General features: G+C 47.3%; 6 protein-coding genes across 8 annotated transcripts; all 6 read left to right on the top strand.

Annotated features, from left to right (window-relative positions):
- The first annotated feature begins 1,203 nt into the window (after positions 1-1,203).
- On the top strand, positions 1,204-21,795 carry CSDE1 (cold shock domain containing E1). Its single transcript, XM_032710720.1, has 20 exons — positions 1,204-1,316; positions 4,660-5,093; positions 8,575-8,773; positions 9,441-9,550; positions 9,887-9,979; positions 10,496-10,593; positions 10,750-10,831; positions 11,166-11,294; positions 11,447-11,572; positions 12,353-12,565; positions 14,232-14,372; positions 14,461-14,619; positions 15,193-15,300; positions 15,917-16,092; positions 16,487-16,599; positions 17,235-17,354; positions 17,544-17,722; positions 18,375-18,538; positions 19,654-19,786; positions 20,421-21,795. Exons 3-20 carry the CDS (start codon positions 8,575-8,577, stop codon positions 20,466-20,468), a joined length of 2,391 nt encoding a protein of 796 aa, XP_032566611.1. The 5' UTR covers positions 1,204-1,316; positions 4,660-5,093; the 3' UTR covers positions 20,469-21,795.
- A 1,779-nt stretch (positions 21,796-23,574) lies between these two features.
- NRAS (NRAS proto-oncogene, GTPase) lies at positions 23,575-31,230 on the top strand. The gene is made up of 5 exons (XM_032710724.1): positions 23,575-23,740; positions 24,549-24,727; positions 25,682-25,841; positions 26,610-26,733; positions 27,493-31,230. The coding sequence occupies exons 1-4, from the start codon at positions 23,630-23,632 to the stop codon at positions 26,727-26,729; spliced, it is 570 nt and encodes a 189-aa protein (XP_032566615.1). The 5' UTR covers positions 23,575-23,629; the 3' UTR covers positions 26,730-26,733; positions 27,493-31,230.
- A 3,040-nt stretch (positions 31,231-34,270) lies between these two features.
- On the top strand, positions 34,271-46,086 carry AMPD1 (adenosine monophosphate deaminase 1). 2 transcript variants are annotated; one of them, XM_032710722.1, is made up of 16 exons: positions 34,271-34,407; positions 36,226-36,234; positions 37,277-37,445; positions 37,946-38,111; positions 40,315-40,477; positions 40,695-40,914; positions 41,277-41,406; positions 41,657-41,851; positions 42,066-42,197; positions 42,278-42,441; positions 42,557-42,683; positions 43,104-43,267; positions 43,613-43,733; positions 44,455-44,628; positions 44,995-45,105; positions 45,931-46,086. In XM_032710722.1, exons 1-16 carry the CDS (start codon positions 34,386-34,388, stop codon positions 46,084-46,086), a joined length of 2,223 nt encoding a protein of 740 aa, XP_032566613.1. In that variant the 5' UTR covers positions 34,271-34,385. The 2 variants fall into 2 exon arrangements, with proteins under 2 accessions (XP_032566613.1, XP_032566612.1); XM_032710721.1 differs by having other exon boundaries at positions 36,223-36,234.
- Positions 46,087-46,517: 431 nt separating this feature from the next.
- Positions 46,518-71,987, top strand: DENND2C (DENN domain containing 2C). Of its 2 annotated transcripts, none has more exons than XR_004360872.1 (19): positions 46,518-46,550; positions 53,289-54,188; positions 55,748-55,896; positions 56,440-56,552; positions 56,911-57,078; positions 59,859-59,955; positions 60,670-60,714; positions 62,844-63,031; positions 65,116-65,225; positions 65,691-65,760; positions 66,103-66,180; positions 66,935-67,075; positions 67,742-67,890; positions 68,277-68,454; positions 68,780-68,821; positions 69,380-69,396; positions 69,771-69,876; positions 70,735-70,974; positions 71,253-71,340. XR_004360872.1 is itself a non-coding variant. In XM_032710719.1 (19 exons), exons 2-19 carry the CDS (start codon positions 53,410-53,412, stop codon positions 71,940-71,942), a joined length of 2,772 nt encoding a protein of 923 aa, XP_032566610.1. In that variant the 5' UTR covers positions 46,518-46,550; positions 53,289-53,409; the 3' UTR covers positions 71,943-71,987. The 2 variants fall into 2 exon arrangements, 1 of the variants encoding a protein (XP_032566610.1); XM_032710719.1 differs by lacking the exon at positions 69,380-69,396 and adding an exon at positions 71,911-71,987 and having other exon boundaries at positions 71,253-71,339.
- A 462-nt stretch (positions 71,988-72,449) lies between these two features.
- BCAS2 (BCAS2 pre-mRNA processing factor) lies at positions 72,450-75,404 on the top strand. The gene is made up of 7 exons (XM_032710930.1): positions 72,450-72,594; positions 72,671-72,763; positions 73,153-73,223; positions 73,319-73,480; positions 74,157-74,207; positions 74,752-74,832; positions 74,967-75,404. Exons 1-7 carry the CDS (start codon positions 72,502-72,504, stop codon positions 75,094-75,096), a joined length of 681 nt encoding a protein of 226 aa, XP_032566821.1. The 5' UTR covers positions 72,450-72,501; the 3' UTR covers positions 75,097-75,404.
- A 1,056-nt stretch (positions 75,405-76,460) lies between these two features.
- Positions 76,461-113,866, top strand: TRIM33 (tripartite motif containing 33). The gene is made up of 20 exons (XM_032710713.1): positions 76,461-76,887; positions 87,917-88,035; positions 88,949-89,096; positions 91,229-91,361; positions 92,780-92,896; positions 93,784-93,898; positions 94,978-95,124; positions 96,025-96,142; positions 97,385-97,632; positions 97,858-98,022; positions 98,824-99,024; positions 100,731-100,863; positions 101,938-102,001; positions 102,300-102,459; positions 103,392-103,738; positions 104,893-105,016; positions 105,999-106,073; positions 106,914-107,066; positions 108,730-108,780; positions 108,863-113,866. The coding sequence occupies exons 1-20, from the start codon at positions 76,461-76,463 to the stop codon at positions 109,073-109,075; spliced, it is 3,258 nt and encodes a 1,085-aa protein (XP_032566604.1). The 3' UTR covers positions 109,076-113,866.
- Positions 113,867-114,702: the final 836 nt, after the last annotated feature.

Here is a 114,702-nt window from a genome sequence, read left to right as displayed (position 1 = left end):
TCCAACTGCTGGCCCTGCACTGGACATCCCAAAATCCCACCCTGTCCCTCAGAGCATTGTCCAAACACTCCTTGAGCTCTGGCAGCCTTGGGGCTGTGCCCTTTGCCCTGGGGAGTCTGTTCAGTGCCTGACCACTCTCTGGGGAAGAACCTTTCCCCAGTGTCCAGCCTAAACCTCCTGTGACACAGCTGCAGGTCCCATTCACTCCTGTCCCATTCTGGATCTGTAAATGTGGAGTCTGTGGCTGTAAATGCCCAGTCGTACACAGTTCCTGAGCGCTGCTGGGCATTTTCAGAACTGGCTTCACTGCTGGAAACTGGACCAGAGCTCCAGGACTGAAAATGCTCTGCCTGTGCTTGGGAGTCCAGACACAAAATGTCACCCCCTGATCCTTCAGCTCAGTGGGGGCTTCAACAAGGGCAAGGCTTGGAGCCTGCCCTGACCCCGAGCCGAGCTCCTTCCCCCTCAGCCGGGGTTTTCTCTCCCCCCTCAGCCTGGGCTCCCTCTCTCTTCCCCTCAGTTGACCCCTTGTCCTCTGCCCCCAGCCAGGGCTCGCTCTTCTCCCCTCAGCCGGGCTTTCCTCTCTCCCCTCAATCAAACCAACTGCTGTTTGGTTTCTGGGTTCTTTCTGGCTGAACAACAACGACCCAGTTTGGAGAAATGTTCACCTGCACTGGGAGAGTGAATATAAAAACACCTCACAGGCATTTCAGGCGACATTGATTTAAAAGAGACAAAATACAACATTTTCAGTCACTGAACTGGTTCTTCTCCCTTCAGCCGGGGCTTTCTCTCCCCCCTAGACTGGGCTCCATCTCTCCCCCTCAGCTGAGCACTCGTTCTCTCCCTCAACCGGGGCTCTCTTCCCCTCAGCCGGGGTTTTCTCTCTCCCCTCAATCAAACAACTTCTATTTAGTTTCTGGGTTTTTTTCCGACTGCACACCAGCGACCCAATTGGGGGAACGTTAACCCACACTGGGAGAGCGAAGATTAAAACGCCTCACAGGCATTTGGGACGCCGTTAACTCGAAAGAGATAAAGCTGTAACAGGTTCGTCTCCCTCTTCCCCCGCACCGCCCTCAGCCCCACTCCCTCCCCGCGGCCGCCAGGGGGCGCTGCCGCCCCCCCACGGAGCCCTCCAGCGCGCGCCCGCGCGGGCAGCCCCCGCGCGCTCCCGGTGCGCATGCGCGGCCCCGCCCCCTTGTCCCCCTCCCCCCGCTGGCGGGCGGCTCTCGCGAGAGCGCCGCGGTCTCAGTCCTACGTGCCGGGCCGTGCTGCTCATGGCGGCGCTGGAGCGGGGGCGCTGAGCTGTTGGGGTGAGTGCGGGCCCGGGGGGGCTCCGCGACCCCCTCACGGCACCGGGGGGGGGCCGCTCCGCCCAGCGCGCCACCCCCGCACCTCCCGCCGCACCGGGGGCAGCGCGCCCGGAGCGTGTGTGTGTGTGTGTGTGTGTGTGTGTGTGTGGTGGTGGTTGATGGGGGGGGTGTGTGGGGGTGCGGCCTACTAGGCCGGCGGTGCGGGGCGGCGGCGGCGGCCGCGCCGGGACTCGCCGCGTCGCGGGCCGCAGGCGCCCTTAGCGGGCGGGGGCGGCTCGTCGGGGGCTCCGGGCCGCGGCGGAGCGGCCGGGCCGTGCGGGCGGAGGGGCGGCGGCGGCTCCCGGCGTGCCGCGCGCGGCCCCGCCCGGCGCAGCGCGGCCGCGGCCCTTTGTGTGCGGGGAGCGGCCGCCATCGCCCCCCTTTGTGTGCATCGCCCCCCGGCCCGCACGGCCCGCACGGCCCCGCCGCTGCCGCTGTCACCGGCCCGGCCCGCCCGCGCAGCGCGGGCCCCGCTGGCCGCGGCCCCGGCGCCGCCCCTCGGCGCGGCCGCCCCTCGCTCCGCCGCCTCCATCTTGGTGCAGCGCAGTGAGCGCGGACCCACCGGGCCCGGGCGGCTCCGGAGCTCCGGGGCCGCTTCTCCGCCGCCCGCATCGGGACCCGGCGCGGGGCTCTGCCCCGGGCCGCGCACACCCTCTAAAAACCCCGATTTGTGTTTTAACGACTTCGTTTTTTTTTTTTTAAATTACAGATGTCCTTGGCAGTTCTTTAACTCTTTTCCTCCCTTCCCTCCCCCATATATGTATTTTTCGGACTCGGCTGCCCTGGTGGTAGCTGGGCTCGTAGCTGTCACGTGCTGGTTGGGGTGCCAGCGTTCGGTGCTGCCTTCCAGTATCCCCCTGGAAAGATGTGGAGTGGCCTGATCTCCGAGTATCTCATAGCTGTGTTGTGCGTGCACTCTGAGAATACGAAGTTTTGCCTTCGTTAAATTGTATCTTAATCACGTAAGAGAGGGCTGTTTCTAGAAGCACATGTCCCGATCCATAGAACGCAGGTTCTTGCAGTTGCCTGTTTTTGTGAAGAAAATGGGAAGCAGAACAATGCTGTCATCGGGCAGGTTCCATGTGGGGCTCTATAGGTGCTTTCTGGCTGAACAGCTTCATGTGACTTTACTGTCATTTAGCAGAGTCTGCACATGAAAGGCCTTAAGAACAGGGCTCAGCTCTTCCCTGTCTTTGCATTAAACCTTTCAGCTGTAAATACACAAATGCAGGAGGCAGCAAGACTTGGGGGCTGGGCAGCTGCTCAGGGTGTTTACCATTTGGAGGAGTATTTATAGTAGCTGAATTAAAAACCAAAGAATTTGAGGTAGATGAGCACGGTGAGATATTTTTTCTTTTTGCTTGCTTGGTAACCTCTTTTTTTGAAAGAACTTCAGTGTACTAAACCCATCTTGTTATCGAGTTGAATTGGCTTTTAATGGAAAGGTTTATGCCTTACTCGATTATTGATAAAATTATCTGTAGTCATATTGGATCAGAAGAGGAGTTTTGATTATTCTGTGAAAATATGGTATATTCTATGCCCAGAAAAATGATAAATATAATGTGATACAAGTTACAGCTCTAGGAGAGCTCTAATCATATTAGGCTATTAAATGAGAGAAATACATGAGTAAGAAGATTCCAAGTGCTCAGTTCCTGGGATGCAGTGTGTGCCTGCTTCATTTCTCCTGGACTTGGCCGAGGGGATGCTCATTTGAGAGCTGAAATGCTGCCCAAAAATAACACTGTCCTGCAAGAGATTGTGGCAACAGCTGCCTGGATGTAATGCTGAGGTGTGGGGGAAGCCTGGTGACACTGTTATTATTGCAATAGCTTCCTGGTTTTTATTGATAATATCTGATAATTGAATCTTTCACTGCAAACCTTTCACACCAGGTGCTGGTTTGCACAGCCCTCACCCAGTTTCTTTATTCTCTTTCATGCAATGGTCTGACAGGAAAACTCATTTCAGCTGGAACTTTTCAGAGTGGTGGCTGAAGGAGATGCTTCTGCCTGGGGAGATCCCTGAAATACAAACTTGTGTGAAAGTGGGGATGAGTTTGCACACATTTGGGGTTTGGAGCTCTTGCAGTAGGTGGCTGCAGGCTGCATTTTCACTGGGGTGAGGGTTCAAGTTTCACTGAATTCAGTTTGAGGCACTTAAGTTGCCTCTTTCAAGTTCTCTGAAGGGAATTCAAAGCTCAGTGTCGATTGTGAAATTCGCTTTCCTGCTGCAGTAGAGAAATAGGCTTTGTCCATATTTTTTTCTCTTTTGGTGTGGGACTTGTGGAACAACTTGGGGGAGAGTTGTGTTGATGCTTCATACCTTTGGATTACTGCAGAATATGCCAATGGATCCATGGAGTCAGAGCTGCCTTGCTTCTTAGCAGCTTTTGTCCACAAAAAGATCCTCCTTTTTTTTTACCTGTTTACCGAATAAGCAACAAACTCAAAACTTGATTTGATTTCTTCTCAAGAAAAGCTACTGTTTCCATCAGGTTTGGTTTTGTGTGGTAGGTGGCAGTTTGCTGAAACTGCTTTTCTCAGGAAAACACAAAGTGGGGCTGGAAAACTTTAGGAGGGAATTAATTACTAACTAGTTATTGTTGCAGAAAGCTTTCTGTGTGGTGTTATCTGCCCAAATATCATGTGTGTGAAATCAACATTTTGCAAAAACTTTTACAAGCCTAGAGAATGGCTCTGCAGTTATTTTACATGCAGCACCTGGACATATAATTGAGAAATTTGTTAATTTTTATACAGTTCTAAATGTGCTTCAGGTATTGCTAACCCTTAACTTACCTCTTGGAACAGAAATGTCAGGAAATTTTAATTCCCATGCACACATACACCCTGTTGCTACTCTGAGAACCTGTGCAAGCACTTGTTAAATTATGTCATAATTTAATTAATAAGCACACATATAAAATTATTGATAGGAGGGCTAATGAGTTAAATAGTAATGATAAGTTATCACTTTAAATGCTACAACCTGGGACTTTTCCTGAAATGCCTGACTGTGTCTGAAGGGTTTAAAATTGGAAATACCATCTCCCTGCTTGGAGGTGGTTTTTTGGAAAAGAAAACTGGAAATGGGAATGCCAAATATGTCTGTAAAACAGCCTTTCCCAGACTTACAGATCTAAGGTAGAGGAAATGCACCTGTTTGTAGGAACACTTAGGATTCATTTATAAGGGTTGGAACTTGATGGTCTTTAAGGTCCCTAAACCAACCCATTCTGTGATTCTGGGAGAATTTCCTTTCAAGTGATACTTAGTGTGTGTCTTTTCCCTTCCTCCAGTATGAAGTGGAACAGAACAGAATTTACCACCTGAAACTGCTGCTTCAAGTTCAGATCAGGAAAAGAATAAACCACATCGTAACAACAACTCAAGACCAAAGAAGAGGCAACTTACACTGAAGAAGATCCAAGGCTTGATCTGAAACAAGAAGTTTGTGCCTACTCAACAGCTTCAAAAGAGCACGTCCCGAGCTGCTAATAGTCTTTGTTTTCTCCAGTGCTGTAGTGAAACTGCCCAGGGCAGCAGCACTTGTGTTCTCTATAGCTTGATAGATCACCTTCTTTTGCTATCTTTTTTTTCTTTCTCTTTTTGTCTCTCCTTCCTTTCGTTCCTTTTTTTAAAACAATAGCAGTCTTCATCCTTAGAAACTTGTGCTGAAACAGAAGAATCGGCAAATACTACTGAAAGTGCAATATTTGAATATCACTGCGAGGTTGGTGCTGTGTAAAGAGTTATAGATGTGTTTTTAAGCTTAATAAGAACCAATTCACTGACAGAATGGTGTGGGGTCTTTTAGTTCTTTTTAGTAGTTCTAAATACAAATTCTTTTAATGGTGAGGCCCTGGCACAGAGAAGCTGTGGCTGCCCCATCCCTGGAAGTGTCCAAGGCCAGGTGGGACAGGGCTTGGAGCAACCTGGGCTAGTGGAAGGTGTCCCTGCCCATGGAAGGGAGGTAGAACAAGATGATCCTAAAGGTCCCTTCCAACCCAAACCACTCTGTGATTTTTGCTGTTGATTTAGTAGTAATATGATGAATTAACAGTCCCTGCAGTATGGTTCTATTGAACAATACTTATAACCCTGGAGAGCTGATTATTGATGTTCCTCTCTTCTAGTAACAGTAGGTTTGTGGTTCCAATCCCTGTTTTCAAATAACCTGTGTTTAGTGTTTTAATCTTCCTGCACAGGGTTTTTTTACTTCCTCTGAGAACTTGTACTGGTGGGTTCATAGTTCATATTCTTGTAAACTAAGTTGACTGTTGGCAGTGGACAGCAGAGCCAGGTAGTCATCTTGGTCCAGTATATAACTTATATTTCAGGTCCAAGAAAGTCTTGTTTGTACATTAATAGGTTGTAGCCTGTTGCTAGAAGTTTCTTAAGGAACAGTTGTATGCCAGGACTCTTGGTGATGCATATAAATAGCTGTTATTTGATATTGGTTATGCTCTGTTATAACATTGTTTGAACAGATGTAGGAATTTGACAATGATCTGGAAAGGCTGCTGGTACTTTATATTCTCTCTCTCTGTACAGCAAGTTTTAGTGCCACCTGAGGAATCTTTGAACTGAAGTTGTCAGGCTTTAGAGGATGGATGGGGAGTTTTGTGCTGTGCTGCTAATGCTCCTTGAAACTCAAACTGTTCAAATGGTGTCTGAGCAAGAGGTTACAGCACTGTGGCTTTCTAGGCCTGAGAAAGGCTCTTCTGAACCTGATTGTTAAGTAGATTTTTGTCATTATCTGATGTATCTTCAGTAGCATTGCCTTTAGTCTGTTAGCTCCTCTGAGGCAGGGTGTCTGTGTTTGCTGTATCAGAGATGAAGTGGCCATTTTGTGACTCACAGAAGCTCAGTTCAGCTTCCAGAATGGGTTAATGGTCTGGCCTGTAATTCTCCTGGGAGAAGGTATAATAACATATCATTTGCCCTTCCCCCAGCCACCCTACTTGCAGGACCAGTTTATTTTTGACAAGTATTTCAAACTCTAGGATGGCTTAAAACACTTCAGCTGTGGCCTTCCCACAGGGGCATCTTCCTGTGTGTGGAATGTCCTGGGATTGCCTTCCTCGAAAGATGAGGATTCTTATCTTGGAATGATGCTGGCAGGAACTAGTCAGTAAATCTTAGCAGCTTTGTGAAGTGCTTTCTTGTTAGATAACTCTGAGAAAATGTGTCCCTTTAAACGTAATCCAGTGCATAAAAAGGGTGCAACTCCTGTGGCTTTTATCCTTTGTGCTGTTTGGGCTGGACATGAGTGGAAAGAGATCTTTGCTGGGAGCAGCAGCTGCCCCAGAGAGGTGGTGGAACCTCTGCCTTTGGAGGTTTCCAGGACTGAGCTGGACAAAGCCCTGTCTGCCTTTGTTGGCCAGAGGCCTTGGAGGAGGAGGAGGAGGAGGATGGGCTGGAGTTCTCCTGGGGGTCTCTGCTGGGGGGTCATGTTCCTAATTCACTGTTTTCTGGCATGCCACTGTTTCATGACTTGAACATCTTAAGGGTATTGATTGATGCCAGTTGTTGCAGGTTGGCAGGGTAAGAATAAGTGGGCAGTATTGATTAAAAGTCAGAGATTCTTACTAGTTGTTAAAGGAAAGGAAAATGAGGTGTAGAACAAGAAAACAAGCAGTGGATATTACAGAAATTCTAGCAGACTTGCTAGTTCACTGAATTTCAAAGAGCTTGGAGTGGTAACACTGTACTTTGTAAGTGCTGACCAGGACTGTGGTCCCCCAGCTCTGCACTGTGCTGTCACAGCTCTGTGGGATGGACACCATTACACAGTGTCATGGGATCCTTTTCCCCCCCATATCACTCCCCCACCTTCTGTTATTTGTATTTTTCTTCACCTACTTCTACCCCACGTGAGTGTGAACCAGAAGGGAGGAGAACACCTCCCCCTCTTGGAGGCCAAAACTCTGTCAATCCTGACTTTGTGTGGTTGTTCCCACTTTATTTTTTTTTTAATGTCAGTCTCGAAGAGCAAAGATTTCTGCCCAAGAACTTCACAGCAGATGTTTTTTGGTGCTCTCTGATCACTTTTAAACTGATTTCCAAACAGCATGAGAAGACAAGCTCTATCTGTTCTTTCTGATACATTGAGTAACTCAGTGGCTGTGTTACAGTAAGAAGTGTGACTGTTTTACAAGTTGCTCAGGTGTCCTTTATCTCCACTAAACACATTGCTGACTAATTTTTAATCTCTTCTGCTTGTTGCAGCAAGAAAGTAGAGAACTGATACAGTCTCATTCTGTTTCCAGATTAAATACTCTGGAAACTAACAAATAATTCTGTATTTTAAGGTGCATATGGGCTGTTTGGAGGGAGGAAGGGTTGCTTCAGTTGCCTCTCTTGAATTACAGTGTTTAGCGAGGTGTAATACCTGATTTAATTGCTAACATGTAAGTCCAAGTGGCTTACTTGAAAAATGAGACTTGTACATCAAAAAGCCAGTGGGTTAGTAAAGGGATGGGAAATATTTCCAGGTTGAATCTGTGGCTTAAAAAGGAAAAACTTACCCCATTTTAAAAAAAAGTTTTAATGTATGTAAGTTAATTCCACAGTTCATTATAGATTTAACTTTAGTTTCATGCTATTTTCAGATTTTCTCAGTCTTTCTAGCACTTGAGCTTCTGTGCCCCAGGAATGTCAGTTTAGGTTTTAATTCTGGGTATTAATTCCACAACTGTGCAAAACTGTTTCATTAATACCATTTTTTTTTAGTATGAAAGACTGAACCCAGACTAGGGACAAACTATGCAGGGATGTGAACCTAATTGCATTGGTTCACAACTGTTGCATTTTCCAAATTAAACAGGTGATTAGAAAGTGCAGATATTTGAGATATTTTCAGGCTTTCGTGTGAAATAGTGAATGTGGGAGCGTGGGAATGTGAGGTGGAATACTTACTCTAAAAATGTCAGAAGTTTGGTTTGCTCTAAGCAAGCTTTATTTGGGTGTTAGAGCTCTGGCTTATTTTATAAATACCTTGCCTGTTTAAGTGTTAAGGCTTCCTGCATTACAGAAACATCACTATTTTGGTGGGTTTTACCCTAATTTAGAAATTCTTAGCGTTTACTTGTGTCAGTAACTTCCACAAGCTCTCTGTCAGTTATTACGTTACAAGGACATGGAAAAACTGATTTTAACTATTGGTTTGGGTTGTTTGTTTTTTTTTTTCCCCTGTGCTTTCTTCCCAACAGATGAGCTTTGATCCAAACCTGCTCCACAACAATGGACACAACGGGTACCCCAACGGTACTTCGGCGGCGCTGCGCGAGACTGGGGTTATAGAGAAGCTGCTGACCTCGTATGGGTTCATCCAGTGCTCGGAACGGCAGGCCAGGCTCTTCTTCCACTGCTCCCAGTACAACGGCAACCTGCAGGAGCTCAAAGTAGGAGGTAAAGGCAGCAACTCTGAGTGCAGACCAGTCTCTTTCACCTGCCACAAAATAGCCTTTTGATCCCGTGGCACAAACAGTTGTTGCGGCTTCTGGCGGTTTCACAAATAACCCACCGCTTCCACCCTCCCCAGCACTTTGTGCAGCCTGTGGTGCACACGGTTGGAAAGGTGCAGTGTTAGGTCAGACTTGTCTAGCTGAGGTGCAGACAAGTACTCAGACTGTGGGAGAATTTACCTCTCGTCCTCCCTGTTTCTTTTTTGAGCATTGGTTGTTTAGAATGAGTTGTTTTTCAGCATGGGGAGGCTGCGACTTCATGCTGATAATTAGCGTGGCAGTGGAGTTTCTAAACTGATTAATGGCCTGTGTTATGTTGTGTGAACTTCAGTGTGGAGCCTGCTGCATAGTGAGCAGGGCAGGGGAGGGAATTACTATGGAATTACAGTAGAATATTCATTAGCAACAGGAGAGAATGAACAGAATAACCAGAGAAATATATGCAAATAATGTGTCCTTCCTTGGTAACAAAAGCACCTGAGTTCTACTTCGTTGTGTTTGGCTACAAGCAGTGAATTGTCAAACACAGCCATTTAGTGATTTTTATTAAAAAATACAAACAAACAGACCCAAACAGAACTCTCTCATTGTCATGTTTGGTTGTCTTGCAGATGACGTTGAGTTTGAAGTGTCTTCTGATCGCCGAACTGGAAAACCCATTGCTATTAAATTGGTGAAGATAAAACCAGAAATATTACCTGAAGAACGAATAAATGGACAAGTTAGTGTCTGTTTTCTATCCCTGCATAATTTCCATCCCTTACTCCAGTACAGAAGGCTGGGTTCATTTAGCATGCATATTAACTACATACAGTGTAGTTCACTGAAACACATTTCAGTGTGTTCTGGTAAAAATTCAGAGGTTCAGTTTGAGCTCTTCCTTGGCTCCAAACACTTCTTGGAGCCGAGAGGTTCTGTGAGATTGAAACTTTGCAGCGTGGCATTCCCTGTTGAGTGTGTAGTAGAGGGTACTGAGATTCATTTTGTGTTCAACAAAAATGCCACTCCTGAAATGACTAGCAATGGATTTTTTTTTTTTTTTTTTTTTGACTGGTAGGTTGTGTGTGCTGTTCCTCACAATTTAGAGAGTAAATCTCCAGCTGCCCCGGGTCAAAGTCCAACAGGGAGTGTTTGCTACGAACGTAATGGGGTAAAGCTTGTGCATTTTACTTGAACTCTTCACTGATCCATCACTGTGGTCTATGAGCAAAATAAAACATTCCATTTAATGTAGACATTAAGTTGCACTGAACTGTGCAGTTCTTGGCCAAAAAAAAAAAAAAAAAAGCATGCTTTGGTAATTACCACACACAGTAATGTTATTTTTGACAGTTTGCTTGTTTATGTCTGTGGAGAACTTTCTACTGAGCCAAACAGTTGTTCTCCTTTAAAACTTCATGGAGTTCATGTATCCTTATCTTGAACTTCTAAAGTTTAGAAATTGAATTTTAAAGATGGCCACGTACAAACCTGTCAGCTTGAGTTGCTTGTCACAGACTCATCAAAACAGCACGATGGAAAAAAGAATGTTTTGCATGCCATGTTTGATCATTGTCAATTTTCTCACTAAATCAAGCAGATATTGTTATTAAACAAAATTGTGTTAATCTTTCTTTGAAACAGCTATGCTGCAAATAGAGTAACTTTAGTTAATGTTAATTTACAGGAAGTATTTTACCTGACTTACACCCCGGAGGATGTTGAAGGAAATGTACAGCTGGAAACAGGAGATAAAATAAACTTTATAATTGATACAAACAAACAGTAAGTTGGTCTTGCTTTTCTGGCTTCATATTGGTTTTAGTGGTCAGGCAGAACTCATACCTGCTCTGAGAAATGAAATTACATGAAATAGAATCTTTGTTTCTGTTTCAGTTTTTTAATCATTTTAAGTTTTGCCCTGTTTTTTTCCCCCTCTAGTACTGGTGCTGTAAGTGCTCGTAACATTATGCTATTAAAAAAGAAACAAGCCCGCTGTCAAGGAGTAGTCTGTGCCATGAAAGTGAGTGATTTTAAGTTTCATTTGAAAATAAAATGCTGTTTTGAAAAAAAAAAAACCCCACTTTTAAAAGTAATACACTGAAGTTAGAAAGAGCTACTGACAGTTTGAGCTGTGGATGTAAATTGTGTGAAACAGTTTAAACAGCTCATCCTAATGCTCTTCTTAAAAAAGAAAGTCCCATTTAGTTCTGTTTATGTATATTTTGTGGTAGCCTGTTAGCTGTGTGCACCACTGGGATTCATAATCTATTATTGAGTTTGATAGAACCTGTAAAATTATTTCTTGGCGTGTTACTACAGTGGACAATTTATTAAACACTTTTTTCTGTTCATAGGAAGCCTTTGGATTTATTGAGAGAGGTGATGTCGTGAAGGAGATATTCTTTCACTATAGTGAATTTAAAGGTGACCTAGAAACCTTACAGCCTGGTGATGATGTGGAGTTTACAATCAAAGACAGAAATGTAAGACGAAATCCAGTAAAACGGGAGCCACGGTCTTAGGGCATGAGCTGCACTGTTTGCTCCAGCTTGGAAAAGGGGGGAGGAGGTTCACTGGGAAATGTCTGTTGCTGTCTCTCTTCTTTTGGGGTATTTGACTGGTTTTGTGTTCTTAGGGTAAAGAAGTTGCAACAGATGTTAGACTGCTGCCTCAAGGAACTGTCATTTTTGAAGACATCAGCATTGAACATTTTGAAGGAACTGTAACCAAAGTAATTCCAAAAGTACCCAGCAAAAACCAGGTGAATGTCAGTGGTTCCTTCAGTTTCTGAAGTGGTGCTTTGCTTGTGTTGAATTCCAGCCAAACAGTTAAAGTGTTCTCCTTTCCCTGTACCTGCCAGCTGCATAAAGCATCATGTCACAGGAAAGGATTTGTTCTTTTATTTTATATCCAAAGAACAACAGTTATGGTAGTGGGATGTTGGGGAGTGTGTGTGTTCCTTAACGTTTCAAATACTTACAACTGAATTTTGTGGGTTTAGGGCATATCTTTAAGGCAAAAGAGTAGGGAAAAGGGGAAAAGTATTTACTGGGATAAGCCAGATCTATGGATTCCTGTGAGCATTAACAGTTAATGCAGCTTTTAATCTGTAATGTTTGACTTGGGGGTAAGAGTGTTCATAAGCACTTCCTTTAAGGTTTTAGGTGGGTCTCTGTTGTTGTGGGAAGGTTTGGGGTGTTTTGGTGCTTTTGTGTGTTTTGAATAAGAACTGTGTGTGTGTATTTGACAGGAAAGAACTTTCAGAAGTGGTGTAAGTATGGTTATAAATTTAATTCTTGAAATAGGCCTGATTTCTCTATCAGTACGTGCTGGGTGCTTAAAAAAACCTCCAAACCAACCACCACCAACAAAACCCACCTTGTGTTTGGCTGTGAACAGTAAATTCCCCATGAGGAGTGGCAGGAAGGAAGCCCAGCTCTGAGTCCAGCAGGCATTTGGCACAGAAATATCATGTTCTCTGCAGTTAAGCTGAGTCTTGTGGGTAAACTCCCCTTTTTCTGTGGGGTTTTTGTGTCTCCAGAGCGATCCTTTACCGGGCCGCATCAAAGTGGACTTTGTGATTCCCAAAGAACTTCCCTTTGGAGACAAGGACACAAAATCCAAGGTGACCTTGCTGGAGAGCGACCACGTTCGGTTCAACATTTCGACAGACAGACGGGACAAACTGGAACGTGCCACCAACATTGAGGTTCTCCCCAACACTTTCCAGTTTACCAATGAAACTAGAGAAATGGCAAGTACCTGTCTTTGAAAAATCGTTAGTTTTCGGGGGGAAAATGAAAGCAAAACGTGGAGGGAGCTGTAAACAAAAATGTAAAAAATCACCCATGTCTTGCATTGCCTTCTCTGAAATCCAGTCCTCAGATGTGCAGTCCAAACCAAGTGTTTAAATGGTAGGAAGTTCAGAATTAATCCTCTACATCTTTGCCTTAAAAGAATAAAAAATTAACTTTTTTTTAACATTTAAATGAAACCATATTAGAAAATGAGACCTTAGTTGGCCCTCTTGGAGGGGATTGGTGGTTATAGTAATGCAGTCTTGAACTGTTAGTTTAAAAATTCATATACTTGAGTCATAGGTAGGTAACTTACTCATGTTCCTTAGGAAAACTGGAAGAACCTGGGCCTACTCTGGTTCACATAGTGAAAAATCTTAATAATTGGAGGAGGAACCGTGTGCAGCTTTTGGATTTTCTGGGTTTTGGCCAATCTCTTTCTGAGGCTCAGGCAGAAGGATGGTAAAGAGCAGGGAGTTCTCTCACATACAAAACCTCTTTGTGGATTACAGGGACTAAGATGGGTGTGCTAATGAGTATTATAGAATATCTTTCATTCCTGTAACTTGGAATGTTGGTTCTGTTCCAACCAGACTGTAACTTTGCCTTCATTTTCGATTGAAGTCCAAGTACAGTGTTGTAACATCAGTGTGCTGTGAATTATGACCCTTTGCTTTAAAAAAAAACCTGAACTTTGACTTCAGCCTCTGAGTTTTTGGGATTCTGTCCTATAGACTTCTCATATTTCTACTCTGGCTTGAAACATCTGCCTGCCTGAATTGAGCTGTCATTGAGGTGACAAGTGGTGGCAACTTCTAGAAGAGTTAGCTGGTTTGCTGGAGTTTGTGAAAGCTGTTTAAGAGCAGAATGTTCCTAAGGGTGGGAAGTACCTTTGCCATTCAGTCATTCAAATCCTCTAAGGTTGCCCTGAGACCTGCTAAAGGCTCTGTAATAACTGGGTTGAATGGAATATGTGAATAAATCCTTTCTCAGTTCTGCTGTGATCTGGTACTAGGGTTTGTTTTGTTAGCAGTGTTTTCTGTTTACCATTCAGCATTCCATTTCTGGTGGTTATCAGGAAGGCCACTAAAATATTGTGGAACATGCTTACCATAACATACACCCACAGATAGGGCAGTCTTGTTAAACAGCTTCTTCATAGTTCCTTCATTTGTGTCTGAAAATTAGATGGTTTTTTCTCTTAAACTTCCCTCTAATTTTATTTTCTTTTTATGTAGGTTCTTCTATATTTTCTTTGTGTTTATGCATGTTTTATATACTCCTGTAGATGATTTGGTATTTGTAGAGTTGCCCCTTTCAAGATTGTGTTCTCTGTGTAGTAGTACTGGCAGAATTTTAACCATAGTCCTTCTTGTTAGTGGCTTAAATTAATCTTCTCCACTCTTTATAAGAAATTAAGTAGAGGAACTGGGTTAGTAGGCCTTGTTTGCATTTTGGGTTGACCATAACCATTAGCATTAGGTTTGCAAGGAAGCACATTGCAAAAATGAAGTGTTTTCACAGGATTGAGGCCCTATTGCAAACTCCAGACAGGTGGAGCACCTGCAGACGGGTGTCACACAGCAGTAATAACACTGTAATTGCTGATTTTCCTGTTCTCAGGGTGTGATTGCAGCAATGAGAGATGGCTTTGGCTTCATTAAGTGTGTGGACAGGGATGCTCGGATGTTCTTCCACTTCAGTGAAATCATGGATGGGAATCAGCTCCATATTTCTGATGAAGTGGAGTTCACTGTCGTTCCTGTGAGTGAGATTAATACTTCCATAAACTCTTAGTGGTTAAAGAATTTATGTGCAGTCTGTCTAACATCTGATGGATCTTCTTTTTCAGGATATGTTGTCTGCCCAAAGGAACCATGCCATAAGGATTAAAAAGCTTCCCAAGGGCACAGTTTCTTTCCACACCCAATCAGAACATCGTTTTGTGGGCACTATAGACAAAGAAGCCACTCCAGCCAAAGCCACTAGCCCAAATAAAGGCAAAGAGAAGGTAATGCTGCTCTCCTAGAATACCTGTTCTGCATTCCTGGCATTGGAGACTGGGGCTGCTTCCTTAAAATCTGTAATTCCACTGGTTTTGGTGTACCATTTATCCTGTATAAATGTGAATGACACTGAATAGCTGATGACAGCAGTCAGGGAAAACTAACTTGGGTGAACAGGATCATAAACAATACTTCTGTTATCATGTTGTTGAGCATAAATTCTAGAAACTTGATGGGAAGTTTCCTTCTACCTCCCACTAGATACTAGATAGAATTGTTTAAAATTAAATTTCTAGAGATAGAGGGGAACCTCTTATTGTTTTGTCATGCTTTTTAAACAACCCCAAAATATTTAAGGTTCCAGTAAATACTTCCTGGAACTGGTGCTAATACTTTTATTTCCTTTAAACATATATTGTCTGTCATCATTTAAAGCTTCTTACTCAGTTTGGTTGTGTTTTTGAGCAATTATTGTAAAACCTCTGAGACTCCAATGAGCAGTGCTTGAAGTGTGTGTAGGAAACTTCTTTGCTTACAAATGAGACACTGATTGCTGAATTCTGACCTCTTGTTTTTAGGAAGCTGAAGATGGAATAATTGTGTATGATGACTGTGGAGTAAAACTGACCATTCCTTACCAGGCCAAGGATGTGGAAGGATCTACTAATCCCCAGATAGGAGATAAGGTGATAAAACTAAGTGTGCTCTTGGGAAATATTGTTCTGTGTATTGTGAGGTGTGAGCTTCTCTCTGCCTTATTTCTGGATTTGTTCTTCCTCTTGGAACAAACAAAGGACAAGGCACCTGTGCAATATGACCTGGAATACTGTTTGTGAGTGGCTTCATCTTCTGTATAACTAAAAAATATCCTCCAGCCTGGTGATACATAGATGAAAATAGTGTCTTACTTATAAAGGATGCTTTTTAGAAGAGGAATTTTTTAAAAACTGAAGCAAGTGAAGCAAGGTACCTCTTAATGTGGGTCACTGGTGTAGGAAAAGGAGAGTTTCTCTCCACACAAACAGAGAGTTTGTCTTTTTAAGGGACAAAAAACTGAGTGCTGGAGGCTGACCTGCCTTACAGGTATCCCAGGTGTGTGACTGCTGCTCTCTGGAATATAGGAGATGTCCATGACTGACGTGTTTATGGGAAAGTATTGACTAGAAAACTACTTTCCTGGAGACCCTGGGAACTGATTCAGAGCTACACAGCCTTGAAATTAGTTGATTTGGGTGTTCTTTGTTGGTGGTCATGGTTTATTTGGGTTTTTCTGCCTAGTGTTGATTAACACCTCTTCAACAGGTCGAGTTCTGTGTGTGTGAAGTGAAGAGAACTGGTCTGCAAACAGCTGTTTCTGTCCGAATGCTGGGACGCAATTACAGCTCTAAGAGGCTTTTGGGATATGTGGCAGCCCTGAAAGATAACTTTGGATTTATTGAAACAGCCAATCATGATAAGGAGATCTTCTTCCACTACAGGTGAATGAGAATTTTAATATTATTTGGTTGTTTGTCTGTTGTGGGGGTGGGAGAGTGTGGAGTTTTGTTTGACTATTAAACTCATTGTCACTTCACACACACACACACACACACATATATATGTGCTTAGATATCTACAGTTCCATTTATTATCTCAGCTGGACTGGTTCAGGCTTTTTTATTAGTCAGCAGTCCTGGTGTTCTGTGCCTCTGAATCCCAAATCCAGTTGTGTTTGTATATTTGAAATTGCTTCACTTTCCTTAATAAAGATTTCTTAAAAACGTGAAGTGTTGAGCTATTGAAATAGTTTCTGATCGACTGATGTGGATGTTGGATGAGCATCACTGTTGTCATGTAACTGAAGGAAAACTGTGCCTCATTCTGTTCCTGCAGTGAGTACTGTGGAGATATTGATAGCCTGGAACTTGGAGACACTGTGGAATACAGCTTGTCAAAAGGCAAAGGAAACAAAGTTAGTGCAGAGAAGGTGAACAAAACACATGCAGGTAAGGCTGTACCTGGTGTTTTCTGCTGACAGGGCTCTTGGCAGGTGATGATGGGTAAAGGTTAATAATCTATTTATAGCTGGAACTTAGAACAAGAAGATGCTTAATGTGAGGTGGTCATTGGTTTCCTGAAAGCTGCTGTGTGTGTTTCCAGAGAACAGGAAAGCACAGAGCAGCAGTTCTGGAAACAGTAGCAATTCTTTGGATTTTTATTGTACTTTGGACCCTTCAGCTGGGGGGTTATAAGGAGAGACAGAGTGGCAGAACTGGCCAAATTGGTGACTGCACTAGTTGTGCTGTGCTTCACAGAGGGAAGGCTGCAGGAGGGAGGCAGGTGAGGGTATTAAAAACTTGGGAGGGGGGGAAATGCCCACTTATATTGGATGCTTAAAGCAGGGAGTGCAGTGGAAGAGAAGTGAAATACTTTGATTTGCTTTTCAATCTCCATGGCCTCAAGTTTCTTGAGAAACCAATATTTTTCTACTTCCACATATGAAATGTCACTGTAGTTTTGATTAGGTGTCAGGCAGTTGCAAACTGTTGGCTCCTGGTCAATCTGAATCACTTAATTTAATTAACTTTAAAATAAACTATGGTTAGAATGTCCTATTCTTCCACTGTCTGTCTCTTTTCAGTGAATGGCATTACTGAAGAAGCTGATCCAACTGTTTACTCTGGTAAAGTAATTCGTCCTTTGAGGAGTGTAGATCCCACACAGACTGAGTACCAGGGCATGATTGAAGTCATGGAAGATGGTAAGATTTGTTACTTTTAAGTGTTCATTTCACAAGTGTACAAGAATTGCACAAGTTGCACTGTAAATAGAGGTGTTGAGGATTATATGGACACTGCTAAGCTGGCAGTAAAAGTTGCATTTTTAATATTGGAAGTCTGAACTCAGTGGGAAAGGCCTCTCACTTCTGCCTTGTGCTTTCCCCCCCTAGGTGAGATGAAAGGAGAGGTCTATCCCTTTGGAATTGTTGGAATGGCAAACAAAGGTGACTGTCTGCAGAAGGGGGAGACAGTGAAGTTCCAGCTCTGTGTTCTGGGGCAGAACGGGCAGACGATGGCTGTGAACATCACCCCGTTCCGCAGAGCCACCGTGGAGTGTGTCAAGGACCAGGTGAGGGGCTGCTGGGAACACAAGGAGCACGTTGGGGGGAAAATAAATCTTCAGAAGAGGAGAACTGCACATGCTCTGAAGGAGCTTCTTCACAGCAGTCAGTGGTGACAGACCACCTGAAGTGCAAAGGCTGATTACGGCCCTCGTTAGCTGCATTTCAGAATGATTAGCAAGTTCAGTGCTGTGAAGGTTTTCTGGGTTTATGGTTATTGTGCAGCACTAATCTCTAGTCATTTATGCAGAGGCTGAATGAGTTTTGCTGGTTTACACATGAGTAGAGTGGAAGATGGAATTAACTGGCTTCTTATCCCAGTGACAGACCAAAGAAACCTTTCAGGGAGTCCTAGAGCTTGCAGCAGTGCTTCTCTTAGTCTAATACAGCTGCCAGGACTTGGGCAGTTTTCAGAACTTGTTCTATAGACTTAGGAATTTAGGTTTGAGTTTACAAGTCCAAGAAGAGTGCCTGGATTTCCAGAAGTGTTGTTTCTAGATAGAATGTTCTATTCAGTGTTGAAATTGCATTTCTACTTCCCTTAGGCACCACAGAGTTTTGGAGGGTTTGTAGATGTAGTTGAACTGCAATGATGAGTAGGTTGCTGCCTCTGTTTGGGTCAAGAGGGAATCAATAACCTTGTGATGTGTTGCTTTTCAGTTTGGTTTCATTAACTACGAAGTTGGTGACAGCAAAAAGCTCTTCTTCCATGTCAAAGAAGTGCAGGATGGTGTGGAGCTCCAGGCTGGGGATGAAGTGGAGTTCTCCGTAATCCTGAACCAGCGCACAGGAAAATGCAGTGCCTGTAACGTGTGGCGTGTCTGGTGAGGCTTGGGAATGACAGGGATTGAACCTGGCACAGTGTCTGCAGCACAGCAGTGCCCTGCAGGCTGCTTCAGCCCGAGCTGGCTGCTCCTGGAACAGGAGCTCTGGCTTCCAGCTGCCTTCAGGGAGAGCCTCACCTGAGAGCTGCCAGCACTTAGAGGGGGATGCAGTGCAGGGCAGCAGCAGGACTCCCAGCTCTTCCTAGTTACAGATAGCTTGTTCCCTTCTTAATCTATTCTTAAAAACTCCCCCTGTAGCAGGAGTTAGGTACAGCCTTGGAAGTAGAAGTTAATGATAAGAAAACTGGTAGTGTTCCTGTGTGGATGCTGGCCTCTGGCCAGCACACTCCATAGTGCTACCACCTGTTTTCTGAAAAGCAACTTTCATTTTTAAATAGAAAACCCATGTTGTTAGGGACTCTTCTTTTTGGTATTGCATTTCTTAAGGCTTATGGGTATTTTTTTGCTTTTGAGCTACTTGTAGAAAACTGCACAATTTGGATTTTGCTTAAGCTTGAGGCAGCACTTCTGCAGTGACACAAAGCTAATGTGTAATTTTTTTCTCAGAGTTCTTTGTTCCCATCATCTTCAGAGATGTTAATGCTCTGCCACTGGCACCTCAAAAGCTTTTATTATTGCAGTTAAATTATAGAATTCTAGAATTGTTTGGGTTGGAAGAGACCTTAAAAGCCATCTCATTCCACACCTGACCATGGGCAGGGACACCTTCAACTGGCACAGGTTGGTCCAAGCCCTGTCCAACCTGTCCTTGGACACTTCCAGGGATGGGGCAGCCACAGCTTCTCTGGGTAACAGAAATGTAGGAAATACTACTTATATAAGTGTGAGAGTAAATGCAACAGCTCAAGTCACTAAAGAACAGCTTTTGGAGAACACTGAGCTGCTGCTATTTCAGAGTCCTGTGTGGAAGGTAAAGCTTTGGGGCAGAGTCCCGATGTCAGCCAGGTGTGCTGTCACACAGGATAAATTGCACTAGTGCTTCGTGGGGACAATCTAACTGCTATAAAGTACTGTAGTAAAGGGCTGGGAGTGAATGAGGCCACTGGCAGCAGCTGTGGGAAGTCACCAGTGCCCCGTGTGTGCCTCTGTTACAGCGAAGGCGCCAAGGCTGTTGCTGCTCCGCGTCCCGATAGACTCGTGAACCGTTTAAAGAGCATCAACCTGGATGATGCCAACGCCCCGCGTCTCACAGTGCTCCGCCAGCCCCGGGGGCCCGATAACTCAAAGGTACAGACTGCCAGGGTCACTGCAGGGTCTGCCTGGCTTTGGGGAGCACAGCAGTGCTTCCTCTGTTAGAGTGTGAGCTGTCAGATACCTGGTGTCTGCTTCCATCTGGTGCTGAGCTACTCACCCGCTGTGTGAGGTTGGGTTTTTTAGCACCCAGGGTGCTGTGCCCAGTGTCAGTGATGCATGCTGGGGTTTCAGAGCAGCACACACTAGAGAAGCCACCAACTGCTGCTTGTTTTCTAGCCCACAATGGTTATCTTGGTTATAAACCTGCTCCCCTTCTCAGAGGCAGTAAGTGAAATCCCTTTACCCAAACTTGGCTTTCACTTAATGTTTGCCACCACGTGATAAACAGGAGTGAAGTGTCTGGGATCTGAAGAGCAAACTGTCTGGAATCTGTGCAGTACCTGGGACTGTAAAGAACACCCCACAGAACCTATTTCTGAAGACAAATATGACTAATTAGAAACGTGCTAATGCTGTACTTTGGTGGAATGGATCAGCTTTGCCTCAGAGCCCGGTGGTGGTGCTGCCTTTGCAGTTGGACCTGATGATCTTAAAGATCTCTTCCAGTCAAGATATTTCATGATTCCACGATGCTGGAGCTAAAAGTTTGCTTTGTTTTTCCTTGCAGGGATTTGGTGCAGAGAGAAAGATCCGCCAGGCTGGTGTTATAGACTGATCCCAACCCCACGCCGCCGTCGGGCCGCGCGGTGGGGCTGGCGAAGGGTACTGAATATATCTCCCTGTTCATCCCTTCCTCCAAATTCTCAGAAGCTATTCCACCGGTTTTAACACCTTCTCATGTTATGTTTAAAATTAAATTTACGAAACCATTTTAAATTTCTGCACAGTTGCATTCTGGAGAACTTTAAGGTGGCGCCTTATAGTATCACATTTTAGAAGCTTGTTTTGAATGGTGCATTTAACGCAACTGGTAACTGCAATCTCCATTGCCTCTGTGAGTAAACATAGACAGCTCTGCTCGGGCAGACCTTGTGGAATTCTGCACTACAGTTATTATGCTTTACCCTTGTTTTTTGGCCAAGGTTTATTATGCCTTAGTGCTCAGTTGCATTATCTTCCCTCCCGAGTGGAGGGGAAGGCTCACTTCAGCTCACTCTGCTCAAATTCTGAGGACCATGTGAGGGTGGAATAAGTTCAGTTTATGTCAGATCTCGATGAACATTCAGATACCTTGAGTTGATGGCCAAATGTTATAGTGTTTTCCTAGTTCATTTAACTTGACTCCTTTTAGCCAGTCGTTAGAGCTCAGTGCAAGTCTCTCCCAGGGTCGGTGGATTTTGTGGTGTTCTGGAACAGACAGTGCAGAATTTCATAAGGCTGAGGTGTGCCATCAGTGTGGTAATTTAAATATATTTAAAACAATGCACAAATCTGCTGCTGCTTAGAACACTGCAGCTTCTAAACCCAGTTTCTTTTACTGATTTAAATTTAAAAAGAAAGAAGTTGTGCCTGAAGTGAATACATTTTTTTTGTTCTTTTTGCAGCCGGCACCCAGTGTACTGTAAGAGAATAAATACTTAGGCTTTCCATAGCTGTATTGAGACTTTCATCAAGGTGAATAGTTGATGTCTGTGTGCTTTTTTTTTTTTTTTTGGTTTATTTTTTTGTTTTGATTTATTTTTTTGTTTTGGTTTTTTTTTTTTTTTCTTTTTTTGGGTTTTTTTTCCCTCCCCTCCCCTTGCCCCCTCCCTCCATTTCCCCAGTCACACTTTTATCAAGCAAGAAAACTGAATGATTGGTCTAAGTATTACTTTAACCAAAAAGATCAGGAGTTACTTTTTGGAATAGAGGGCAGTACTGTGGTTTGTTTTTTTTTGTTTTGTTTTGTTTTGTTTTTTCATGTTACCTCTATTCTCAATTTAGGGTTTTCTTCTCTGGGAGATGCATTATCTTTGTAAAACAAAACATTGCTTTCTCCAATTTTTTTTCTGTTAATGGCAAAGAATGGAAATAGAATAAAGTTTTACTGATTTTGAAAAAAGCCTCACTCTGCTCTGCCTCTTCCTTCCACGGTGGGGGATGTGTTAGATCCCTGTAATCCCAGCCATGGGCTCATTCCCAGTGCCATCCAATTCACACACCAAGGTGAGGGATTTCAGTGTTTTATTCTAGTTTGCACAAAGCAGGGTCCCAAATCATCAAAACTTTACACTATTTGTACATTTTAACTAACACAGAAGCATTCATTGGTTACAAATTAAACAGCTTTTCTATTAATTAGTACTTAACCCCCTATTTGCAAGTTACAGCTCTCATTTCTCGTGCTAATTAGTCCCCAGGTGCAGTTCTTCATTTGAGTCTTCACTGGGGTCTGTTTTGAGGAGGTGGCCAGTGGGTCCCCACTGCTGGAATTGCCTTTCCCCCAGTTACTGCCCAGCCCTGCTCACCTCATTCCTGGTGTTTCTAATCCAGAGAGCTTTGGGATTGTCTTCTCTCACCCTTGAAACCAAAGATCAGCCAAGCATCTGATGCTCACAGTGCAATCCCTCAGTCAGAACTGTCCAGCTCCAGCTCCCGATTGCACTTCAGGTTGTTGAAGTTTGACTCAAACCCCTGTTCAAATCTTGAGGGGCTCATTCCTCCCTTTAGAACTCTGGGGTGGGGGGCTCTGTGTCATTCCCCCCTTTAACACTCTGGGATTGGTGTCATTACCCCTTTAAAGCTCCAGGATGAGGAGTTTGGGTTCATTTCACAGTTTGAAACCTTTAAAACCACGGGTTGTGGGGTCAGTGTCATTCCCCTTCTTTAAAGCTCTGGGATGTGGGGTCGGTTCTGTTCCCCCTTTAGGGGATGCAGGGTCGGTGTCATTCCCCCTTTAAAACTGCACTTCCCTCCTTTAAAATTTCGGGATACGGGGCTCGATGTCATTCCCCTTCTTTAAGGCTCTGGGATGCCAGTCGGTGTCATTCCCTGTACGGGAAGCAGGTGGGTGTCTGTCCCTCCCGTGCACCCCCCGTGTCCCCTCCCATAGCCCCCCGGTTCCCCCCGTCCCCCCCTCATGTCTCTCCCAGTTCACCCCCGTGTTCCCCCCTCTCCTCCCCACGTCCCCCCGTGTCCCACCCTGTCCCTCCCGTGTTTTCCCCCCGTCCCCTCATCTCTCCCTCGTGTCCCTCCCCTGTCCCTCCCGGTTCCCCCCGTCCCCCGTGCCTCTGCTGTGTCCCCCCCCTCTCTCCCGTGTTTCCCCGTCCCCCGGTGTCGCTTCCTCTCCCTGCCCTGTCCTCCCGTCTCCCGTGTTCCTCCCCTGTCCCCCGTGTTGCTCCCTGTCCGCCCGTGTCCCCCCATTCCCCGGTCTCCCTCCCTGTCCCCCCCCGTTCCCCCGTGTCCCCCCGTCCCCGGTGTCGTCTCTGTCCCCTGTGTTCCCCTGTCCCTGGTATCCCCCAGTATCCCCCCGTGTCCCGGTGTGCTCCCGTGTCCCGCCGGTATCCCCCCGTGTCCCGGTCCCTGCTGTCGCTCCCTGTCCCCCCGTGTCCCCCTGTCCCTGGTATCCCTCCCTGTCCCCCCGTGTCCCGGTCCCCGCTGTCGCTCCCTGTCCCCCCGTGTCCACCATCCCCTGTGTCTCTCCCTGCCCCTCGTGACCCCCGTGTCCCCCTGTCCCTGGTATCCCCCGGTGTCCCCCCGTGTCCCCCTGTCCCTGGTATCCCTCCCCGTCCCCCCGTGTCCCCCTGTCCCCGGTGTCCCTCCCCGTCCCCCCGTGTCCCGGTCCCCGCTGTCGCTCCGGTGCCGCGTGTGCGGAAGCGGCGCGGGCGGTGACGCGCGGGCGGGAGGCGGAAGCGGCGCGGGGCGATCGCGGCGGGGCCGGGCCGGGGCCGCGGGGCCATGACCGAGTACAAGCTGGTCGTGGTGGGCGCGGGCGGCGTCGGCAAGAGCGCGCTGACCATCCAGCTCATCCAGAACCACTTCGTGGACGAGTACGACCCCACCATCGAGGTGCGGCGGGGCCGGGCCGGGGGGCGGGACCCGCCGCGGGAGCGGAGCGGGGGGCGAGAAATGCTGGGAAAACTCTTCCCGAGGTCCCCGCCCGTGCCCCGCTGGGCCCTGGGGTCCCTTCGGCCCAGCCCGGGGCTCTGGGGGCGATTCCTCCCCCGTTCTGCCTCGGGCTTCCTAAAGCAGCCAAAGGCAACCAAAAAAAAAGCCACCGCTGGTCCGTGTAGGGCGGAGATCCCTGGCGCGGTGATGGTGTTTATAATACCCTTTTTTTTTTCCTCCCTGTCTTATTAATTGAGGAATTTCTTTAAAACAGCAGGACTGGGCTGTTTCATAACAAAGGTTGGGGGGGCTTAGAGTAACAGTTAAAATGGGATGGTTTGATTAACAATTAAAATGGGATGGTTTGATTAACAATTAAATTGGGATGGTTTGATTAACAATTAAATTGGGATGGTTTGAGTAACGTTTAAAAAGGGATAGTTTCAAATACTGGTAGTTTTTTATTAGAGAGAGGCAAGAATCCCAGAATGGTTTGGGTTGGAAGGGACCTTAAAGCTTGTTTTTTTCCACCCCCTGTCACAGGCAGGGACACCTTCCACCAGCCCAGGTTGCTCCAAGCCCTGTCCAACCTGGCCTTGGACACTTCCAGGGACGGGGAAGCCACAGCCTCCCCTGGAGGAGCTGGAGAAGCTCCTCTCTCCCTCGTACCCATCTTTTCATTAACATTTTTGGTTTCCACTCGTAATGCCCGAGGTGGGAAGCAGCAGTGCCGTGTGTTTGATGGGCAGTGCCCGTGTTTGTCCTGCAGGACTCGTACCGTAAGCAGGTGGTGATCGACGGCGAGACGTGTCTGCTGGACATCCTGGACACGGCGGGGCAGGAGGAGTACAGTGCCATGAGGGACCAGTACATGAGGACTGGGGAGGGATTCCTCTGTGTCTTTGCCATCAACAACAGCAAATCCTTCGCTGATATCAACCTTTACAGGTACGGGCTGGGGAGGGAACACTGGGGAAGGCACCAGGTCCGTTGGTTGAAGTGAAGCGGGGAAGTGACTCAGTGAAGACTAAATAACAGGCAAATATTAAATCTTCCACTTCTCTCAGGAGGTTTTTCAAGTGTTTTGTGCCGATACATGGAATCACAGGCAGGTTGGGACGTTAAAGCTCATCTCATCCCACCCCCTGCCATGGGCAGGGACACCTTCCACCGGCCCAAGTTGCTCCAAGCCCTGTCCAACCTGGCCTTGGACACTTCCAGGGGTGGGGCAGCCACAGCTTCTCTGGGCACCCTGTGCCAGGGCCTCCCCACCATCTTTAGTCAATTAGAGTGGCACAGTTTTGGGGGTTGTTGTGTTAATCATTAATCATACCATCAATCAATACAAATGTCTCCACAGGGTGTCAGAGGATGGTGCCAGACTTTTTCCAGTGGTGCCCAGTGGCGGGACAAGGAGCAATGGCCATAAACTAAAACACAAGAAGTTCCACCTCAACATGAGGAAGGACTTCTTTACACTGAGGGTGGCAGAGCACTGGAGCAGCTGCCCAGGGAGGGCGTGGAGATCCCTGTCTGGAGACATTCCAGACCCACCTGGACAGTTCCTGCTCCAGGTGATCCTGCCTTGGCAAGGGGGTTGGACTGGATGATCTCCAGAGGTCCCTTCCAACCTCAGCAATTCTGTGATTCAGTGAATCAGATGATATTCAGAGAGTACAGAACATCATCTCTAAGAAAATGGGTGAGAAAAACAGTTACACATGGACTAGAAAATGAAGTGTACCTGGTTATTGGCCATCCTGCTGTAGGTTGAACCCCTGAGGTCCTGCCCAGCTTTAACATATATTTTTGTAGCACAAGGTGGTTTGAACACTGAACTAAACCAGTTTTTGTATTTAGAAAATAGTTCCGAACTTTTCTTTTAAATTTGTCTTCCTAAAGAGAACAGATCAAGAGAGTGAAAGACTCGGATGACGTGCCCATGGTGCTCGTTGGGAACAAGTGTGACCTGCCCACGAGAACAGTAGACACAAAACAGGCTCAAGAATTAGCAAAAAGCTACGGAATCCCCTTCATAGAGACCTCTGCAAAAACGAGACAGGTGAGATGCTCCCCTGGGACCTGACTCCTCCCTGCTGTGAAACGCTGGCTGCTCTGACATTTCCCCTCGTGCTTGGGCCTTACCTACAGGAGAAGCGTTTTTTTTTACAGTTTTTAGCTTTCATTTCTCAGCTTGAGAGAGTTTTGTGTTTATCACTGGGCAGGGCCAGGACAGGAATCACTTCAGACTTGTCCTGACTCCCTGTTCAGTGTGTCGTGGCTGGAAGAAGAGCAGAGCTTCACCTGCTCTTGCTGCAGTTCATCAGCCCAGACCTGTTCAGTTTTCTTGGCTTCTTAATGAAAGCCAATTACAAGATTATGTTTACAGACAGAATTCCCCCAGACTGGACTAATGGGCTTCTCCAGAGCTGCCTTGAACACGTGGCTCTGCCCAGTCTGCAGCAGGAGGGATGAACCAGCAAAGGTGCAGTTATTAAGCAGTAGCCAGAAAATTCTAAGGAATTAAATTCCAGGAATTCTAAAATGGAGGTGATTAGGCAAGAAGTAGCTTGTTTCCTGCATGGAACCTCCTTACAGTTTCAGTTTTCTGTGTTTCTTTTAAGGGCTGTTGCCCCAGGGAGAGTCAGGAGTGTGAGGGGAGAGTTTGGGACGTGGAAGTTTTATCCACTTACGAGCCCTGGGATAAGCTGGGTGCTGCTCTTCCTGTAGAAGCGTGTCTTTCAAATGCATTAAGGGCTCCTGGGGTGGAAAGATCAGTGATTTCAGAAGCTCCAGGAAAGAAAATGCTTGACCTTCCCTTTGCCTTCAGGGCGTGGAAGATGCTTTTTACACACTGGTGAGGGAGATCCGGCAGTACCGGATGAAGAAGCTCAACAGCAGCGAGGATGGGAACCAAGGCTGCATGGGATTGTCCTGTGTTGTGATGTGAAAAGGTGAGCTGCCACTTCAGTTTTCCACTGGCTTCTTGTCTTTTTGCCTTCCAGCGATTGATAAAAGTGGCTTAGAAACGCTGGTTGCCATAGGTGGGTTTTTTTTTCCCCCTGCTGTACAACCTATTGATTCCCAGAGATTTGGATCCCACAGTTAATGACTTCTCAGAAAAAAAAAATAAATTTCCCTCTAAGTTGATGACAGAGCTTAAGAAAAGGAAATTTCATCCACAGCATTTTGGCTGTTGTGTGGGTGGATGGAACAAGATGATCTTTAAGGCCCCTTCCAACCCAAACCATTCCATGATTCTGTGATTTCCACTGATTTCGATGGTGTGATTTTCTGTGTCATCCCTGGCAGTGTCTCCTTCCTTTGGGAAACCATTTGGACTCTTTGGAGGGGGTGTGGTTTCTGTGTGCACACAAGAAACACCTGAACTGGAAAGGAGTGGGCACAGTTGTGCAGTCCCCGTGTGCTGCTGATTGATTGACTCACCTGATTGATTGATTGATTGACTCAGCTCACCTTGAGCTGAGTTCCTCTGGAATGTGCTCAGTTCCAGGATTAACCAAATAAAATGGTGCAAGTAATGCAATTTGAGCTCCCAGCTGAGTGAAATTCCTTTCAGCAGTTCCCTAAAAGATGTTGCTCATCACTGTGAACACAGACCAGTGCAGGGCTTGCACTGCTACCCTGTGGCACTGCAATCCATCCCAGAGTTGCCCAATTAGGTGCTAATTGGAGGTGCCTTTCTGTTCCAGATGCCAGGAAAACGTGGTTCAGGTGCAGCTGCTGGACGAGTCTGGATGCTCCTGTGCTGCATCTCATGCTGATGCCCTGCAGTGTTTTGGTGCCAGTGGCAGACTCTGGGCACCAGTTAATTAGCACAAGGTCCTTTTCTGTGCTCCATCTGAAGAGAACATCCGTGGCATCTACCTCCCTGCTCAGCTCCCAGAGCAGCAGCATCTCTGGATGTACTGGGATTCTTTTCTCACTGTGTTACCTGGGTTTGTCCAAGAAGAAAACCAGTCACAAAAGTGAACTATAGAGACTAAATGCTGTGAAAAAGATGACACTTTACCTCTAGAAGTGCTGTGTGTCCCCTGTCTGTTGGATTCCGTGCAGTGCTGTCAGAGGAGTGGCACAGAGTGATGTCACCCGGGGTTGTGCCACCAGGAATGCCCCTGTCCCCTGTCAGACGGGTGTCTGCTCTCTGGGCAGCAAAGTGCAACATCTCCATTGTGCCAGGAGTGCCACCTGCCTGATCCCTGATTTCTGTAATAAAACCTTTCCTAATTAAGTGCCTGTTTGCTAAGAAGATTAGAAGTTGTCCCTTGGGTTGAGGAAAACCCCAAGGACTGGAATTTCTTGGGAGCTCATTGTCTTAAGCAGGCAAGTGTGGTGTGGGTGATCTGTGCCTGACAGGACACTGCAGCAGGAATTTGTAGGCTGGAAGGTCCAGCAGGCACTTGTGAGACTCTTGAACAAGGCAGGGGACACACTGCACCTGTGTTTTACTTTCTTTGTGGGTGGAACAGTTTATACTCTGTATTGTTTTCCTGCAGCATTCAGATCTCTTCCAAGCTGGACCAAATCATTTGGCTGCTCGTTTTTAACGTGAACTGCCAACACTTCTGGGCAGCTTCTCACTAGTTAATCTGGTAACTGGAGCTTAATTTGGACAGCTGTTCCTCAGCTTTCTGTGTAACTTGCAAATTGTTTTATTTTGAATTATTTTCTTACCACCAGACTGTAAAGAGTCTCTTCAAAATGTCTCTAGACTGTGAAATGTAGTTGGAGAGTTTCCTTGTCAGGGGGTTTTGGGTTGACTGTCACAGACTGTGGTTGTTCCATCCCTGGGAGTGTCCAAGGCCAGGTTGGACAGGGCTTGGAGCAACCTGGTCTGGTGGAAGGTGTCCCTGCCCATGGCAGGGCATGGAATGAGATGATCTTTAAGGTCCCTTCCCACCCAAACCATCCTGGGATTCTGTGACAGAGAGGAGAAGGCAGTGAGCTGCCACAGAGATCTGAGCCAGCTTCTGATTGCAGCATCCTTGCAAAATGAGGAAGGAAATGAGTTCAGTGATGGCTTCACAGAAGGTGTGGGACAGACTGATGGGAATTCTGGGCCTGCTCTAACTCATAGCCCCCGAGTACGAGGGCAGAGCTGCGTGAGCTCTGCGAGTTCTTCCCCCGTAACCGGTGTATGGGGTGGTCACTGCTGCCAGACCTGCCAGTGTTCCTTGGAATGCTCTGTCCTTCCCTAGTTCTTGTGCTGCTGGTGCTGGATTCTGTTCCATGGGATCAGGCAGTGTATCCCCCAGCACAGCTGAATTCCCAGTCCCTCTGATGGAGGAGGAAGGTGCCTTCAGCCAACAGAGGGAGCGTTCGGTCAGTGCCGGCCCAGCGGGAGCAGGGAAATTGTGAGAGGCTTCATTTCAGTTTGTTGGTGTCAGTCACATCTTCATTTGGAGTTCTCAGTTTCAAGTGGAAATTAGGAATCAGTAAACAGAGAGAGAAGAATTTTTCCCTCTTAATGTTGCTTCCTTTGCTGCATCTTAATTCTCTTCTTAGACTGAAGAGGATCAATCTGCGTCACGTTTTCTTTATCTCTGATAATCCTTCTGAGTACTTTTTGCAATTTATTTTACCTTTGACTGATGTGACGCTGACAAGAATTAAACCCACGATATTTTTGCAGAAAACATTATTTTCCAGCAACGTGCACACAGTGGTGGGAGAATTGTGGATACCATTGGCTGTGGCTCGAGTTGAATTTGTTTGAAGATGTTTCCCAGGGAAGCTGTGGCTGCCCCATCCCTGGAAGTGTTCAAAGCCAGGTTGGAGCAACCTGGGCTAGTGGAAGGTGTCCCTGCCCGTGGCAGGGGGTGGAACTGGATGAGCTTTAAGGTCCTTTCCAACCCAAACCATTCCATGACTGGTCTCCTGCTGCAGGTTAGACGTGGCAGAACTGCCACCAGTGCAGGCTCTCAGGGCCGAGGAAGTTTTGTCAAGAAAAGTTTTTTTTGTGAAAGCATTCTGTGTGGCAGGAGCTGCCTGTCTGCTTCCAAAGGGAGGATGTGTGGCACACTGTTGTCCAGTTAATAAAATTACCCCTGGAAAATGATGATTTTGGGGATACACATCTGGTCACGTGGAGGCAGCACTTGGGAAAGAGCAATGAGGAGTTTGCAGGAAGTTTGAAGGGTGAGATCCCATCATCCAGGTCCTGTCTGGGTTTTGATTGTTTGGGAAATGTAGGAAGCAGGATTGTTCAGAGCAGGGCTGCCTGTGGCCACGGGAAGCCTTTGGCAGGGAGCCTTTGATGTTTGAAGTCTGTTTGGTCAGGTATGGAAGAGGATTCCTTTTGGATGGAGGTTCATCATGACGATGCTCCACATTGCACAGCCTGTTCTGGTCGTCATTAAAATGTACCAGCTGTAACTCCAAAGGCTGGGAATTCTCAGAAATGTGTGGGAACTGACTGGCAAATGCATCTGCTTTCTCTTTGCTGTTCCCTTTCTCCTGGGCTCTATAAAAGGGAAGAAGCCCTGGTAAGGATAGGTCTGCATTTATGTCACCTTTGGAGCCTTCACAAGGGGCTGTATCATGTTTTAGGATGCTGCAGAGCTGACCTACACAGGTGGTTTAGTTCCAAATCCAGCAGATACTACAAAATCAGGGTGTTGCACTAGTCAGGAGTGTGAAGTAAATGGTTGGTCTTCATTTCCAGCTTTTTGTAGAGAACCCTGGGTTTGGTGTCCATAGAGAGCCCTGGGTTTGGTGGCAGCTGAGAACTGTGGAAGGACAAAAACCCCAGGAACTTTTGGGGAGATTATTTAGAAGATAAGCACAGGAGGTTTTGCACAAGACAGTCCCTGGAAAAGGTGGTTTGGTAGATTTACTCTAAATGTTATTTACAACTAACAGCACAACACCATCTTAGTGCCAAGCTGATTTTACTGTCCTGACTGGGAAGAAAAACAACTTAGAGGCAAAATACTGAAAAAGGGTAAAGCTCTTGTTCAAGAATTGCAAGTGCCAATAACTGTAATAAACGTTTCTGTTGCTGTGGCTGAGAACAGGAACCAGTGTAACTCTGTGGTAGTTCCTCTTTGTGTCCCCACTCCGTGGTCTTGTTCAAACAACTGCTCAGATTTAGTTCTTGTCCTTGGTAGGACTTTGGGTATTAACCAGGATGTTCAAGGTGTTATAATTTTTAGCACAGCTCAGTGACTTAGAATTGGATTTCAAGCAACCTCAGGCCCGTGGAGGAAGGAGAGCAGTGGAAGATGAATCACATTCTGACCTGTGTGTTCTCCTTTACACCCCAAACCTTGAGTGTCTGCCTGGGATTAACCTCCAGGATCGTTGGGAACTGTTGGGATCTGGACTTTTAACCCAAGGGCTAATTTGTTGTTACTTTGTTTAATTATTTGCTTTCAGTAATGCATCTCTTTTGGTTTGAATTGAAGTAAATTATTTTGCTTCTTAAATAACTTTTTTAAAGAATAAACTTCGAATTCTTTGCTTGTTTCTTTTGTGATCTGGGCACAGGAGCCACGAGTGGATTATGGAAAGTTTATCAGCAGTGCTCTGCTTTCCCTGGGGGATGAGATTTACTCCAGTTGTCACTTCTGTCGTGGGGCATGGGCAGCTGGATCACAGATGTGCCCTAGAGCATCAATTAGCAGTGAGAGTGGCCTTGAGACCTGCCACAGGCTTGGTCCAGAGTCCAGTTTTAATGACTTCAGCAATCTGCATCTTGTCAAGTCTCTGTTTGCAGTGGGGTTCCTCATAATATTTTTGCTGACTTTGTCCTTGCTGTGTCAAAAAAAGGGGGAGGGAACCTTTTTTTCACTTGATATTTCAAGAATGAAATCAGCCAGGGAGTTACTGCTGTGTCCAACTCGTGCTCTCTGTTGGGCTTTTAGCTTGCTTAATTCAGTCTCCTAAAATATTTCCCCCTTGGCTTTCCTCCTGCAGTAAGGCAGATTGTGTCAGTCCACACATAAGTAAATGTGCTTTCAGAGTGTTTCTCCTCAGACATTGTGTCAGGACTTTGGAACCCGGAGTCCAGCCTGTTTTTTTGTGCCAGGAATTAAGGAACAGACCCCCAGTGCCAGGGCCACACACTCCTGGCACTGTGTAGCCTCAATAATCACTGCCTGTCCCTGAAGGATTCAGAACATGAGTACAGGTGGGTGCTCAAATCCAGGGGTTTCTTGGCTTATTGGGAAAGTTTTCTTGCAATGTGGGTGTTCTCTGGAACAGCCTGATCCTACAAACTGTTTCCCACCTGAAGGGCTGATTTTGGTTGCACCCTGGAACACAGGCTGATTCCACCAGGCCTGGAGGAATCCGTGCAGGGGAGGGAAGAACTTGCTGAAGGTTTTCTCAGTGCTGGGTGAGTTGGTCAAAGGCCCAGCACAGCCAGGAGGGCCCTGGTGAGATCCATGTTACCCCCTCTCTGTTCATACTCCTCTTCTTCAGCAATTTAAACCATTTTCTAGCAAAACCTGCCTCATGGCTTCTATTTGGACAGCTGCCCCTGTGCTATGGATGCTCTGCCAGGTGAGCTAGAGGAAGATCCTGCTAGAAGAACACCCTAAAATGCCAAATTTCTGGCACGTCCAGCCATCTTCCTTTGACTTAGACCTTGGTGGAGTGAAGGCAACAAAGAGCTGAAAGTGTGAGGGGGTTAGGGCCACTCTGAAGCCCCTGGGTGTGAATCACTCGTTTTCCAGCTGAAAAAGAGTGGGAAGATGGGTTGTTTGTGCCAGCCCCTGAGTTTGCAGAGGCCATGGATCTAATTTTAGCACAGCATGCCCAAGCTTTACTCAGATTTCCACCATGATCCCACTCAAATTGACCCTGTGATTAAAATGCTAAGGGATCAAGAGGAAGATGACCCTTGTACCCTAAAGGTCATTTTTGGTGTCAGATGTGAATCCCAAGATCCTGATGCATCCAGGAAGGTTGGGGACAGGTGTAGTCCTTGTGGGAGAGCAAAACAAGCAGGAGCCAGTTTTTATGGACCGTGAATGAAATGGTTGGGGACTCTCAGACTCGGGGATGGGTAAGAACAAGAAGAATTCAGGAACTGAAAACTGCATCAGCATGAGAGGAGGCCAAGGTGTAACAGCACCCCAGCTTTGCCCTGTTGCTGCACCTCTGCAGGTTGGAGGGAGGGAGGGAAATCAGTTCATATTCTTGGGGAATAACTGGGAAGTGGGGATACAATTCCCTGAAATCTGGAGACTTTCTTGATTGTCACCCAGCATGTTTCAAAGTTGTGCTCATCAAAGAGTGGGCACATCTCTTCCAGAGAGTTTCTGGATGCTTTGGGAATTGTCTCAGCTGGAGTTGCTGTGCCAGGTCTCAGCTCACCCGACTCCACTGCCCAGTTGTGCCACAAGATTCCCGTGGCAAACAAAACCCTACAAACAAAACCCTTGGCTTGTCGTTTCCAGCTCTGTATTTTATGCAAGTAATTGTCACTTTTTCCAGCCTATTCCTGGGACAAGGCCTTTCCATAGCTGTTCCTGCAAAGTGTGGCACAGGAAGCCCTTACCTGCACATAAAATTCCAAACAATGTTGGCTTTTCCAGATGGTTTTTCTGTTCCCTTCAAGGCTGTGACTGAAGCCTCCCTTTATTAAATCAGAGCCAGACTGTGCTGCTGCAGCCCAGATGCTTTGCTTGATTTGTCCTGTTCCAGGGCAGTTTTTCAACACCATCAAGAACTGAAGTATAAACAAACAGGAAAAGATTCTGTTTCTCATCAGAACTATTTTACCCTTCTGACCCGTTCTGGTTCACCACTTCCCACCAGAATCTGGGTCAGAAGCTCAGAGTTACTCTGGCAACATGCAGGGCATGACAAATTCTGGCCTTTTTCTTCAGACAGGAGCTGTTTCCCAGCTTCAGGTGGGACCTGAAGCAGGTTTGAGGACACCCTAAAGGAGGGTACAGCCCTCAATGCCAATATGCTGGGGACAATCTGCTTAAATCAAGGCAAGAGGTACTTCCCAACCTGATGCCTGCTCTGCCAGACCCAAGCCACGTGTGTGGCTTAAGGGAGGAGTTCCTTGAACCACCTTCCTTCTGTTTGTTGGATTCAGCTGGGAAGATGTGAGGACATCTGTGCTAAAATCCAGGCTTTAGGGTAGATCCCTGTCTCTGAACAGCACAGGTGAGAGCACATAGTTTGTATCTACCCACAGCCCCTGTTCTGATGGAAACACCAAGGCTCTGCCTTGGGAATTTCCTTTAAACCTTTGGTTCAGCACAGAAGGTGTCAGGTTTAGTCTCTCTTAAAAGACTGACTTCCATAGTCCACTTTAGAGAGATGCAGCTGCCCTGGGAAGCAGAAATCTGACCAGGCAACAGGTGAATCTCCATGAAATGTAAGAATGAAGCCTGACTTAGAGAAGAAAAATCATTACATTTGAGCCTTGGTTGACCTGTTTCAGTGCAAGCACTTGTGGCTGCACTTTAAATAGGTCCCCAGTTGATCTTTACTCTCCTTTTAGAGTGGGAGAGTCTGATTACAGGGAAGGGAAAGCTGTAAAATTAGTGTTGGGCTGTCACTCGGCCCCGTGTGCTCAGGGACAGTGGGGTGTTACTGAGGCTCTGCAGACTTTGCTGCAACGATGTCCCAGGGGAGAATTCCAGGTAGGTCTGAAAGCAGCGAGCCAAGGAGCCACGGGGCAGGCTCTCAGCCCACAGCCTTGGAGATTTGGATGGTCCACGGGACCTCACTGGGGCCTTTGGGCATTTTTCTTCCTGCTTGGAGACATTTTTTGGGATATTTGAAATAGTTTAAAGAAATAATTTAAATCTTGCTCTGCTTGTACTGAAGAAAAATATTATCTCTCCTGCAGTGTGATGTGTCCTGTAATGACAGCACTGAATCCCCGTGGATGTGGGTCAGAGGGATTTCAGGAGCCTCTGGTCAGCTTGGCAAAGCTCAGAAGATGTGGGGAGCTGCATTCCTGAGGGCATGGGGAGCACAAGCTGGGCAGCAGGAGCAGGGCCAGCCAGGCTCTGCAGAGTAGTGCAGAGGGACATGTGACAGGTGGCTGCAGAGCCCTGAGTGATATCAGCACCAAGCTGCTCTGATAAGAGCAAGTTTGGAATTGCAGGGCTGTGGTGTGACAGACAGTGTCCTCCTGTGTGAGCCTGGTGTTAAACCCTGGCCCTGCACCACCAGTGGGAGGTTGTAAACCTTCCTGAGTGTAGTTTTCATCCAGTAAAGGGATGAAAGGTCAATGGAGGCATTTCTGGGATGCTTCATTTGCAAATGAATACTTGGAATGTCAGGAGTGTGTGTTTCCCGGGCTGGGATTTGGGAAGTGAGTAATGTTAGAGCTGCAGCCTGAACTGCTGGGTCAGATGGAAAGGGCAGGAGTTGCACCCTCAAAATGTTGCTGCCACCCTGTATGACCAGGAGTGAGGATCTGTGGAAGTGCAGTGCCTCAGCTGTCTGCTCCTGTTAGGAATAAATGGAGATGTGACACAGGGGGATGGAACTCTGAAATGCCCATCCATCCTGATCTCCACAAAGGAGGGCGAGTCACGGGCAAAAAATAGCCAAGCCTGGTGCTCCAAGCCACTAAAATATCTGCCTGCTTGTCCAGCAGGAGAAGGCTGTCCTGCCCTCCTCCTGGTCCTGCTGCATCCCTGCACCTGGACACAGGGGTAGGGAGAGACCTCCCAGGACAGCCCAGTCTTCCCCCGTGGCTGGGGGCCTGTTAGTCTCTTGTAGTGTTGACTGAGGTGATCTGGGCTCTGGCAAATGTTTCATCTTGGACAGCTGCAGGGAAAACAGACTGTGGCAGGCAGAAGCTGTGCCAGAGCTTCAGGTTGGATGGGACCTGCAGGGGGGTTTGGTTACACACCAAGGCACCCCCGAGGCTCTGTTGGGAATAGGTGATGCCAAACTCACATCTTTGTGTTGCTCAAAGTGGCAGCTATTGCTCTGCTCGTTTTTTGTTTGTGGTTGTTTTGTTTTTTTTTTCCAGTACCTAAAGGGGCAACAAGAAAACTGGAGGGACTTTTCACAAGGGCATGGAGTGACAGGACAAGGGGGAATGGCTTTAAGCTGAAGGAGGGTGGGTTTAGATTAGATATACAGAAGAAATTGTTCCCTGTGAGGGTGGGGAGGCCCTGGCACAGGTTGCCCAGGGAAGCTGTGGCTGCCCCACCCCTGGAAGTGTCCAAGGCCAGGTTGGACAGGGCTTGGAGCAACCTGGGCTAGTGGAAGATGTCCCTGCCTGTGGCAGGGATGGAACAAGATGATCTTTAAGGTCCCTTTCAACCCAATCCATTCTGTGTTTCTATAATTCTTTTGTAAGTGGAAGGCTTTGGCTAAACTTGTACTTTGCTAATCCCTTTTTAATGACTGGTGAGATGACAAGGCAAAAAGGCTCAGATTTTCAAGGGCTGATCACAACAGCTTTCATTTTGTCTCTGTTTTATCTTAAACAGCAGAAGACAAACGTGAGTATTGCTGGGTTTCTCTATATTCTGCTGTGTTACTGCCTGGACATGATCAGTGGAACCCAACAGCTGTTACATGATCATGGTGATCTTTCAGCAGCTGGAGAAATGCTCTTTCCTGGCAGTGCCAGCTGTGCCCCTCGGTGTTACACGGAATGGTCCCAGCTTTCTGGCCCTTTAGTATAGGAAACTGCAATTTTTTAAATGTTGTCCTGGCACCCCTGAGTGCTGGTGAGAACCCTCTGGCTGTTCTGCTTTGGCCCTCACGTGCTGCCCATGTCCTGGGTGACATGTCGATGGTGAGGTCCGTCCTTCAGCATCGATCCTCGCCGAGCTTTGTGCTGAGCTGCCAGCTGCTGGCAAAGCCTGCTCTGTCACTGTTCCTGTGCTGCCGTGCAAACCTGTGCTTCTGGGAGACTTTTGACGGTGTTTTGTTGGCAGTGGAAGGGCTTTCAACCATCCTTCTCCTCTTTCATAAAGCCCCAGCCAACCCTGTGTCAGTGGTGACCTTGGTAGCGCGATGTATGTGGTGGGTGAGGGGGGTCCAGCTGTGGCTCCCCAGCTGTGGCTCCCCAGCTGGGGCTCTCCAGCTGCACTGGGATGGTGGGAGCTGAGTGCTTGGGCTGCTGGCTCTGCCCCCCCTCCATCCATACCTCTGTCTTCCTCCTGACTGGATGCCTTGTGGAGCAAGTGGGGCTTGGACTTCCTAGAGCTGTAAGGGCTCTGCCAATCTTCCCCTCTCCCCATCAGTGCATGCTCCCATAATTGCCCTTCCCAAGGATTTGCTTCTTCCTGGGCCTTTTTGCACCACTCTTGGTGCCTTTCCTGCTGTACTGGGGGTATCAAGGTACGTCTCCAGCCCACCAGGTGTGTCCCAGCCTCGTGGCAAATTTGGGAGGTCACCCCTAGTCTTTTAGGGGGTGTGGGGGCCACGAGGAAATGGCAGCTGAGCACTGAGCTGCCTGCAAGGGACACCTGCCTGTTCCAGGGGCTGGGAACCAGCTGCCTGTGGGAGCCTGAGCTCTGCTCCCTCTCCTTGCAGAGATGGACGAGTCCATGCGCTCCTTCGCGGAGAAGATCTTTGCCTCCGAGGTGAAAGATGAGGAGGTCAAGGGAGAAATCTTCGATGTGGAGGAGATCTCCCCCATCTCCTGGCAGGAAATGAAGGTGCACATGATGCTGCAGGAGAGAAGTGTCACCACGGAGAAGCGGTGAGCAACAGCCAGGGATCCTGGGAAAGGAGAGGAACACGGTCTGCACACCCTTGGCCAGAGCAGGGGGGATGTAAATCAAAGCCCATGGGAAGGGGAACAGCTCATCACACCTGTGGGATTAATCCTTGCTAATCCCAAGGCATCTGTCAGGTACCCAGGGTTTCCTCTCCAAGTGTTCCCACTGTTGGACAGAAAGACACCCTGCTCCCTGGGTGTCAGGGACAGCAATGGCCTCAGAGCTGGTGGAGAGGGAGACTTGGAGACCATTCTCTGGAAAGATGAGACTCCCCAGGTCTGTGGCTACGTTGTGATCTGTGACCACTTTGTGATCTGTGCCCTCTGCTCTTGGCAGCGGCTGTTTCAGGTGCTCAGAAGGCACCAGGGAGCTGATCTGTGTTGAGCACAGTTAGAACATGGCTGTGGGAAGTGCCCCTGACCCTGCACCTGCGTGTGACCCCGGAATGGGGCTGTTTGCCTGAGGTTTTCCTCCCCGGTAGGAAGAAGGGCCATCTCCGCTTGAAGACAGTTGCGTTGGCACTGCCCTTGGTTCAGAAGTCTGTCAGCAGCCTGTCTGCCATGGATGAGGTCATCTCCACCTCCCCCCTGTACCAGAATGTGCCTGCCTTCCAGAGGGTCCAGATCAGTGGGGATTATGCCTCTGGGGTAGGTACCTCCATGGCTGTTCCCCTCCCCTGCTGGCCACACACCCCTTGTCCCTGCCTGTCCCTCAGCAGTGCCCAGTGTCACAGGAGTCTGTGCCAGCTGCAGTGTCTCCCAGGACAGTCTGTGCCTCCCAGATCAGTGTTTGTCTCCAGAATAGTCTGTGCCTCACAAGCCTCTGGTGATGCCCTGCTGCATTCCTGGGGGATCTATAGCTGAATTCCTTGGCAGGAGTCTGTGGGTTGCTCCATGGTTCCTATGGGATTCTCCAGGGAGGATGTGGCGGAGCAGGCTGTGCTCAATCTGTCACATCCTCTCTGCTTGCACACAGCTGTGTCTGTCCAGGATCTGTGCATATCCCAGAATCCCAGAATGGCTGAGGGAGGTCATGCATTCCAAGCCCCCTGCACAGGCAGGGTCACCTAGAGCCAGTTGACCAGGACTGTTATCACCTCCTATGCTAATCCCTCCTCCTTCTCCTGAGCCTCCTATTACATCTGTGCTGCCCCTGGGATTGTGCTGGTGGATCCAAGCTCAGCTTGGAGCTGCACAGCAGAAGAGCAATTGGGGAATCTGAAAATCCCTCCTTGTTCAGGCACGTTCCCCCTGCTGTGACTGTCCTAGTGGTGTTTTCTCACCCTGCTCCACTCCTTTGAGCCACTTCTGACTGCCCAAAACACTTGTCAGAGCAGTAAATCAAAAATTGTCCTGGCCACTGGTCGGTGTTTCATGTTGTTCCTGCTTCAGTTTCAGCTTGGGCTCCAAAAATAGCTTTTAGTGTTTTGCCCCAGCCTGACCATTTCAGGGCCATCTACAGATTACAGTGAGGAATGTAAGAGGGGGTGGCATTGGAATTCACTGATTCTGGCACCAGGAGCTTCCCTTTGCCATATCTGGGACTCTGCCTATCATCCCTTCCTTGCCCTGCCCAGGCAGAGCAGCGGGAGGGAGGGGATGATTGATATGATATGATTATCATATGATTATGATTATGGTTATGATATGGTATGACAAGAAAGCTAGAGAGGAACCTTTTACAAGAGCATGCAGTGACAGGACAAGGGGGAATGACTTCAAACTAACAGAGAGTAGGTTTAGATTGAATATTGGGAAGAAATTCCTCCCCCTGAGGGTGGTGAGGCCCTGGCACAGGTTGCTCATAGAAGCTGTGGCTGCTCCATCCCTGGAAGTGTCCAAGGTCAGATTGGATGGGGCTTGGAACAACCTGGGATAGTGGAAGATGTCCCTGCCCATGGCAGGGGGTTGGAACTGGATGATCTTTAAGGTCCCTTCCAACCCAGGCCAGTCTATGATTCTGTGATATTTATCTCACTGTGACCAGATGTCCCAGTTACAGGGGCTGGGACCAGTTTATCGCTATGTGGGTATAACCAAAACTGTGTATTCTACACCTTCTCTGTCATTTCTGATGGACTGATGGATTGTTTGCAGCAGGCAGCAGCTGTCCAGGGGACACTGACACCTCAGGCTACAAGCTGGGTGTTAAAGAACCCTGCCAGGCAGGGGAGTGTTCTTTTGTTTTCACACCGAGGACTCAGCTGAGATAACTCCCCTCTGGAAAGGCATTAACACCTTCACACCCAGCCTGAGGGGTCATCTCTGCTAATGGGCCACCTTGGACTGGCATAATGGGCAGCTGCAACCACCTAGACCACCAAAGATTCCAAAAACATCCCATGGCTCACAGAGTTCAATCACCCATCGTGAAGCTCCCCGCCCTGGGGGAGGTACTGGGCATTCCCCCCTGAACTTGAGCATATATTATCTACTGGTTTTGGGACTTCTGGTGTCACTTCTGGGATCCAGAGGAGGACCAGAAGTTTAACAGAACTGTGACCATCATTGAGGTTTCCTTTCCTTTTACTTTGCCCCCGGGGGCCCACGTGGTGCTCGACACAGGGCTGACGAACACTGTTCTGTTCTTATCCCAGGGTGCTGGATTATTCATCTGTTTTTATGGGTTAAAAACAGTTTTTCTCTGTATCATTGCATTTATTGTAATCTTTTTTAGTAAATTGTACCTCTGACTTGTAATCTCTCTTGAGCTGGGTTCATTTCTCCCACCGGTTTACTTTTAAACCAGCACACCAAAATTGTTCTCTCTCCATCTGGGTTCACTAGGGTGTCTCTCTCGGACATCTGAGTTCCAGTTGTGTGTTTGCCTTCAGCAACAACCCCCTTGCAGGTGACAGTGGAAGATTTTGAGGTTGTCTGCAGAGGTTTGTACCGTGCCCTGTGCATCCGGGAGAAGAACATGCAGCGCTCTCTGCAGAGGTTCCCCAAGACCCCGGCCCAGTACCTGCGTGCCATCGAGGGCGAGGCCTGGAGGGCGAGTGACACTGGCCCAGGTACACCCAGGATCCTGGAAGGGCTTCCCCTCTGGCCTCAACATGGGGCAGGGAAGGATTGTGGAAGTGCTCCACGGGGGAGTCGCTTGCCCAGGTCTCCTCTTGGGTGTCCCAGTGGTGGGGTGTCCCTGCCCACTGCCCAGGCTGGGGGAGCATGGCAGGTTATGGGGTTGTTGGCTGGCAGCCTGTGCAATGTGGAATTCTCCTTTTGGTCCAGTGTTCAACCCACCAGTGAAGGATGGACAGGATCCCTTTGAAACCAAGAGTCTCCCCGAGGACCTGGGATACCACGTCCAGATGAAGGACGGGGTAGTTTATGTCTATGCCGACAAGGCGGCAGCTGAGAGAAACGAGCCAAAGGACCTGCCCTACCCCAGCCTCGAGGACTTTGTGGATGACATGAACTTCCTCTTGGTCCTGATTGCAAAGGGGCCTGTGTAAGTGCACAACCCAACAGGTCCTGCCTCAGTGGGCAGAGGGAGGTCAGGGCAGCCCCCTCCCCTTTCTGGGAGGAGGGAGGAACCTGCTGATGATATACCTGGCTGCCCAGCTGTACTTGGCCCTTGTCAGCCCTCTTGATTGGGGTCTTAAGCAAAGTCAGCATTCAGGGACTGGAGACAGGGCTGTAGATACACTCCCACCTGCCCAGCCATTCTTTGAAGCTCTGTAATAGAGGCAGGAGAAGCACCTGAGGGAAGCAGGGCTGGCCAGCATGAGCTGCTCCACCTCGGGTGAAAGCTGCAGCCCTGTGCTGAGGGGTGAGAAGCCCACTCACTGTTCTGCCCTTTGCTTTCACCAGTAAGACCTACACTCACCGGCGCCTCAAGTTCCTCTTGTCCAAGTTCCAAGTGCATGAAATGCTCAATGAGATGGAGGAGATGAAGGAGCTGAAGAACAACCCGCACCGGGACTTCTACAACTGCCGGAAGGTAAAGGGCAAGGCTTACAGCCCTGGTGACCCTGAGGAGGAGTCATCTTGGTGCCTTCCCCTCCCCGGGAACTGGATTTTAGAGTCCAGGTCCACTGGCATTGTTCCCACAAGTGGGAATGTGCTGGCTGGGCTGCTCTTGGCCCGTCGTGTTCACACCATGTGCTCCCTTGAGGGGTTTGTGGGCCTCCCTGGGATGGTACCTGAACATCCCAACTCGAAGCTGGAGATCTGTCCCTCTGGCTTCCCAGGTGGACACGCACATCCATGCTGCAGCCTGCATGAACCAGAAGCATCTGCTGCGTTTCATCAAGAAATCCTACCACATGGACGCCGACCGCGTGGTCTACAACGCCAAGGGCAAACAGCTCACCCTGAAACAGCTCTTCCAGCAGCTCAATCTGCACCCCTACGACCTGACAGTGGATTCCCTGGATGTCCATGCTGTAAGTGGTTGGACATTTAGTGCAAAATCACTCTTGGGGCACAGTTTTTCCCTTCCCTGCGCACCCACGACATATTGTGTGTGTTAATATTCGTGGCAGGGTGTCACAGCTCCTGGTTTTCCCGTTTTGGGTGGTTTGGATCAGTCCCTGCTTACTGCCACACCTGGACTGAGTGCGTGAGTGCAGGATTTGACCCTGATCCTGCCTCTTCCAGGGCCGACAGACATTCCAGCGCTTTGACAAGTTCAACGACAAGTACAACCCCGTGGGGGCCAGCGAGCTGAGGGATCTGTACCTGAAGACAGAGAACGCCATCGGCGGCGAGTACTTTGCCACCATCATCAAGGTGAGGAGAGAGGGGAGGGGAAGAAGTGAAGCTCTGGTGCTGCTGTGGGTCCCTGTGCCACGGTCTGCTCTGGTTTGCAGGAGGTTGGCTCCGACCTGGAGGACGCCAAGTACCAGCACACGGAGCCTCGGCTCTCGATCTACGGGCGGTCAGAGGAGGAGTGGGCCAAGCTGGCCAGGTGGTTCTGCACCCACCGGGTCTATTCCCCCAACATGAAGTGGATGATCCAAGTACCCAGGATTTAGTATGTGCTGTGGGTCTGAGGGGCCACTGTGCCTTACCTCATACCTGGAGGGGTTGTGGGGACAGTGGGCTGTGTTGTCCCACTGGTAGCAGCTAATCCCTGTCTCTGTCCACAGTGATGTGTTCAGGTCTAAGAATTTCCTGCCCAGCTTTGGGAAAATGCTGGAAAATATCTTTGTTCCTGTGTTTGAGGCAACTGTCAATCCTCAAGCCCACAAAGAGCTGAGTGTCTTTCTACGCCACGTGAGTGTCACCTGACGGTGCTGTCAGGTGTGGTGAGAACTCACAGTCCTGTTTGTGCACAAGAAATGGGGTATTGGCTGACGTGGGAGATGTCACCAGTGGGCTTGTGGCCCTTCTGCCACATTCTTGGAAGTGGGTGTGTGGCCAGAAGTGCAGGGAGGGCTCAGACTCCCTGAGCTGGCTGGTGTGGGGCTGAGGAAATCCTCACCTCCTGGGGAAGGTGTGAGCTTTATTCCTGGTTACTGACAGAGCTTGGGGGGTTGTGAGGAGCAAAGTTTGCAGCCTTGCTGGACTCTGCTCTTGAGGAGGACAGGGGTGTGGGTTCTGGTGAGCTGCAGGGGGGCAGGGTGAGCCAGCCCAGCTGGGCATGGTGAGGTGGGGAGCCTTGAGATGCACCTTTCTTGTTACCTTGCCGAGCAGATCACTGGCTTCGACAGTGTGGATGATGAATCCAAGCACAGTGGACACATGTTCAGCACCAAAAGCCCAAAGCCAGAGCAGTGGACTTCTGAGAAGAACCCATCCTATACCTACTACATCTACTACATGTACAGTAACATCCTGGTGCTGAACAACCTGCGCAGGTGAGGCCCGGATCTGCCACCATGAGGTGGCACAAGGGGCTGCCTCGTGAGTTACCTCAGCTCGTTATTGATGTGGGAGAAATGGGGGCCACCTTGCTCTGCCCCCAGTGTAGTTTGGAGCTTCATATCCCAGAGCAATCCAGAAGCTTCTCAGTAGGAAGTGTGACGGACTGGGGTGAAAATTAGGGATCGCAGAGATTAGGGATCTATTGCGTGCACAGAGGAGAAAAGAGAATGAGTGATGTGCTCCTGGGCCAGGCTGGATTCATGGGTAGGGGCAGAGCTGGGCCTGAAGTCAGGTCCAGCCCCTTAACCCTGCTGCCTGCCCTCCTTCCCTGCGCTCAGGCAGCGTGGGATGAACACGTTCCTGTTCCGCCCGCACTGCGGCGAGGCCGGGGCCATCACACACCTGCTTGCAGCCTTCATGACAGCAGATAACATCTCCCACGGCCTCAACCTCAAGAAGGTAAGTGGAGTCAGTCTGCCACGAGCAGCCCAGGCACGGCAAAGCAGCAGAATGTGTTCACAGCTGCCTCCCTGTAGCTGACAGTTGGTTGTGCCTCTGCTTTACGCTGACACGGCCTGGCTTCAGGCAGATGTTACTTCTCTGGGGCTCTCCAGGCATGTTTGGGGATCTGGCTGAGAAACCTGTTGGATTTCGAGGGGTCAGCCTCACAGGCCTGTTGTAGGATACATCTGTTATCGTTGAGCCAGCTGCATTCTGACATCAAACAGGTCTGAGCTCCTTGTCCTCTCACGCTCCATGTGGACTCTGAAGGATGGATTGCTGGCTTGCCTGTCTCTTTCCTTGCACATGTGAGCTCTTGGTCTTAAGCTCCGCCAGGGGAGGTTTAGGTTGGATATTAGGAAGAAATTTTTTACAGAGAGAGTAATCAGACATTGGAATGAGCTGCCCAGGGAGGTGGTGGATTCACCATCCCTGGAGGTTTTTAAGATGAGACTGGATGTGGCATCAGTGCCATGGGCTGGTAACCACGGTGGTGTTGGATCAAGGGTTGAGCTTGACGATCTCAGAGGTCTTTTCCAACCTGGTTGATTCTATGATTCTGTGATTCTCTGCACTGCATTCCCTGCCTGGGGCCTGGCCTGATGTGAGGAGTGACCCCAAAGAGGTGTAAGGTGCAGTAACTTTATCCCTAACCCGGTACCTCTGCTCATCTTTGTAGAGCCCAGTGCTGCAGTATCTGTACTTCCTCGCCCAAATCCCCATTGCCATGTCCCCACTCAGCAACAACAGCCTCTTCCTGGAGTATGCCAAGAATCCGTTGCTTGACTTCCACCAGAAAGGGCTCATGGTGTCCCTTTCTACAGATGACCCCATGCAGTTCCACTTCACCAAGGTACCGTGTGAGCGCTGGGGCTGGGAGTGTGTGGGCCTCCATTTTTTGGGAAGCCAGTGGCACCTGCCAAGGGTCCATCATATGCTGGGCCATCTGCCCCTCTACCAGGGGTGGTTCAGGTTGAACATCAGGAAAAATTTCTTCACTGAAAGAGTGGTTAGTTAAACATTGGAATGGGCTGGCAGGGGTGGAGTCACCATCCCTGGAAGTGTTCAAACAAGCACTTTGTGATATTTAGTGGGTAATGGAGGCTGAAGGTTGGACTTGATCTTGGAGATCTTTTCCAAGCCCAGTGATTCAGTGGTTCTGTGAGCTGTGGGAGAGTCCATGTAGAGCTGCTGGCCCCTAATCCCACCTGTGCTGCAGGAGCCCCTCATGGAGGAATACGCCATCGCCGCCCAGGTCTTCAAGCTCAGCACCTGTGACATGTGTGAGATCGCCAGGAACAGCGTCCTGCAGTGTGGCCTGTCCCACGAGGTGGGTGCTGTCCACAAAAACTGGGATTCGTTACTAATTATTATTTATTTCAGAGCTGCACAACCCTGGGTGCTCGGTGGGATTCCACAAATCCAGCACACCAGCTATCAAAACTTTTTATACGTTTTAGCAAACAAAGGAATTAGCGTTCATTGGTTACAAGTTACATCAGTTACCTTATTAATTAGCTTCTATAGGGTAATGATTCTCTCACTTCTCATGCTAATTAGTCCCATGCTCAGTCTTCCTCTTCTTTAGGGTTGATGGTCTGTGAGTCACTGGTTGTGATCTGCCCCTGCCAGAATGATCTTTTACCCAACTGGAGCTGATTTCAGCACAATTGCTGAGTTGGCTTTATTAGTTTCTTCCTTACCTTGGAGTTTTTCCCAAATGTCCTTGTAGCCCATAAATTCTGCATTCCCCGTGTCCACTATCACTGGTACATCCTTCTCTCCAGTCTTTAACCTCCCCGTAGGTCTGGGATGCTCGAAGCACGTCCAGCCCTAAACCTTAACAAGGCAATTCTACCCACATGTAATTTTTCTAACACCTGGACATCACTTCAGAGCTTGTTGGCTGCTGTTTCACAGGATTAAGTCCCCCTTCTTGCTGATTAGGCTTGAACGCACATAAAGATCAAACATCAATGAACATAACTTCTTAGGAAAATTTGACATACTCCACATTTTGTGGTGTCCGTCCTGCTGGGGTGTCCCTGCCCACGGTGATCCCTGGGACCAGCGCCGTCCGTGGGCTCAGGGCTTCTCCCCAGCCTTTCCGAACAAGGAATTCTGAGCTTGGCACCCCTGTCTATTCCCCTGGCAGGAGAAAGTCAAATTCCTGGGCGAAAACTACCGGGAAGACGGGCCCGAAGGCAACGACATCCGGAAGACCAACGTGGCCCAGATCCGCGTGGCCTATCGCTACGAGACCTGGTGCTACGAGCTCAACCTCATCGCCGAGGGGATGAAGAACGAATAGGCAGGGGGTGGGAGCGCGGGGCCGGGGCTGTGCCGGACTCTGAGGGCACCGGGGCGTCCGCGCAGTAAAACCCGGTCTGAGAAGCGGCTCCGATCACCCTCAGGGGAGACGGGAGGGCGGGGCCAACGATTGAGTGACGGCCGCGCCAACCAATGGGAGACGGTTTCGTCATCGTGGGGGCGGGGTGAACGCGAGGTCTCCGCTGAGTGACAACTACTCCAGCCAATGGACGAGGGCTCCGTGCGCACCGGGCGCGTCTTGCGGGAACGGGACGGGGAGAGGTCTCTGTGATATAGGGCGGGGTTACCGCGTGAGTGACGGCCATACCAGCCAGTGGTAGACGGCTGTGTGCACCCGTGGGCGGGACTTTTACATGAGTGACGGGTACTCCAGCCAATGGGCGGCGGCTCCGTGCGCGGCGGGCGCGCCGTGCGGGAGCGGTGGCGGAGCGGGCCGAGGCCGCGGTGAGACGGGCGGGGGGCGCGGGCGGGAACGGGCGGGGGCTGCGGGACCGGGGGGGTTCGGGGCTTCCCGCAGTCACTGCCGGGCTCGCGGCTGCCGGCCCCGAGGGGTCCCCGTGTCCCGGCCCGGGGCAGGCGGCGAGCGGCCGGTGCAGCATCTTCGCCCTGGGCAGCGGGCGAACGGGCGGGAGGGAGCAGGTGACAGATCCAGCCACCGGCTGTCCTGGGGGAGAGCCGCCCCCTCGGCCTGGGAAGGGGAGCCCGGGGGGGTTGTCTCGTCCGTACGTGCAGGGAGGGTGCCGCGGGATCCGTCCAGGCTCCTGCCGGTGGTGTCCGGGGATGGGCTCAGCCTGACACGCGGGAGGTGAACCCCGGGAATCACCTCTGAACCCCAGGAAACACATATTCGCTATGGGGGTGAGGCTCCCCGGGGATCCTGCAGCGTATTCCCGTCCTCTGGGATATCCAAAACCCGTCCTGCAGACACCCTGCTGTCGGTGCTCCAGCCTGGGTCTCTTCCACCTCAACCACGCTGTGATTCCGCACTGAGTTTATTTAGGGCAAAGAACGTACTGCTGTGTGATTTTTTTGCGGTGGCACTCGGTGTTTGTGCTGTGCTGCACTGAGGTGCTCAGGCCCGAGTGGTTGCAGAGTCCTTGGGCACAGGGTGTGGGCTGGCACGCTGGACCAGTCTCCCCTTGCCTCTCCCAGTTCACTGCTCCCTCTGTTCCAGTTGCCGTGGCTGAACACAGCCTGTCTGAGAGGGCACCGGGCTGATATGAGTGTGGTAGAGCCCAGGCAGTGGTGGGAGCAATTCTTTCACAGCCGTGACTTATATCAGCAAGTGATGAAAGAAAAGCAGAAGAGCAGTTGCAGGATAAGCAGCCCCTGGAAATGTGTATTTGGGCAGTGGTGGCTGTGGTTTCTGCTCTGACCTGGAGAGTTGAGTCCTAGTGCTGCCTGTTGCTGCCTGGCAAAGTTCTTATCTCAGTCTTCCAGTGTGGATGTGACTCACTCTCTGCAGCTCTGGAACGCGTTATCTGGCTGATGTCTGAGAGGTTTTATGGTGTTACCTTGGTCTGCACCCTCTGAGCCTCCTGGGACAGCTGCCTCGGTGCTGCTGAGACTTTCCCAAAGGAATGGGTGGCTGTGGTGGCCCCACACAGCCTGTCTGGGCTGACCCATGTAAATCCACAGGGGCTCTGTGGACCACGAAGGTGGTCGTGGCTTTATGGTGATGTCAGCCCTGGGGGAAGCTTGAATCTCACCTCTGGTGGTGGCACTAAGGAATGGCTCCAGGATAAATTGTGTTTGAGTTTTAACTCTGTGCCCACCTTGGGTCTTAGTCCTTGTGTGCAGCTGCAGCATTCCTGGGATGGCAGCCAGCCCGTGGTGTAGGGGCTGAGTCAACTGCTGTTGTCAGTATTGCTGCCCTGGGCATTCAGATACTGTGAGTCAGGTTCAAACCCCACGACTGTAAAAATAGTACAGTGTGGGTTCTGTGTCCTCTGGTGTAAAAGCCTTCAGGGCTTACATGTTTAAAGGGTTCTGGTTTTGTTTTGTTTTGTTTTTTTCTTTTAACATGGGTAAAAACTTACTTTAGAAAAAGATTGTAAGTTGAAAGATCCAGATATATCTTTCTCATCAGTACAAAAGACTTAGACCCCGTGGCAGAGGTCAGACTTAATATCTTTTTATGGTGTAATTAGGATTAGCATCACGCTTTCTGTGTCCAGGGACTGTGCTCTACGTGGCCATGGATCTAATGAGGCAGAACTGTTCCTCAGTGTGAGATGCAGCAGCATGGAATGAGTTAATACCTCGTGGTTAGAGTTGCTTTGTATCAAGATGGAAATGACTAAGCACACTGCATTCCTGAAGTGTTACTTATTTTGATATAAAATCTGCTGCTTTGGTACTGCCCATGTCTGTCAGGCATCAGCATGGCAGAGTTGCTCAGAGGAGCTTCATGTTTGTTCTGCAGCTGAACAGAATGGGAGCAGCTGGAAGAGGTCTCTGCGGTGTTGGAAGTGCCCTCATTCCTCCAGGAATGAGCTGGCAGCTTCCCTAGACTGCAGAAGACCAGAAACTGTCTTTTATTTGGCTACTAACACAGCAGGCTTGGTGACAAGCAGGTCTCTTGGGTGGTTTGGGACTGCACAGCTCTCATAAAAGGAAATTGCTTCGGAGCTGCACGGACTCGCCGAGTCGGTGATTTGTGTGTTCCTGTGCCATTTGTGGAGCAGGACAAGGTAAGGAGCTCTGTCAGTGCCTTTGTTCAGCTGCTGGCGTGGGCAGGGGGCTGTGGGGTTCCAGCAGCACCTGCAGTGGGTGGGCTTGACCTCAGCACTAGGCAGTATTTTACTCTTGAAGAGCACTGGCAGCTTTCTCTCCGTGAGAATGTGGTTTCAGGAAACGGGATTGTCTTGAGACTTTGCATGGAAAATGTGTAATGTGCTCTCTGGCATTCAGGACTGGAAAAAGAGTCAGGGCTACCTGTCATGTGCTGTGAACGTGCCTCATTCTTCTCCTTTCTCTGGATAAAGGCTTGGAAGCTGTCTTCATGCAACTGGGATCAGAGAGGCAGTTAGGGAGAAATGTGTGACTCTTAGTCTAGAAATTATATCATTTTCCCCCAAACTGCTGCTTTCAGTGAAATAATTCAGTATTCTTGACTACACCGACCTGCTGTAAAGTCCTGATGCAGTAAGGATGATGAATTTGGCTTCTCTGGAAATACTGGGAAGCACATGAGAGCCACTGAAGGAGTTTGGGAGGAGATCTCAGGAGAGAAGCATCACAAATCTGGTTAGTTTGTGATGGGAATGATGTGTGTCGTGCCTGATATGAGTGCTGGCTGCCTGACCCAGGTGGTCTCTGCCAGTTCTATGTCCCTGAGCTGTTTTAGCCTGTCCTGGGCTGCATCTGGGGGGTGACCTTGTTTGGATCCCACCACCCCCGTGTGCTCTTTCTTCTACAAGGATCAGTCTCTACCCTTGCCCAAGCTCACAAGAGATTAAATGCCTGGTTCTTGATACCAGCCACTGCCTTGCAAGCCTGGGCAGGTGAAGGGCTGAATTCCTCTCCCCCTTATTATGGTTATTTTGGAAAAGGCAGTTCAGGGCTGTGTCTGGCAGAGCACTGAGCAGGGGAGAAGCTTTGAGCTTGTGCTCTGCTGTCTGTGTTTAAGATGAGCCAGGAGCTGTGTGTGTCTGGTTGTATCTGGTAGTTCTGAGATCAGTGATGTGCCTTGGAAAGATTTTTCCTTTGCACTCAAAACTTTTTGGCTTTTCAGGTGAGTGAAGCTTATTGCTTCACCTTCTCAGTAATAGAACTTCTCCAGCTGGTGTGTGGAGCTGCACGGGCTGGGGAAGTAACATTACGTGGCAGGTTTATGGTGAAGGAGAGGGAATAAACTCAGTGTGGGTCCTGTTCTGCAGATGTTCAAGGCCAGTTTGAATGGGGCTTGGAGCAACATGGACTAGTGGAAGGTGACCCTGTTGTGGAAGCAGAGATGTGGGCAGTGGGAGAGGGCAGGAGCATTGGGCTGATATGAGGAAGCAGGAATGTGTCTGTCTGGCTGAGGAAGCTGCAGCACAGGCAGTTTTTGTTGCACCCTCACCAACGTGAGTCATGGGAGGAAGGACATGGGGCAGGCTGGCAGAGCTGCCCTGCTTGGACACAGCAGGGATGGACCCAGCTGGAAAGCTGTGCAGGGCTACTCAGCCTGCTCTGTGCAGTGATTTGTCCTCGTGGATGATGGATAGCAGGAAAAGGTTCTTCCCCCAGAGGGTGGTGGGGCACTGAACAGGCTCCCCAGGGCAGTGGGCACGGCCCCAAGGCTGCCAGAGCTGGATGACACTTTCAGGCACAGGGTGAGATTTTGGGGTGTCCTGTGCAGGGCCAGGAGCTGCCCTCAATGATCCCTGTAGGTCCCTTCCAACTCAGCGTATTCTGTGATTCCATGCAGATGTTTTGCCAGGCTGCTCCTGGAGGAGCTGCCAGCTGGAGGATTTGGAGAGGAATTCCCTCTCAATATTCCCTTGGGAAACAAGGGAGCTGTTGGTGCAGCGTGTGGGCTTGCTGAGGGCACAGGCTGCCCATGCTCCATGAATTCTGGTCTGGAAGTGCTTAGTCCTGTGGATAAACCTGTTGCTCTGCACTGTAGAGTCCTTCACGGCCTCTCCCTGTGCTATTTCTGCATCCAGCAATCCTGTGTTTGAAGACCTGGAGGGCAGTGAAGGAGCCTGGTGTGAAGCTGCACTGGCTCAGGAGGCTGTTTCCCCCCTCTCCTCACCTGGCTGACCCCGACAGAGCCTTTCCTTCTTTGCCTGTGCCTCCAGTCCTCGGGAGCGTCCTGGAGCGCTGCTGCTGCTGCAGAGTAATTGCAGTGGCACAGGAAAAGGGAAAGCTGCTTTCCTGTCTGCTAATCAGGGCTGTGCAGACAGGGATGGAGGAAGGATGGCTCTGCTCTGGCTCAGGATGTTTTGGCAACAATGCCTATTTATAGGAGAGGGCAGGGGCCCCTCGCTGCCCTGCAGGAAGGGGTCTCACAGCGGCCTGGCTACGGAAGCATTGAGGGCAGGCTGGAATGCTGATGATGGAGCAAATATCCCCAGCTCTGTGCTTACCCAGATTGTCCAAGTTTATCCTGCTCACTGCTGAGTGGGAGAGTTATTGGCAGCTGTCTGGGACAGTGTGGTGAGCAATGCCAGACTGCAGGAGCCCACAGTGTGGGAGCTGCTTCCCACAGCGAGCAGTGCTGCTTTGGGGGAGGGTGACAGGGCAGCAGAGAGCCAAGGCTTGGTGCCATGTGTGCCCAAACCATCCCTGGACTGCTTGGGGAGCCCTGGGATCTCAGCTGTCTCACTGGTGATGTCGAGTAGAGGTACCAAGGCTGGTGCCAAGGCTGGTGCTTTGCTTTTAATTGCACCACAAATGCCTCAGCCAAGCGGGTCAGCAGTGCCAGGGACAGCACTGGAGCCTGGAATCTGAGGTGTGGTGCCAGCAGTGGGAAGGATGCGGGTCTGTGCTGTGGTGGGGACTCTCCACACCCAGCCTGGTGCGTGGGGCATCCTTGTCAGGCAGGTTTAAGCTCCTCTGTCTCCCAGCCTGGTTTGCTGCCCATCCTTGGCTCTGCCCACTCCTACAGGCTCTGGTGAGTCAGTGCAGGCTGAGTGTTGAAACAGCAGCTTTGAAGGACTTGTGTGTGGCAGTGGGAGCTGACTGGGTCTGTCAGGTGGAACCTGAGTACAGGTCTGCTGTGACTTTAGCCCCTGTTCCCACCTGGAGTGACTCTGGATTGCTTTCTGCAGAGATCCTCTGGTTTTGTGCATGTGTGGAATGGGCACTGCTTGCTGCTTGTTCTGCCTTTCGCAGCGAGACTTCTTGGTGCCAGGGGAATGTTACCAAAGCCAGAGTGGCCAGGCTTGCTGCCCTGGCCTGAGCCCAGCTTTGCTGAGCTTGTCTCCTAACACAAATGGGGAATGTTAAATAGACCTGGAGGGCTGGAACTTCTGAGATGGGATAATTGCCCAGAGAAAGGGAGGAACAGAGCTCGTTAGAGCCTAAGGGCTGCTGTCTTCTGTACAGGATGAGTTTTCAACTGTGCTGGCATATCTGAGGATATTGGGGGTGCCTTGTGAGCTACAGGTAGAGCCAAAGGGCTCTGAGGCTGAGGATCCACACGTGAAATGTCTGTGCTGAGGCCATCCTGGACCTGTAGGTGCTGGGTCTGTACAGCCACCCCAGTTCTCCCTGGTGCTTTCACCTGCCATCCTTGCTGGAATATCTGGAGGATGTTTGCTGTATCCTCTGGATTATACACTGGGATAGTCTCAAACATCACAGCTCCTGTTTGTGCAGGCTCTGCTTGGGTAGAAGAAGCCAGAGTGTTCCTTTAGCGTGTCTTCTCCTCTGCTGATCTTAACACAGGGCGATTTTTCTCCTGAGCATGAGAACTCACCAATTTCTTCTGCTTGTTAAAACTTTCCTGGCTGCAAACCACAGGCTGGGCACCACTGCCCTCCCGTCTCTCTGACGGCAAATGTAGGTCAGGTGTTGACAAACAGAACATCAGGCAGGTTTTTACTTGTGTTGTGCAGCAGGAGAGCAGTTCTGGGAGGAGGATGCACTCCTCCAGAGTCGGGCTCTTCTCCAGCCATCACAGCTGTTCTCGTCCTGTGTGAAGCTGCAGTGTCCTGCTGCTGCTGCCTCTCTGGAGAAGTAGATGTGCTTCCCTTTCTAGAGAGGTGGTGTTCCACGTCCTGCCGTGTCTCTGCTGAGTGGAGAGCTCACAGTGCTGCAGGGGTTTGGCTCGGTGCTGCCTGAGGTGCTCTGAGCAGGGCAGAGCATCAGGAGGAACTGCCTGGGCTGTGCCGGTCCAAGCAGAGGGGCTGGCTCAGATCCACGCTGCTGTGTTCCTCTTCCATGAAATAATTTCCTTGGGTTTGGACCCTTGGGATCCCTAACTGTGTTTTGTTCCTGTTGTGGTGTTTTGTTTGTTTTTTTAGCCGGTGAGGCCTCAACTTCCTTTCATTAACCCTCCCAAATGTGCGCTGCACAAACAGGCTTTGTGGGGAGCGCGCCCTGGAAGCCCGTCCTGAGCATGTGATTTGGGTTGGAATGTTCTTCAGCAACTGCCAGGGAGCAGCTGGAAGTTCTGAAGTTCGTGGGGGCTGGAAGTTCTGAAGTTCATGGCTGGAGCGCAGCTGATGGTTCTTGTCTCCCTTTTGTCCCCAGGTCGCGCGAGGAGGCAGCGCTGACGCCCGGGGGCTCTCCCACACTGCTGGGTGTGAGCAGGGCACAGGAGGACCTGGCCAAGGCTGGAGATGGGGTGTTTGTGAGCACAGTGGCACCTGCCATGCACCCAACGAGCTCTGTGGACAGCACCTTCTCCCGCTCGGCCGTGCAGACCCTCTCCCGCAGCCACTGCCGCAACATCAAGCAGAAGATCTCCCAGTGGGAGGGGAGGACACGGGGCTGCCCCGGCAAGGAGAGGCAGCAGCCAAAGGACTTTGGGGTGAAGTATGATCCCAGCTGCCATGCTGTATCCAACGTGAAGCCAGAGCACACGGAGAAGGGCGGGTCCAAAGATCCAAAGAGCCTGGGGTTGGACTTCAGGGAAGGTGCACGGACCTGCTTGCAGACTGGTGGCTGTGATGGCCCAGCTTCCCAAGCCAAGGGGAAAGGACAGGGGCAAACAGGCTTCCTGGCCCCAGGGGTGACACTGCCCCCAGGGAACTTCTATACCTCACAAGCTCTGTGGAGGAGAGCAGATCCCCCTCTGCCTGGCAAAGCCCCTCCTGTTCCCCTGGACCTTCAGAGGAAGCGAGGGGGCTCTGGCTCCACGGAAAAAGAACTGAAAATCAAAGGAGTGGACCCTCTCTGCAGGACAGAGAGGAGCTTGAAGAACATTTACTCTGAGGTTGAGGGGCAAGAGGAGGAGCCAGCTCCTGTCCCACCACCCAAACCCTGTAGGACTTTCCGCTACCTGGCAGAAAAGGGTGCTGGTGGTTGTAGAGATTCCAGTGCTACCAGGGAAGTTCCCCTGCAAAAGCAGTGTGGAAGGGGCCTGGTGTCATCCTCCAACAATCCTGAGAAGAGAACGGACAGCAGGAGGATCAGAGGGAGAGCCCAGAGGTACATAATTCCTCTCTCATGTCTGAAACGTGTTTCCTTACCTCAGTTTCTCGATGGGTTTAAGCAGCTTGCTTGCCACGATACCCTTGTGGAGGTGCTACTACTGCTGATGCCTCTGCTGAAGGGGAGAGGATATTCCTGGATGAAAGTATCCCCTTTCCAGCATTGTGTGTGCACTGCTTTTGCTGCTGATAATCTTGCAAAGAAGGCTATAGGCTCCAAACAGGTGTCAGCCCCACACCTTAGAACAGAGCGGAGTGACAATATGCTGGCCCCAGGGAGAGACCTGCCTGCTCCCTGCCTGCTCCCTGCCTGCTGCTTTGCCCTGAGCTTGCCCTCAGCTGCAGTTTGTGGATTGCAGACTGGCTTTCTGCTGGGGCACTGTGGCTGCTGAGTGTTTGGCTTTCCTGGGAGTGAAGGATTCTCTTGCTGCTTAAAGTTGAAGAGCGTGGGTTCCCCTGTTGCAATAAGTTTGGCTGGTTTTCCCTCTTTCCTGTGTGTAAAAAACCTCTGAGGTAGCTTGATGCTAGTTCTGCTTACAGAATTGGGGCAGCTTTGCTAGAGAAGTGTGCACATGACCATCAGGGAAGAGGCTTGAGGTCCTGAAACCTTTCACAGTGGCAAAGTGTGCGGCAACAACCCAAGTTTTCTGGGCTGAATCCCTGCCAGCTCCTTTGTGACCTCTGTGCCATAATTTTGAAATGCCAGCTCACAAATGCAGGAACACCCTGAGCATGAGTAGGAGAGGTCCAGTAGAAAGCAGTGCCCTGATTCTGAGCACTGCTGCAAGTCTGCAAAATGTGTTTTGGGTTCTTGCCTCTGACAGGATGGGACTCACTTGGACCCTGCTTGGCCATGGAGCCTCCAGCTTCAGTTTTAACTTAAAAATCTTCCAGAGTAAGTGAGTAGGACTCACTTGGTGTGCTGGTTTGGGCTGGGATGGAGTTAATTTTCTTCCTAGCAGCTTGTGTGGTGCTGTGTTTTGGGTTTGTGATGAAAATACTGATAACACAGCAGTGTGTCAGTCACTGCTGAGCTGTGCTTACCCAGAGTTGGGAGGGGACACAGCAGGGACAGCTGACCCCAAGTGACCCAAGGGATATTCCAGACTGTGTGATGTTGTGCTCAGCAATAAAAATTAGGCAAAGAAGGAGGAAAGGGGGAGACATTTGGAGTGAAGTCACTGTTGTATGTGATGGAGCCCTGCTCTCCTGGAGATACTGAACACCTCCCTGCCATGGAAAATAGGGAATGAATCCCTTGTTTTGCTTTGCTTGCATGTGCAGCTTGTGCTTTACCTTTTAAACTGTCTTTATCTCGACCCATGCATGTGTTTTCCCACTTTTACCCTCTGATTCTCTGCCCCATCCCGTGGGTGGGAGCGAGTGGCTGCGTGGGGCTGAGGGGTTAAACCTCAACACTTGGAAATCAGAGTCCAGAGTGGGGCATCCGTGTGCTGGATGGCCCCAAGGAGGGACCATACCGTGTGTGGACTGGAGACAGCAGCTCACTGCTACAGGCAGGTGCCTTTAGGAGAAGTTACACTGGTTTTCCTCCAGGAAATCCTTTGAGTTTGAGGACATCCAGGGCTTCCGCAGCCGGAGGGCAGCCACCAGCTCCCACAGACCTCGGGAAGAGACAAATGGCACCACAGGATCCAGGCTGGTCTACGCACAGTCAGAAGACAACATCTACGAGGACATCATCTGTATGTGCCTGTGCTTCTGGGGGATGCCCTCGCTTTATTTAAGGGTTGCAGTTTTGCTGGGGAGGGAGGAGTGAGGATGAGGATGAGGATCCTTTCCAGCCCTTTCCAGCTCTGTGACTTTTTAAGCCCTTCCCCATCTGGGGTTCTCTGTTGGTGTTAGTAGCTATCTGCATGTGAACAGCCTGTTTTCAGGTGTCCTGGAAGGTCACTGGGGTTGGTCTGTGCTAAACTGATGTCTTTATTAGCTCTTTGGATGCTTTGCTCGAGTGCTGCCCAGAGATCAGTGTGAACACTGCCAAATTAGCTGCTTTGCAACAGAGCTGCTTTCTCTGCAGGGGTGGAAGTGTTTTGTTCTGCTGTGTCCATGTACAGTTTGCCAAGTTGATTGCAGTGGGTTAGAAAGATCTTCGAGTGGTGGGAACCCATTTTAAAACAGGTCTCTCAGACCCGGCTCATAACTGCACACTTTCCCTGCTAATATTCCTTGCAGGAATACATGGCTTTGTCTCCTTTCATAAATCTCCCATCCAATGTTTTTTCCAGGTCCTGCAAAAGAGAACCCTTATGAAGATATCGGAGCACTGCCCTTACCCCTCTGGAAGGTCCCATCTGTCTGGAAGCTGCCCCCTCCCCGGAGCATCAGCAGGGCTCCCAAGGTAGGGTGGGGGCATTAAATGGTCAGATGTTTGCAGAGCCATCATCACAAGGTCACTACTTTGTGCTCACCCCCAGCCCCACATTCTCCACTGCAAGTCATTGGTTTTCCTTATTTTTTATTGTTTGTTATTGATGTAAATGATATGTAGTGTAAATAATGAACAGGGGCAGTTGATGAAGCTGCCAAGGAGCAAAAGAGTAGGAACAAGAGAGTGTTGGTGAGATGCTTCAGTGGGTGGGGTGGGGTGCAGAGTTTGGTAGAGCAGATTTACCACCTGTAATCTGACTCCTTTGACTCTGACCTTGGACCAAAGCTTGATCTCCTGCTTTACCATCTCTTCTGACTCTGTTTTCCAGCCTCCCCCAAAACCTCCCTTCCTCAGCCGCAAGTCTCTTGAGCTGAAGCCCTCCCAGACAAGTTTCCAGGGCAGAGTGGTGAAGGACACCTCTCTGCCCGTCACACTGTCCGAGTGGAAGCTGTTCCGAGCAGTGGAGGCTGCCAGCAGGAGAAAGAACTTGCCCTGGGTGAGATTTAAGCGTGAAATGTTTTCCTTGCGTGGCATTTCAAACTCCTGCTGCGTTGTAGGTGCTTTGTGAGTGGTCACAGAGCTGTTTGCCTGGCAGGTGGGTGCTGCTGGGCACTGCTGTGTGTGTGCACCAGTGACTCTGCTCATCCCATTCCCTCTCCAAGTGGCAGGGCAGGTGTTTGGGGATCAGAGGGCCGGTTCTAACTGGGACAGTGGTGGATTTGTTGGCCAAGAATCGACAGACAGAATTTGTTGGCCAAGAATCAACACTCAGTGTTGACCTGGAAATCAGGGCCGTGTGTGACTACAAGCTCTTCCTCCTGCTTTGTCATCTAAGCCTTGTTCCCAGTGTTTCCATGGAGTGTAAGGATGCTGGTTTTGTGCTCTCTGTGAGCTGAAGGGACAGTCCTGTACCATGGTGTGTGCATGTTCCCTGCTCCCAGTGACTGCTCAGACTCATCAAGTTCTCACTGCAGGCCCTGAGTTATTGGATGGCTCTGGAAAGCTGGGCCCTTGGTTCCTTGGCATGGTGGCTTGGAGTTCTTGACTTGGCATCAAGAACAGCTGTTCCATGGTCTAAAGGTGAAGAGAAGCAAATAGGGATAAGTGCATTTCACAAAGCCTTCATACAGTTGTCCCCTCTGGCCTCTCCCTCCTGCCTGGTTGCAAAGGCCAGAGGACTTAGAAAGGCTTTTAATCCACCTTCTTACTGTTGTAATTCTCATTTGATGCCTCGGGAACCTTTGTAGATGCTTGGATTGGTTACCAGCTTGTGTCCCTCAGTGATAAAATGCAGCATGTGCTGTAGAAGGAGAACTGCAGCTTCCACTGTGGTGGCACTTTGTGCATGGGACTCAAATCCCACTTGTGGTAGTGGCAAGGACTTAATTTTGCCCTGGTAAAATCATTTCACTTCTGCAGATCTTTTTCTCTTGTGAAAATCACGTGTCTTTGCTCAGATTGCCCAGGACTGTGAGGTAGAGTTGGACAGCTGCAAAAGCCTTTTCAAACCTTTAAAGTGCTTTGGAGTATCAAGTAACTCCTGTCTGTGCTTCTAAACAAGCTGTAGGTCTGGAAAATCAGAAAGGAGATGGCAAGATTACTAAAATGCTGTGATGGAGAGTATCTTTCATTTGGAGAGGGAAAATAAAACATTCTCCAGAAGCAAACCTATTCCAAAAATCTGGTAACAATTGACATGCAGGAAGAGCATTTGATTCTCTTTGCTCCTGAGGAATTGAGCCAAGATTGCTTGAGAGATTGAGAAAAGGACTGGAGTCTAAATAGAGAAAAACTTACTTTTTGCTTGAGAAACATATGGTTGCCCTAAACACACCCAGGGTCTTGTACTGGTGACTCAGCTGCACAAAAATCAGAACAGAAATGGTAATTCTCTAGGTAAGGCTGGATGAAAGGGGAAAGAAGGCAGATTTGGCAGGAGAAGCACTGCTTTGTGCTGTGGGCTCTTTGTTCCTTGCTGTCTCCTTGTGCTGGGAGGGCTGGCTGAGGAAGAAAATGGGGACAAATCGACTGGAAAAGAAGAGCTTAAGCCTAGTTTGCTGCGCTGGGGATGAAGGCTTGAGCTGAAAAACAGGTTCTCTCGAGTATCTTCCTTTTCATGCAGTATTTGTGGTGACAAATGGCTGGGCCCCACCCTCTAAATTCAGTTTAACGAATTCTTAACTTGAGACAAGAATGAACTTGACCTGCTCCCTGCACCCAGTGAAAATCCTTCTCCACATGAAGCAAGAGCCGCCTTTGATGTTGGGAGCCAGGGAGCCCCTGTGGCACTGCATTCCTGGCAGGTGAGGGGCAGGTCCAGGGCAGCCTGTGACAGGGTCACAAAACTTGTCAGGACTCTGGTTTTAGGGGTGCTGTGACCAGTAGAGGAAGATTAACAGAGTCAGCTCCAAGTGTCTAAATGCTGACCCTTCTTTCATGGCTTAGTCTGCGTTGAGCTGTGCTTTTTTCCAACCTTTTTCTTCCAGTGGATCAGGTCTGTGGTGTCCCTGCAGCACAGACACATTATTGTGTCCCACTCTCTGTCTTCACCCATGCAAAAATCACAGAATCCCAGAATGGTTTGGGTGGAAAGGCTCCAAAAGCTCATCTCGTTCCACCCCCTGCCATGAGCAAGGACCTTCCACTAGACCAGGTTGCTCCAATCCTGTCATTTTAGCAAACTACCCTGGAACAAGGGCTGTGCTTGGAGCAGCCTTGTTCTGTGCCTGACTTGTGCTTTGGGAAACTTCTTTGAGCTGACATCCAAATGCAGCAGCAAAGTTAAAAAACAACCCCAAAAAAGAGGCTCCAAGGTACAGTGAGAGAGCCCTGCTCTTTCTGGGCTTGGAAAGAATTGGGATGCTGGAGAATGTGTGGAATTCTGAGTCCTCTGTGATGGAGGGTTTTTAAGATGCTCTTGTAAGTGCCTTTGCAGTTGGCTTTTAATAGAAAATGGAGATGTGATGCCAGACAGTTTGTCACTTCTGCTGTTTGGTAAAGGAAGTGTGACAGTTTCCAGAATGTTGCCCAGTTTGGTGCCAGCTTTGGGTTGTGCTCACAGGAACCCCTCTGCTGCAGCAGAAATCTGTGCTCATTCATTCTGCAGTGAGCTGGGCCAGAAGTGCTCCAGCCTCTGAGCCAGGGTTCCTGGCAGGATTTGGGCAGCTTTTCCCAAGTGTTGTGGTGCTGGATTAGGGCTGTTGGGCTCCATCTGGTTGACACCCAGACCCTTTTCTGGACCCTCACATTAACCTCTGCTTCTGCTTTGGATTTCAGCTGGTACTGAAAATCCAGGAGATCTTTGATTCCAAGCGTGGAAAGAAGAAGGTGAAGCTGCTCAGTCCTGCTGGGAGAGAAGCACCTCCAGTGAAAGGTATTGTGGTCTCCAGCACCACTGTCTGTGCTGTAAAACCTCTTGAGTGGAAAATTCCTGTACACCCTGGCCTGGCACCACCACCCCACACTGGGCTGACACAGCAGTGCTAAACCCCACGTCTTGTGGCTGGAATTGAGCTTTCAGCATCGCTAGGATTGGCAACACTTGCCTAACCCAAGTTTAACACTGTCACAAGTGGAAGATTCTGAGCCTGAAGAGCTGAGCTACTGGATAAAAGTGCTTTTTCAAAGGAGCAGAGTAAAGCCAAAAATTCCTCAGAAAACCACTTGGCACAGGAACTACCTCTGACTACTCCACTCACTGCTTTTGTGCTCTAAAGTGATATTCCTGTGTTGTTCTGATTTTGTAGCCATAGTGTGGTCTTTATTTATAGTACATTCTGTTCAGCAGCTCTGCAAAGTTTTATACAGTATCAAATAAGCCCCTGGTTTCTGCTCTTTGCCTGTGTTCAGCTGACCTTCAGGTCATTTCCTGACAGCAGTGACTTGATGTCAACTCTGCTTTTTGAAATTCGCTGCTGTAACACATTTGCCAGCACCAGCTGCCCTTTGCTGGTGCTTTGGGCAGGATTGGTGGGCAGCCCTGAGGGATGTTGATCTGATGAGTCTCGAGTTGTCTCTCTTTCCCAACATTGGGTGTTGCCCATCTCCCTTCTGCATGGCTAATAAGTGAAAACTATGTGTGTTTCAGGTGAAACCAGTGGGAATGAAAGCGATACGGAAAATCAGCCAAAAAGTGAGTGAATCACAGGGGCTGGTCCTGTCCCCACAGCACTGCACCCTTGGCTAAGGCTCTGATGGGATGAGCACAATTAGTGGTGACTTCTGCTGAGGCAGAGAAAGGGAACCTCTGAGAGCTTCCCAGCTCCAAGGCTGGGAGCTGCTGCTGTGACAAATGATGCCTGAACACCAGAAAATAACTCTCTGAAACTCTTCTGAGTATTAGAAACAAAAAGCACTCATTTATTTACAGCAGGCTGGGTGCTCAGGAATCATTCCCAAAGCAGGGAATTACAGAGGTTCTGCAGTTTTTATACTGTAATATCTAGACATTACATCATCTGTTACATCCACTTCCCAAATCTCCTACAGTACCACCTTCACCCACCCCTGACACACCTCCCAAATTTGAGTCAGTGGTCCTGAAATGACCTCTCCTTCATTTTCCTCTTTGTCTTCCTCGTCATCTCTGTCCTCTCTGCAATGGATTCAAGGCCTCTGGGTAGCTTTGACTACTTATATAAAGTAGTGGGACTCTGTTATGTCTCTTTTTTAGTACATTTCTACAGATGAGTAGCTCTTCACCGTGCTAAAATCTTCTGCCTGTTGAAATTCTTCACAAGGAACGTTAAACAGCATTTTCAGAAATCTTGTACGAAGGTACTTAGTGAGCTAAAAGTAATAATGAGCTCTACTAAAACCTTATATAATATAGATTTTTAAGGCATCACAAACCAACCTCTATTTCTGCCACTTCCCATGAGTGCTGGAGGTTTAATGCCATTAATCTGCCCGTCACAAGAAACAGATTAATTTTGGGGTTGGTAGAGTCACACTTAACTAAAATATGTCTTCTGGGAGATTGTCCTTGGTCAGCTTTGCTGCCAACACTTGAGATTATTCCCCCCCTAATTCCTTCCCTTGGTTCTGTTTTATACAGTGCTGTGAGATGCCCTTTTCTCTGGGAGAAGGCACTTGTTTGTCTGGTTCCACAGTCCTGAGTTTGATCACAGATCCAAACTACAGACTTGAGACACCTCCTTGGTTTTGGCTGATGTGGTTGCCCAGAGAAGCTGTGGCTGCCCCAGCCCTGGAAGTGTCCAAGGCCAGGTTGGACGGGGCTTGGAGCAACCTGGGCTAGTGGAAGGTGTCCCTGCCCATGGCAGGGGGTGGGACAAAATGATCTTTAAGGTCCCTTCCAACCCAAACCATTCTGGGATTCTGTGAATTGTTTTAGGAGTTTCATTTGCTTGGAGGGAAACACACAAAAGGCCTTAACTTGGAACAAATAATGAAGTTCCACTTTTTTATGGTAAGGAGAGTAATGGAGAGTGAAGAATCTCTGCAGAAATACAGTGATTGAGTCACTGCCTGGTTTGAGAGTCGTTTGAAAGTGTCTAGAATGTGTCACGGTGCCTGGGCCACAGGAATTTCTGACGTCAGAGTGCTGTGCCTGTGCTTGTGAGTCTGTGCTGCCTGTCAGGGCACCCCAGCCTGGAGATTTCTTGGCCAGGAAACTGGCTCTGCCTTTCCTGAGTGCCAGTGCTGCTTTAGAGTCGCTGCCTGGCAGTTACTGGCATTTACTGGAGCGGGGCTTCCCTTGCCATTAGCACAGCACATCCCTCCAAGGTGCATGGGAAGAACATCAGGGCAGCAGGAGAATGCTGGGTATTGGTCAGGAGGGATTTGCAGAGCTGCTGCAAGGCCTGTGCTCCCTGTCTGAGTCATGGAACTGTTGAGGTTGGAAAAGACCTCTGAGGTCATCAAGTCCAACCATCAACCCAGTGCCATCACCACGTTCACCACTAACCCACGTCCCCAAGTGCCACATCCACACGTTTGATGAACACCTGCAGGGATGGTGACTCCCCCACTGCCCTGGGCAGCCTGTGCCAGTGCTTTACAACCCTTCCTGTGATGAAATTTTTCCTGTCATCCTGTCACTTGTCACCGGGGAGAAGGGCAGCTCTGTGCTTGAGGAGCTGACTCGGGTGTCCCGTATCCCGTGGAGAGAAGGAGGGATGTCAGGCAAATCCACCCATCTCTTTTCCCCCCTCTAGAGATGATGATGAGTCCTCTTCTGTGACCTGCAGGTGTGTGGCAGTGACAGCCACGGGCTGATTTGGGATTTATTCCTCCCTCCAGGTCGCCACAGGTGCCCACGGCAGGTTCAGGCAGCCTCCAAGAGGAACCCTCACTACCAGACCTTGGAGAGGGATCTCATTGAGCTGCAGGAGCAGCGGCTGTTTGAGCTCTTTGTGGTGGTGTCCCTGCACAAGAAGCCATCTGAGGTGACCTACACACCACAGATCATCCAGCAGTTCCCCAGCAAGGTAGGAGCTGCTTTGAATCCTGCCCACAAAACACACTCAGCAGTGTTTCCCTTCCTAGGGATGGGATACAGGCTTGGAATGTGAAGCACCTTGCTCTGTTACAGACCAAATGTATGGCACTGGGAGGTTGTTGAATATATTTCTTGGTAATGAGTTTATTGTCTTTTTTGGAACTAGGAACTAGGAATGCTCCTACTTAATTCAAATTTCCCAGAAATATCATAAATCCACACAGGATTGTGATACCTGCTGAGGCAGATGAGGGAGAGGAAGGGAGTGCATTGCTCTATTCCCAAAGCTGGCAGGATCTCATCCTGACAGTCTGATCTGTCAGCAAGGAGTGAAGCAATTTGACTGATGGTGCACAGGAACTGGAATCCCAGGGCTTTTATGCTTATTGACAGTATTTTGAAAAAAATAACAATAAAAAGGCAAAGCTGTGTGTACCAACCCCCCAGCCAGGGGAGAGCTGTGGAAGCTGAAGTGCTGTAGCTACCACGAGCCATTTGAAATAAGCTGTTCAGCCCAAATGGGTGACAAAGTCAGTGTGTGACTCTGAGTTATGGCTCAGTGTACACGGTTGTGAAGCTGAGATGGAGCCTTGATGCTTCTGTGGTTCCAGATTGAAATGAATATTCAGCTGTCACTGCCTAGGCTTGTACTGCTGCCTTCCACTGAAACCAGGACAAAGATAGGAATTCTAGCTGTGCTGCCAGGAGAGAGCCAGAGATCATTAAGGAATCTGCATGTCATCCAAATAGGTGATGTCAGATTGCTTGAGAGGGAGTTATGTGGGACCCCAGCAGGACCCACAGTGTCCCACTTCCAGCTGCCTAAAGGATTTATGCACAAGTAACTCCCGTGTCTTAAATGTGTGAATGCTCTGGATTCACAAGATGGATAAGGAACTACAGCCAGAAAGAGTGCACAGTGTTAATTTAGTAGGTAAAACTAAAAATACATAAATAATACTTGCTACAAGTGCAAACTTGAGGGTGTTAGGGGAAAAGAAGGAATGTGGCAGATTTAGCTGCAACCTCTCAGTCTGTCCACTGCCTTTGGGAAGGGCACTGCAGGGCTCCTCTCCTGCTGCCCCAGCAGACAACCCAGCTCTGCCATGTGGCTCTTTACTGCCTTTTGTAAGTGCACTGACACAACAAATTACTTTCTCAGTATTTATTTATTTTCTGCTCAGATTAAAGTGTTTTGATGAGTGGCTTATGATAGGACACTCTGTCATATTGGGATTTTGCAGGAAAGATTGCCAAGTAATTATGGAGGTGTTCTGATTACAGATTTGCCTCCCTGCTAATATTAGCCTTGCTTCCAAGTAATCTGCTGTCACCCTCTTCTTTGGGCTGTGTGCCCAAGGACATCAAAGCTTTTGTACAACTGTTACTCTGTGAAAATGCTGTTCTGTTTTCCTAATGTTCCTTTGAGCTGTCACAGCTTGGGACACTGGAATAGCCTGGATGTGCTGAGTGTCTAAAACCAGCTTTATGCCATAAACTTTCCACTTCTCAGGGGCATTTCCTGCTTAAATGTGATCTCTTATTTGAACACCTTCCTTTTTTCACTTTCTGGGCAGTTTTGTGTATGGAGAGTTGGCCTCTAGTCTTTGAGGGATTTGATTTGAACCCACACGTGGTGTAGCTGGAATGTGTGATTCAGAGACTGTTGTTGCACTCGAGTTATGAGTGATCTCTGCACATCACAAGCTGAACACATTCCTGTTCCTGTTAGTGTTTTCAAATCTCCTAGGGACAGAACCAAAGCAGGCTGACCCAGCCATTATCTGGGGGGTCAGTTCTGGCTTCATTCCCCAATAAACTTGAGTGCTTGTAAATCCTTACTGTGTTCTTACCAAGACCAGCTGAGTCATTTTACAAAGGTCCAGTCAGCAGGAAAAATGCAAGAGGGAACTGGGAATCTCGTATAGTCAGAATATATTCTCCTGTACCTGTGCATTAGTTATTTGATGGATCAGCATTTGGAAGTGTCAGGAAGATGCTTTCTCTGTTGTTTTAAATGCTGCAGCTGTGCACCAACCTCAGTGACTTCAAATGCATGTGTTACCCCTCCAGCCTGAACATCCCTTCAGACAGTCAAAGGATACTGAAGAGAGGCTAAAGGTCATTCCCAGATTCTGCTTTCCAGATCCCAAAGACTGGTTTCCTGCATCAGACCTTAAAAGGTAAAGACTTGGTTTTGAATGCTTGTGCCTGAAACAGGCACTGCTGAGAGCTTTGGTGTGTGCCAGAGGAACTGCAGCCAGAGCAAGGGAAAATGGGAAAGGCTGAATCCCCTGTGCAGGGGAAGATGAGATGGGGATGTGGGCTCAGAGTTCTGCTTCTGCCCAAGCACACTGTCTTTCCTTTAGGGAAATTTGTGACAACCAGCTGCTGGGGCTGGAAGTGCTTCTGCTGCTCCTTGGCTGAATGGAGAAGCAGCTGGGAAGGAGGAGAGCTGGAATAGCTCAGGGAGAGCCCATGGGCTGCAGGCTTTCCTCCTCAACAGAGCCTGGAGTCCTTGCTAACCACAGCCAGGGATCTTCAACATGACCAGGAGGAGAATGGCTTTATTTTGTGTGCTTTGTCAGTGTCTTCTCTGAGCTGTGTGGTGGGTTAACCCTGATTTAACCCTGCCTTTTGTTCCCCAGTGAAACGTTCTCCTTCGTGCTGACGGGTGAGGACGGCAGCCGCTGGTTTGGGTACTGCAAGAAGCTCCTGGTAAGGGTCTGTGTGTGGGCTGGAGGGTACAGAAGGCATTGCACAGTTACAGTCAGGTGCAGGGCACGAATCAGAGGTGGTTCTCCATGTGGGGTATGCAGCCTGTGCTGCTGTGGAGGTACCAACCCTTTAAATGCAGCGGGAAGGGTCATGGTGATCCCCAGAAACAGTGAAACGGGCTCTGGGCATGAAACAGCTCCTGAAACTGGGCATTCCTCAGGAATCTTTTAAGTCATAAGTGTAGAGGGAAGTGCAGCAGAAGGAATTCTGAGAATGAGAGGCAGTGTAGGGGCTGGGTTTTTCACCCCTGTTCTCAGCAGAGCTGTTGCTGTTGCCTTTCAGCCAGAAGGGAAGGGGAAGCGCCTGCCCGAGGTTTATTGCATCGTGAGCCGCCTGGGCTGCTTCAACCTCTTCTCCAAGGTGAGCTGGGGACAGCCTGTCACCCGAGTCTCTGACAGCCTGCAAGCTCCAGGAGGATGCTTCTGTCAAGCCTAGAATTGCTTAGTGATTGCAGCTCATCCCCTGAGAGTGGGGGTTTCCTACTGCCTTTGCTTTGAGAGGGAAAATAAAATTATACTAGTGCAGAGACTTGTGAGCCAATACACAGATCCTTCAGCAAATACTGTCAGGAAGTGGCTTCTGATACCTGTTGTTGTTGAGGGTGCCCCTTCATCCTCTTCTTCCATGACTTGGAAATGGAAAATCAGTTTGGGAATGGGGTAGATCTCACCTTGTTTCTTGTAGCACCAAGAAGAGGGGAGATAAAGAGGTGAAGAATGGGGAAAAGCGCTGCAGGTAAAGGGCAGAATAATACAGGGGTAAACTTTGATGAAAGCTGATTGTGATTGTTGGAGCAGAGAGTTTCTAGAACAATGTTCCAGGAAGGTTTCTTGGGGAGGGGGGTGGGATGTTGCTCCTCTTACTCCTCTAAATAATGACAACTTATTGCTACACACAAGACATTTCCTTCCAGTAGCAGGAGGCTGGAGAATGGAGAGTTGTGCTCACAGGAAGCTGTTCCTGTTTGGTTGTTCAGGCATTTGAGAGGGGCTTTCACAGGGGTCCCAAGCGAGGGGGAAGAGCTTCCCCAAAGCCTGGAATGCTCAGAGAGGGGCTCCCACCTCCCCTGGCTCACCAGCAGCAGTGAACCGGTGCCCCACGTGTTTTCTTGCAGATTTTGGATGAAGTGGAGAAGAGGAGAGAGATGTCCCCAGCCCTCGTGCACCCGTTCATGCGCAGTGTGATGGAGGCTCCGTTCCCTGCCCCAGGACGCACCATCACCGTCAGGAGTTTCCTGCCTGGAGCAGGAGATGAGGTAACAGGGATGAGGATGGGCTTCCCTCTGTTAGTGGGCTCTCTGGGACACAGAGCCTCTTTGCAAACTGCCCTGCAGTGATGCTGCCTGTAAATGATTAGTCTGGGGAAAATGCCCTGGAGTCGCAAGGGAGGTTGTTACAGAAACCAGCTTTCTGTGGAATCCCCTACATTGGAAGTGATTCCCTGCTTTTTAAGGAGGAGCTGTTGGGGAGGCCTCTGTGCTGCACCAACTGCCTGGGCCACGGGGTTCCACTTAGGACCATAAAATATCCTGAGCTTGAAGGACCCACAAGGATCATCCAGTCCAACTGCTGGCCCTGCACAGGACACCCCAAAATCTCACCCTGTCCCTCAGAGCGTTGTCCAAACACCCCTTGAGCTCTGGCAGCCTTGGGGCTGTGACCACTGCCCTGAGGAGCCTGTTCAGTGGCCAACCACCCTCTGGGGGAAGAACCTTTCCCTGATATCCAACATAACCCTCCCCTGGCACAGCTCCAGCCGTTCCCTTGTGTCCTGTCTCTGGTCACAGAGAGCAGAGATCAGAGCTGCCCCTCGTGAGGAAGCTGCAGACCCTGATGAGCTCTGACTTCAGGGTCCTCTTCTGCAGGCTGAGGGGCAGCAGCTCTGGGCTCCCCCAGCGCTCTGTGTCTCTCTCACCCCTCAGGTGATGGAGCTCTGCCGCCCCTTGGACTCTCGGCTCGAACACGTTGACTTTGAGTGCCTCTTCCAGTGTCTCAGTGTCCCCCACACCATTCGGGTCTTTGCCTCTCTCCTGCTGGAAAGGAGGGTCATCTTTGTGGCTGACAACTTAAGGTAACAACTGAGTGTGACTGAGTAGTTCATTCTGAGGGGTACTGTTGTTGGATACTGTTATTTCTTCTGCCTTTGGGCCTGTTCCATGTGCGAGCCTCTTTACTTTTTGTGATTAGTTGCATTTGAAAACCTTTTGCACTCGCCACACAACCTGTGCATGCTTAGATTTTGGAGTCTGCTGTTTACACAAGAGGAAATATGTTTACTTTACCTTTTTAGTCTGGGTTGATGCTGTTTTAGCTCCCCATAACTGACTTTAAAAGTGGGTGCACGGGACTTCTGCTGCTGCACACAAACACTTGCCCTGAGCGTTTCTAACCTGTGGCTGGAGCTGAGACCTGAAGGAAACGCTGACAATCCACCCTGTGCCTCTCTCACCTTTCCAGCACTCTGTCTAAGTGTGGCCACGCTGCTGTTGCAACACTTTACCCCTTCACCTGGCAGCACACCTACATCCCAGTCCTGCCAGCCTCTATGATCGATATCGTGTGCTCTCCGACCCCGTTCCTTATTGGTATTCTCTCCTGCTCCTTACCACAGCTCCAGGACCTGCCCATAGAAGAGGTGAGAATGGGGTGAGGGAAAACATCAGTGGGATGAGGTTGCCCCCTCTGGAATAATCTCTGGATTCTGTCTTAATATAAACTCAAACCTTTTGAGAAGTTGGTGAACTTGGCGGACACCGGTCAGGGTGTCCCAGTGTTATCAAAGATAAATATTGTTCACTGTTCTTAGAGACAGGAATATTCACTGTTCTTAGACACAGGCTGCAGTTAGGCAGAATTTGTGTGACAGGACATTTAAAAAACAACAAAAAAAAGTTGGGTTTGTTTTCTGTACAGCAACATACCTGGTTACGAGTCAGTGTGTTTTGTACATCTTTCCTCAGGTTCTCATTGTTGATCTTTGTGCTGACAAGTTCTTGCAAGAGGTGAGTGAAATAACAGTACCAGTCACTCATGCCAGGAAAAGGCATCAATGAAAGAAATAAAAACAAGCACTCAGGATAAGCTGGTGTTCGTATGTAGACTCCAGTGGCTGAAGAAATACCTTGTAATCCCTTTGGGCTGACAGAGAAGGGAACAGGTTTAAAAATCCCATTTGCTTGATATGGAGAGCTCTGCAAAGCCAAAGATGCTGCTTGTCTGAGCTGAATTTAAAAGTGGATACCTGGTTTATTATGTGAAGGGGATCACTAAGATTCTCTGCTGCCTTCTGGCTGTCTCTCCCTGTACTTGTTCTGTAAAATACTTTCTCCTCTCTCATGTAGGTGGGGCATGTTTGTTGGTTTGGGTTGTTGTTTTCCCCAGGAGTGATAATCTAGGGAACAAATTACCACAGTTCACTTGTGGTTCTTTGCTGAACTCCACCTAAAGTGCTTCTGCATCACCAGACAAGGACCTACAAACACACTGAGATATTTATTTCTAGTTCAGGAGGATATTTGCTTCTCCTTTCCCTTGCCTCACTGTCCTGTTTTGCATTGCAGCCTGCAACTGGAGAAAGGTATTAAAGGATTGGGGTTTTTTTAAAACCCCAATTTTTGGGGGTTGAGACTTGTCATATTTTCTCAACAGACTTGTTGTTGTTTGTTGTGTGTTTTATCACTGGTGAAATAAGCCTGAGTCTGTGTCGTGGTGTTCTGTGTTGGCCAGCTGTGTGTGTGACTTTAACAGAACGTGTTTGGAGGGTGCTGGGCAAATATTTTTCATTTCTGTGGCTACAGAGCAAATACATTGCTCCACCAAGATCCACCATATCCCAGAGTAACTCCCCTCCAACTGCTTTAGGCATGTTATGGATATTTCTAATCTGTTCCCTGGTTCTGCTGATGCTGGATCTAACACAAAAATGCTTCCTTGGCCAATTTTTGTCTGTAGGTATCAGACGAAGACGAGATCCTGCCTCATAAACTCCAGGCTGCACTTGTACAAGTCTTGGAAGAACGAAGTGAAATCCTGTCACATGGGCAGAGTGACACACAAGGTACTTCTAGGGAAAATTTTCTGTGGAAAAGTGTTTTCCCATTAGCAGATCTTTATAGCTGCTGTGGAGTTGGTATAAAAATGAGCAAATGGGAATAAGGGACGTTAAGAAGGGACATTTTAGCTGTTTCCCTGTGATCCTACTGAGAACATCTTCCTTGTGAACGTGTGAGAAGTTTGGTGTGCTGACAGTTGTTCCTCTTTTCACAATCAGTATGTGCAGAGCTGTAGTTTTCCTTGGGCCAAGGGCATCAGTTCCTGGGCTTTGAGTTTTCTTTGATTTTTCTTAAGTGGCAGAGACGATGCTTTTCTCAAACAGAGAGTTTCTGTACTTTAGAAGGTACTCTTAGAAGATCATTTTCAAAGCTGGACTGATTTATACATAGTCCATCAGATAAGGAAGTGTGAGAGTTTTAAAAAGCATTGGATGGCTGCAGAGAATGGCATTGTCAAATGATGTAATTCCATACACATGAGAGGTAACAAAGTTAGTTTTCCAGTGGGTTTGTGTTCTGTAGTTTGTCTCATTCTTTAAGAGAATTAAACTTAGCCTGTCAGCATATTAGACACGAGATGTTTGGCAGGAAAAATGAAATTCTGAATGTTTTAACTACTAGAAAGGCTTTAGAATTGAACCTGTCCCAGCTGCAGCACAAAGCTGACATGGGAAATTGATTATTTGAGCTGTGACCAGTTTGATGTCAAAGAGTCATCTGAGATTTCATAGTCTGAGACAGCCAGCCCAAAAAATAACTGAGGTCACTGCTCTCCTAAGAGCTAAGAAGGACCTAAGAGCTGCTTCTCCTTTAGAAGAGGAATGACCAAAGTGATGGGAAATCCCTCCGTGTCCTCCTCACAGGGGACATGACTCTGAACTCGCTGGTCTCTGAGGCTTTTGTGCAGTTCTTTGTGGAGATTGTGGGGCACTACTCCCTGCACATGAACGTCACGGAGAAGGGGGAGCGGGTGTTCCAGCGGGAGCCCTTCCGCAAATCCCACGTGTCCCGCAACGTGCGCCACTTCCTGCAGTTCTTCATGGAAACCCAGATGTTTGCAGGGTTCATCCAGGACCGGGAGCTGAGCAAGAACGTGGTCAAAGGTAGGTTTGATCTTTCTTCTCATCCTGGAAAGTTGTCCTGTTGGGATTTTGGCGTGTGGGATAGCCCCGTTCTCCTCCAGTTACTCAACAAAATTCATCTTATGGAGCAAAGAGTTGTTGCATCTCTCCTTTCTGGGCTCGATCCTGCAGGTTACAGACACTACATGCAGCATTTCCTTTCATAACCTTGTTAATCATTGAAGATGCCACGTGGTAAAGGGTGCAGTAGCTCATCTAGGTGAGTGATTTTTAATTTTTTTGTATTTTTTTCTCTCTAGGCCTTTTTGAGGTCCGTGCCTTGGAGTATTTGGAGAGTATTCCGGAGACAGAACGAACTGGAATGAACAAAATCCTTCGCAGCCTTGGTAAAGGGAGACCCTTGATTTTTGTTGATTTTTAATTTTTTTAATTAATTTTAGCTATTGAATAATTAATTTGATGCAAAGGAGAGCAGGGCCCCTTCTTTGCCTTGTGCACTTGTGTTCCTTTGTTTAGATTTGCCCCTTCAGGAGATGCTGAACACTTTGCAAGATTTTTCTTTTATTTTTAAGCTTTTGCATCTTTATCTAAAGTTTATGGGAGGTGCTGCTCTGGGGGATGTCCAGGCTTGATCCTTAACTGTGATCCTGGCTGAGGACACACTCAGAGGGCAGAAGTTGTGTCTGTAGCAGAGTGTGGCCATGTGTGACTCAGCCAGATGCTCCTGGCGTGTCTCCAGCTCACAGAATCATGGAATGGTTTGGGTTGGGAGGGACATTAAAGCCTATCTCATTCCACCCCCTGCCGGGGCAGGGACACCTTCCACTAGCCCAGGTTGCTCCAAGCCCCATCCAACCTGGCCTTGGACACTTCCAGGGATGGAGCAGCCACAGCTTCTCTGGGCAACCTGTGCCCACCCTCACATAAATCTCCTAGAGCTGTTTTTTTTCCCCGCAGGCAGCAAAATGAAATTTCTCCAGAAGAAGTGACCGGGCGCTGCTGCGGGACAGCGGCGGGACCGGGGCGGGGGAGCCGCCGGGCCCCGCCTGGGGCCGGGCTCCCTGTGCGGGGCGGGGGCTCCGTGTGTGTGTGTGCTGCGTTAACAGTCATCTCATGGATCGAGATCCAACTCACGGATCGAGATCCAGCTCGTGGATCAATAACCAGCTCATGGATCCAAACCCTTCCCGTGTCTCCGTTCTTTGCGGGGGGCGGGGCCAAGGCTGGGGTGGAAGGGGCGGGGCCGAGCCGGGGTGGGCGGAGCCAGGGCTGGAGTCAAACCGGGAGGGAAGGGGCGGAGCCGGGCTGGGAGGGCGGGGATCTGAGTCGGGAAGGGGCGTGGTCTGAGTAAGGAGGGGCGTGGCTGAGTCGGGAGGGGCGGGGTCTGTGACTGAGGGGCAGTAGAGGCGAACCCTGTGGGGCGTGGTCTGAGCCTGGAGGGGCGTGGCCAGGCGGGAGGGCGGGGTCTGCCGACGGTCCCGTGTTCCGCCGCACGCCGCGGGAGGGCGGGCCCCGCGCACGCGCAGAGCGCGCGCGGCCGCGGCCAAGATGTCGGGCCCGGGGCTGGTGGCCGGGGACGTGGTGGTGGACGCGCTGCCCTACTTCGACCAGGGATACGAGGCACCGGGCGTGCGGGAGGCGGTGCGTGCGGGGCTGGGGTGGTGGGCGCGGGGATGAGGCGGGCGAGCCGCCCCGCCTGACGCCCCGTGTGCGCTAGGCCGCGGCGCTGGTGGAGGAGGAGACGCGGCGGTACCGGCCGACCAAGAACTACCTCAGCTACCTGCCCGCGCACGACTACAGCGCCTTCGAGGTGAGCTGAGGCGGCCCGGCGGCCCCCCATGTGCCGCCTGTCCCCTCCACCCTGTACCCTCTTGTGTTCCCTCCTATACCCCTTTCATGTTCTTCCTTTAAACCCCCCTTGTCTCCCCGAAGTCCCTGTCGTGTCCTGCCCCCAAACCCCTGTCGTGTCCTGCCCCCAAACCCCTGTCGTGTCCTGCCCCCACACCCCTGTCGTTTCCTCCCCTCCTCCCCCCACACCCCTCATGTGTCCTGCCCCCACCCCCCTGTCGTGTCCTCCCCCCAAACCCCTCTCGTTTCCTCCCCTCCTACCCCCAAACCCCTCTAGTTTCCTCCTCCCAAACCCCTCTCGTGTCTCCCCCACATCCCGACTGGATCCCCCTCGCCCTCTGCCTCCCCCAGACGGAGATCATGCGGAATGAGTTCGAGCGCCTGGCAGCCCGGCAGCCCCTGGAGCTGCTCAGCATGAAGAGGTGAGTGAGCAGTGCCTGCCCCAGGTGAGCGGTGCTGGCACAGGGGCGGTGCCCCCGGGTGGGGAATGGCCCCAGGTGAGCGGTGCCCGTTGCAGGTACGAGCTGCCAGCCCCGTCCTCGGGGCAGAAGAACGACATCACGGCGTGGCAGGAGTGCGTGAACAACTCCATGGCCCAGCTGGAGCACCAGGCCGTGCGCATCGAGAACCTGGAGCTCATGTCCCAGCACGGCTGCAACGCCTGGAAGGTGTACAACGAGTAAGGCCCTCAGCTGAACCCAGTTCTGAGCTGAACTGCTATGTGTTTGTTGTGTTTTCCTGTGTGAGTCCAGCAGGGTCTTTGGAGTATGATCTGGAATAGTTTTGGAACATAATCTCCCTGTGAGAGCTGTGAGTGCAAGAGGAGGCTGATCTGAGGGAGAAGCCACCCTCTCTGTGACCAAGGAACATCCCAGTCTTGAATTTTGTGATAATGGACTTTAAACTGAGGAGAACTGAAGGGACTAAAGACAGAGAAAGAATAATTCAGTAGTGGAAATAAAGATGAACTTACTACTTGTAAAGATGAACTTACTCAGCCTGGAGCATAATAAAGCTGCTGCAAAAGCCAAAAAAAAGGTTGTAGGGGGTATTGCTGCAGGAAACACCGGGGCTGTTTTGGGCAGAGAATGTTAATGTTCGTTTTTGAGAAGGGTTGGCTGAACCTTAGATAAAGGAGTAGGCAAAAGGAATGCAAAATCCAGCTCTGGGAGAAGACAGAGGGCTGCTTAGCTCAAGAGAGGGGGAGCAGGTAGAGGGTCTGTTATCCAGAACAGTGTGTTTGGGTTGCACTGGTTTGTTGTATCCTTAACTCTGGAGGGTTAAATGTCAGGTTAAATGACATTTTAACTCAGCAACTGTGTTTTTCTAACACTTTACTTGCATTCTGCCATCAGACACCTGGTTCATATGATAGAACAAGCCCAGAAAGAGCTTCAGAAGTTGAGGTGAGTCATTCATGTTTCCATGCTGAAATTGGATTCATACTGAAATTCTTCTCCCAAGCTTTACAAAGGCTGGTGTATGTGCTGCTGCCATGATCATAGGAAAAAAGACTCAGTAATATCAATAATTGCCCTCCCCAAGCAGTTACATTCATAATGCCTGTTCTACTCAAAATTCTGTGTTTCATTTGGTTTGGTTGGCTTTATCTTATTATGTCTGAACTTCTGCTCTGGATTGTGGAATTCTCTCTGAAATGTAGTAATGATTTCTTTTCACTACTGATTAATTTCTGTTTAGTGTGCAACTGTCTCTGCAAAGACATGTTCCCTCATGTTGGGCTTGGCCTTTTGTTTTTATTTATCTCAGAGTTCTCTGTGAACCCTGTACTGGGATTTATCCATCTGTATGTTGTCATTACAGTCCTGGCTGCATGAGTGTTTTCTGGTGGTACTTCTAAGGATTAAGTATATTTTGGAAATTAGCAACAAGAGAGTACAGATTTTAAAGAAACGAGGAAAAAAACTACATAGATCTTTCTCTCCCCAGGAAAAACATCCAAGATCTGAACTGGCAAAGAAAGAACATGCAGCTCACAGCTGGGGCCAAGCTCCGGGAAATGGAATCCACGTGAGTATTGAGAATTCTTCTGTTAAACCTGTTCCTGTTGGTGTCTCTCTGCTTTCTTACTTGTCTTTGAGTTTTAAACCAGAGGACTGTTGAATAGCACTTAAAGGCTTTTTTTTATTTCCTTTCCCTTCCAGGTGGGTGTCTCTTGTCAGTAAAAATTACGAGATCGAGCGAACTATTGTGCAGCTGGAAAATGAAATCTCACAGATCAAACAGCAGCACGGGGAAGCAAACAAGGAGAATATCCAACAAGACTTCCAGTGACTTAATCCTGACTGTCTCACTGCAGCATGTGTTAAAAAAAAAACACAGAACAGAAACTTTGGAGATGCTGTGTTTTTGGCAGTTGTGTGAGGTTACACAAGTTTCTGTTCTCATTGTTTCTTTTCCTTGTTTTAAATTTTAGGAGGAGGTAGGGTGGACTCAAAGTGTCCCATTTAAATGACTTATAGGCACAGTTAATGTACTGTGAATTGTTTTGGTGTTTATATACCCAGAGTAGGAGCTCTTCAAAATACCAGTCCATGTTTTTGTGTTTTCCCTGTGCCTTTAATAAATCTTGGTTTGCTATTTGTGTGGTTTGTGCTCCACATTCCAAGGGGGCCTGAGAGCTGTGGAGGAGGGGGCTGTGCCAGGGGAACCCCCACATTGCCCTGGGTGTGGGGTGGGTGTGAGCTGGAATTTGGGGCCAATGGGAATGAGCCAACCCAGGGGCCCCATCCTGGTGCTCTGTTCCCTATCCCGATGCTCTGTTCCCCATCCTGGTGCTCTGTTCCCTAGGCCAGTGTTCTGTTCCTCATCCCGGTCCATTATCCCCCATCCCAGTGTTCTGTTCCCTATCCTGGTCCATTATCCCCTATGCTGGTCCATCATTCCCCATCCTGGTGCTCTGTTCCCTATCCCAGTCCATTATCCCCTATCCCGGTCCATCATTCCCCATCCCGATGCTCTGTTCCCTGTCCCGGTCCATCATTCCCCATCCCGGTGCTCTGTTCCCTATCCCGGTCCATCATTCCCCATTCCTGTCCATCACTGCCCATCCCGGTGCTCTGTTCCCTATCCCAGTGCTGTGTTCCCTATCCCTGTCCATCATTCCCCCATCCCGGTGCTCTGTTCCCTATCCCCGTCCATCATTCCCTATCCCGGTCCATTACCCCTATCCCGGTCCCTCATTCCCCATTCCTGTCCATCCCTGCCCATCCCCGTGCTCTGTTCCCTATTCTGGTGCTGTGTTCCCTATCCCGGTCCATTATCCCCTATCCCGGTCCATCATTCCCCATTCCTGTCCATCCCTGCCCATCCCGATGCTCTGTTCCCTGTCCCGGTCCATCGTTCCCTATCCCTGTTCGCGCTCTCCCGGGGGCGTTCCCCGTGGGCGCGGCCCTCCCTCTGCTGGCCCCACCTCCCTTCACCGATTGGCTGCGAGACCACCCCCACCGCCCAATGGCGTCTCACCCCGGGGGGTGCTGTGCCCGCCCCTCGTGACGTCACCACCCACCTCCCCACCTCCGCGTCGCCGCGGCCGCGGGAGCGCGCGGAGGGGGGCGCGCGTGCGCGGCGGCGGCGGCGCGCGGTGACGCGGTGACGCGGAGCGTGCGCGGAGCGGGGTCGGGTTCAAAGGAGGAAACATGGCGGAAAACAAAGGAGGCGGCGGCGGAGGGGACGCGGCCGCCGAGGCCGCGCCGGGCGGCGGCGGGGGCCTGGACCCGCCCTGCGCCTCCCCGTCCGCCGCCGCGCCGCCCGAGGAGCGCGACAGCCCCGGCGCGGCGGCGGCCGAGCGCGGCGCCGGCGAGGCCGAGGCAGAGGCGGCGGCGGGGCCCGGCGCGGCGGCGGGGCCCGGCCCCAGCCCGGTGCCGCCGCTGACGCCCGCGGCGCCGGGGCCGTTCTCGCTGCTCGACACGTGCGCCGTGTGCGCGCAGAGCCTGCAGAGCCGGCGGGAGGCAGAGCCCAAGCTGCTGCCCTGCCTGCACTCCTTCTGCCGCCGCTGCCTGCCCGAGCCCGAGCGCCAGCTCACCGTGCCCGTGCCCGGCGGGGCCAACGGCGACGTGCAGCAAGGTGAGCACCGTGGGGGCTTTCCGTGCGGGGAGCGCCCCGCCGGCAGCGGGCTGTCCCGGGAAGGAGCGCGGGGTTTTCCCGGTCCCCGCGCGGGCAGGTCCGTCCGCGGCCGCAGGAGCTGCCGGTGCCCCGGTGCTGCTCGGGGGGTGTTCCGTGTTTGCGAGCGGCCGCTGGAAGTTGGGAGGTTGTTGGGATCCAGAGTGTGAATCGCGTTCCGTGGGTTTTCGACACACGTGGAAGGAATGGAGCTGTTGGACAGGGCCCAGAGGAGGAACCAGGATGATCAGAGGGATGGAGCAGCTCTGCTGTGAGGAAAGGCTGGAGAATTGGGGTTGTTGAGCCTGGAGGAGAGGAGGCTCCGGGGACGCGTTATTGCAGCCTTCTAGTACCTAAAGGGGTGCTGTGTAAGACTACTGTAACGAGCACTATAAGAAAGATGGGGACAGACTTGTTATCAGGGACTGTTGTGGCAGGACAGGGGGTAGTGGTTTTAAACTGAAGGAGGATCGGTTTAGATTAGATTTAAGGAAGAAGTTTTTTACAACGAGGGTGTTAAAACACTGGTACAGGTTGCCCAGAGAGGTGGTGGATGCCTCTGTCCTGGAATCATTCAGGGTCAGGCTGGACCAGGCTCTGAGCAACCTGTTGAAGATCCCTGCTCGTTCCAGGGGGATGGGACTGGATGAGCTTTAAAGGCTCCTTTCAACACAAACTGTTCTGTTTGGGCTCTCAGGGAGGGACTGGGCAGCCTCAGTTCTACAGCACTGGGGTAAAGCATATCTAATTAAGTGCAAACTACCTGCCTGGGTGGGAACTGTGTGTCCACTGCACCTGCTTTGCTGTGACTGAGATAAAACCTTGCAGTGCTGTTTGTCACTTGAGTTGCTCTGCCTGTGCCCAGCTTGTGCCAGGAAAGAAGAGTACCCTGCTCCTTCCAGGTGTTCCTATCAAAACCACAGCTTAGGTTTTATTTTTTTTTTGTACATTCAGGGATGGAATTGAAAAGCTTCTGGAGCTGTAGATGGGGTGACTCACATGCTGTGGTGTACAGAGCAATTTAGGGCCTTGGTAAGTGGTTTTACAGGTCTTAATTGGACCCTCTGGTCAAAGAGACCTTGTTTGGTGACATCTTTGGACTCAGGTGTTTCCTGTGTTGCACAGTGAAGGAATTAAAACCTGGCTTGGTAGTGATTCGTTCATCCAAACTGTTCAGAAGTTCATCTAGGAAGTGCTCTTAGAAAATTCATTAGTTTCAAAAATATAATGTATTAAATATAGTTTGTAAATACACTCTCTAGAGTACTGAGATGGTCTTGTGATCCATCTTTTTAAGTTCCTGATTTTGCATTTTATCATGGAATCACAGAATCACAGAATGGTTTGGGTTGGAAGGGACCTTAAAGATCATTTTGTCCCACCCTCTGCTATGGGCAGAGACACCTTCCACCAGCCCAGGTTGCTCCAAGCCCTGTCCAACTTGGACACTTCCAGGGATGGGGCAGCCACAGCTTCTCTGGGCAGCCTGTGCCAGGGCCTCACCACCCTCCCAGGGAAGTGATATGCCAGTGGAACACACAAAACTTGGGAAGCTGGGTCTATTTTATTAGCAATTACAGGATTATCCGAGTCCTGCTGTCAGACACAGGTGTGGGAACAACACAAGGTGTAGCTCCTGCATTTTGGACTGGAATATCACTTCTGGTAGTACATGTGTTAGGAGTGCTTGTTGGTGTTCTTTGATGTGGGAACAGTTCATCTTTGGGTTGCTGCAGCAAAAAGTTTTAGATCATGTGAGTAAGATGTGGGCTCTGGAGCATCTCTGTTGTGAGGAGAGACTGTGGGAGCTGGGCCTGGTTAATCTGGAGGAGACTGAGAGGGGATCTCATTAATGCACAGAAATATCTCCAAGGGGTGTCAGAGGATGGTACCAGACTCTTTTCAGTGACAGGACGAGGAGCAATGGCCATAAACTAAAACACAAGTTCCACCTCAAAATGAGGAAGAACTTCTTTCCATGGAAGTGGCAGAGCACTGGAGCAGCTGCCCAGGGAGGTGTGGACTCTCCCTCTCTGGAGACATTCCAAACCAACCCGGACAAGTTCCTGTGTCACCTGCTCCAGGTGACCTGGCCTTGGCAGGGGGAGGCACTGGGTGTTCTCCAGAGGTCCTTTCCAACCCCAGCTATTCTGGGATTCTGTGTAGGGTCTGGGAGAGTGCTGTGGTAAGGATGTGTGTGATCCATCTGCAGTGGTACCTGAGCTGCCTGAACACAGGAATTGGCCAGCAGGGCAGGAAAGAACCAGCCATGGACCAGCAAACACAGTTTTGTGGACAGTTCTCTCTGCACCTTGTGAGTGGAATCAGTGTGGCACATGGGACAGATACCAGTAAATCAGATAGAAAATGGACATTCTCAGCCTACAGAGAAGTACCACAGTGCTTAGTCATGCAGGTTCCTTCCCTGTTCTGGTAGTCACCAAGTGTTACTTCCACTTCTGCTGCTTCCCTGGTCTCCCTCACCACGAGCAGGTGCTTTTCTTGGAGGAAGAGTTAATGAGAAGTGGTACCTGTAGCTATACCTGAAGTAAGTTACACTTAACTACTACAGGTTGGTTCATATCTGTTGCACTGGTGAAAGAATTGGTTTTGCTCTTGTTTGCATATTTGTTGAGGAAAAAAATAGAAGTTTCCTGGTTTATGTATTTTAAACATATATATTCTTTTATGCTGTTTGTTCAATATAAAAAATAGCATCTCATATAGAGTTTAAAGTCTTAATTGGTCATTGGAATGTGAATTTTATTTGGTGGGTAGATAATTTCTTAATGCCTGGTGTTTCACCTGTCCAACTGGACTCTTACTTTCAGACTGAATAGGTTACAAGGAAAAATGCCTTCTTGTGTTTGTATCCCAGTATTCTGAAAAATGCTTATTTCTAAGTTAAGAGTTACAGATACTGTAAAACAACTTTTCCTGCACCCACTGCTGCTCCTGCTCCTGGAAGATACGTTGTTTTGTGGTTTCACTGCCTGGCTGAGATATTTACAATCTCTCTTAAGAAGATTATCTCAGTACAGAGAATGTGTGGCTCTCCCAGCTCCTCGGGAATGTCACAGTTTTCATTGGGCTGAAAAGCTAAACAAGAGTTGCAAGATGCTTTCAGAGAGCCAAGGGGAAACATCCACAGCTGGTTGCGTGTGGAAACCGAGGAACAACGTGTTTACTACTGAGTGCTGTGATGTGTAGTACCATAAATTAGTTGGATATGCTGAATTCAACTCTTAAACTCAGTGTTTGTGTATTTAGAAATGTGTATTAATCACATCTTAAGTTATGCAGTAATTGTTTTTAATTTACTGTTAAAGGGGGACATAAATGGTCTGATGTGTATGAGCATGTGACACTCAGTTTGGTGGTAGTTACTGTATTTTCAGTCTAGAAGACTAATGAAAATTCCTGCATCAACCAGACTTTTTCAGCTGTGTAAATGCAGTATCTTAATTCCAGTGGATGTGAGTACTTACCACTTAAAAGAACTGGTAGAAAGCAATCTGGGCTTCACCATTGCCTCCGACTTGAAGCAAAAACCTTTAATTGAAAAGTTGCGAAAGGCAAGTTGCTTTAATTGAAAACTGCTAAAGACAAGTTGCAAAAAGACAAGTTGTTTAATTAAGAAGAGTAGGTTTAATTTAAAAATTGTTACATGGTAAGGGCTTCAGCTCACCTCGCCCTCCCAAGTCGGGTCTTGTAGGTGAATTTTGTTGGATACAAACAGAGCAGCCCTGAGCCCCCTGTGGATGTGATTAAACCACTGTTCAAGTGCCCAATATGGTGCAGTGGGAGGTCAGAGCACAAGGGATCACGAGGGAAGAGCAGAGAAGAAGATGGATGGGGATGAGAGATCCAGGAGCCTGAGAGGATACCAGGGATGGAAGACAGAAGGATCTGTCTCCAGGGTTGGAGCCCATCACCAAGGACAGACCCTACACACCAGCACTGAGCCCATGGTGGTGGGAACCCCCTTTCTGTGCTTCTGGTAATTTCTCTTGGCTTTTCCTGCTTTTCTATTTCTCTTCTTTCCCTCCTCCCTTTTTGTTTTAGAAAATAAAGTCGAATTCTTGTTTTGGAATCCAACATCTGGCTTCATTTGTGCCAGGAATTTTCAAACTTAACTCCTCTCTGCGTTTTTGGACCGAGACAAACTTCTCCTCTCTGCACCAAATGGGTTGGAACAATCACTTGAACTCTCTTGAATCTTTAGTTTTCTCCTCTGTTAATAAGTGAGGGTTGTGAAGATATGCTGGAACCCAGCACGAGTCCTGAAAAATGTTTGTATTCTGGGCTTCCTAAAAATCTTATTGTGAAACTTAAATTTCAGTCTAAATTAATAGTGTATTTTAAGGTATTTCTGTCTGAGAACATTTAGGCATGTTTTATTTTCGTGAGAATTAATATCTGTGACTGCTATAAATTGTGGTTTTTTATTAAATGTAATGTGTTGTACAGTTGTGATTTAAGCAAGGATTGTTCAAAAAAAAGTGCTGTGTTAGAAGTGGACCTTGAAAGCAGTTATTTTTTTTTTAATGTATTTTTGTTCTGACCGGTTTCAATCTGATTGTGTCACTGCCTTGACCTGCGAGGGGTTATCTCAAGGTCTAATCACTGAATTAGAGCAGGGTTTTGATGTATGGCTGTGCAGAAACTGCTGGACCCTTGCAGTGCTGAGAGAAGTAAATATTATGCACGTGGAGAAACTATTATTGGTGTTCTCACCCAATAAATGAGACCTGGCAGGGAATCATTCCTGAGAGGACTGATAATGTGCCAAGTTTGAACTTGAGACGGAAACTGGAGTTATTAAATTGCAAGAGTGTTTGCAAATATTTCCTGAACTGGGAAGTTTTATCATCATTGTAAACATCTGACAGGACTTTAATTATCTCATATTCACATGGACACTTTGTGTGTGGAATCAGCCTGACCCATTGCAACCCAAACCAAACCTGTGTGTGAGACCAGAGGTCTAAAATAGCTTCTGTCAACAGAATTGGGGTTGTGGAAGATTGGTGACTTAATTGTCAGTGGGTGATGTGGCAGAGTTTTAGGCTTGTGCTAATTGATGTCTCATGTGTTTCAAGAGAATTGTTAAGCCATTTCTGTAAGACAGGTGAGGTGGCAGGGCCAGGTGTGTCCAGCTCCACCTCCTGCTCAGAGCCGGTCTGGTGAGAGGAGGATCCTCAGGGAGCCCTGTCTGGGTGTGTGGGGACTGTGCTGGGGGGGCAGTGGCACAGGGAGCCTCTGCTGCAGTGTTTGACCATCCTCCTTGTGACAGGGGAAGGATTTATTGCCTCAAAGCAAGGTTTACCTTGTTCCTGCTTGTACTGTCAGTGCTTTTGTGGAGCACCCCTGTGAAGAGCCTGCCCTGCCTCCCTGTGCTCAGTGCTGAGGGCTCTCCTCGTGTGTGTTGTGCTCCAGCCCTGATCATTTTGGTCACCAGTGCTGGCCCTGCCCCAGTTTGTCAGTCTGTCCTGTACTGGGGAGTCCTGTACTGGCCCAGTATCCCGGGGTTGCATCCAGGGTGCTGAGCAAGGGGAAGGATAGATGCCCTGCCTCTGCAGCCTGGGACACGTGGGGCTGTTGTGCTGAAGGATGTGCTGTTGGCTCCTGTTCAACCTGTTGTCCAGAACATACTTTAAACATTGGATTTTAGGGTATTAAATGAGGTCAAAGTTACTTTTTTATACTCTTGGATGTTACGAAGCAGCTAAAGAATTGATAAAGGTTTTTGTGTTACAGACCAGAGGTGATGTTGAAGGAGCTGGATCTTGTGAAAATAGGAATTTTAGTATGTAAGTGGAGATATTTAGGAATGCAAGTGTTTGGGTTCAATATTTGAATAAACTTTGAATGTATAAATGTGAACTGCTGGAAAGACTCTCTGTGATATCTCAGTGATGGAGGGGATCCAGTGGTGAGCAGTGGGTGCTACTGAGCTGCAAAGTGATTTTTGCAGTGCCTTATCCCTGGATCACCTACACTGTGTGCATTCCATGCCCTCCCACGTTCAGATCCATAATCTCATCACATCCATATGATCCTCATTCAGATCAATAACTCTCTTGGAGCTAAAACTTCGGTGCCTTTACTTTCCATTATTGCTTTTTGTTCTCTCTTAGGTTTAAGTGGTGTTTGGTTGGGCTGTAATGTATTTATTTTAAGTTGACTGAAGTCAGCTTGAAGTCAACAAGTGAATGTGGATCCCTCAGTGTGGAGCTTCTTATTTTTCTGTAGCTCCTGTGGTGTTTGTAGCCAGTAGATAAGTTTTCATGGCTCCTTGTGTGTTCCTTTTCCATCCCACCTCCCCTTTCTCTAACCCCAGGGCTGGAAGTTCCCAGGCAGCTTCTTTAGTGTCTGTAAATAAAAACTAGAAAACCTGATTAAGAGGATGGTAGTACCTGTGTTTGGTGGGGAAACATTAATTCTCAGTGGCTCAGGAAGCCTTGTTGTTCTGGAGCTGGTTCCTGGAACATCTGAGGAAATTCTAGAAGGGTGAGCGGGGAGCAAAGAAGAGCCAGAAAGTTCCAGGTTTTTTTCTTGAGCAGAAGTAGTGGGTATGAGTTGAACACACAGTTTTTGACTGGGCAGAATGTGTTTTGCCCAACAAAGATGGACTGGGGGCACATCATCCATTTCAACTGAGGTTACAAGTGCCAGGGCCTGAATTCCTGAATATCGAGCTGGAAGTGGGTACAGCAGCCAAAGACTTGGCATGAGCTTTCTCTGCAGAGTGCCTTTGATCCTGCAAGGCTGGAAGTGCAGAGAATCAATCTTTCCCCTTCCATCTCTGTAGCTCTCAAGCATCCTTAAAATTTGGGAGTATTTTAGTGTAGCTGGGATTAATATGTCAGCCTGGAGAAATGAATTCTGAGCAGGTTCTGAATAATTTTCCTACTGAAACTAGTTCAAGATGAAACCTGTTGAAAAAACTGCCTGTTTTGAGATGCATGCAAATAGCCCTCAGAGGAGCATAGTTAGCCTTGAGGAATTTTAAACATAAATATGTACAAGATATTCTCAGAGTTATGAGTTGCAGTTAATGAGAGTGTTTGTGTTGCAGCTTGAGTTGGGAGCGGTAGATCAAAAGCATCTTCCATTTGAAATCTGAAGTTCTTTGCAGTGTTCCATTGTGATTTGCTGCTGGATTGTGATGCAGGGTTTTTTAGCAGCCTTTCTGTTTTCATGGAAACAAAACTACCTTTTATCCTCAAATTACTTCAGTTTCGTGCTCTCTGCCATCCTTTGATGTCTGTGGTCTAGTTTAGCGTGCTTTATCTAAATCATAAGCAGTTAAAAGGATTACAGAGATGCTACTCTCATTAGTGTTCTTAAAGGCTTTGACAAATAAGAGGATCTGATGTGCAATGTAAGGAGATGTGAGTGTAGCAGTTGTATAACTAACGGTGCAACATGTGTAGGAAAATTTGGGTACTTGCATCTCTTTGCTGTGACAAAACCCTTCTCCTTTGTGTTGGTTTTCAGCTCAAAAGAGCGTCCCAGGTGAATGGCTCTGTCTGACCCTCCCAGGAGACTCCATATGAGTCTTCCAAGGAATCTGGGAGTCTTTTCTCCCTTATTCCAGGCTGTGGGAACTCTGGTAGGGAGGGAATGGCTCATGATGTGAGAAGGTGAAACCCATCTCCCTCTGAGTGGGGTTGGCAATGCAAGGCAGGGTTTTCCTGCCTGCTGGACTCTCAGTCCAAATTTCCAGGTAAGAAGCTCTTCCTGCTTCTCACTTAAATCAGCTTTAGGAAACTCCATTTAGGCTGTGTGTTGTGTTTGTAGCAGCAGATGGGGGGGGGGGAGACATGTATGTTTGCAAATATTTTTGCTGTTCTGGAGCAAATTGTGTGAGAAGCAGCAGAGCTCGTTCTGAACCACATCATGAATTGGGAACAGGATGTAGTTTATTTCCCACAGTGCCACTGGGAATGGCAGGGAGGGCAAAATTTGGTACACAGAGCTGTGTATGTGGAGTGCTGTGGAAGAGAGGTAATAAATATTTGTGCTCATGGTTGTTACAGGTCTGACACACCATCGTGAGGTGTGTGATAGAAACAAGTGGAAAACCCAGCAGTGTCAGTCCTATTAAATACAGTGTAAGGAGCTTGGAAACCCACTCCTGTTACCTGCAGCTCCTGTAAAGTAGTTCATCATTTCCTGTGCCCTCTTAGGTCCAAAGGATGATTGTTCTTGGATCTCTTCATGGAAGTGTTGATATTCACAGGAGCACCTAGTGAAGTTCAGGAGGTGCTTTATTGTTCTTTTTTCAGCACCTGATGTATAACTGTGTTCCTGCAGTTAATGCTGAGGGCAGTATTTTGGTGACAGTGTAAGTGAGAGAGGAACTGCTGTACAGAATTGTTTTAGACCCCCAGTGCAGAGTTTCACGTGGTGTGGTCAGAACTTCCTGAAAGAAACTTCCCTTTTCTCAGCTCTTTGCTCCAGTGCTGCTCTTGACCTCTGGAGCATCAATTTGGGGCTTCAGAGGAATATGAAACATCTGGGAGGACGTTGGAAATCTTGATGGTAATAAGTAGGATTGGGGGGAGATCATAAATTAGTCTGACCTTCATAATTTATATGAATGTGTCTAATTCTAATTCAACTGTAATTTAGAAAAAAAAAATGATCTTTTACCAGTAGTTTTGCTGTGTGCTGATGTGTTCCTTGGAAGGGGTTACATGGCTTTTTGGGAAGCAGAGTTACAGTGGAAATGTGTGTACCAGGACTAATGTGTTTGATTTGTTTGATGCAGAAAAACAATGTAGTAAGTTCTGCTGGGATATAAAAAGGATGATATAAAAGGATGATACTTTTAACTTTACTTTTCTTATATAAGAATTTTTTTAATTGAAACTGGTGGTGAAACCTTGTTTTTCTCATAGGTTATATAAACATTTGACCCTTAGTTTGTCCTAAAACACATTCTTACTAAATTTTACAATAAACTTTGTTAACTTGTAAATTATCTCAAGTTTTGACAACTAAGGATTTTATTCTTTTATGTCAGTATTATTTCAGTGTGATTTTGTCTACTTTTCCCTCTCCCCTCACACAATCAGCCACATCTGTATCTTTTCAGTGCTGCAGTTCAGTTTCTAGTACAAATGGTGCTGCAGTAATTTGTTATATATTAGATTAAAAGACCAGGATATGAGATGTTTAGTGGCTCATATATTATTGGCAAGCTCCTGTTGGAAATAATGGGTGTTGAGATGTGAAAAAGAAGTGTCATGTGCTAAATGAGAATGGCAAGGCCTTGTTGTCTCTTGAGGTAGGTGCAGAACACTGGGGGCACCTTGTGTGTGACTTGTGTTTGAATGTGGAGGTGCCAAAATTGGATGTTTGAGTGTGGGAGCAGAATCTGGCACTTCCCATTCCTTGTGTCCTCCCTGATAGAAGCAGTGGGCAAGGTGGAATTACCCATGGTCAGAATCCAGCCCGTGGGCTGTCAGTTGTATCAAAAGGCTTGATTTTATTCCGTCTTCTCATTAATTTGTCTACTTTAAAACCAACCCAAAACGTGCCTTGCAGGAAGAGCTTTGCATCTGTGGAATTTGACTTGTTGTTGTGTGAAGATTATAGATCTTGGGCTTGTTCTATTTTGTTGTTTTCTTACAATATTTCGTGTCTTTGACCCAAGACAGCACTAAAGTAAGGTTTAGTTGTGGTCTGGTTTAGATGGAGCAGTTTTAATGGTAAATATCTGAAATGTTTGTTCTGTGAGTATATATACATCAACTCCTAGATGGCTTTCATCCAGTATTTCCTAAAGGATTTTGTCTCTCAGTAGTAAGAAAACCTCAAGGTTCTTCATACAGGGGAAGCTTCATTGTGTGTGTGAAAGCTTTTGTACACGTAGGTGCTGCAGTACTGGTTATTTTTCACATCCTGCTCTTGAGATGTGTTTGGTTTGATGAGACAGGGAATTTTTAGTTGGATTATTGTTGCTCTGCAGTGAATCTCCTGTGTTCTGAAGCCATCATTAATTTTAGCACTTGAAGAAATGAATGCTACTTCACTACTAATGTAATTAATCTCTCTGAAATAAGTCCTGCTGTCCTAATTGAATATCCACAAAGGAGTTGAGTGTCATTTAATTACACTTCTCAAAGTTGTTTCTAGTGTTTCAGTGTATAAAAGTACCCAGTGGCTTGAAAAGCTTCTCCTTGAGAGTTATATTCTCAATAAATTGTATAGGAATTTGATTTAAGATCAAATGACACTTTGGTGAAGAAAGCACGAACCATTACCTTAGTGATAAATAGGTTTTCAAACCTTCATGTAGGTTGTTCATAGACATCTTTAAATATCAGTTTGGTTCATGTAGTAACTTTTTTGCAGCTCTACTGAGGACATAAAACTAATTTAGTGATCACAGAGGATAACAAAGCAAGATAGTGGAATTTTATTTCTGTATCTGCCTCCCTGACCTCATGGAAATAGGTTTTAGTAGAAATCTTCCTCTGTCATATCTGGGAGAACACTGGGACACACAACTGCCATGGCATTTTCAGGGACATCACTAAGTCACCCTGGTCCCTGGGCACACCCCTCTTGAGGTGGGATGGACCACAGACTGTTATAACAAATAATTAACAAGAGTTAGTTTTGCAATCTAAATGAAATATTTGCCTTGGGGAGAACAAATGGCTAAAAACGTGCACTTTTGGGGGGAAGAAATAAATAGGAAAAACTGAGTGTGGTGTTGAAATCATCACAGCTTCATTCTGGGCGAGGGATCCTTTCCTGAAGAGGGGTGTGGGGTTTGTTGGGGGATGTTTTTTGCGGGTTAAACCTGTTACAGAGTTACAGACAGGTAAGACCTGGTTGTTAAGAGCAATGTCAGCTGTGAAATCTGTTCGTTTACTCAGGCGAAAGGATCAGTCTGAGGGGTTTTGTGTTTGTTTGTCCCCTTTGCTCCGTGCCTGTTGCTGTCCCTGTTCTGAGCTGTGCTCCTGTGTTGCAGTGGGGGTGATCCGGTGCCCGATCTGCCGCCAGGAGTGCAGACAGATAGACCTGGTGGACAACTACTTTGTGAAGGACACCTCGGAGACCCCGAGCAGCTCTGATGAGAAATCAGAGCAGGTAAGGACTGGCCTTGCCCCAGATTCCCATTTTATTTCTGTGCCTGTTAGTGCTTCCCAGGACAATCATAGAATCATAGAATCAACTGGGTTGGAAGGGACCTCTGAGATCACCAAGTCCAACCCTTGATCCAACCCCGCTGTGGTTCCCAGCCCATGGCACTGATGCCACATCCAGTCTCAGCTTAAAAACCTCCAGGGATGGAGAATCCACCCTCTCCCTGGGCAGCCCATTCCAATGGCTGAGCACCCTCTCTGGAAAGAAATTCTTCCTAATCTCCAACCTAAACCTCCCCTGGCACAGCTGAAGCCCGAGCCCTCTTGTCTTGCTGATGGTTGCCTGGGAAAAGAGACCAACCCCCCCTGGCTCCCCCCTCCTGTCAGGGAGTTGCAGAGAGTGAGGAGGTCTCCCCTGAGCCTCCTCTTCTCCAGGCTGAACAGCCCCAGCTCCCTCAGCCTCTCCTCACAGCACTTGTGCTCCAGTCCCTTCCCCAGCCTCGTTGCTCTCCTCTGGACCTGCTCCAGCCCCTCAATGTCCTTCCTGAGCTGAGGGCCCAGAACTGGACACAGCACTCCAGGGGTGGCCTCACCAGTGCTGAGTCCAGGGGAAGAATCACTTCCCTGGACCTGTTGGCCACACTGTTCCTGAGCCAGGCCAGGATCCATTGGCCTTCTTGCCCCCCTGGGCCCACTCTGGCTCCTGTTCAGCTCCCTGTCCATCCCCACTCCCAGCTCCCTCTCTGCCTGGCTGCTCTCCAGCCCCTCTGGCCCAGCCTGGAGCTGCCGGGGGTTGTTGTGGCCAAAGTGCAGGACCCGGCCCTTGGCCTGGTTGACCCTCATCCCGTTGGAATCAGCCCAACTCTCCAACCTGTCCAGGTCCCTCTGCAGAGCCCAGTGACTGTGTCCCTTCACAGGTGTGCACGAGCTGTGAGGACAACGCCAGTGCCGTTGGGTTCTGTGTGGAGTGTGGGGAATGGCTCTGCAAGACCTGCATAGAAGCTCACCAGCGAGTCAAATTCACTAAAGATCACATGATCAGGAAAAAAGAGGATGTTTCTTCAGGTGAGTGTTTGGGTTTCACTTTGTCCTGCCCATATTAACAGTGTTTTCTCTTTGCCCCATGTGATCAGAGAGAGGGAGGAGGATTTAGATAACAGCCAGCTCTGTGTGGCTTTCCCCAAGGACTTGGGAAAAGTTTAGTAAAAAGTTACCAGTGCAAAATTAGCAGCTCTCAAACCTAAATTTTTAACTGAGTTATTTGTTCATACTTTGTACAGTTTCGTGTCCAATGAAAAAAATACTTTAGGTGTAGAAGCCAAGAGAGTGCAGCCTTTGGAAAGGATTTAGATCCATTCTTAATAATCCTGTTTAGTAGAACAAGTAACTAAATGAAAGGGTTGGAATCTGGAGAGCACTGACATATTGATAATCCCATCCATTGGCAAGGAAATTAAATTACATGTTTTGCTGTATTTTGTTCTAAGGAGCAATTAGAGTTCTCCCAGTAGACAAGTAAATACAGATAAACTTAGAGTCATATTCAGTATGATACTGTTGTATTGATATTGCTGAGTAAATGTGGAATTTGAGTTTATTTTAGGTTTAATCTCTCAGTTAGGAAAATTTAACATATGAAGTGTGTGTAGGATTTGTTTAGACAGCCAGCTTTATTAGAAGTTAATTCTTAAATAATTGTTTGATTATAAATAATTCGTAGCCTCTTGAGGGAATGTAGAAAATGCTCTCAAAACAGGTCCAGGGTATCTGGATTTTAGCTTAGAAAATTTGATTTGTAAATGGATTCAAAGGCCTGTAGGTTCTCCACAATCTGGATGTATATGAAGAATGATCATATTGAGAAAGAGAGATCTTTTGACTTTGCTCTCTTTCCATTTAAAATTATTTAAGATCTTCATGGGGGTTTTTTTGTATCCTTTCAAAGGAGCAAACACTTCTTTTCTTTCTGCCAGCACTTGTCAAAATCATATTAATAGTTAAAAACTTTGCTGTTGAGCTTAGTTCTTTTAGACAAGGATCTTATTTCCCTTGCTCTAGCAAATAAACTTCACTTTTGGAGAGGTTTCTCTATATGTCTTAATGAATTTTTTTTAAAAGGAAATATTACCCATTTAAGCTTAAATTTATTAAATCTCTAGATGAGAAGCCCTTAAATTAAATCAAATTACAGGACCAGGCAAAGAATTACTGATGTTTTTCCAAGGAGTGCTAAATTGTGACTGTTAAGGTGATATTATAGCTCAGCTTTCCCTTTGATAACCTGACTGGGAAGGTGCTGAAAAATTACTTCCAATAAAATAAACTTTCCATCAGAAATTTTATTTATCATGGTTGTGTGGAAGGGCTGGTCATTATTTTTTTATTCTTAGACTCAAAGATGTGCCCTGGAGACTTTAAATTTTTCTTAATGAGTGTCAGTTGTAGATTCATCAGCTCTCTTCCTTCACAATAATTTGCATGATATAACAAGCTTCAGGAACATTGGAGACTGAGGAAGACATCCATGTTTTAAACCCTACCTGCTGCATCTTTCCAGGGCTGCTTTCCTCTTTGCTGAGCTCAAAATATCTTTAGAAAACCGTGCAGCACTTTTTAGTAAACTCAGAACTATTTTTGGGCATTGTTGTTTGCTGAAGTGGAAAATTTAAGCAATTTAGGTGGGGTTTAAGTAACTCCTGACAGACAGTGTTTGCTTTGCAGTTACCTCTTGCTTGTGTTTGACTTAATGGGGTGTGTAAAGGTTTTGAAGGGATAACTTAGAAAACATATGGGTGTTTGACAGCATAAAGATTTGAGAGTTTGATCCGTCCTTGAGTGTGCCAGAGCTGAAATTGTATGGAATTAAATCTTTAACCACATGTACACCTGGTGTTTGTGTGCAGTTTTCCATTCTTACAGGTGTCAGTGTCTTTTGGGTGCTTGGGAGAGGAATTCCTTCTCCTTGAATAAAGTGGAAGCAGCTATAAACTACTGGCACTGTAAATCATGAAATCATTAAGGTTGGAAAAGACTTCAAAAGTCCTAATGTATTCACAGTAATTTTAGGGTGAGAACAGGTCTGGAGTTGTCTTTGTAAGTTCATGGTTGTTACTTAGCTTGGAATTTAGTTGTTTTGCCCTTCAGATTGTCCAGATTTTATTTTTTTAAATACACAAATGGTTTATTTTTAAAAACAGAGGCCGTGGGAGCATCTGGTCAACGTCCCGTTTTCTGTCCTGTGCACAAACAAGAGCAGTTAAAGCTTTTCTGTGAAACCTGTGACAGGCTGACGTGCAGAGACTGTCAGTTACTGGAGCACAAAGAGCACAGGTACAGATATTCCCATGTCTTAATTCCTGTGGTGTGCTGTCCCAGAGGATGGAATGGCATTGCTGGAAACCAGTTGTGTCATAAATACTGTTGCATTTCCCCTTTGTTGGACTGAAATGATCACTTCCAGTGGAAAACGTGTGTGGAGTGTGACTTGAAGGGATCAGCTGGTTGAGCTTTGTCAAGTCTCTTAAGATCAGATTCAAAACAACACAGGGGCTGAGGAGATGTGGTGTGGTTAAGGTGTGAACTTTCCCAGTGCTGTGTCACCCTGTTCAGGACTTGAATGGAAATTCCTGCAGCCCTGAGCACCTGGTGCTGTAAAGAAGCAGCAGTGATACAGTGAGTCATGGGTGAGGTCATTTTCTGAAAGGGCATATTTTATTGTGCAACAGTCTTTCAGTGTAGGGGAATTTCGTAAAGGAAAGTCTAAATTTCCCCCTCATAGATGAATATATTCTTTTATGACAGAGGGGAAAAATGGTTTGCTTTTAGTTGGTTTGAAGTTGTTGCCTCATTCCAGATGAAAAGAAATGCTGAGTCTGCCTCTTGGCTGCCCAAAAAAGTTGGAACCTCTTAAGATACAGTAAAACTTCCTGCTCTTTAGGAGCTCTCTCCTATAGTTGTTTGAATGTCTGAACAAGTATTTGTCAGTGTTATAATAGAGAATCTGGAGATAAATATGTATTTATCAGCCACTGCACCACTGCTTTTTCTAGTCAGGCTACAAGTGACTCTTCTCTGTAAAGGTGCGACACTGAATTTAGTGTTGTTTTTCCCAGAGTAGTTGATTATTCTCAGACTGCTACAGCAGCCTGTGGAGAACTTTTACTTTTGAAATTAGTGTTACTAAAATATTAACAACCCCAAATATTCCTGCTTTATTCTTTCACAGGCTTGATCCTAAATATCCTGGAAGACACCCTTGTCACAAAGTGTGATTTTCTGGGATATGTTCACTAACTTGTTCTAGGTGGTTTCTTTGCATCTGTTTTGTGCATGTTGCTAATGGATTGACAGATGGATCTTGTTCTTCTTACCTGTGCTCTTCCAGAAAGAGAAGAGGATCCTTTATGTGATCCTTTAATGTGTGTTTAAGTGATCAGTGCATTTTCCTCATCAAACTGAGGTTCCTGGTATCTCCTGGAGCTGCTGTTCCATAGCCTGCTATCCTGGGAAATGAGGCAGTGCATCCCTGTGTGGTTGGAATTGTTGTTTCCCACAGAGGTTCAGTTTTATGGACACCAGAAAAGGATTTTATCAGCACTTAAACATTTTTCACGCTGATCAGCATATGCAGAGTCTGATTTTTCTGTGTGTTTTGTCATATTTTTTCAAAATGTTACAGTTTTACACCTGAATTGGGAACCCTTGGTTTCAGCCTTGGTAATTGGTGTCTTCTCTTGCGTGTTCAAAAGGTACCAGTTTCTGGAAGAAGCTTTTCAGAACCAGAAGGGTGCAATTGAAAATCTTTTGGCCAAACTTCTTGAGAAGAAGAATTATGTAAATTTTGCAGCTGCTCAAGTTCAGAATAGGTAAGTTCCTCAAAAGGATTAACTGTTACTTTACCTTTTTACTGAATCACAGCAAGATGAGTGATGGGATTGGAATAACACATTTGAGTTGATTCTGTATCTTTAGTTATATTGGACTTAATTTTCATAATGTTTGTTTTCCTCTACAAGTTGTTAAAAGAAACAAATATCAAAGGTTGTGTCTTCTGTGGCAGCTTTGAGTAGAACCAGAGATGTGACACATTTATTACACTTTGGGGAGGGGGGAGAATAAAAAAGGCAAGGAAACCCATCTTATGGTTTCTGCTTCATTCAGCTCTAGGTGACAGAAGGGTTGAAATATTGCAATATTTTTATGTTTCAGATAAATGCCTCTGATAACTGTGTACCAAAACTTGGTTTGACTTTGAGTAGGAAATTGTGGTTGTTTGTGGGGTTTTGTTTGAATTTTTTTAGGCAGCTTAACTTAAGATTTCCAGGGTTTGCTTAAATTCAACGTCATGTTAAATACTGAGTATATAGAGACAGAGCACGTGATCTCTGCTGGCTTTTCACCCACTTTGGTGACGTGGTTGTGCTGCAGCTCAGGGAATTCCACTGTGATTCTCGGTGGTTTTCTGAGCCTCCTGCAACTTTCAGGTCATTTGCAAAATGACACATCATCTGGAGGTGGAAAGTACGAGGGCAGAAGGACCACAGCTATAAGGAGAAGTTCTGATGCAAATTTTTAACTCCTCGTGGTACCATGTACATTAAAAAAAAGTGTAAGGGAAGGAGAACATATGACAGAGGCAAATGTGTGAAGATGGAAGCAATGAATGTTGAAAATTTTATGTGCTGATTTCCATGGAAGTCTTTGCACTGTCTGACCATACATTTCTCTCTCTCTTTTTTTTTTTTTTTTTTAGGATAAAAGAAGTAAATGAAACGAACAAACGAGTGGAACAGGAAATCAAAGTGGCAATATTCACCCTCATCAATGAAATCAATAAAAAGGGAAAATCTCTCTTACAGCACCTCGAGGTACAGTTAAGAGAACAAGGAATGTTCAGTTTCCAGTCCCCTCTTAAACTTGAAAACAGTTTGTTTGGTGTGACTGCAGGTGTTGTAATACTAATATTGCCTCTGAGTAGTGTGTTGGACTTAAATGTCTTGTTTATCCTTTCATAAGAGCCTGTGGCTCCTTTAATGTTTATGCCTCATATTCAAAATCAGGCTCATTGTAAAGGAGTGTCTGAAAATCTCCTTTTCATGTTCTTTTTGCCATATTTCTGAATTACAGTGTAACTCTAAGGTGTGTGTAATGTGACCTTTTCCTCAAATAGGTTTTTTAAGGTTCATGTAAGAATAGACACAGCAGTCTTATGTATTTTTACATGAAGGTGTAAAGCTGGTATTTAAAGTTACAGAGATTGGAATAAAGGAGACAAAGACTTCAGGCATCCTTTCCAGATAGCACATCCTGAATAATATTTATATTCTGACTTACATTTTCATGGATTTTAATAAAACTTATTATTACTTCCTTTATCTGAGAGGAAATCCATCATGAGAAGATAGTTAATTGCATATGGCCAGTCTGCCATGATGAAAAATTTAAGATCAAGTGAATTACAATAGATTTTTTTCTAGTTAAAGAACAATTATGTGGCAAGGAAATGGAATATTCCTGGAAGAAAAAAAATAATTTGATCATGAGTAAAAGAAATAATTTAAAATTACATGAATTTTGGCTTTTCTTGATTACCTAGTGCTTGTTACAAGCTAGAAAATTGCTCCCCCAGTTCTTTGTTGTGCTGCTGTGCCTTGGAAGAAATCGAGGGAGAAACTGGTCTTGTTTTATTTGTTGATAATTTTCTGGGATAAAGCAGTGGCTCTTCTCTGAGCCCACAGTTATCCCTGCACTTTGATAGCTCTGGGAAGAATGGTGGAAGGGAATATTAGAGAATTATTGATGGTTCCAGCACTCTGAGAGTGAGCATTAGTAAAAGCTCCGTTGCTTGGGACATTTTCCTTTTGCTCCAAGAACTGGGGTAACCCTTTGCATTTTCCTCCTGAATCTGAAACCCCCCTGTTGTAATAAAGTTTTTGTTTCTTTGTAGAATGTAACAAAGGAGAGACAGATGAAGTTAATACAGCAGCAGAATGACATCACTGGTCTGTCCCGACAAGTGAAGCACGTGATGAACTTCACGAACTGGGCGATTGCGAGCGGCAGCAGCACCGCTCTGCTCTACAGCAAACGGCTGGTGAGGCACCCTCTGACTGTCCTCTGGAATCTCCTGAGCTGGAAGGGATCACAGGATCATCCAGTCCACCCCTGGCCCTGCATAGGACACCCCAAAATCTCATCCTGTCCCTCAGAGCATTGTCCAAAGGCTCCTTGAGCTCTGGCAGCCTTGGGGCCGTGCCCACTGCCCTGGGGAGCCTGTTCAGTGCCCAACCACCCTCTGGGAGAAGGACCTTTTCCTAATATCCAACCTAATCTCCTGACACAGCTCCAGCCATTCCCTAAAGTCCTGTCACTGGTCACAGAGCAGAGATTGGAACTGTCCCTCATGAGGAAGCTCTAGACCCTGATGAGCTCTGACCTCAGGCTCCTCTTCTCCAGATGAACGGACCAAGTGACCTCAACCACTCCTTGTGTGGCTGTACAGACTGGACTGTACAGTTCAGAGAATGATTAGTCAAAAAAATTTCTAAGTATTCTTGCAGCTTCACTAGATCATATCCAAGGAAGAGACAATGAGTCGTTCATGCGTCATTTGATAAACTGAAACCCCCCTTCTGTAACAATGGGACAGATTTCCCAACTTGAACACCACTTTTCATTTGTGAATTAAGGATTTAGGGGTATTACTGTAGAAGGAATGGGGTCAAGCTCTGTAAAGACACCTCAGTGTTTCACTTGAGTCATTGCATTACTGTTATGATGTAACAGTGCTGCTCTTTAATCCTCGGAGTAAAAAATGAGTTGTACAGTGGATGATTTTCCTGGTGAATTGAGAACTTTCCAGGCTGTGAACCAAACTTGCTGTTGCCAGTCCCTGTTGGTGTTTCACAACCTAAACTCTCTGGGCAAAAGCCCACTTGTTGTTTCTCTGTCTTTATTTCTTTGTCACCACCGGTGTGTTTTTGCTTCCCCTCAGATAACGTTCCAGCTACGGCACATTCTGAAGGCCCGTTGTGATCCCGTCCCAGCTGCCAACGGAGCGATACGCTTCCATTGTGACCCCACCTTCTGGGCCAAGAATGTTGTCAATTTAGGTGAGAAAACTGTGTGTGTTTGTTCTGTGTTACTTGAAAAACTCAGTTGAGTTGGGGGTGTTCATCCACCACGGGTGAGTGGGAGTGCAGTACACCTGTTAATGCAGGAGACCAAAACTCTTGACATAACCCATCCAATCCTGATGATTCTCTTTATCTGCTCTGTTCTTTCTAGTAGCAAAGCTTTCTCAAAGGGTTTTGGGAACCAGTGGGAATGGTTCTGGGAATGGCCCTAATCCTGGAATGGTTTGGGTTGGGAGGGACCTTAAAGCTCATCCCATTCCACCCCCTGCCATGGGCAGGGACACCTTCCACCAGCCCAGGTTGCTCCAAGCCCTGTCCCTCCTGGCCTTGGACACTTCCAGGGATGGGGCAGCCACAGCTTCTCTGGGCAACCTGTGCCAGTTCCAGTATATTGAAGTATAATCACTAAGACTTTGTAAAGCACAGGTTTTGAATGAGAGAGGAGGGAGGTGAGACCTGTTAGCACCTTCTTGTGAACTTCTCTGTTGGGTAAAACTGCAGTAGAAAACCAGACAGAAATACCAACTTTTGTGTGTACTTGCTGCTTGCTCTGAGTCCACTATCCAGGTTGTGGTATTCCTGTCTTCAGACAAGAAGGTTCATTCCCCAGGGCAGGCAGGGAAGGAAACAGGAAACTCTCTATAAAATGGGGCATTCAGATCCCAAAGAGTACATGTTAACAGTCAAAAATAACATTTTTGCCTTTTCCTTTTAGAGAAATAACATGGTCCACCACATTTTAGGAAGGCAGGGCTTGCTTGTAGCAGTTTTATGTCATGTTTATGTAACCTGTTCTTAGTCACTCAGTTGTGGGACACTGTTACTGTCACCCAGATATCTGTTCCCAGGCTTTGCTTCCTTAGATATAGAAACTTTATGCTCAAAAAATTTTTTTTCTCATCTTTTTTGTGGTGAACACAGAGCAATCATCTCTATCTGTCTTGGCTTTTAAGACTATGCAGTTCCAGTTCTTTCACTCTTTCCTCACAAATCATGTTTTTAATCTTGCAATTTCTTCTTGTAGTCTGAGTTCTCCTTTTGTTTCTGTCACATATGGTTATAGAGACTTAAAAAGGAAATTTCAAGCTTGAATTGCTTTTTTACTGCCACTGAGGAAACTGCAGCAGAAACATCTGAATGTTCTGCATTTATCAACCTTTGGATGATGATGGAGTTTTAAGTGTTTTCTTTCTTTTTTTTTTGGTTGGTTTTGTTTAGGTAACCTTGTCATTGAAAATAAACCAGCCCCTAGTTACACTCCTAATGTAGTGGTTGGGCAAACCCCTCCAGCAACAAACCACATCAACAAAGCTCCAGGACAGATCAATCTTGCACAGCTTCGACTCCAGCACATGCAGCAGCAAGTTTATGCCCAAAAACACCAGCAGCTGCAGCAGATGAGGATGGCACAGCCATCATCTGCATCCGTGCCCAGGCAGAGCAGCCAACAAGTCCTCCAGCAGCAGGTAAGTGTCTTTTATGTCATTATTTCACTCAAAATTGCCCTGTCAAATATAAACTTAGAAAGCAGTTTATAAACTAAAATCTTTTGAAATTTGACATCCTTTAATGTGATGGTTCTTGGCTTTGCTTGATGTTGTGTTACTGGTAATCCTACGACTGTGGGAAGAGACTGGCTTCTTTTCTCCCTTGTTGAAAGCAAAAATTTTAAAAAACACAAACCCTTGCAGCCTCCCAGGTTGATCAGCATGCAGACCATGCAGAGGGGTAACATGAACTGTGGGGCTTTCCAAGCACATCAGATGAGAATGGCTCAGAATGCTGCTCGTATTCCAGGAATCCCACGCCACAATGGACCTCAATACTCCATGATGCAACCTCACCTTCAAAGACAAGTATATCCTGTGTACACGCTTCATTTGTGCCATTGTGCCAGACTTTCATTCCAGTAGATGGTACCTCCAGCTGTAAATGTGTTTCTCTGTCACCCCTGTAACTCACAGCTGCACACATTTATTATGCTCTGCCATTGTACAGTGACATTTCTGTACTGTGAGGTGACATTTGGTGCTGAAACCTTAAAAATGAAATGTAATATTTGTACTGCATTTTTAGTTCTGGGAAGCAGAACGTTTCCTTTTGCACTTTTCAGTGGCATTCAGCTTTTGGGTTTCTGTAGAGAATGCTGAGGAATAGCGAAGTTCCAAGTGGTGTAGTTGAGGGGTTTTTATTGAACTAAATTCTAAAGCGGTTTTAAATTCAAACCTGAAGCATGATGCAGAGCTCTGTATGCCATTAAGAATAAAAATTATTGATAATGAATGTTAATGTGAGTAAAAAATCAAAAGTGAGTTTATATTACGTGAAGCAGTCACTTTTTTCTTAAAATTTGTAGAGAGATGTATGAACTCTAAAGCTGTCTTTGGAGGAAGTAATTGCCTTAAAAAAAAAAAAAAAGAAAATGTTTTGGTGGAAGATGTGCTGTATATTTAAATATCTAGGCACATAAAGTGTATTTTTCTTTCCAAGTGAAGAGAAGCAGCAGTTGCTTTGCATTCAGTGCTGTCAGGTGACGGTGGTAGATGGGAGTTGGTGTGGTTTTGGTTGAGGTCTGTCACACAGTGCATGTGGTGCAGCGTCCCTGCAGTGCCTGCCCTGTCTGTGACACAGCCCTGCTCTCTGCTCTCTCCCTGCAGCACTCGAACCCTGGGCATGCTGGGCCTTTTCCAGTGGTTTCTGTGCACAACACCACAATAAACCCCACCAGCCCCACCACAGCAACCATGGCCAGTGCAAACAGGGGGCCCACGAGTCCGTCCGTCTCAGCCATCGAGCTCATCCCCTCCGTGACAAACCCGGAGAACCTGCCTTCCCTGCCAGATATCCCACCCATCCAGGTCAGTGGTGCTCATCAGGCACTTAGCACTGGAATTATCTGCTTCCTTTTCCATGTATTTTTTTCATTTGGATACCAATATGTGTCTGTGGAATGATACGGTTGTCATTTAAAATTTAAATTAAAGTCTTCAGCCCTTCACTTGGGCTGTTTTCTCCATATAGGGTTGAGCTGCTCCACCTGTTAACCTGTAGATTAATCAGTATTTAATGTGTGTCAGATGGTAAAATTGAGACTTCAAATAATCCCAAGTGTTAATTTCCTTTCTTCCACAAGGCCATCCTGTGGGAAGGATGTCATTAGAATAGTTGAATAGTTGTGGAAAATACCACTACAATAGTTAAATAGTTGTGGGAGATATCAGTAGAACAGTTGAATAGTTAAGATATCACTAGAATAGTTGAATAGTTATGGAAGATATCACTAGAATAGTTGAATAGTTACATATTTTGAGGTTTTGAGTGTCCTGAATGGTGATTTATTCAGGGTTAAAATTGCCTGGAGCTTCTCTGTGATATTCCTAAAGGTAGCAGAGGCAGGAAGCACAGAGGGAAGGTGTCCCACTGCCCCACAGAGAGGGGACACAAGCTGAGGTAGATTTTGAAGTGGAACCCATTTGGAGAGGTCAGAAGAATAATTTAATGTACATGTGGAGACAAAGGAAGTAAAAGTAACGTGTTTTCTGCAGGAGTGTTTGGGATACCAGGGAGAAGAGTCTTCATTTTGAGATGTGTACATTGAAATGCCCATATAAAGCACAGGAGATCTGGTCACTGTACAGGAAACAAAACCTAAATTCCACCCAAGCAGATGGTCTGGTGTAATACCAACAGCAACTCTAATGTTTTATCTATAGAGTGTGAGAATAGTAGGAAAAAAAAGAATCACATCTCAGTGATCTGTGGTGCTGAGGCTTTGCTTACTCCTTAGAACAAAACAGGAGTGTGAGTGGCTGTGCCTGTTTCATCTGTCCATGTGTGAAGTTCAGGAGACACCAAGTTGGAAATAGTTGTCAGTGGGATAGTCCAGAACATTCACATGCAGCTTTCAGGTGCACTGAAAATGCAGAATTCTGTTAAGATGCTCTTTTTTTATACCTGTTCATGCAATAGCTGTTGTGGATTTTAGTTGGATTTAGTGGATAGGGAGCTGTTAGTCCTTCAAGCTGCTTGCAGTCATTAAAACTTGAATACAGTGTGTTTCAAATGTTATTTGCAGTTATGCTGTCTTGCAGTTAATGGCTTTAAGCAGTTACAGCAGTAGGGTCCCTGTTTCTTTGGGTTTAACAGATACTGAAATCTGTGTGAAAAGTGAATGGGAGGGAGATTTCCCATCACATTAAGGACAAACTCATGGTTTCCCTTAATTATGGAATAACTCTTGCAACATCAGTGATCTGGTAGTTCATGACTAACACCATGTGTGTAACACTGAGCATCTGGGAACCAGAAAGTTTGGAATGACCTGGAGTAAGTGCAGCCTGGGACCATACTGGAAGAACTCTGATTTAGGAGCCTTTGAAAAATCTTACTTTAAATTTCTTATTTGAAAGCCTGATCTCTGTATAAAACCCATGAAAGTGTTTGCTGGTGTCCCAAATCCTTGAAGGGAGAGGGAACAATTCCCATAAAGATGCTGATCAGAATTTAAAGATGTGCAACTTGAATTAGACCTCTCTGATTCAGATTTTTGGTTTTTTCTTCTTAGCTTGAAGATGCTGGTTCAAATAGTTTAGATAACCTGCTAAGCAGATACATTACAGGCAGCCACCTCCCCCCACAGCCCACGAGTACCATGAATCCCTCCCCAGGACCTTCAGCTCTGTCTCCAGGGTCATCAGGTAAATGTGATGGGTGTTTGTGGTATTTAAGTTGAAAACAATTGCTTACCATTTTCTACCAAATTTATTTAAAATTTATTTTGCTCAGAAATAGATTCTTCTGCAAATTTAAATTTTACCCTCCTTCAGAAAAGTTTTTATAGTAACAAACTGCCAACCCGTGAGTGAAGTATTCCAGATACATGTAGAGATAATATTTTTGTCCTGTGTTACCACAGTTGGGTTTTTTTTTATGTCAGAGGACACAGTTCAGTTATTGTCCCCAAATGATGACTGGCTGGACCATTCTGAGGTTTGGGAAGTAAGTTTATAGAATAGCTTAGTCACAGAAATGCACCCAACAATCATTTGAGCAGGGTCATTCTGAGTATAACCAATTAATGGCAGAGATTTCATTATGACGTGAACAAATTAAGTCACCAGTACCTAAGACTGAGTTATTTAAATATTGAAAATGTCCATTTCTATTAGAAAGAAGCTGATTTCAGTCACTAGGAAGAAGTTTTTCCTTGTGGGGGTGATGAGGCCCTGGCACAGGTTGCCCAGAGAAGCTGTGGCTGCCCCATCCCTGGAAGTGTCCAAGGCCAGGTTGGATGGGGCTTGGAGCAACCTGAGCTGGTGGAAGGTGTCCCTGCCCATGGCAGGGGATGGGACTGGATGAGCTTTAAGTGCTCAAACCATTCTGGAATTTCATATGTGTTTCTCTTGGTCTTCTCTCCAGGATGCTGTGGATGAAGGGGTGCAGCAGGGGACTTACTGTGTTTCTCAAAACCTGCATGCAAACCATTCAGAGTTTGCTTTTTTGACTTTATCAGAGCATAAAATTTGAGGGCATGGTGGGCTGAAGGCTTTAACACTGTTTGGATTAGCTGAAATAATTATTGGGTCTCTTACCAACAGTGTGTTGTCTTTTTTTTATTTAATTTGATCTCATCAAATGACAAAGAGCAGCTGACTTAGGTGACTTATTAGATTAGGATATTTTAGCAGCACTTCTGGTGTTACTCAACACTGGTCATTGTACTGCAGAATGTAAATTTGTACCAAGTCAACTTCTGTGCTGCTTCTTTGCAGGTTTATCCAACTCCCACACTCCAGTGAGGCCACCCAGTACCTCCAGCACAGGGAGCAGAGGAAGGTGAGTGATGTGTCACATTAACACTGCCAGGCTGAAAATTCAGACATGAAGAATTAAAAAAAAAAAAGAATTAGCAGTGGATTAATAGGGCTTTGATATAATTATGACTCAAAAATGGAAGAATGCTTACATGGAGATTTATATTTTTTATTTTTTTTCCCTTCACTGTGATTCTCTGCTGTAAACTCGAGCTTCTGTAAATGTTCTGACATGCTTTGCCTTTCATTTGGGAAACAGTTACCTAAATTTCTTTGCCCTGATGAGGTTTCCTCTTATTTATGTGCTGGTGTCTTTCTAGCTGTGGCTCCTCAGGCAGAACTGCTGAGAAAAGTGGTGTTAACTTCAAGGCTGACCAAGTGAAAGTAAAGCAAGAACCAGGCACAGAAGAAGAGATCTGCAGCTTCTCAGGAACAGTAAAACAGGAAAAAACAGAGGATGGCAGGAGGAGTGCTTGCATGGTAAAGTTAGTTTATGCAACAATATGTCGTGGTTGTCCTAGCAGCATGTTTAAGAATTTGGAAATAAAGAAAAAAAAGGCAATTCTACTCATAACCCTCATTCTGAGAGGTGTTTTCTCCCTGGCAGTGCTCTGCCAGGCACAGGGTAGTCTGTCATGTAAATTTTATCTTTAGCTTTTGAAGTTAAATACCAGTGTAGTGTGTTTGCTGCTTTTAATCCTTAGTTAATAAAAGCTGTAAGTCACCTACTAATAGTAGTTCCTGGATATTCACCCATATGTAATTACATTCAGAAATCTCCCAATCAGTCAGAAGTTCTTATGCCAGAGCATAAATAAAATATTCATCCAAGAGAATATTTTTCAGTGTTACCCAGCTATGCTTGATTTAATGGGATTGTGAACTTGGAGCAGGGTGGTGGATTGGAGGATTTTTCCTAATGTCAATGACAGTTAGTTTTTAATGAATGATCATTAAAGGAAAGATCATTTAGGAGGAAATTCTTTACAGAAAGGGTAATCAGGCATTGGAATGGGCTACCCAGGGAAGTGGTGGATTCTCCATCCCTGGAGGTTTTTAAGATGAGACTGGTTGTGGCATCAGTGCCATGGTCTGGGAACCACGGTGGTAGTGGATCAAGGGTTGGACTTGATGATCTCAGAGGTCCCTTCCAACCTGACTGATTCTATGGTCACTGTGTTTGGCCTCAAAGTTTATCATGTTGTATATCAGGAGAAATGAGTGTGTTCTTGAAAGGAAGGACTTGTGAAAAAGTAGCTTTCAATATTATGTGCACCTCAGCTCTTCATAATGCTTTCCCACTTATTTTGGGATATGAGTGTAGTACCTTTAAACAGTGGATGGCTTTTGAATTCCAGCACATGAAGGAAGATGCCCTTCTAAAATTGCCTCTCTCCCGCTTCTCATTTCAGCTCAGCAGCCCTGAGAGCAGCTTGACACCCCCACTGTCCACCACCTTGCACCTGGAAAGCGAATTAGAAGCGTTGGGGAGCCTGGAAAACCACGTGAAGACAGAACCAGCGGATCTGAGCGAGAGCTGCAAGCAGTCAGGGCACGGGCTGGTGAACGGCAAGTCCCCCGTGCGCAGCCTCATGCACCGCTCGGCCCGCGCCGGGGGAGAGGGCAACAACAAGGATGACGACCCCAACGAGGACTGGTGTGCTGTGTGCCAGAATGGGGGGGACCTGCTGTGCTGTGAGAAGTGCCCCAAGGTGTTCCACCTCACCTGTCACGTACCAACACTCCTCAGCTTCCCCAGGTACGGGATCGCCGTCAGCCCGGAGGACACGGGCAGAGGCCAGGCAGAGAGGGAGCTGGGAGTGGGGATGGACAGGAAGCTGAACAGGAGCCAGAGTGGGCCCAGGTGGCCAAGAAGGCCAAGGGATCCTGGTCTGGACCAGGAACAGTGTGGCCAACAGGTCCAGGGAAGTGATTCTTCCCCTGGACTCAGCACTGGTGAGGCCACCCCTGGAGTGCTGTGTCCAGTTCTGGGCCCTCAGCTCAGGAAGGACATTGAGGGGCTGGAGCAGGTCCAGAGGAGAGCAACGAGGCTGGGGAAGGGACTGGAGCACAAGTGCTGGGAGGAGAGGCTGAGGGAGCTGGGGCTGTTCAGCCTGGAGAAGAGGAGGCTCAGGGGAGACCTCCTCACTCTCTGCAACTCCCTGACAGGAGGGGGGAGCCAGGGGGGGTTGGTCTCTTTTCCCAGGCAACCATCAGCAAGACAAGAGGGCTCAGTCTCAAGCTGTGCCAGGGGAGGTTTAGGTTGGGTATTAGGAAGAATTTCTTTCCAGAGAGGGTGATCAGCCATTGGAATGGGCTGCCCAGGGAAGGGTGGATTCTCCATCCCTGGAGGTTTTTAAGGTGAGACTGGATGTGGCATCAGTGCCATGGGCTGGGAACCACAGCGGGGTTGGATCCAGGGTTGGACTTGATGATCTCAGAGGTCCCTTCCAACCCAGCTGATTCTGGGATTCATGGGGGGAGATTGTCCATAGTGCCAAAACTGTTTTGCTCCACACCAGCTGGTTCTGGGTGAGTTTTTGTAGTAAAACTTTTAGTAAGACTTGTAGTAAGACTTTTCCAGTGCCTGCCTGAATTGTTTGTGCCTGGTCAATGTTTAGCTGATAAACACGTGATCTCTCAGACTGTGATACTCTTATGTGAAGTTTATTTTAGAGTGAGATGAGAGTGGTGGTGTAAAGTATTAAAACATTGCTGGGAGAGGAATATGAGAGCAGGAAAAATGGCCTTCACTGGCAGGGTTATTGTGAGCATTAAGGGTTATTCCTTAGCTTTGGCTATTCAAGTCATTACTGCAGTGGAGTGTGAATCTCTAAGAGTGAAAAAATCTTTGTAGTCCCTGATGAGAATTTGCCCCTGGATATCTACAATAATTGTGGTTTTTCTCTTTAGTGGAGAGTGGATATGTACATTCTGCAGAGATCTGAGCAAACCTGAAGTAGAGTATGATTGTGACAATTCACAGCACAGCAAGAAGGGGAAAACAGCACAAGGCCTGAGTCCTGTGGACCAAAGGGTAGGTCTCAAATCTGCAGGAATCTGCTTCCTAGGAAAAAGTGCTTTCTCAGATTAGCTCTCCCCCACTGTTTGGAGATGGTTTTGCTGTGGCTGCAGCAAATTAAATGTGAATCTGGCTTTTGCAAAACAACCCAAAATGATTATAATGAGATTTTTCTTGCTGTGAGATGTGACCACATCTCCAGGTGTTGGTGACTGTGGGAATGTTCTACTGCATTGGGACTGTAATCACTTAGTAGCTAAAATTTTATGTAAACACATATTCTATATTTAAATGCATCATTTAACGTGTTCTTAATTAGAAGTTCTTGGCATTTAGCATCAATGTAACCTTCATAAAATAGTTCTGGAAGTTTGGTGTGTTAAGTCCAAGCTGTGAGAGCTGCTGCAAGTGGATTTTTGGGGAAGGTATAATGGCCTTGACAGTCAGAATTAATTTTACCTTTATCAATCAACCCGTGTGTAAAGTGTTCTCAAATCAAATTCCTGCAAAGGAATTACAAGCAAAGCAAAGAAAAATATTTCAAAAGGGAGTTTATAAGAAACCTCTGGGTTTGGTTTCAGATTGTTTAATTTTGTCTGGTGGGGAAAAGAGACATCTGTAGCTCAGTCCTTTCCTGTTACATGTGGTTGTGATTGAACAAAAGCAGTAAAAGGAACTGTAGTTTGTTGTGTTTTGTTTGTGTTTTTTTTTTTAATTTGCAGTAGATTAGCATACCCTCTCCATGTTAAATTTTAGCCCTTGGCTTTTGTTTAGGAAGAAGAAAGCAAAAAGGAAGTTTGTGAACATTATATGTTCTGCCTCTCAACTCTGCCCTCCTAAAAATTGTAACTTTCCTAATTAAGCTTTTGGGGGTTGCATCTAAATTTTCTAGTGTTAAGCTGTTGAAGTACAAACCTATTTAAAACAGGGAGGTGTGAATTTCTATGCTAAGGATAAATTAGGAGTATCAACCTGAAGCTGTTTTATTTCTTTATAGAAATGTGAACGTCTCCTGCTTTACCTGTATTGCCACGAGCTGAGCATTGAATTTCAGGAGCCAGTCCCAGCCTCGGTGAGTCTCCTGGAAAACAGTTTGTGATTTATTTCTGATATAACATCTCTGAAAGTCTGGAGCTGAAGGAGCTGACTTTACTAGAAGCATGTCTCCCTTGATCAATCTAAAAATACTGGCAGTCATCCAGTATTTTGTGATACTGAAAGAAGCTGATTCTGTAGCTTCCCCGTGCAGATGCTTCACTACCAGTCTCTTAAAACAGATATTTAAAAATACTTTCAATTAGCAGTTATTGACTTGGAAGAGGATGTCTCAGGATACCCATGAAATTCCAAATGCTTTGGGAGAGCTCTTTTTTTCTTTTTGGACAAACTTTTGAATGAAAAAAGGAAAGAAACTGCTTTGACTCTTCTGTTTTCAGCTGTAAAAGAAGTAACTGTAATGAAAAGCCTTTCTAGGCTGTGATAGACATAGAATAATGGAATCATTTGGTTGGAAGGGACCTTAAAGATCACCTAATTCCACCCTCCACACCTTCCACTAGCCCAGGTTGCTCCAAGCCCTGTCCAACCTGGCCTTGGACACTTCCAGGGATGGGGCAGCCACAGCTTCTCTGGGCAACCTGTGCCAGGGCCTCCCCACCCTCCCAGGGAGGAATTCCTTCCCAATATCCCATCTAACCCTGCCCCCTGGCAGTGGGAAGCCATTCCCCTTTGTCCTTCCTCCATACCCTTATAAAGAACTTTTTAAACAGTTCAAGGGAAGGAAATTCTTTTTCTTTGCTGAACATACATAAAGTGTGTGATGAGACCAACTCACCGAAAGCTTAAAAACACTCAACTACTTCCATGAGCTCTGTGGTGATTTTAGTGATAAATGACTGTTTGCTCTTCACAGATACCAAACTACTACAAAATTATAAAGAAACCAATGGATTTGTCCACGGTGAAGAAGAAGCTGCAGAAGAAGCATTCCCAGCACTACCAGACCCCCGAGGATTTCGTGGCAGACGTGCGGTTGATCTTCAAGAACTGTGACCGGTTTAATGAAGTATGTTAACTTCCAATCTCAGCACTCTGCTCTTTTTAGATTAAGATTGATTTCAGCATGCTTGTGCAGCTTCTCCAGTTAAAGGCTCTGCTTCCAGTCTTAACTTCTGCTTTTGGAGCAGATGCCAAAGCAGAAACTTTAAAAACCAAACCAAACAAAGGCAACTGCAGAACTACTTCTCCTTTTTAGTTAAGTTGGGAGTTCAGGCTTTCACAGAGGGAACTCTTAAAGTGCTTTCACTGGGATGGATCTCTGACTGAGGGGCAGGGTGACCTCGTTACTGTGTGAAGTGCTTAGAAAGTGTGGTAATAAAGATAAACAAAGTCCTTAAAAACTGTTTCAAGCTGTACAGATAATTGTTTTACAGTCATGAAATGTGGTAAATTCTATTGAGGAGCTTCCTCTACTGAGAAGTGCCTTTCTGAAGAATATTCTGGTTCTAGTACCTCACAGAGGCTGAATACAGAAAAGCTTTAAGGTTGTTATTGCCAGTATTGACCTTACTGCTTTAGCTCATGGGTAGCTGGGCTCTCACAAAAACCAGTTTTCAACGGATAGCTTGGGTATGGAGTCATATCTTTTACTAATTTTGCAATGATCCCATCTCATAATGAAATATTTGTGCCTTACATGTGAAATGTGACTTGGGGAGATGAATTACCTGAGTGTTACTGCTACTGGGGCAATGGAAAAATAATCTGAATATTAAAAAAAATGGTGATATTGTAAGGAGACAGAGTAGGAGCTCAGAGGGTTCCTAATTTCTGACAAAAGGCATCACAGGGAGTGGCTTTCTTCTGACCTTAGAAATGCATAAACAGGCCAGTATTTCTCTGTAAACTGGAACCTGAATTTGCAGTGTTTGGACTGCACTTCTTGCTCTGTGCAGAAGTAAATTGAAGGGACTGAACAGAGCTGCAATTAAAATCCCACTAGTGAAAATCAAGGTTAATGATGTGATGCTGTAAATGCTCACAAGCATTTGGGGCTTTGTCAGCCCCAACTCCTTTATGTCTCTGCATTAGGTGGAGGTTCATGAGCACTGGGGAAGAAGTTGCAATTATGTGAACTTCTCAATCAAGGGAATTAATGAAGCAGCTACTGTAGGGTAAAACAAGCTGCAGCTCTCAGGGACCAGAGTAAAACAAAGGAGGAAGAGACTGAGGGATGTGGTGGTTTTTCCTTATTTTTCTTCAAAAAAAAAAAAAAAAAAAAAGTTTCAGCTTGTCTGGCCTATGGCAAAAGTTGAGTCCCCCTGACCTCTCACAGTGGCATCATATCTAGTGCCTCTAAGCCAAATGCTTTTAAAAACCAGAAATCCAAGTTGGGTCAGACCCTTGGAAAGCAGTTTCCTGGAGCACTTCTCTCCAGAGTGAGACTTGCCACGAAAATGTCTAGGCAACTAAAACTGAGAACCAAGAAAGCAGTCATGAGTAGAAAATGACTGGGAGCCATTTATTTGTGCAAGAGTTGTGTGTTTTGTTGAAGGTTTATTTACCACCTGTCTTAAAGCTGCTGCCTCTAAGTTTGGGAACTAAAGAGCTCAGCCCATAACAAACTGTGGTGTTGTTATGGCTGACTTTAGTCATCCAATCCTATGCAATCTGGTAAACTTTAGGAAGGATTATAATTTCATTTTTTTTGACTCTGGTATCCTTTTTAGATGATGAAAGTTGTTCAAGTTTATGCAGAAACACAAGAGATTAATTTGAAGGTAAGCGTTTCAGACCATGCACACTTGGTGAAGGGATGTGCATTTCCAACAGGTGAATATTCCTGTCTTCTTTCATCCACAGGCTGATTCAGAAGTAGCACAGGCAGGGAAGGCAGTTGCATTATACTTTGAAGATAAACTTTCAGAGATCTACCCAGACAGGACCTTCCAGCCTTTGCCTGAATTTGAGCAGGAAGAGGATGATGGTGAAATAACTGAGGACTCCGATGAAGATTTTATACAACCACGTAGGAAACGCCTAAAATCAGATGAGAGACCAGTGCATATAAAGTAATCTAATGATATGGACCTGAAATTTATTGTAAAAACTGTTATTTAAGTGTTCCTGGAATATTATCATGCCTACAGTGGCCATCTTGAAGAAGCTGATAGCTTTTTAAACAGTATTAGATTACAAAAAACACTTGTACAGAAAAACATTCGCATCAAAAGGGGAAAAAAACTGTATTGTAAATTTTTGGTGGTTTGTATTTTTTTTTCCCTTGATCCTTTCTTTTCCTGATGGAGGGGACACACTCATCCTGGTCTCACAGATAGAGGTGGAGGAAATGTTGAAGAGAAGCAGATTTGATAAGAGATGTTCCATGTACAGCTGAGACTGTAGGAGAATGTTCTGCAGGACTGGACCAATAGAGTGACTGTATCTTGCATTACACTGCAGTGTAAACTGTGAGCAAAGTCCCTGAAATCCCCTCTCTGTGTGAACTCAAGTGTGTGTTGGTCATTGCTTTGGTCATCTCATTGCAGCAGAGTTGTGAATAACTGGTCTTCTGTGTCGATCAATTATTGGCATTTTACTTTCTTTACTTCATTTTTATGTGTAGCAAAAGGAAAAAGAAAAATATCATTAAACTGTTCTGAATTGGCAAGTGCAGGAATGTGAGTTTTTGACAGGCAGAAGGAGCTAAGCTGGTGGCAACAATCTCTTTCAGTAGGATGAGGTGTATTTATTAAAATCCTGTACCCAGAACATTTTAATGGAGTTCATGGCAGAAGTCTCAGCGTTGTCATCTGTCCCTGATCCCCTTGATGAGGCAGAATGTTCTTTCCAGTATTCATTCTCTAGTTTCTGTACTTAAAATATAGACTGAAGAGGTAATAACTGGTTGGGGTGTTTTTCCAGTCTTCCTAAATATCAGTTTCTAATAGACCACTCGGCAAACAATAACATATTAACTACCAAATGTGTAAAATTTCCTGTATTCACTTTGTCTTATTTGTAAATAGTGAATTGAGATTTCTTGCAGATCAGCAACATTTGCTGAACTGTTTTTAAGCTAATATGTATTCTTATTGATTGTTCCTATCAAGAAAAGATTTGTAATATATGCTATTTCTAACATTGCATTCATTTTGAGGTTCTGTCTTATTTTTCTTAGAGTTACTTCTCAGAACTTTTCTTCAGAAGCAGCTTGTGAGCAAAATGTCCAGAAGGATTGGAATCAGTCTGAGTTTGGGTTACCTGTCCACCCACTTGCACAGACCAGGATTTGGCTTTGAGTGGTTTCTGGTCAAACAGTGAAAACAGAACAATTTTCCAAATTCCCTCAGTGAGCCTTGAGGCACCTCTGCAGTGCCTTCCCCTTGGACACTGCCTTCATCCCTGTGAAATCAGGGTCAGCACAAGGATTTATAGTTTGAATAGTTGTTTTTCTTTCCTGACAGAAGTCAATACTAGAAATAATGAATGTCATTTCTGGCCTTCACATTGCTCTTGCTAAAGTAAGGTGAAGAATTCATGTGATCAGATGAGCTCGAGTTGACAGACTCTAAATTTGCCATAATTTGTGCGAATACAACAATTCTGTGGTAAATCCCTGGGGGTTTGGTGTCCTCAGCAACTCCTGTGACATTGTACACACTTTACCATAATGGTAAAGAGAAATATTTTAGCTCAGTATCAAATTTGAGACCTGCTCTCAGCAGTCTTTACACAAAGAACTGCAGGTTTGGTTGCTTTTCATGAGAACCGAGCCTGTACATTGGGACTCCCCCTCTCTCACAAAAAAATGAGGGGACTGAAGGTATTTGTGACTTCAAGCTCACTTCTTCACTCAGATGTTACAGTTAAACTGGTTGGGGTTTTTTCCATTTCTCAGATATTAACAATAGTGATGGTTTAAATTTAATTTTTAGCAGTTTGTACGTGAAAAGAAGAGGAAAAAGGAATTCCATTTCAACATCTTAAATTGACAGAGAGCAAAAGCTTTGCCCATAGAAAGGCTGACGTGTGTGAATAGGACACTGGTAGTGACAAGGGATCATTTCATGGCTCTGTGTATTGCCTATTTATGCATTTCTAGTTTCTCAGCTTCATTTTGCAAAAAGGAATATTATTAAAATTATCATGAAAATAAGATTTCTGTGAATTCTCTTCAATCGGGGGTCCCTGTTTTTACAGCGCTTACACTCTTTGGGTTCTGGACCTCCAGGCCTCAGCTTTTGAACTGTTCCCTGGGCACCAGCCATGGATTGAATCCTGCAGAGCCCCCCAGCCTGAACCAGAGCGTGGGATGGGCACGGTGGGATCCCCTGGGAGCAGAGTGGGGAAGGAGGAGGCTCGTGCTCCCCGGCTGCTGCAGGAACAGGACCCTCTGCCTCCCACCCAGACCCTCGAGCACATGTTCCATGTTTTGGGACAGCCTCTCTTTTGGGGTGGCCTCTCCAGTCATTCACTCCCTACAACAGCCAGGAAACTTGTCCAGCTCTAGGTCAGCAGCTTCTGCCCCCCAGGAGTAAAGCTGAGCTTGGCCTCACTGAGTCCGAGCTCTTCTGCACAGATCCCACTGAACCCTCCAGAACTGGTCCTTCCATCCAGGCCCCCAGTGTGGGGATCCACAGATTGTGTGGAATTCTGAATGTGTGCAAGAAATCTCAAGTGTCTCTTTTATTTATAAATCTTCCCCCCCCCCCTTCCCTTTGGAACTCCCAAAGCAACGATTCGATGACGGTTTTGAAAGCAGCGAAGTTCTTGTTTGAAAATACTTGAAAGGGTAGATAAGCTCTGCTAATCCATTTCCTGCTCCTGTAGGCTGGGTGTTCATCACAGAACTGGGAAGGGTTTGCTCAGTGAAAGCAGTTTTTGGTGCCTCACTGTGTGTAACTTGTTCAGGAGCAAATTAAGGGCTTTGTGTTAATGAGCCACCGATTCTCGGAGCGTCTTCCCCGTGCCAGGTGCTGTGTGTGCAACGGGGGGGAGTGATTTTACCTGGGGATTTAGAGCACAATTTAAATCAGGAAAACTTGGAAAAGACAGTGCCAGGCCCTTGGTGTGATCCCAGTGCTCCACCGGGGGGGGGCAGGAGGAGTCTGGCCCTTGGTTTAACTCTGCTCTGGTTTAAAACACTCGTAAAAATTCATGTCTCAATTTCTGTTGTAAATGACCCTGAGGTTTAAGTTAATCCAAGGAAGTAAAAAGCAACTTGCTTTTGAAATAGGAGTGAAAAGTGCACAGTGTGGGCTTCTCAGTTACCTCAGAGGTGTCCATGTAATTCCTGGTGATTAGTGCTAATTCCACCAGCTGAGGGGGTTCAGGGTTTTTATTTAAATATGCCCTGAATAAGTGGCCTGGGGCATAAGAAGGCAGAGTTATTATCCAAAAATAGGATGTTCCCCCCTAAGTTCTGCAAACAGAAATGCTCAGTTCAGTGTGGAGAGGCTGTTCCTCTGTGTGGGACGTCACCACTGCTGGTCCTTGTGACACTTGACTGTCACACACTTTGTGCTGGCTCAGTGAAATGTTTTATAAACATTTCTGCAAGGCACTGGAGCTCCAGTCCTTAAAATGAGCCCAAATTTCTCTTTCATCACCTGGTTTGTTGGCTGACCTCGAAAAGTTTGGGTTATGGCAGCAGTATTTTGAAGCTCTGTGTGTGGTGTTGGCTTTTCCAGTTGGCTTTTCATTGTTTTTCTTAATCTCTTCCTTGGAAAAAGCAATAAAAGTGCTTTGTCTGCTGCCTGTCAGCGTGACAGGAATCCTTTCCTTTGGGTAGTGGTTTTATAGGGAAGTTTGTATGCATATCACCAAGCCTAGCTTTTAAAAACAGAGTGTGCAGCAGTTATTGACAGTATAGTGTGGCATTTTATTTTAAAAATTGGGGGAAGTTCCATGTTTTTTTTAAGAGGTAGGTGTTTGAGCAAATAATGGAGGTACTTCTTTAAAATAAAAATGTTTATGCCACAGTTTGCATAGACATATTTCAGATGGAACATACAGATTGTATCTTTGGGTATGTGATTTATTTTATCTTCTCAAACTGTGTGTAAAGAAACTCTTCCATCTACTTCCAGCTTGCTTATGGGGATCCTACTTTCTATGCTTGCTAATGTATCAGGATTGAATTATCTTTCCAAAATCACACTTAATTTGGGAATCTTTGTTATAAGTGAACTATAAAATGTCTGAAATGCAGTTTTGGCCTTTTCTGTCCAGTGATCTCACAGCTCGAGGCTGCTGTAGAATTTAGAATTTATGGAATTTCTCCAAGGAGAGGTACTGAAATACTTTGTAAGCTGGACTTGTTGCAGGATTCGGTCTGGAGTGACCTCCCCTGACACCTCTGCTGGGCTGCAGAGGGGGGGATTTTTAGGTTCAGAACACCATGACACATGTATATAATCCTATACAGATTTGTGCAGTTCAAAGCTTGTTTTCCATGTAAACGTACTCCTGGAAGGGTTAAATTCATGGCATTCTTGGATTCTTCAATGCTTCCAGTATTGGAACTGGTTCTTTTTTGCACATAGTAGACTTGGCTCATCTTTTGATATGATTCTTCAAAAAACCAAGTGCTGTTTCTGTGATATTGTATTATCTGAATCATCATATTTAACTTTTTTTTAAAAAAAGTTATCGTTTCTAATTGTTCTGTTCCTGTGGTTTTTGCTGGTGTGTAATTAAAAAAAAATGAAATTTTTCTTTCCCTGGTTATTTAATACTTTAGCTGCCTGTAAATATCTCTTGTTAAGTGCTCTGGAATGTGCTGTAGAAGTTGTATTAGCTCAGTTTAAAGCATTGTTTGAGACCTATTTTGGTTTGGTTATTTCTATTAAATCCGAAAAATCACTCTTTCAATTTCAGTTTTCTTTTTTGCACATTAGATACAGATTCACATCTGGCAAAAGACTTTTCTGACACCTGCAGTGTGGAAAACAGGGTGAAAATCAGGCTGCAGGAGCTCAGATGTGCCCAGCTGGGGCTGCAGCATCCAGACAGAAAATGATTTGGCACCTCGGTGTGAAACATGGGGGTTTGAGGGTTTCTCAGGTTTTTTTAGTGCTGCTGCTCATCCTGAAATGGGAGGGGACAGTTCAAGGTGTGCAGCTCAAAGGACTGCAGTTGTGGGGATGGGATGAGATGGGATGGGGTGGGGTGGGATGGGATGGAATGGGGTGGGATGGGATGAGATGCTTCCCAGCAGAGCTGACAACGCTTCTGGAGGTAGTTTTGAGGGGTTGTTGCCCATGACCCTGCCCCAGTAAACACCAGGAGAATGAAGAGGGAGCTGACCTGGGTTGCTGTGTGACCCATTGGGGTGACACCTCACCTGCCCTCTCTGTCACACCCTGCTCTGCACGTGGTTCATTGTTCTCCCTGTTGGAGATGGGGCTGTGGTGAAGGCATGGCCAGGGGCACTGTGTCCCTTTGCTTAATAAAGGTGTGTTTTGATGTGTCAGGACCACCATGGACCAACACCATGTGTGGGTGATTCCAACTCCAGGGCACAACCCCTGGGTCCAACTGCGCTGGAAGGGAGGAGGAGGAAGAGAAGGAGGAGGAGGAGAAGGAGGAGGCTGCTCCTGCACCCTCTGTACTTTTTGCATGTAGTGAAAAAGCTGCACATGTGCAGTACTATTGGGTTCTTCCACCTTGGAACTGCAGTTTGGTGTGTGTGCCTTGAG

This window comes from Chiroxiphia lanceolata, chromosome 25 (genome assembly GCF_009829145.1).
Source record: "Chiroxiphia lanceolata isolate bChiLan1 chromosome 25, bChiLan1.pri, whole genome shotgun sequence".
NCBI classification, from domain to species: Eukaryota; Metazoa; Chordata; class Aves; order Passeriformes; family Pipridae; genus Chiroxiphia; species Chiroxiphia lanceolata.
The sequence above is the reverse complement of the archived record's forward strand: the minus strand, read 5'-3'. Positions and strand labels throughout refer to the sequence as shown.

Excerpts from the sequence above, each read along its gene's own strand:
- DENND2C (XM_032710719.1), top strand. The coding sequence starts at position 53,410 with ATGCACCCAACGAGCTCTGTGGACAGCACCTTCTCCCGCTCGGCCGTG. Across the intron at positions 67,076-67,741 it reads TGCCTGGAGCAGGAGATGAG|GTGATGGAGCTCTGCCGCCC; the intron begins GTAACAGGGATG and ends CTCACCCCTCAG. Across the intron at positions 70,975-71,252 it reads GAGCAAGAACGTGGTCAAAG|GCCTTTTTGAGGTCCGTGCC; the intron begins GTAGGTTTGATC and ends TTTTCTCTCTAG.
- BCAS2 (XM_032710930.1), top strand. The coding sequence starts at position 72,502 with ATGTCGGGCCCGGGGCTGGTGGCCGGGGACGTGGTGGTGGACGCGCTG. Across the intron at positions 72,764-73,152 it reads ACGACTACAGCGCCTTCGAG|ACGGAGATCATGCGGAATGA; the intron begins GTGAGCTGAGGC and ends TGCCTCCCCCAG. Across the intron at positions 74,208-74,751 it reads AAAGAGCTTCAGAAGTTGAG|GAAAAACATCCAAGATCTGA; the intron begins GTGAGTCATTCA and ends TTCTCTCCCCAG.
- AMPD1 (XM_032710721.1), top strand. The coding sequence starts at position 34,386 with ATGTCCCAGGGGAGAATTCCAG. Across the intron at positions 43,734-44,454 it reads ACGGCCTCAACCTCAAGAAG|AGCCCAGTGCTGCAGTATCT; the intron begins GTAAGTGGAGTC and ends TCATCTTTGTAG. Across the intron at positions 44,629-44,994 it reads TGCAGTTCCACTTCACCAAG|GAGCCCCTCATGGAGGAATA; the intron begins GTACCGTGTGAG and ends CCTGTGCTGCAG.
- NRAS (XM_032710724.1), top strand. The coding sequence starts at position 23,630 with ATGACCGAGTACAAGCTGGTCGTGGTGGGCGCGGGCGGCGTCGGCAAG. Across the intron at positions 24,728-25,681 it reads GCTGATATCAACCTTTACAG|AGAACAGATCAAGAGAGTGA; the intron begins GTACGGGCTGGG and ends GTCTTCCTAAAG. Across the intron at positions 25,842-26,609 it reads CCTCTGCAAAAACGAGACAG|GGCGTGGAAGATGCTTTTTA; the intron begins GTGAGATGCTCC and ends CTTTGCCTTCAG.
- TRIM33 (XM_032710713.1), top strand. The coding sequence starts at position 76,461 with ATGGCGGAAAACAAAGGAGGCGGCGGCGGAGGGGACGCGGCCGCCGAG. Across the intron at positions 89,097-91,228 it reads AAAAGAGGATGTTTCTTCAG|AGGCCGTGGGAGCATCTGGT; the intron begins GTGAGTGTTTGG and ends TTTTAAAAACAG. Across the intron at positions 95,125-96,024 it reads TGCTCTACAGCAAACGGCTG|ATAACGTTCCAGCTACGGCA; the intron begins GTGAGGCACCCT and ends GCTTCCCCTCAG.
- CSDE1 (XM_032710720.1), top strand. The coding sequence starts at position 8,575 with ATGAGCTTTGATCCAAACCTGCTCCACAACAATGGACACAACGGGTAC. Across the intron at positions 14,620-15,192 it reads CAAATAAAGGCAAAGAGAAG|GAAGCTGAAGATGGAATAAT; the intron begins GTAATGCTGCTC and ends TCTTGTTTTTAG. Across the intron at positions 15,301-15,916 it reads ATCCCCAGATAGGAGATAAG|GTCGAGTTCTGTGTGTGTGA; the intron begins GTGATAAAACTA and ends CCTCTTCAACAG.